Source organism: Diabrotica virgifera, chromosome 2 (assembly GCF_917563875.1).
Source record: "Diabrotica virgifera virgifera chromosome 2, PGI_DIABVI_V3a".
NCBI lineage: Eukaryota > Metazoa > Arthropoda > Insecta > Coleoptera > Chrysomelidae > Diabrotica > Diabrotica virgifera.
Window position 1 is genome coordinate 3,937,339 of NC_065444.1, and position 109,601 is coordinate 4,046,939.

Genomic DNA, 109,601 nt, shown 5'->3' on the forward strand with positions numbered 1-109,601 from the left:
AGTCTATTCCTCTCAAAAAGTTAGTTTCTGAAAATTGTGGACTTTGCTGTTTTTGAAATGACCGATTCAATTATAAGTAATTAGACATTATTTTTATGTATGAAACTATTGTTACAATTTTTTAAAAAAGTAGAAGCAAAACAAACATTCACATCATTCGAATAAGGACGAATTTATATTAATAACGAATGACTTCTATTTTACTATGCAGTTCACAAATTATGTATTCCAATATTAACTTACTATACATACATTTATTATCTGCTAGATTTACTTAGGTCCATTTTTCAGATGTAAAAATATCTAATAAACGCAATATTGATTAAATAAAAATAAAAAAAGTAAAGTTGGTATGGGATTCGAACCACGATTACCCACGTCCGAAGACCAAAGACCATTTCCCGTCACCACCCGCTCCAACTGTCAACACATATTACTCGATAAAGTGGGATATTCACGTCGTCGATATTCCCCTTAAATTAAAAAGAGACTACCGACCAAATAGGCTCATTTATCTCTGTCGCAACCGTTACCCATTTTAAGATCGCAGGGCGCAATCTAGAGTATTATATATCTATGTTTTGAACAAATAAATACTAGTCCGAAGTTGGCAACCAAGACTTCAAAACTCATAGGCGGGGAAATTACTTATTAGTAATGGGTTTCAAAATGTATTTAAAAGTTAATAATTATGATAATTTAACTCTTGTAATTTAAACTTGTATGTTTTAAATTCTTTGGATAGTTTAATTAGTTTTTATCAGTTAATATTCTTATACGATTTCTTCCATAATTACATTCCTCCATAGTTTACTATATTTTGGACTTTTCAATTTAATTTTGTTTTTTTCTGTAGCATAAAACACCTCTTGTTTCTTTTCGTTTTATGCATATACAGGGTGTAACAAAAATAGAGGTAATAAATTAAATCACATATTCTGGGACCCAAAATAGATTGATTGAACCTAACTTACCTTACTATAAATGTGCACATAAAAAAGTTACAGCCCTTTGAAATTATAAAATAAAAATCGATTTTTCCCAATATATCGAAAACTATTAGAGATTTTTTTATTGAAAATGGCCATGTGGCATTCTTATGGCAGGAACATCGTACAAAAACATTATGGTGAAATTTGTGCACCCCATAAAAAATTTATGGGGGTTTGTTCCCTTAAACCCCCCTTTGTGTACGTTCCAATAAAATTATTTTTGTGTTACCGTTATAGCCAGGGAGGTTCTGTCAAATTTGACTGGAGCATTTTAGCATGGCTGCTTTCTTTTTATTTAGTTAGGTATTCCAAATAAGCTTATTAACAAATGATGTGTCAGCTGGCCCAAAACCGGGGATTTTAGACAAGAAAAGGTAAAATATGAAACTTGATGGAAAAACGCTACAACTTATGTCAAATATTTATCGTCGTGACTTACAAGTCTTAATAGCCTTGCTGACTTCTCTCCGAGCTTTCACTCAGGCAATCCGGGTTCAAATCCTAGCGTTGAAATTTTTTTTTGTTTTTAAAATTGACATTTTATTTTGAAAAATAATTATTTTTATAATAAGGGGGTTATTCAGCGGAATACTGGATTTATTGTGTTTTGATTGATTTGCACACTTTCGATAGCTATTTTCTATTTGGAAGGAATTGGCTGTAACTACTGGATATATTTCATGACAAAGCTATTTAGTATTAATTGAACTCGCTCCTCATACAGACAAACATCCATTTTTATATACCTATTATAGAGAACAGGGAAATATTTAGATTACTATTAAAAAATGGGGGTTGGCGATAGAAAAGTGAAAAATTAGGGTTGTATGTATCTTTTGGTTCTACATCATATTACATTAAGAAAAAACAGTTTGTCCAAAAAATAAAAAAAATGTCGGGAGGGGATGGGGAGGGCAACCCCCCTTTTCACTTAGATTGGTCGTACTAACTCAGGAAGCTTCAGGGGTTCATTTACAACAACTTTGCTTATTAAGGTCAATCATAATATTTATGATCAAATGCATAGTTCTATTTCATAAGTTCTATGCATAATTCTATAAAGGACATACAGATTTTTTTATATTATCTCGTATAAATAATACAAACGTGGTATTATAAAAATAATTATTTTTCAAAATAAAATGTCAATTTTAAAAACAAAAAAAAATTCAACGCCAGGATTTGAACCCAGATTGCCTGAGTGAAAGCTAGGAGAGAAGCCAGCATGGCTATTAAGACTTGTAAGTCACGTAGATAAATATTTGACATAGGTTGTAGCGTTTTTCCATCAAGTTTCATATTTTACCTTTTCTTGTCTAAAATCCCCGGTTTTGGGCCAGCTGACACATCATTTGTTAATAAGCTTTGGAATACCTAACTAAATAAATAGAAAGCAGCCATGCTAAAATGATCCGGTCAAATTTGACACTACCTCCCTGGCTATTAGTTAAACACAATGTTTATAAAACTTTTTTGACTCTTAGTACTTTTTCGATAAGTCAGTTTTTATCGAAATATTTTGAATATTAATTTGTCAAAGTAACCACATATTTGTATATGGTTAAGTACGATTATGGAGACTAGGTAATGCATTAATTATAATTTAGATTTTTAGGTATATTTTAAGATATATTAAAAAGAAGCCACATCTCGATAAATTGTTGCTTATCGAAAAAATACTAAAAGACAAAAATGTTTTAAAAACACTGTGTTTAACTAATGGTACCACAATAATAGTTTAATTGCGAACGTACACAAACATTTGGGGGTTTAAAGAACAAAACCCCCATAAAATTGTTATGTAAAGATATTAAAAATGAAGCCGCATCTCAATAAAAACCGGCTTATCGAAAAAGTACTAAGAGGCAAAAAAGTTTTAAAAACAGTGTATTTAACTAACGGTGCGACGATGATAATTTAATTGGAATTGGAACATACAAAAAAGTTTGGGAGGATTTAAGGGAACAATCGATTTTTATGGGGTGCAAAAATTTCATTAAAATTTTTTTTTGTAAGATGTTCCTGGCATAAGAATGTCACATGAGAATTTTCAATAAAAAATCTCTATTAGTTTTTGATATATTGGAAAAAATCGATTTTAATTTTGTAACTTCAAAGGGCTATAACTTTTTTTATGTGCACACTTGTACTAAGGTAAGTTAGGTTCAATCGATTTATTTTTGGAATCTCTAGCGTAGGTTCTCTAGCGAATTCCGTGGTAATTTTAACCAAAACATTTTTCCAATCCTAAGAAGGGGTGGGAACCACCTCCAAGATAAAAGCACACATCGGCATAGGGTAGACTTTGAATTAGGAGATAAGTAGAGGCTAGGCGCAAAATTTCATTAAAATCCATGCAGTAGGATAGAATTCGGAGGTAATATCCTATTCTTGCTCCCATTGACTGGCGTATATATAATATTATAATTTCCTTGTTTGTATTTATGAATACAGGGTGTCCAGAAACTCTACCGACAAAAGAAGACAGGAGATTCCTCAGATAATTTTAAGACAATTTAACCCAATTCACCTAGTTCGAAAATGCTTCTGAAGTGAGCTAGAGCTCTTTGAAGATGGCGTCATGAAATTAGTTTTTCTTAAATACCTCCAGAAGGCTTCTATTTAGAAAAACGAAAATTGGTATGCATATTTACTTTTCAGAGATGAATCGATTCCATCGATTGCAAATTTCTAGTACCGGTCATAGGCGTCCGTTTTGGGTAGAGCAACGGGTATTTTATCGTATAACTTTTTTGTCCTTAACTTTTATGCATTTTTGACACCGGATTATTAAATAGTGAGGTATTATAGTACTAGAAGGTACTCTTGCTTTAAGTCGGTAGGATGCACCGTTTTCTAGAAAAATCGATTTGAAAGTTTTTCGTTTTTGGAATTTGAAAAAAAATTGAAAGAACTTTTCAACAAAAAACGAAGTATTTTACCAACATAAAGTAAGAGTAACTTTTGGTAATCGAATACCTCATAATTTAATAATCTAGTGTCAAAAATGCTCGAAAATTAAAGACAAAAACATTATGCTACAAAATAACTGTTGACCTACCCAAAACGGACGCCTATGACCAGTACTAGAAATTCGCAATTAATGAAATTGATTTATCTCTGGAATATAAATAAATGTACCAGTTTTCGTCTTTCTAAACAGTTTTTTTTTTGAAATTTTTTTTTTGTAATTCAGAAAGTGAAAAATTTTCAAATCGATTTTTCTAGAAAAGGTGTGTCCTACCGATTTAAAACAAGAGTATCTTTTAGTACTAGAATACTTCACATATTAATAATCCAGTGTCAGAAATGCATAAAAGTTAAAGATAAAAAAGTTATGCGATAAAATAACCGTTGCCCTACCCAAAACGGACGCCTATGATCGGTACTAGAAATTTGCAATGTATCGATTAGATTTATATCTTGAAGATAAATACGCGTACCAATTTTTGTTTTTTTTAATAGAAGCGTTCTGGAGGTATTTAAGAAAAACTAATTACAAGACGCCATCTTCAAAGAGCTCTAGCTCCCTTAAGAAGCATTTTCGGACTAAGTGAATTGGGTTAAATTATCTTAAATTTACCTGAGGAATCTCCTGTCTTCGTTTGTCGGTAGAGTTTCTGGACACCCTGTATATTACCCATATTATGGTAAATAAAGACGGCTTAGTTGTTTTTAATAACTACTTATATTTCTGCAACTACTTTCAGAAACATCTTAGTATCTCATTTTAAACACTTATTAACTTACACCGATTGGCTTCTGAGGCATCGATATACTGCTGAGTGTAGCAGATATATCTCAGTATTACAGAGAATATAAAATAAAAGAAAATATTTAAAAGGTAAGATAAAAATAAAACAGTGTGTGAATTAAATTTTATTAAAAAATTATAAAAAAAAAGTTAAACAAAGTTATTTAAAAATCTTTTATAAAAATAAACAATTGGATATCTTAAAAACAAAAATCAGTACTTGTAACTTTCTTGTTCTTTTTACTATTTGTTTAAATCATATAATTATTATTCTATGCAGAATATATAAAATATGATTCTAGGTCTTCAGTTGAAATATAATTATTTCCAGAATTATAACATGTATGACACCCATTTATTTCGTCACATCTGCACCATCCAACACATCTTCTGCTTCTTCCCTTAAGTTTTCAACCTTCTCGAGCAGTAACATCTAAAAATAATCAAAGTATTTTATGAATACAATATTAAGGAACGCTTATTTTATAATAAAAACAAAGAACAATGCTGTTATTTAATTGTTCTCAAGATGCATGTATAGTGTGACCAACTAGCCCGAAAAATCCGGGACATGGCCCGAATTACGAAGTCGTGTCCCGGACAATGCTTCCGGGCCATCCGAATTTTCAACGTTTGGCAAAATTCTCTTTTGAAATTTTGAATACGTTATTATTTTTTAAGAATTCACATCAAATTGAATTCTTCTCATTTTTACGTAAATTCAATCGGTGGACAAATAATATCGTGGGCTTACTGCAAAAATCCGTTAAGTCCGTAATTGTTTGTTTCGAGAGAATTAACTTTTAATGTTTGCTGTCTCATTAAAACTAAACTATTAATTTCTTATGATTATTATTTGAAAAAAATTAAAGTTTGAAAGTGGATATATTTCGGCAATACATATTTTGCTCACAATATTATTATTTTTTATAGACGATATTACGATATAGACGATTGTGTTTGATATTATATTTATTTTATTTTACATTAAACAATTTTAAATATTAATATTCTGGCAAATATTTGTATAAATATTGATGTTTATATAAATATTCTGACAAGTGTCAGTGTCAGATTTAACTAAAATGTCATGTAATGATTGGCGACATTCTTAAAATTCTATATGACGTCAAAATTAATGACGCACGAAAAAAGGGTTTAGGACGGCGTATATATTGTATTGTAGTGGGAATGATAACGGCAACCCACAACATAGACATGAAGATGCTTCAATGCTTCTTCAAATGGAGACAATGTTCCCCTACAGATAGATCATCAAAACATTGACAGAGTTACTCATTTTAAATATCTGGGATGGTACATTACAGACCAAATAGATCCAAATCCAATGCAGACTTGAAGCAGCTCGCATAACGTTTCTAAAAATGAAATCATATTCTTCTCTAATCACAGCTTACAACCTAAAATTACGTCAAAGAATGATGAAATGCTATCTTTGGCTAGTGTTGTTATATGGCCCTGGGAACTGAACTCTGAAGGCTGATACAATCAATCGCCTACACTCTGTTTAAGAGGATGGGTACGTATTTTCGGCTGCAATGCTATCCAAATGGGGATTCATTTTTTTTCGAATCCTGAGAAAACTAATAAGTATTTTTGAAAAATTTAAACACAGAATGAAAGATTACATTCTTACCGAGGGCGGAAAACCCCTGAAAACTTTTATGTTTATTTTAATAAATTACAGGGGTGAAAAACTAAAAGAAAATTTAGTGTGATTTTTATTTTCAAATATCTCATTCAAAAGAAACTTTTTATTTATTCTAAGGGATTTTCGGCCCTCGGTAATAATATAGTCTTTCATTCTGCGTTTAAATTTTTCAAAAATATTTATTGGTTTTTTAGGATTCGAAAAAAAAATGAACACAATGTCCGTGGTAATATTTCCAAATCTATCTTTGTCGTACAACGCACTAAGTCGAATAGAATATTGTCAGCATACTGTCAGTCAGACAGTGACAATTTTAAATATTTGACATGGCATCGGGAATATTTTGAGTTATTGATTAAATAATATTGATATATTATAGTGTATTTGATAAATAATTGATTTAAGACGTGAACTTAATAAAAAGTTATTTATTGTGTATTATTTGTGGAAGATCCAAGCAGAGAATACATCAGGATAATATATTCTGTGATCCAAGTATTTTGTTGTTAAAGATGTTCAAAATTGTAAGCGTTCCATAGTAACAATATATTATTAAAAAATCACTTAAACACTTTTCCTCTTTTCTCGATTGAGTATTAGTTTTTGTTGTACATATAAATTATTACAATCATTGAATACATAGTTAGTGAAAAAATTATCACATTTATTAACTGAATTAATAATTTGCAATTATAAAAATAACAGTTATCCAAGAACATTCAAAAGTCATCTCTTTAAATTAATGATGACATTTTCAAGTAGAATGACATTCTAGTAATGTTTACATATCATACCAGTGTGAATTTTACTACACGTAATTTGCCGTGTAAAGACAGAAAAAGTAGGGATACCCGTAAAATATTTGCGAATTATGTACCGATGGCCTTAAAACGTTAGAATCAGTATGGTTGTATATTGCAAGCAGGTTTGCCATTCTGTGAATTATCATAAATAAGTCCTCCTTTAGTATTCCACAGGAGTTAATAGCGATAATCCTCTACAAGTATCTGCCTAATACTACCTTTCACGGCCGCTGTCGTAAAGGCGGCAACGTTGTCAATAAGCTATCCTTGTACACTGCATCGCATGTTTGAAATACGCTGTAGAGGCGTTTGACATGTGGTTGCTTGAAGAATGCTCGGAATACTCCGATGCATATCAACAAAGCTGTCTTACATAGAACCAAGGTCGTTCGTCAGTTAGTGAAAACTATTAAAATAAGAAGAATTTCGTACCTAGGGCATATTCTTAGAGAAGACCGGTATACATAATCCTTTAGCTTATTATAAAAGGTAAAATCGAGGGCCGTAGAGGAATTGGAAGAAGGCAGAGATGTCATGGTTTAGAACATTCGCGATTGGACATGAATACGCAATAGCGAAGAACTATTTTGATGGGCTGAAGACCGTAAACAACTCGTGAAAGTAATTGCCAACGTTAGAAGAACCTAATATGGCAACAAAATAAGAAGAAACTGTTTTTTGTGTGGAGAACACTACACCTGGGGAAATAAATTTAGTCATTATTCCTAATGATCAACTGGGAAATTAAATTTGCCCTTTTAACGTAATTTATTACCCAACTGTAAAAGTAAAAATACTTTTCACTTAAATAGATGTATTAACCCAAAAACAAGTTTCTACAGATTGATTTTATTACTTACAATTCTTGAATGTTTTGTCAGTGATACAACTTACCTTAGATGCAGCTATAAGTTGATTAGCCACTCGAGTGGACATGAACTCTATATTTTGTACCAAATCGTTAACGTTTGCTTTTGCAATACTCTGTAAAGTCTTGAAACCCGCATTATACAGTTGTTTGGCACGACTCTGAAAGAAATATCTTAATAAGTAAAATATAACAAGTTTTAACAAGTTTGCGTGGTTACAAAGATTTAAAAACTTGCTAAAAATTTTAATTCCTAGCCTTACATTAAAATTTATGTGACGTTTGTGAAATTATAAAGGTCTGGTATTAAAGGCAGTTTTTAACAAAACCCTAAATACTGAAAAAAATATTTCTTGATCTGGAGGAAGCACATGGTGAAGTAAACAAATTGTATCCAAGCTTTGCAAATATTCATAAATAAAATAATGTAAATGAAAATATATATCCGATTTGTAGAAAAAACAGGTATGTATTAGCAACTTTTTGACATTTTACAATTTTGGCTTCAGGAACATAAGAATATTAAATAATATAGTTTACCTGTTTGACAGCTGGCAGATCCATCAACGGCAACAGTTCTTTAACACAGCAATGAGACAATCTTTGGCTCATTCCTTTCAGAAGAAAAGCGTATGCCCAGAATTCTTCTAGTTCTTCGCAAAAATTGACTACATTTGAGGCAAATGTGGCAGCGATTGTCATCAGATTTTGTACGATTCCTCGATTGATCTAAAAAAATACAGATTTTGTACCTTACTCTGAGAAAAAAATACTACCTACTGACGAATGAGCTCATCATTTGTTTCGAGCTTCTGTCATATGTTGTATAGTCTGTGTATAATATTAATACACACGGATTATACGACGTATGACAGAAGCTCGAAACAAATGACTGTGAATGAAAAGCCCTATAACCTGATTTGAACTGATTTATTGGCCGTAGACAGTGGCCGCTGTAAATAAATATAAACATAACCTGACATTGGGAGGACACGGATATTAATACGTATATATACCAGTACATACATAGAAGGAGGATCATTGTATTATTATGGTATATTTGAGTAGTTATGATTCAGTCTCGTCAATAGCTTTGTTATTGTTTATATTATTGTTATTGTTGAAGTTAAATTTCTTTAGGCGCGATTGGGAGTGAATTTTTATTATTCTGCGCGCATGCGCACACAGACAGTATGGCGTTAGTTGCTAAATCTTTCAAGTTATGTATACAAAGATGTGAAAAGAATATATTAGTATTTTTAGTAAATATCATCATCATTCTCTTTGCCTTATCCCTATGCGGGGTCGGCTTCCCTAATTGCATTTCTCCACACAATTCTGTCTTGGGTCATATCAATGTTAATCCCCTTTACCAACATGTCCTGCCTTATCGCCTCCCCCAGGTCTTCTTTGGTCTTCCTCTCCTACTCCTTCCAGGAATCTGCACTTCAGCTATTCTTCGTATTGGGTGATTAACGTCTCGACGTTGAACATGACCGAACCATCTTAACCTATGCTCTCTCATTTTGGCATCAATTGGTGCCACACCTAGACTTCCCCTAATATACTCATTTCTAATTTTATCCTTCTTTGTCACTCCACTCATCCATCTAAGCATTCTCATTTCCGCCACATGCATTCGTTGTTCCTCTTTCTTTTTCACTGCCCAACATTCAGTTCCGTACATCATAGCCGGTCTTATGGCTGTTTTATAGAATTTTCCCTTCAGCTTCATTGGAATTTTTCTGTCACACAACACACCACTCGCTTCTTTCCACTTCATCCATCCAGCCCTAATTCTACTGCATGCATCTCCATCTATTTCTCCATTACTCTGTAATACCGATCCTAGGTACTTAAAACTATTGCTTTTCACAATCATTTCACCATCCAAAGATACCATTTTATTTGTAGTAGCTCCATCTTTAAATGAACATTCCAAATACTCTGTTTTTGTCCTACTAAGTTTTAAACCTTTTTCCTCCAGAGCTTGTCTCCACTGTTCCAGTTTTTGTTCTAAGTCTCTTTCACTATTTCCTACTAACACGACATCATCAGCATACATTAAGCACCATGGAATGTTACCCTGTAGTTTCGCTGTTATCTGGTCCAAAACTAATGAGAATAAATACGGACTAAGCACAGAGCCTTGGTGCAATCCTACTTTCACATGAAATTTATCAGTCTCTCCCACACCTGTCCTAACACTAGTCGTTACTCCCTCATACATATCCCTCACAATCTTTACATATTCACCAGGGACTCCTTTCTTATTGAGTGCCCACCACAGAATCTCTCGAGGAACTCTATCATATGCTTTCTCAAGATCAATGAATACCATATGAGCGTTTGTTTCTTTACTCCTGTATTTTTCCATCAACCGCCTTATAATGAAAATTGCATCTGTTGTTGATCTACCCTGCATAAAGCCAAATTGATTCTCGGATATTTCGGTCTCTTCACGTATCCGTCTGTCAATTACTCTTTCCCATATTTTCATGGTGTGGCTAAGCAGTTTTATAGCCCTGTAGTTTGTACATTGTTGTATATCTCCCTTGTTTTTGTAAACAGGTACCAGTATACTGCTTCTCCATTCGTCTGGCATTTGTCCGACTTCCATAATTCTATTAAATAGACCTGCTAGCCACCTTGTTCCTGTCTCTCCCAATGCTCTCCATACTTCCCCAGGAATATCATCTGGTCCTACCGCTTTTCCTTTCTTTATTTTTTGAAGCGCTTGAGCCACTTCCTCGTTGGTTATTTTGGTGACCATTGCTGCTACTGTCTCCGTTGACTCTACAGGCTGTCTGTCAAATTCTTCATTTAATAAGCTGTCAAAGTACTTTCTCCATCTCTTTTTGACTTCCCTTTCGTGAACTAGTATTTTATTATTTTCATCTCGGATACATCTAATCTGATTAAAATCTTTTGCTTTCCTTGCTCTCTGTTTTGCTATTTTATATATCTTCGTTTCGCCTTCCCTGGTATCAAGTTGATCATATAGGTTTGAATACGCTTCTGCTTTGGCTTTTGCTACTGCTACTTTCGCTTCCTTTTTCGCCACCATATAGTTTTGAAGATCTGTGTCGGATCTGGTTTCTTGCCACTTTTTATATAATTTTCTCTTCTCTTTTATTTTTCCTTGTACTTCGTTTGACCACCACCAAGTCTCTTTATCCTCAAACTTTTTTCCTGACGTTTTCCCAAGTATTTCAATAGCAGTCTCTCTAATACTACTGGCCATTTTTCTCCAAATTGTATTAGGGCTTCCTTTCATGTTCCAACATATTTTTTCTACTATTCTTCTCCTGAATAGACCTTCTTTCTCATCTTTCAGCAGCCACCATTTGATTTTTTGTGGTCCTCTCCGATATTTTTGTTTAGTTTCGCTTTTTACTTCGATGTCCAGAACAAGCAGCTTATGTTGTTGGCTTACTGTCTCACTCACTATTACCTTGCAGTCCTTGCATTCACGTATGTCTTCTTTCCTTATCATGAAGTAGTCTATTTGGGATTGATGTTGTCCACTTTTGTAGGTAATAAGTTGAGTTTCTCTCTTTTTAAAGAATGTGTTAACAATCGCCATATCCAATGCTGTTGCTAATTCTAGCATGTCATCTCCAGCTTCATTTCTAGTTCCAAAGCCTAATCCCCCATGTATTGTTTCATATCCTGTCTTGGTTTGGCCCACATGTGCATTGAAATCACCTCCTATTATAACTTTCTCCTCTGCTGGAATATCACTCAGTACGTCTCCTAATTGATCATAGAAAGCTCTTCTTTCATTCTCACCCAGACCTGTTTGGGGAGCATACACATAGTATTTTTAGTAAATATATTTATTATAATTTTTGTGTTTTTGGATTTGTCTTCCTCGGGAGTAAGATAAGTATTAAAAACATTTTTATATTAAAAAAAAACAAAAAACCATAAAATCTTTTATAAAAGGTATATTTGTTAAAATCCCTATACAGGGCTACATCACAACATAACTAGTTTTCAATCGGTTGACCGATCATCATCAGTGTTTGCTTGAATCTAACATGCTAACCACCAAAGTAAAAAATATTTGGGTAAAAACCCTTTACAATTAATCCGTCATAGGAACATAGAAATGAGATGTGAAATTAAACATGGATGTTTAAAATATCCAATGTTTAATGCTCTAGGTACCATTCAGCTCAAATTTGACTTGTTCACATCATGACTTTATGGTAGCAAGTCACTTTGTAGTTACTTTGGTGGTTAGCAAGTTAGATTCAAGCAAACACTGATGATGATCAGTCAACCGATTGAAATCTAATTATGTTGTGATGTAGCCCTGTATAGGGATTTTAATAAATATACCTTTTACAGCCAACTACAGGAAAAATTTTTTCGTCATAAATTTTTATATTTATTATACTTCACTTCATCTGTTTGTTACCGTGAATTGTCATTATGTCCGAGAAACTATATAAACAGAGAGCTCGTGGCGTTATTGGTAGAGCATTCGGCTACAGATCTGGAGGTCTTGGGTTCAAATCCGGACCATTCCTATTCTTTTTTTTTTTGAAAGTGGTAAGCCGTAAAATTAATTTAATATTTAAATAAAATAAAAATAAACTGTTTAAAATGTATTAATTTCGTTGAAATCATATAATAAAACTTCTTACGTGCGTACAAAGTACACACACATTCTTTTTTTATATTATTGTTATTATTGTTTATATTAGTCCATTATACAAGGATTTTTTTAAGTTATACTTCATTAGGCGCGTTTGGGAGGAAATGTATATGTGCGCGAATTCATCAAAAATTGTTGGTGCTATGCGAAGATGAAACGTTATACGTTTGCTCTGATTGGGCATTACAATGACCTGTCAAAAATTAAGTTTATAATTGTAGTGACTTTTTAAATAGTTTTAAAAGCAACAGTTACTTAATTGTAAATGTTTTAGTATTGTAATAAAAAATTACATACCTATTTGAAAAATGTAAAATGTAGTAGGTAATGCTTCGATTTACACAATTTGATTTCCAACAAAATTTCTACCGATCTTCATCTAATATATTGTTTTCTTACTCTATATTTTTTTGTATTTTTATATTTTAATTCCACAAAAATCAAACTAATTTAATTAATTCACACAATAAGCAAATATGACCAACTGTCAAAAAGTTTGAAACGTTCAGTTGGTGTGTCTAATTGGCTGCGTTTTAACGTGCTTGATTCACAACCTAATGACCCTAATATACACGGGTTCGATCTGCAATGCAAATTTTTATTTTTTTATACATTTTATGACTATAAGTATATTTATTAAGTATATAAATTTTATTTTCAGACAATACATATTTAGTTAAAATGTTTGCCAACAATTGTTCAGAAATCATTTCTTTGTGGCATTTTTCAATGTGTTTGTGTGTTTTATTCTTTTATTTTTTAATTTTTGGTATTGTTTTAATAAAAATTTTTGGACAGTAGTAAGTATTAAAATTAGCTTAATATTCAAATAAAATATAAATAAACAGTTTAAAGTATATTGGTTTCGTTGAAATCATACAATAGAAGTAAACCTTCTTACGTGCGTATAAAGTACACACATATTCTTTTTTTTTTTGTTATTACATATAAATAAAAAATAAAGCAACTTACCTGGTACTTCTCTGATACTTGAAACACCGGCATCTCGTTCCACAAATCATACAACATCAATGTTACGTAAAACCTGTTGATTATTCGCTCGGGTACACTCTGCGGACACTGGGAATTAGTAAATCTCAACGTAAGAATGTGGAATATTTACCTTAATAGGGTTATTAGATGAGAACATTTTCACAGCTACAGATTCGTTGAGGCCCAATGTTTTTGCTACTCTTAATTCACTGGGTTTTAACCGGGTAAACTAAAAAAAAGTTTTATCAGTTGAATATTCTTTTTTATCTACTATTTATGTTACAATAACTACTAAATAAATTTTTTCTCAGTTCAAATAAACCACCTGGCGTCTTCTTATTTAAGTGCCATCTCCGTGACGGAGGTCGGCAATCGTCATAGCTATTCGGATTTTAGAGATGGCTGTTCTGAAAAGTTCATTTGATGTACCGGGTGTCCCAATGAGAATGGCTCTCGGTCATATCTTAGGAACCGTTTATAGTAAAGCTTTGAGAAAAAAATATTTATAACAAAAGTTACCTCGGGAAAAGCCTGGAAATTATTTTCATAATTGTAGGTTCACCGCCAGAGGGCGTGATTGAATATCAAAAATTAAAAAATAAAAATTTTACAAAATTTACCTAATGAAAGGGCACTGGAAATCCAATCATCGTATTCTTCATAAAATTCTGCGCATATTTGATTTCACAAGTTTAAGTCTACCTATGCAAATAAGAGGTGGGGGTGAGTGGGAACCTTCTTATGAAAAAATGGCTGTAAGTCCGGTTCTGTTAAATCGAATTTTGCCTACTTGGTTTTGTTGAAAACAGCTCTTTTTTGTCAATGAACGTGTCTTATTTTCGAAATAGCCTAATAAGTAATATGCAAGCTAGGAGGCGTTATTTAATTATTTTCAGAAATATAGTTTTCTTTGGAAAATATTAAATACAAGTATGTATTTTTAATCCTGTATTACAAAATTAGACCAAATTAGCAACATAATACCGAAAACCGCATGTCGATACCTTTTTTTCTATCTCGAGATATCTTAAGAAATGTGTAAATTATAAACATAACTGTTACTGTCACCGGTAAACCAAGTTAAGGAAAAGTAGTGTGCTATGGAAAAAGCAAAGAAACATTTTCCAGATGTAAACGTATATAATTAATTAAAACAACAATAAGACAAAATATAACACTATAAAATATAACAAAGAAATAAAAACAACTACTTACTTAGTCTTAGTTACTGCCTAAATGCTCAAATTGTTGCCCATCATTTTCGATGCAAGCATTTACTCTTTCAAGAGTAGATTTAATAGCAACAGATTTAACTGTTTTAGACCTTTATTTATGGGGACGAATTAAAGACCTTGTTTTTTCCGCTAGGCCCACTACGCGAGAAAACATGATCTAGAATCTAGAGAATACGAAACGCCATTCAAAGCTTTGCGAAAGCAGAAATTGAGACTGCTGTTCAATTTACTCTTGAAAGAGTAAATGCTTGCATCGAAATTGATGAGCAACTATTTGAACATTTAGGCCGTCACTAAGCAAGTAGTTGCTTTTATTTCTTTGTTATATTTTATAGTGTTGTTTGTCTTATTGTTGTTTTAATTAGTTATATACGTTTACATCTGGAAAATGTTTCTTTGTTTTTTCCATAGCACACTACTTTTCCTTAACTTCGTTTACCGGTGACATTTACAGTTGTTTAAAATTTACTCGTTTCTTAAGATATCTCGAAATAGAAAAAAGGTATCGACATGCGGTTTTCGGTATTACGTTGCTAATTTGATCTAATTTTGTAACACAGGATTAAAAATGCATAATTGTATTTAATATTCTCCAAAGAAAACTAGATTTCCGAAAATAATTAAATAACGCCTACTAGTTGGCATATTACTTATTAGGCTATTTCGAAAATAAGACTCTTACATTGACAAAAAAGAGCTGTTTTCAACAAGACCAAGTATGCAAAATTCGATTTAGCAGAACCGGACTTACAGCCATTTTTTCATAAGAAGGTTCCCACTCACACTCACCTCTAATTTGCAAAGGTAGATTAAACTTGTGAAATCAAATATGCGCAGAATTTTATGAAGAATACGATGATTATATTTCCAGTGCCCTTTCATTAGGTAAATTTTGTAAAATTTTGATTTTTTAATTTTTTATATTCAATTACGCCCTCTAGCGGTGGACCTACAATTATGAAAATAATTTCCAGGCTTTTCCCGAGGCAACTTTTGTTATAAATATTTTTTCTCAAAGCTGTACTATAAACGGTTCCTGAGATATGGCCGAGAGCCATTTTTATTGAGACACCCGGTACATCCGTACCAGCCTCTCAGGTTGCGCAGTCATGACATTCTACGTCTTCCTATGTTTCTATTTCGTTGGATGTTTTCCTGCATAATCAGTTCAAAAAAATCAAGAATAGTTAAAAAAGAACCTACCACTTCATAATAAACTTGTTTGTTTGGTTTAATTTGGTCTGCAGTCTCGTATGGAGTGACTAGATATAGAAGATGCAAATGACCTTGAAGAACAAGACAAGCTTGGGCTTCATATAGATCTTCGTATAACACATGTGCTCTTGATAATTCCAAACCACCTAAAACGAAGAAAATGAACGACTTAATATAGGGTGTCCCAAAATTTAAGTAAGAACTTGAATTGAATAGAACACACTGTTTTTCTTTGGATTGTAATTTTGTTAAGTATTATGTTTATTGGTAAATTGGGTCAATCCCCTAAAAAAAGAATGCTTAAATTAGACAGGCCACAAGAAAATAGTTTCAGAACCTTGTAATTTTTTTTATTGAATTATAAATTACATAGGATAGGGTGAGTGGCTGAGTTTTCAAATAGATTTGTTGGTATAGAGACCTTTGACTTTCAATAACCCCATAAAAAGAAGTTCAAACGTGTCAAATCACACGACCTTCTTATTCCTTTATACAGGGTGTCCAGAAACTTTACCGACAAACGAAGATAGGAGATTCTTCAGATAATTTTAAGACAATTTAGCTCAATTCACCTAGTCCGAAAATGCTTCCTAAGGGAGCTAGAGCTCTTTGAATATGGCGTCTTGTAATTAGTTTCTCTTAAATAGCTCCAGAACGCTTCTATTTAGAAAAACGAAAATCGGTGCGTACATTTATCTTTCAGAGATAAATCGATTCCATCCATTGCCAATTTCTAGTACCGATCATAGGTGTCCGTTTTGGGTAGGGCAACGGTTATTTTAACACATAACTTTTTTGTCTTTAACTTAAGCATTTTTGACACTGGGTTATTAAATTGTGAGGTATTCTAGTACTAAAAGGTACTCTTGCTTTAAGTCAGTAGGACACAGGGTTTCTACAAAAATCGATTTGAAAATTTTTCGTTTTTTGAATTTGAAAAAAAATTGACAATTTAAAAGAAAACCGGTGTATTTTATCAAATTAGAGTAAGAGTAACTTTTAGTACTAGAATACCTCATAACTTAATAATCTAGAGTCAAAAATGTTTAAAAATTAAAGACAAAAATGTTGTGCGATAAAATAACCGTTGGCCTACCCAAAACGGACGCATATGACCCGTACTAGAAATTCGCAATTAACGAAATCGATTTATCTCTGAAATATAAATAAACGTACCAGTTTTCGGATTTCTAAATAGTTTTTTTGAAATTTTGTTTGGAAATTCAAAAAAGAAAAAATTTCAAATAGATTTTTCTAGAAAATGGTGTATCCTATCGACTTAAAACAAGAGTACCTTTTAGTTGTAGAATACTCTTCTGCTGTTTTCAGCATTCTCTGTGATTTGGCTGTGCCAGGTCTTGTTTCTGACCCTTGTTGGTTTTATACTGGCCTTATAGATTATTGATTTCATCTCACAGTTAATGTGTTGGTTACGCCATATTGGGACCGTGCAAGTTCGGAAGAGCGACACCTGGTTTCATAGCTCAGCAACATTTGTAGCACTTTTAATAATTATATTGGCCAATTATATTAGTCCTGGTTACCGGATAATTGTCAAGGCCATAGCGCAAAAAAGAATAAGAAGAAAAAGTAAGATTAAGGTTATGTTATTTAAAGGCAAACATGGTACTACAAGCAAAATACCATTAATTAAATTCACTTTAACAATTGCATATCATATCAATATTGTGGAGCAACATATAATTTTTACAATTTATAACACATCATTTGCGAAATCCCATTTTCTTTAATGACAGTAGGTATGAAATATACGTAAATTTGACAATTTCAATTAACCATTTGAATTATTTTTTAAAAAGTACGTTAAGAAAGTTGCAAGATTTCTCCGCTATTCGCGCACGATCGTTCCTCGTATCCCCTCCAAGTACTTGCACACAACGAATAGAGTTATTAGGGCATCCTGCTAATCTATTTGCTCTTTGTATTTGATCTTTTACTTCTTTTTCAACGTCTCCATAACTGGACAGTATAATCCCTAGGTACTTTTGAGAATGAGAATGAAAAGAAAAAAGTAGAAATGTTTTTAAACTATAAAAACTTAAAAATATCTATAATTGTTTCAAACTCACCTTTTATAGCGGCACATCCTAATTCACTAACGACTAGTTTCGTATTGTCAGTCAATACAATAGTTCTTTTTCGTTTTTTTGTTGGTGTTGTTATAATATTTTCGCTAAGAGAAGTATCTTGGATAGACGTCTAAAAGATTACATAATTAAAATTAAATGATACCAAGAAGATTACATCAGTGCTCTAGTCAAACTTTTTAATGGCGTGTATATGGTTCTTCTCAGAGGCATTTTTCAGTGCGACACAAGTGACAGAAAAAAAGGCACGTCCGTGATACATACAAATTTATAACATTTATTCCAGTTGTTGAAAGATGGCGCTATAATCGGAAAAGAAATAATTTAGGTATTTACCCATTATTTACCTATTACATATCTCCTCCTCCTCTATCTGTTCTCCTTCGTAAGGATGTAGTGGCGTCACGTAAGTCGTTTGACTATTTCTATTAAATCCTCTCTCTCCTGTGCGTGTTGTTTTGCTTCGGAGAACGAGTAACCAGTCATGTCCCTTATTTGGTCCGACCATCGTAATGGAGATCTTCCTCTGGATCTTCTACCCTCTACGTTGCCTTCAACTATCATTCGTTCCATGCCTTCTCTTCTTCTAGTTATATGTCCATGTCCAATATATCTCAGTATATTTTGGTTGATAGTTGTGCTGAGTCTAGTTTTTATGTTAAGTTCTGCTAGTATTGAATTATTTGTGCGATGTGCGGTCCATGGTATGCGCAACATTCTCCGGTACACATATCTATACGACATTACATATCTATACGACTATAATTCAAAGTTCTTCTCAGTCTTTCAGTGTGTCATTAATAACGTAATATATGATTTTAAGAATGTAGAGCATGACATTTTAGTTAAATCTGACAGTTGTCAGAATCGTAATCGTAATTTGGTATAAAAACAAATCAATTGTGTTTATTTCATTTATAAAAAGGTATGTTCTTTGATTTGTCTAGTCTTATAAATGGTACAGATTATATAGCCCGATCAGGGAACGCAAAATTTTACGAAAACCTCCAAAAAAATAAAGGAAGGATGAAAGTTTGGGAATAGGTAGTTGAAAGTGTCTATTATTATATAAGAAAAAGTTTACAATTGTACATCCCCTCCATTTTACAAAAATTGGAAAATACGAGGTGAAATTTTTTTTCTCGGGGGTGAAAAAATATACGTTCAAAATAAGTAAGGAATTGGATAAAATGACTAATTCTAAGTAACTTTTGTTCTATAAAGTTTTTTTACTAAGTCAATACTTTTCGAGTTATTTGCGAGTGAATGTGTTCATTTTTAACCAAAAAAAAATGTTTTGGACGGTTTTTTGGAGATAACTCAAAAATTAAGTATTTTAGCGAAAAACATATTAGTAAAAAGAGAGCTTATAAAAAATTGAAAAAAATGGTGTATGCTTGAGGTCTGCAGACCCAGTAGAAGCAGAGTTGCAGCTAATGAAATGTAGGTTCTTCTTCGTCAAATTCCAAATCGAATATTTCAATGTGCAATAACCAAAAAACGGAGCAAATTTCGGGAAAAATTCATTACAACTTTTTTAAAGTGTTTAAAAAAGGGTTTATTTTTGTTTTTTAAAAAAACTTCTAACATTAAAAGTAAGTGAGTTACGCTCAAAATATTGTTGGTACCTTTTATTTTTTGGTAAAAAAAATGGCGAAAATCACCCCTTAATTAGCTTCTCAAATGAAATTAATCGTTACCGCTTTACAAGTTGCTTTACTTATATATTGTTAATATTATCTATAAGTTGCATTGGTTCAAAGTGCTAAGTTTTGAAAAAAATTGGGTTTAAAATAAAACATTTTTTGTAATTCTGAAAAAAATCGTAATTGTTTATGGAATACCAAAAATTTCAAAGAGTAATAAAATGTACGTTTTGCTTTCCTGAACATTTCTGATTTTTTGTTTTCTTGTTAGACAAAAATTGGTTAGGCTATGGCTGTTCAAAATTTGCCTAAACTCGTGATTCGTTACTCGTTCAAGCCATTTTAACTACAGCTTTTTCAAAACGAAGCACTTTGAACCGATGAAACTTACAGATCATATAAATAATACATAGACAAAGTAACTTGTGAAGTGGTAATGTTAAAACTTATATGTGACGCTAATTAGGGGGTGATTTTCGCGATTTTTTTACCAAAAAATAAAAGGGACCAACAATATTTTCAGCGTACTTAATTTTAATATTACAAGTTTAAAAAAAAAACAAAAACAAACCTTTTTTAAACACTTTAAAAAAGTTAAAATGAATTTTCCCCTAAAAGTGCTCCGTTTTTGGTTATTTCACATTGAAATATTCGATTTGGAATTTGACGAAGAAGAACCTACTATTCATTAGCTGCAACTCTGCTTCTACTGGGTCTACAGACCTCATGTATATACCATTTTTTTCAATTGTTTATGAGCTATATTTTTGCTAAGAATATTTTTTTCGCTAAAATACTTACTTTTTGAGTTATCTCCGTAAAACCGTCCAAAACATGTTTTATTTTGTTAAACATGAACATATTCACTCGCAAATAACTCGAAAAGTATTGACTTAGTGAAAAAAAATCTATAGAAGAAAAGTTGTTTAGAATTAGTCATTTTATCCAATTCCGGTCTTATTTTGAATGGATTTTTTTCATCTTCGAGAGGGGGTATTCCCCTCCATTTTATAAAAATGTAGATGTAGAATTGTAAATTTTTTCTTATATAATAATAGACAATTTCAACTACCTATTTCCAAATTTTCATCCTTCCTTTATTTTTTTTTTGGGGTCAGATTGTTCTTTGATCGGGCTAATAGTCGTATAGATAATAATATTATTATATATTATATAAATCATTTTTTGTTCGAGTATAGCGCCATCTATCAACAACTAGAAAAAATGTTATAAATGATTTTAATCACGGACGTACCTTTTTTCTGTCACTTGCAACTCAATGCGTTAGAATGAAATCGAAAAACTGTGACGCACTGAAAGATGCATGTGAGAAGGAGATTACTACTGGTGAAGTACCTGGGAAATGGCTTAAGTCTGTTTTTATAGCAATTCAGAAGAAACGGCAAAAAAAAATGCTACGGATACAAGTTAATTAGTCTGATCAGCCACACATTGAAATTTTTTCTTCCGAATATTCATGGAAGAATAAAAAGCCATTGCGAAAGAGACCTAGATTAAACCCAGTTTGGATTTAGAAACGCGCTGGGTACGCGTGAGGCACTTTTTGACGCTTAAATATAGTTCTCCAAAAATGCAGCGACCAACATAGAGATATTTATGTGGCTTTCATTGATTACGAAAAGGCTTTTGATAGGGTACAACATGGAATGCTTTTGAACATATTAAGAATCAAAGGAATTGATGGTACATATTTTAAGCAGACAGCAGTCCCATGATACAGATGGAAGATTAGCCGACGAATTATACATTCAAAATGGTGGCAGAAAGGGATGCAATCTATACCCGCTGTTATATTTTTCAAACAGGCTTTGCAAGGTAAAGGCTTTGGAGTGAAAATCAATGGTGAATTGATCAATAACCTTAGAAACGCTGACGACACTGTTATTTTATGTGACAGTCTCCAGAGCCTTCAAGAATTGCTTAAACACTACTTAACTTACATCCATTCTGACAGACACATCACATTTGGTGTTGGTTTCTTCCTTATAGACCACATCCAATTCCTTAAGAGCACCCAATTTAAACAGATTCTTAATCACTTTGTCGGTGAGTTGTTTAATATTGACTTCTTGTTGATCACTTTGGACTGATAACAATGTGTGAGCAGTAACTTCGTGTAATTTTGCTCTAGTATTGGCTATTCCTAAACTTATGCAGCTGAGCAGCAGATGTCTACAAAAATTGGCCATTTTTAATAAATATCTCACAAAAACGTGTCTATCAGAGTGATATAACATAAATATAACACATGAGCCGATGAGAATAAAGATGATTTAAATGTTGTGATTTGAATGAAGTGATTTGAAGTGAACATGAACACTCAGATTCACCTGAATTTGTAGACAGAGCCCCTAGCAACTCAGGCCTAGGACTAATGATTTAGAATACTTTCTTAATCCTTCCGCAGTAAACATTCGTGTAAATATTCTTCTAGTTTAGAAGACGAAGATGGAAATCTGCATTTAATTTTTAATGATGAACCATCAGAAACAGGTTCTTCTAACTAGTATAAAAGCAGGAAAAGACTTCGAAATCCTTCCCAACCTACGCAAACTATAGCGAAGCAAGCCTGAAATTCTGGGTAGATATATGTGTCAAAGAAGTGAAAAATTTCAACATACTCCTTGTTCCTGTAAAATGAAATGTAATAAAATCACACTGGAAGATTGGAAGTCTTTGTTTCAGTTTTTTTACGAATTTTTAAATTTATTTTGAATTATAGAAGTCACAGTAGCAACAAGATTATAATAAACAAACTGAAGACGACGAATATAGAAAACAAAAAGGACTCCTTGCAATCACATTCCGTTCTCATTCGTCTAGGAAAAGGACACAAAGAAACTTCCTAGTACTCAAATGTGAGTAAAGATAGAAAAGTAAAAGATGGTTTTGCTTGCGTTCGATTCAGAGGGATGCACAATCGCTAGACAGCTGTTTCTGCCATTGCAGGCTTCCTCAACAGCGCTAGCATGCACACCTCTGAATCGAAAACCAACTAGCTTAGCTACTTAAGGGAAATTTCAAAGATCATTGAAATACCCATTGGGACGCAATCCAGCGACATCTCTTAAACAAACTGAAAAGTCTCAGATGCAGAATTCACCATTATAATAAAAATTAAAATGGTAAATAGAAAGAAACTTCCTAGTACTCTCAACAAGAAAAGTTTCAGATTTAAATATCTATTTACCATTTTAATTTTTATTATATATACAGGGTGTCCAGAAACTCTACTGACAAACGAAGACAGGAGATTCCTCAGATAATTTTAAGACAATTTAACCCAATTCACCTAGTCCGAAAATGCTTCCTAAGGGAGCTAGAGCTCTTTGAAGATGGCGTCATGTAATCAGTTTTTCTTAAATACCTCCAGAACGCTTCTATTTAGAAAAACGAAAATTGGTATGCGTAATTACTTTCCAGAAATGAATCGATTCCATCGATTGCGAATTTCTAGTACTGGTTATAGGCGTCCGTTTTGGGTAGGGCAATGGTTATTTTATCGCCTAACTTTTTTGTATTTAATTTTTAAGCATTTTTGACTCTGAATTATTAAATTGTGAGGTATTCTAGTACTAAAAGGTACTCTTACTTTAAGTCGATAGGATACACCGTTTTCTAGAAAAATCGATTTGAAAATTTTTCGTTCTTTGAATTTGAAAAAAAAAGATTAAAAAAAAACTATTTAGAAAAATGAAAACTGGTACATTTATTTATATTCCAGAGATTAATCGATTTCATTAATGGCGAATATCTAGAAACGGTCAAAGGCGTCCGTTTTGGGTAGGTCAACAGTTATTTTATAGCATAACTTTATTGTCTTTAATTTTTAAGTATTTTTGACACTAGATTATTCAATTATGAGATATTCGAGTATAGTATTTTTACTACAAAAACGTTATTACGTAGGTCAAAATTTTTGACGTAAGAGAACTGTCAAAACGTTAGAATGTGACTTTATATTAATATGACAATAATGAAAAGTCACATTCTAATGTTTTGACAGTTCTCTTACGTCAAAAATTTTGACCTACGTAATAACGTTTTTGTAGTAAAAATACTATACTAAAAGTTACTCTTGCTTTAAGTTGGTAAAATACATCGTTTCTTTTTTAAATTTTTTCAATTTTTTTTTTCAAATTCCCAAAACTAAAAATTTTCAAACCGATTTTTTTAGAAAACGGTGTGTTCTACCGACTTAAAGTAAGAGTACCTTTTAGTACTAGAATACCTCACAATTTAATAATCCAGTATCAAAAATGCCTAAAAGTTGAAGACAAAAAAGTTATGCGATAAAATAACCGTTGCCCTACCCAAAACGGACGCCTAGGACCAGTACTAGAAATTCGCAATGGATGGAATCGATTCATTTCTGGAAAGTATTTATGTATACACATTTTCGTTTTTCTAGATAGAAGCGTTGTGGAGGTATTTAAGAAAAACTAATTACATGGCGCCATTTTCAAAGAGCTCTAGCTCCCTTAGGAAGCATTTTCGGACTAGGTGAATTGGGTTAAATTGTCTTAAAATTATCTGAGGAATCCCCGGTCTTCGTTTGTCGGTAGAGTTTCTGGACACCCTGTATAGACCGGTTACTCTATTATTCTTTATAGATTTTCGTGTTTTTTACTTTCTCTGTGATCTGTTTCCATTCTTTCCTATTCTGTATTTTTTCTCTCCAGCCTGTAATTTCTATACTGGATATATCCTCTCGCAGTTGATCTTCCCATCTTATTTTCGGTCTTCCTCTAGGTCTGTTTATTACTGGCGTCCAATTTGTTATCTGCCTAATTAGTTCATCCACTCCTCTTCTTTGGATGTGGCCAAACCATTTTAGTCTTTGTGCTTTAATGAATCTCACTATGTCTTCTCCTTCCATTAGATTTCTTATTTCGTGATTCATCAGAATTCGTATTTCTCCTTGATCTCTTTTAATTGGACCATGTATTCTCCTCATAATTTTTCTTTCTATTATTCTCAGTTTTTCTTCATATTTTTTTGTAAGGCACATTGCTTCTGCTCCATAGGGGATGACTGGTCTAATTGCCGCTCTATATATCTTTGTCTTTGTTTTCTTGCTCAGGTTTTTATCTGTAAGTAGCTTGTGGTATTTCCAGAATGCCCTATTCCCTGCTTTAATTCTTTCATTTATCTCAATGCTTCTTCTGTTTTGACTATCTACTGTCACTCCTAAGTATTTAAACAGTCAACCCTTTGGAACACATTTATTCTTATTTCTTTTATTCTATTTATTTGGTCTTGATTTCTCGTACTTATTAAGTATTTTGTTTTTTTCTGGTTAATTATTAACCCCCTGATTTTGGCCTCTCTTGTCAATGTTAGCAATGCATCTTCTAGACTTCTCTTGTCGCGGTCTATCAATCCTAGGTCATCTGCATACTGTGCATACCCTATTATTTGTGTAGAGCTTTGGATTATTGTCTTTTTTGTTAGCCCTGTGTTTCTAATTACTCCCTCCAAGGCTATATTAAAGAGAATTGTCGATAGGCTGTCACCTTGTCTTACCTCATGTTCTATGTTCATATTCTTTGTTTCACCATCCACTGTTTTAACCTTAATTTTTATTATAATGGTGAATTCTGCATCCGAGACTTTTCAGTTTGTTTAAGAGATGTCGCTGGATTGCGTCCCAATGGGGATTTCAATGATCTTTGAAATTTCCCTTAAGTAGATGGGCCAGGTGGTTTTCGATTCAAAGGTGTGCACGCTAGCGCTGTTGAAGAAGCCCGCAATGGCAGAAACAGCTGTCCAGCGATTGTGCATCCCTGTGAATCGAAAGCAAGCAAAACCATCTTTTACTCTTTTAAGATCATAATAATAATTACCTCAACCCTTTTCCCTCCGCGAGATGCATTCCAGACATAGCTCTGTTCATAGGTGACATCATTAACTCTACAACCTTCGGCAAATCTGGTGGTTGAGTTATCAAAATACTTTCGCCAGTTTCTCCAAGTCCAGCCCTTCCCGCTCTTCCAACCATTTGTTTATACCTAGAGAGATTGATGAAATCCTTTCCTATATAAGGAGACCTTAGTATTACTCTTTTAGCGGGTAAATTGACGCCAGCTGCCAGCGTTGACGTACAGCATATCACGTAAATGATGCCTGCCCTAAAGCCTTCTTCGATGATGCGTCTTTCGTCGCTCGTTAAACCTAAAAAATATAATGCATGATCTGTAACAGAGACATTATCAGCAACTGCGAAAACCTTTTTGAAACACTTCGATTTTTTATTGTTGAGAATCACATTTTTCCGGCATTTTCGATCATTTTACTTTGGTCTCTAAGCCAGGGTAAGAATTTATTTATTTATAAAGCTTAACAGGTCTTGAATGCATAGGAGTGAAAAGTTTTATTTTTAGTCTTATAAAGTTATAGTCTTTCCATACATTTCTTAACCATTTCCTTCCATTAATTTCTGCCCAATGCTTTTTCTTTTTAATTATCAATATTACTTTTTTTGTAAGTCTTCATATCCATCTTTCCATCTCTTTTTTGGTCTACCCTTTCTTCTTTTTTGTATTGGCTTTCTTGATAGTACCATTTGGTCCGTTGTATAGTTCTTCAAGTTTCTTCTTCTCCATTGACCATCTATTTTCACACCTCTTTGAATTAGCCTCTCCCATTTTTCTATTTCTGATTTTTTAAGCATCCATGTTTCGCATGCATATGTAGTTGTAGGCCTGATAACTGTATTGTAGATTCTAATTTTTGTTTTTCTCGAGACATATTTGGAATTCATCAATGATCGCAATTCTCCATACGTTTTATTGTCTTTTGCTATTCATCTAATTCTCTTGTATCTAATTTTACACCCATGTAAGTAAATTCTGCAACTCTTTTGAACATACATGTATTTTCTCTTTCTATCTCCAATATAAAATCGTCTTCTTTATCTTTATCTGTTTGTCCTGGACTTTTATTATTTTTTAGTTCCTTTATTTCATTTTCTGTCTTCCTTTGTGGGTATTTCTACTCGTATGTAATTATCTTCAATTTCGTGAATTGTTTCCCTTATTTCTTCGTTCTTGTTTAACAGTTATGTTAAATAAGTTTACCAATTATTTCTCATTATTTCCCCTGGTTCATTTATTAATAACCCTTCTTCATTTTTTATGAATGGGTTATTTTTCTGATATCCTCTTTCTATTTTTTTGGTTTCCTATCAAAAGGATCTTCTTTTCTTTTTTTGTAATTGTTCTTCTCTTTGAGTTTGTTTTCGTGGTATTTTCTTTTTTGTTTTTGCTTGTTTTCTTCGTAGTTATCCTCAATTCTCTGTATTCTTGTCTACTACTGTCACTGTTATGTGTTAAATTTTTTATTCTTATTTGTCTAATAATTGCTTTTGGTATTTTTTGGCATTCCTCATCATACCATTCCTTTGTTTTGTATTTTCTATTAGTTTTCATTAAACTTTCTGTATTTGTGTTTAAAACTGCTTCTTCTATACTTTCCCAATTTTCTTCTGGGTCTAATGTTTCTGGTTCTTCGGTTTGTGCTTGTTATTCGTTCGCATTTCTTCTGTGTAGTATTATCTTTTAGTATTTCTGTAATTTATTATTTTTGGTAGAAATAAGCCACAATTTTACAATAAAATTAATTTTATTTGAGTTTCGATTTCCAATTCGTAAATCCTTCTGAAAATAGTTTGACGTTATTCAGTTTTAGCAACTGGTAGTCCCCACTTACTGTAAATGTTATGGTTAAATATCTGTCAAATGTGGCCATAGTTCTCAAAAAAATTTCTAAAAAAAAAAGATTACCGACTTACCGGGAAAATAAAAATTACCTGAATGATGATAAGCGATCCCATATTGAATAGATACAGCTAAAATATCACAGAGTATTCCTCCTTCATCTTTTAAAGCATGGATTAATTGTTCTTTCTCCGCCTGCTTGTACTTTTTTAATTCCCTAAAGAAATACAGATTTTATCTAAAATTTGTATTTTTTTTTCAAATATAATTTCAAATGATAAATTCACACTTACGGTTTACAAAGTTTACACAACAGATTGGCAACGTTTTCACAATTCTTCTTCGACGGACAAAATATCAAACAAGACCCATTTGGGATTACCTCCATAACAAGACCACCTAACATGTCAGGATCCAATTTTTGAATTGAATCGGAATACTGCAAAAATAATTTTATTAACTATAGAATATTAAGTTGACAATATTGTTCTAAAGCTATTTTCTTGTGATATCTTACTACAATTCACTACTACTACAATTTATTAAAATAAGTTAAAAAAACGTCAAATAAACTTATTTTAACCTTAATAGACTTATTAGTAGTTCTGTATTGGTATGTATGATCAATAATATTGTACGAAACGGAGGCCTGGACGCTCAACATAACGCTGATGAAAAAGTTAGAAGCCTTTGACTTCTGGCTTTATAAAAGGATCTTGAAAATACCGACAACCCACACCACCAACGAAAATGTCCTGAGGAGAATAGGTACAGATAAGGAGCTGCAAAAGATCATCAAAATTAGAACAGTCAGCTACCTGGGACACATAATGAGAAACGAAAAGTACTTCTTCGCGCAACTGATCATCCATTGGAAGATTGAAGGAAAACGGGGTCCCGGTAGGCGCCAGATCTCATGGCTTAAAAATATCAGAAATTGAACCGGCCTTGATTCAACATTTTTGTTTGGAGCTGCATTGGACAGAGACAGATTTGTCAGTGTGGTCGCTAACCTCCACTAAAGGAGACAGCACCACAAGAAGAAGACTTAGTAAACTTAGTAGAATTCAAAATATATTTTTTATAATAATTACACTTTTATAAAAAATAACTTTTTATAATACCACGTTTTTATTATTTATAGGTCACAACATAACCTTTAATTTTAATAAAATATTGTATTTTTGAGAATCTTTATGTAAACAAACTGGCGAGGCAATTTTAAATATTCATTAACTATTAATGAACAGAAAATTTTACATGATATATAAGTAACGCCATCTATTGAGCAAACCATCTAATGAGAAAACTTGTAGCGCTACGTTTTGAGAAAAGTAGGAACTAATACTTACTTAATCCAGAACTCGTCTAACTTTCGGTGTGAGTTTCGGTGTGTAGGAACTAATTTTACCATATAAATTTAAAATGACTTAAAATCCAACTAAAACTCAATGCTTCCATGTAAAAGGTGTTGAATATTGCATTGTCATCGAGTTCTGAGCTATTTTGAAATTTCACATGTCTAGCCAGTCGGGAAGTATGTTTAAAATCGATTACAAGATTTTTCTCGGACAAAGTGACAAAGAAACAGACAAAGAACAGGAGCAGTATATGAAAAAGTGGAAAAATTCAGCCTAAAGCTTACCTTAAAATCGATCTTCTTATGATCCGTTAATATATCTTCTTCGTTTGTATAATTCCAATTAACTTTCGCTATTTTATTAGTACATTTAACATACTCTGTCAATTCTACTGGTCTAAAGTTCTTAGTATAAACATCCGCATTCAAAAACTTGCACAAATCTGCTATGTTCCCTATCGTGGCACTCATAGCTATGATTTGTATATTAGCTAAAAGTAAATACGCAAAGTTAAAATTGGTGAAAGCAACCCTATCAACAGTCGAGTCTAAGAATAAAGGGCAGAACGGAGTATCAAGAATTTTCCAGACACAAAGAGGATTCCGACAGGGAGATAGCCTATCCTTCCTTCTATTCAACATTGCTCTAGGCCTAGAGAAATATATTAGAGAATCTGGAATAACAAGAGGAGTGTACAAATACTATTATAGCGTATGCAGACACATGGGGCTACACGTTAATACTAATAAAACTTAGTATATGAAGGTGACAAACAACCAGGTAGTAAAACCCGAAGATCTAACGGTTGGTGTTGTAAAAAAAACTTATTTTATTTCATTCTAAATATATCCAACTATTATATTTTATAACTTATATAAAAATTGTAAATGCATGTGTTTGCGTTCGAAAACTAGTTTTAGTTCCACTAATATGAACCTTTATTTGTTAAGACTAGTTTTTCTGCCTCCATATCTCCCTGCGTGAACCCTTCAGAATTTAGAATCACGGCAGTCTTGCAATGCCCTCTTTGAGGTAAAGACAAGTGTGTTTTTTCGCGCTTCTGGTGCAAATTTACGTGTTTTAAAATGTACCGGTCTTTTGTGTTATTCGCATAATATTACCTTGTTTTCACTCAACCCTCTGTGTGTTCACACCCCCGAAGCACCATAAATATAATTAATGTTTGTATAAATCTCTTTGTATTTAGAATTGCGATAAGTTGTCAATGTTAGAATCAGCCCTTATTTCAGTACAGTACACTTACTAAATAAATTAATGAAGGAATTCTCTTTAATTGTGTTATTATTGCTCCAGTGGCCCTTAATAAATATTTTGGAGCAATTGACCATTCCAGGTCACGTGACTTTTACAGCGTCGCTGAGGAGCAAATATTGTGTTTTCAGTGCTATTTTTGCTATTTTCTCGGTTTATTATAAAAATTCTGTGATTTTAACTACAAAAATGTCAAATATTAGATATTATAAGACCTTCACAGGGGATGCAAAAAACCGGCATAATCAGAAAATCAGTATTCTTGACCCACAATTCCCGTCGTTCTGTTGACAGTGAATTTAAAATGACTCGATCTTGAAATGCGGCCGGTATTCTAAAAAAACTCACTTTATCTCTTTTACCTTTACTGGAACACTTTACAACTGAATAAAACGCTGGTATTTCAATCATATTTTAAATTAAACAATGGTTTTCTGCAATAAACGCAGGCCCGACCAGAGGGGTGGGCAGGGGGGGCAAAATCCCCGGGGCCCGGGCCCGGCCGTTAGCAAATTTAAAAAAATTCCTTTTATTAAAATATTTTACAACAGATTGAATTTGCTTGCGGTTTTAATTATGAAATTTTTTTTTTTTTTTTTTTTTTATTAGAAAAATATGTCGCATCCACCAAAAGGTTATTAGCGACGGAACAAAATATAAATAACAAAATTAAACAATTACAGATTGTACAAAATGTTTCTGGATCTGAGATAATTAACTATATTATTGTCACAGGAACAGTTTTGACCTAGAGCCTGTGGTAGAGCGTTTGGGATCTTGTAGCGCTGTCTTTCTTGGTCATATTTACTACATATTGTTAAAAAGTGTTCGACTGTTAATCGGACGTTACACTGATCACATATAGGTGGATTTTTCTTTGTGAATAGGTAAGAGTGCGTTAATCTTATATGTCCTAGACGTAAACAAACGCGTAACCACAATTTGTTCCCGTCTATTGCGTGACGACGGGAGCCACTGAGACACATTATTTTTAATTTTATTTAGCTTGGAATTAGTTTGAAACCACTCATTTCGCCACAAAAACAACACTTTATTTTTAAAATAAGATTTTAAGTCACTGGAAACACACTTGTTTATCGGCTCTGAAAAATCACTTAAAATTGCCTCTCGTGCGGTCCTGTCACCTTCTTCATTTCCTATTATTCCGACGTGTGAGGGAACCCATAAAAATTGGACGCTTCTTCCATGTTCATGAGCTTGGGAAAGCTGGTATTGTAGCAACTTTTCAAAAGGATGTTTCGGAAAAATATGTATTAATGAGTTTAGAGAGCTAAGGGAATCTGTTATGATCAGGGCTTTTGTGAGTGTAAACTCGTTAAGAAGTTTCACAGCGCGGTATATGGCGTAGAGTTCAGCTGAATATGTGTTACATGCTGGGGGTAAACAAGTGAAATGTTTTGAATTGTACAACTGATTGGTCTTTAAGTTTGTCTCCTGTAGACAAATAATATCTGGAGAATATTCAGATAAAAGAAGCTGTAGCATAGGGAGACGATGGAAAAATCTATCAATGTTCCATTGAAGTATCGCGTTGAATGTTGTTAACAGATTCGGAGTTAGATGATACTGAACAATTGTCTACAGAAGAGTCACTGTCTAAGTCAGAAATCTCATTCCCTAAATAGTTGTGTAGTTTCTTTTGAAGTTTTGTAAACTTGGTTTTTGTAGATCTATCATTTGCATATTGATAGCTGCTTTGTAAAAGATAGAGTAAACCAGCCATATCAGTTGTAAATGTTTTAACGACGCTAATAGTGTCGGGGGAGCCTTGGACATTATCAATAAGTAAAGACAATTGGTGGTAATTTAAAACGAATGGTGGGGTATGATTATCAATAAAATGTTCAAGAGTTACCCGTGTAGATGGGACTTTAGATGAGCGCGGTTTTTTTGGTTTAGATGATTTGGGTTTTGCAAACAGATTTTGTGATGAAATTGCTGAGTCTGAAGGAGGCGTATCGATCTCACCAATACTGCGTTTTATGGAAGAACTTGCGTTTTCGCAAGTGCTATTAGAGTTTTCACTTAGATGCTGTGGCTTTATTACATTTGGAGGTACTGGAGCAAACTCATTGGTAGTGGCAGAAGTCGAGCTTGAGGTTTTATTTGTAAGATTGGTTGAAATGGTTGTTTCAGAAAATTGTGGTGATGTATCAGTTTTATTAGAGTTTTCTGCAGTTGTATCTAATGGAAAAGGTGCTGATAGATTGGAGGGTCTTGCCTCCGAAGTTTGTGAAAACGGTATTGCCGCTGAATGAGGTTGATTGAAAGTGTTGCTATGAGTAGGAGTATTAGTAATTTCTTGGTCGTGAAGATTTGTAGGTGTAGGTGATATGCTCGGATTTGATAATGGATAACTTGATGACTGCTGAGTGTTTGGTACCTTGTGTAATATACTTGTTGGATCTGTTGGATTTGGTACTTCATTGTTTGACTCAATATGAGTTGATTCCGTTACTGAACTGTTATTGCATTGGGATGATATGTGTCCTGTATTTTTGCAAATAAAGCAGGTGAGTGTACCTTGTGACAAAAATATGCGGTGAGGTGTTTGGTCAAAATTTATTAGAATAGAATCTGGAATTGCTGATGTTATAGGGCTTACATAAACTTGCCTCCGAAAACTCAGTATGTGACTATATTCGGGAAGAGTGGAGCTAATTTTCAGAAATGTTATTGGGGAAATAAGCTTTAAACCGATATTCTGTAATTCTTCAACTAACACTTGATGAGGAATTGACGGGCATACACCAGACAAGACTAGTCTTTCTGCTGGAGAGACAAGTCTCCGTGCTGTTACAACTTCGCCGAGTACTTTTATAGAGCCATGTTGTGTCATGAAATTATCTACTACGGTTTTGTTTGCTAAATACATGCAGATTCTATTATGAGATAATCTAGATGAAAATATAATATTTTTTGGGTTGATGATTGTGCCCAAAGGAATTAAATAATCCTGCAGTTTAGCATTATCGATACAACTAAATACAATTGCTTGGGTCTTACTCGGAAAAGACTGTGAAGCGGCTGAAGCATAACTGTTTGTGATATTTGAACGTTGATTTACTGGACTGGTTAGATCGGAAGGTGTGTTTACATTGTGTGAAGACATTTTAAGCTGCGGTGGCGAAAGCTTAAGTCCGACTCTGGTAAGTGACAAACCAACCGCATGCTAGCTAACCTCACAAAATGATTGTACGTTGGTGTATTTTTCTTATTTGACGTTTTCTTTTCACAATAATAAACTAATAATTACGTATAGATGACTTACGTAGTAGTATCTAGTAGATAAACACTTTAGTTTTAAAAAACTATTTAATAATACCACTTGTTTTTAGTAAAAACTAGGAGTACAATATCACTACAACTTTACCATAACTTGCCAGGGCCGGTCTCTAAAATTATGAAATTATTATAAGGAATATTATGCATTTGGAAAAGGCAATATGCAAGAAATTATTTCTTTGCAGAAGAACGCTTCAAAACAGAAGTTTTTTACACAATAATTTATGTTTTGGTGGCCAACCTGAAAACGAGGTTCACAGCACTGAGAGAAATCGAAATGAAATTTTCATTTTTATGGAAGTATAACGAAATGGACGAGAATACGATCTCAGAAAGTTGTGTAAGGTTCGCCGAAGAGTACAATTCAGATGTAAGCAGGGATCTAGTTGATGAAATGATTTACTTGAAAACTGTTAGTAAATCAAACATCTGAGATACGTCGCTGAAACCAGCAAAACTTTTGAACAGGCTCGTGTCCCTTAATGTGACAAATCTTTTCCCCAATGTGTGCATTGCTCTTCGCATATTCTGTTGCCTACCAGTATCCGTTGCTCAGGCCGAGAGATCATTTAGTGTTTTGAGCCGAATTAAGAATTGTTTAAGATCTACTATGGGTCAACAACGATTATCTGATTTGGGAGTGTTAAGCATAGAGTCGAAACTTGCAAAAACTCTTGATTTCGACCACGTGATCCAAAACTTTGCGGATATGAAAGCAAGAAAAGTTATGTTGTAACTAACAGTTCTATTGTAAATAATTAAAAACAAAGTTTAATTGTTAAAACTGTTTTAATTTTCTTCCTTCCTGTGTCAATAGCATGAGTGTTCACTATTACATATCCCAGTTTATAAGTTATCAGATTTTTGGGAATTTTCGTTCAACTGGGTTTGGGGGGGGGGCCCGGCCGGGTCTCATCCCCGGGGCCCGGCCTGGCTCTGGGCGGCCCTGAATAAACGTACTTTGTTTACAAGATGTTTGCCCCTCAACAGCTGTCAAATGACGTCACTCTGGAATGGTATATTGGATGTCCATCCACTCCTCTTAAAAAGGTGGAAAGTTTGGCATTAAATACCCTCCCACCAGTTGGAATATATACATTCGAAGGAGTAAGAAAGATCATATGTCTAAGCTCACAAATCAACCAAAGTAATACAGTAACTGCAAAAATAACAGGCGTATATATCTAGCAAATACATCGTACTATTCGCTCCGAGCGTCTCCCCTCTATTTACAGTCACGTGACACGCTGTCCGATATTGTAATTGTAAGGACGTTTTAACATTGAGTCTTATGGGATTATTTTGTTAAACTTGAATATTTTATTTTGCAGTGATAATAACCGAATATAATTGTTAGAATTCATTAGTTATTAATTTATAGTGTAACAAAAATATTTTCTTTTTCGTTAATAAAGATTTATAAACATAAACTGCGATAGTGAGGTTATGTATACATAATGTATACATGATGTATACAAAATTAGAAATGAGTATATTAGGGGAAGTCTAGGTGTGGCACCAATTGATGCCAAAATGAGAGAGCATAGGTTAAGATGGTTTGGTCATGTTCAACGTCGAGACGTTAATCACCCAATACGAAGAATAGCTGAAGTGCAGATTCCTGGAAGGAGTAGGAGAGGAAGACCAAAGAAGACCTGGGGGAGACGATAAGGCAGAACATGTTGGTAAAGGGGATTAACATTGATATGACCCAAGATAGAATTGTGTGGAGAAATGCAATTAGGGAAGCCGACCCCGCATAGGGATAAGGCAAAGAGAGAATGAAAAAAAAAGTGAGGTTATATATACATAATCAAAGTGATAATCAATATTGGAAAGTAAAGAATTTATACAGATAGTGCGTTTTTATTTTCTGTTTATATTAATACATAATATCACTAGCGTGACACGGCATTTTTTTTAAACGTCCCATTTAAACATACCCAAGGCGTCCTTACAAACTTTCAAAAACCGCCACCACGAGCAGGTCGGTCGATTTTGCTTTGACACTTTGTTAACGCTCGGAGCGAATAGATTAAAGAAACATTTAACATCAAACCTAGTCACAGAAGGACCGAAAATATTGATAAACAGGCTGCGGTGGCTAGGTCACTTACAGAGAATTAACGAGATGGAGCCGTCGAAACACATTTATAACCAAAGACCGGATGAAGTGTGGAGTAGAGGCAGGCCCAGAACACGATTTAAGGGCCAGATGGAAGACGACTTGCGAGTAGTAAGAGTACGAAATTGGAAAACCAAGGCGAAGGATAGGAAGGAATGGAAGCTGATTCTATTAGAACAGGCTAAGACCCACCCTGGGTTTTAGATCCAAAGTTTTTTTTTGAAGTTCTACTTCTTCAGGCACGAGGGTGAATTTTTATATTCCCGGGCGCATGCGCACACCGACAGTATGATATTAGTCGCTCAAACGTTATATGGGATCTGATTGGGTATTCAATCATCTGTCAATAATTGTTCAATATGGAGATTATGGATAAACAAATGTTGTATATATTAGTTTTTATTGTTGTGATGGCAGAGAAAAAAGCAAGTTTATAATTGAAGTGACTTTTGAAATAGTTTTTAAAAGCGACAGGTACGTAATATGTAATTGTAAATGTTTCAGTATCCTAATAAAAAATTACATAGGTACCTACATATTTGGAAAATTTAAAATGAACCTACCTCCAAAATAGTATGTAATGCATTGATTTACATAATTTGATTACCATCAAAATTTCTACCAATATTCACCTAATATATTGTTATTCCACAAAATATTCCTTTAATTCCACAAAAATCAAACTAATTTCATTAAATTCATATAAGTAATAAACAACTGTCAAAAGTTTATGGTGTAAACGTTCAGTTGGTGTATATTCCCATATACACCACTTTAGCACTTTAGCTCGAAAGCACTTTAATTTTCGATCGGCGGGATCGACGGGAAGCGGATTCGATCCCCAATGCAAGCTACTATTTTTTATTTTTTTATACATTTTATGATTGTAAGTATGTATATTATTATACAGGGTGTCCAGAAACTCTACCGACAAACGAAGACAGGAGATTCCTCAGATAATTTCAAGACAATTTAACCCAATTCACTTAGTCCGAAAATGCTTCTTAAGGGAGCTAGAGCTCTTTGAAGATGGCGTCATGAAATTAGTTTTTCTTAAATCAGTGGAACCTCGATAACTCGGATTAATCGGGACCGCGGCCGATCCGGGTTATCGAAAATCCGGGTTAGCCGGAGAGCATGGTAAAAATTAATAAAATACGGTATACTTATAGATAAAGTCCCTTATAAGCAAAATAATATGAAATATATATGCACAGTTACCTATGGTTGTATAGAGTTTAGTATAGACAATATAGAGTATTATTAATTTCTAGGTAAAAAAACTCATCAGTTTGGTTGTGTCAATAATTTCGTCTGGTCTGCTTATGTAATTTAAGAACAGTGACTCTTTCATTGTTTAAAAAACAATTTTTAAAAGACAGTTGAAAATAAATAAAGGAATAACAGGTGCCTGTTGTTTGCGATAATGAATGTCGCTCTGCCGCCGCCGTGTGCATGAGTCATTTTTACTATCATATAGTTCAAATTACACAGATACCCATTATCTCTCAAATATTATATTATGATTGAAGGGAAGTTTTATCAATGAAATTCGATATATTTAAGACATTCCAGAAGGGGCTGCAGATAAAATGTTTTAACATAATACATACATTTTAATTGTTGAAATGTTTGTCCGATGAAAATCGGTCCGGGTTAGCCGGACTTCCGGGTTATCGGGGGCCGACTTATCGAGGTTCCACTGTACCTCCAGAACGCTTCTATTTAGAAAAACGAAAATTGGTGTGCATATTTACTTTTCAGAGATGAATCGATTCCATCCATTGCAAATTTCTAGTACCAGTCATAGGCGTGCGTTTTGGATAGACCAACGGGTATTTTATCGCATAACTTTTTTGTCCTTAACTTTTATGCATTTTTGACACCGGATTATTAAATTGTGAGGTATTCTAGTACTAAAAGGTACTCTTGATTTAAGTCGGTAGGACACACCGTTTTATAGAAAAATCGATTTGAAAGTTTTTCGTTTTTGGAATTTAAAAAAAATTGAAAGAACTTTTCAACAAAAAACGATTTATTTTACCAACATAAAGTAAGAGTAACTTTTAGTACTCGAATACCTCATAATTTAATAATCTAGTGTCAAAAATGCTCAAAAATTCATGACAAAAAAGTTATGCTATTGACCTACCCAAAACGGACGCCTATGACCAGTACTAGAAATTCGCAATTAATGAAATCGATTTATCTCTGGAATATAAATAAATGTACCAGTTTTCGTCTTTCTAAACAGTTTTTTTTTTTAATTTTTTTTTTAATTCAAAAAGCGAAAAGTTTTCAAATCGATTTTTCTAGAAAACGGTGTATCCTACCGATTTAAAACAAGAGTACCTTTTAGTACTAAAATACTTCTCAATTTAATAATCCAGTATCAGAAATGCATAAAAGTTAAAGATAAAAAAGTTATGCCATAAAATAACCGTTGCCCTACCCAAAACGGACGCCTATGATCGGTACTAGAAATTTGCAATAGATGGATTAGATTTATATCTTGAAGATAAATACGCGTACCAATTTTTGTTTTTGTAAATAGAAGCGTTCTGGAGGTATTTAAGAAAAACTAATTACAACACGCCATCTTCAAAGAGCTCTAGCTCCCTTAGGAAGCATTTTCGGACTAAGTGAATTGGGGTAAATTATCTTAAAATTATCTGAAGAATCTCCTGTCTTCGTTTGTCGGTAGAGTTTCTGGACATCCTGTATAATTTTCTTCAGAAAATACGTATTTAGTTAAAATTTTTGGCAACAATTATTGTTCAGAAATCATTTCTTTGTGGCATTTTTCAATGTGTTTGTGTGTGTTTTATTCTTTTATTTTTTTAATTTTTTGTATTGTTTCAATAAACATTTTTGGAAAGTAGTAAGTATTAAAATTAGTTTAATATTTAAATTAAATAGATGTAAATAAACTATTTAAAGTATATTGATTTCGTTGAAATCATATACCTAATAGAAGTATAACTTCTTACGTGCGTACAAAGTACACACATTCTTTTTTTTTATTTAGCTAATGCCTCGACAACTAATGGCCATTGGCATGTTAGGTACGGTAAATTTTTGCAGTTAGGTACCTAGTGTCATGTGTAGTGTGTGTGTTGAGTAAGTATCTTGTTACTTTACAAAGTCGACGTCGTTGTCTTTGCAAAGAGGCGCTTATTGTATCTGAACGTCTGCGGTCCCTCCGGTGAGTACCGATCCCACAAGGACAGATCCAAAGTTAGTTTATTATTTTACTCATACATCACAAAATTTAATAGAAAAACGACACAATATTGATTATTACTTACCTTTTAAATACATAATTTTCGTTAAAGACGCTTCTAAAGTAGGACCTCTTCCATCTTCTCCAATTAAGTGAAATTCGTCAACAACAATAAGGCCTACTTCGTGCAGTCTTCCAGTCTCTACCAAACTATTTATTATACCTAAAGCTTTTTCAATGGTAGCTATGTAGATCGAGTTTTTTCTTCTTCTCTTTCGCGGAGGATAAACGCCTTTGTTAGATGCGTATTCTTCAACTAGAAAATCTAGTGCGACGCCAAAAGGAGATATTGCCCAAACCTAGGAGAAAACAGCATGTACCTTTAGAATTAGTAATATATTTTACACGGGTTAGAATTTCAATTAATGGATTCATTAAAGGATTGCTTTATGCACCTGAAACATCTTCAATGAAAAACATTTTTTCTATGTAAATAATATATGGAAAGGAATATTCACACCTGACCTAATAGACCAGTAAGGATCTGTTTTTAGGTGGATGTGCGAGGTGGCATTAAGATTTTTGCGGATAAAGTTAGGTGATATGTTCGTTAATAATAATTGATTTATGCTCCTTCTCAAATGTGCCCGGAACATTAATAAAAAAATTAAAATATTTAAAAATTTCGAATAACATCGATTTTTTTCTACTTTTTTTGTTTATAACTTTAAAACGATTCATTTTGGAACAAAGTCGTATAGGAATAAAACAAAGATAATTAAATTTTCTATCAGATGCGATTGGTTAAAAATGTCTTAATTTATCACCCTTGCTGCAAAATAGCAATAAATATAAAATAAGGGGGCAAAACAAGCCTGTCATTATTCAATGATTTTCCATCACTTAGGTTACACTTGGAATCTTCCTAATTCGCTTAGAAAATTTTTGTAATGTGCTAAAACCGTACACCAAATTTCATTAAAATTGATTTACTAGATTTTGAATAATAATTTTGCAATCAAACTTTTTTTAAAAAATTAAAATTTTTTAAAATCTTGCTCAACAAAAACTAGAACATACAAAAAATTGTCCATTTTTTTACATATAAAGAAGTACTCCACCTGTCTAATGCACTTTACAGAATTGAAATCGGATTATTTAAGCAGCCTCAGCAATGTTTTAAAGTTATAAACAATTTTTTGGCTTATAAACAAATTAGTGCTGTGGCCAGGAGGGGGTGCTACGCGCTCCTTTATTTAGATGGACTTACCCAAGATTTTTATGTATTTTTTGACCCGTAGAACACGATTTTCTTGGGTAACAGTTGATCCGGATGTCGATAAGATTGTTATAAACAAAGAACTTGAGGAATTACATAACATCGATTTTTCGCAAAATAAAACATTTTTTTGTATTTCTTGGGTAATTCTAAGCAAAAAATGTTCTTACAAGTTTTTTCGTAGGATGCATAGTTTTCGAGATAAACGCAGTGGAACTTTAAAAAAATCGAAAAATTTAAATTTTTGAACGCGAATAACTTTTGATTAAAAAATAAAATAGCAATTCTGCTGACAGCATTTGAAAGTTTAAGTCAAATTATACCAGTTTTAATTATTTGCATTGCTAAAAATGATTTTTTTTATTATTAAACAAAGCTATTTGTTTATAAGCCAAAAAATTGTTTATAAGTTTAAAACATTGCTGAGGCCCCTTAAATAATCCGATTTTAATTCTGTAAAGTGTATTAGATAGGTAGAGCACCTCTTTATATGTAAAAAAATTAGCCAACTTGTAAATGGTCTACTTTTTGTTCACAAAGATTTTAAAAAAATTGAACTTTTTTAAAAACATTTAGATTGCAAATTTATTATGCAAAATCTATTAGGTCGATTTTAATGAAATTTGGTACACGGTTTAAGTATGTTACAAAGAATTTCCTAAGTGAATTACTAAGGTTCTAAGTGCCACCAAAGTGGTTAAAAACATTGAATAACAACAGGCGTATTTTGCCCCCTTATTTTGTATTTGTTGCTATATTGCAGACGTCAAGACATTTTTGACCAGTTGTATATCATACAAAATTTAATTATCTTTATTTTATTTCTCTACGACTTTGTTCCAAAACGAATCGTTTTAAAGTTATAAGCAAAGAAAGCAGAAAAAATCGACGTTTTTCGAAATTTTTAAATATTTTAATTTTCTTATTAATGTTCCGGGCATATTTGAGAAGGAGCATAAGTCAATTATTATTAGTGAAGGTGTCACCTAACTTTATCTGCAAAAATCCGAATGCCACCTCTCACATCCAAAAATATACGTTTTTTCACAGATCCTTACTGGTCTATAACTAAATATTATTTTCGTGTAACACTGATTAAATACACAACCATATAGTTATTGACAGACTAGTGCCATCTGGATTATATAGAAGCAACCTACTAGCTTGACATTAATCTGTCCCTTTTTTTTGTTCATGCAGTGTTGATATAGGGGGCCTAATTTTAAAATAAACCCTTTGGAAATATTTCAGAAAACCCTGAAATACATTGATTTTCAGCTTTTCGAATTTTATCTTGGTATGATCATAAAAATGATCATACCATACAAAATACACTGTAAATGATTATATTAGAACAAAAAAAATGTACCTACCTTTTCCTGTACTATAGAAACATAAGGTAGAATAAAAATTGCGTTCTTTCTACAACACAACAGTTCTCTAAACATCAGAATCTCTGCCACCAAGGTCTTTCCACCGCTTGTAGGTAAACCATAGATCAGATTCCTTTTACTTTCTATGGCAGGTAACTTTAAGCACTCATCTTGCCAATCTAAAATATGTACAGACCATATTGATATGTATGTATAAGAGTAACAATAGAGAAAACCGGAAGAGAGAGAACAGAGGAAAGAATTCTGAAAGGCAAAAAAACATATGGAATGAACCTATAAAGATGAACCTATATAAGACCTCAATAAGACCTGTTGTTACATGTGAGATGGAAACAACGACTATTAACAAGAAGGAGAAAGATAGCCTTCTGAAATTTGAAACAAAAAAATGGGAACGATACTGGACCACAATGTAACAAGAGAGGGAGAGAGAAGAATGAAATCAAATGCCGACATTGAAGAAGAATTAGAATGAGAAAATATAGTCGGATACATAAAATCTCTTCGTTTAGAATGGATATATACAGGGGCGCCCACACTCAGATATTTATGCTAAGAAGAATAACTAACTGGACACCACTATGGCCCAGTTGTAGAGGAAGGCCTAGAAGAAGATGGCTGGATGATGTAGAAGAAGATATAAGAGCAATCAATGTTAAAGACTGGAGAGTTCAGTGCAAGGACAGGAGAAAATACACAGCAAGCTATAAATGACATAGGGGTATAATCCACCTCACCCAAGAATAGGATTTTAAACGCCATGGCATCAGCTATAATCCCTAGCAGTTGTAATGCTTAATGAATGTATGTACGTATATAATTAAAGAGCTTCAATGTATCAAAGATCCGTTTCTTATAATGCTACTAAAACATATAATGAAATACCGGAATCCACGAAAAACATTAAATTTACAGGGATGATCAGGATTTACAGGAATTTATAAAAGGATGATCAAGAATTATCTATCAGAAGATTTAGCGCAGTTTTATGAATTTCTGACTTGAATATGTTTAGAGTAAAGTAAAAGATGGTTTTGCTTGCTTTCGTTCAGACTTTTCAGTTTGTTGAATATGTTTGTTATGTTGGTACTATGTTGAGTAAAGCAGCTATGAACTGAACTTAACTGAGGATAATTCAAATAAAGCTCTTTTATTATTATTTTCCTTACTTTAGCTATTATTAGTAAGTTATATACACGTACAAGTATTTAAGTTTCATAATATCAAACAAAGGAACAACTGAAGAAGATATAAAAAATAGACTAGGACAAACAACACAAGAGACCATGGGCGCCATGGCCTTTCGGGTGCTCCTGGCTCCATGGCGCCCTGGCTTTTCGGGTGCTTTAAATTATATATGGTTATCCAAAGTATACAAAATATAAAGTGCAACATCTTCACGTCTGCCCCCCGCCCCTAAAAGTTTTTATATGGGCGCCCGTGCAAGAGACTGTATACAGTGATGAGCGCGCTAATAACCGACAAAATAGCGCAAAAGATGGAAAACATAATACATTGCGAAACAAAAAGAGATGAAACTAGTGGAGGTGGAAATGATCGTTATAAACGTATGAAATAACATTAAATTACATAGTTGTCCCACGTTTAGACGTCTGTGACAGGAGTATTTTATAAAATTCTACTGTCACAGTGACAGTTGTCATACTCCTCTGCTACGTCTAAAGGTGGGAAACTATGTAATTTAATGTTATTTTAGACGAATATAACGATCATTTCCATCTCCACTAGTTTCATCTCTTTTTGTTTTGCAATGTATTATCTTGTGGCGCACGTGGGATGACATCAGTATAAAAACAAAAAGAAGAAAATAAATTAGGAGTGTGAAAATTGGATAATAAATAAGAAAGCCAAAAACAAAATAAGAGCAACAGAGATGAAATTCCTAAGGAGAAGCTGCAGAGTAACAAGAAGAAGGGATACAATAAATAACAGAGATTAAGAAACAAATGGGAATGAACTCAGATATAATAGACTACATAAAAAAGAAAATAATAACAGCAGCTTTCAGAACTAACAACAACTTAAGCAAATATATGAAGAACAATAAGAGCCGAAAAAGAAAACAACTACAGAGTGGTGTGTACAAACTAACTTGTGGTGACTGTCCGAAAACTTACATCAGTCAAACTGGCAGAACCTTTGACAAACGGATAGCAGAACACAAAAGGGCTTTCAACAATAGAAAAACAGACACTTCTACATACGCACTTCTCATCTAGATCATAATCATTCTTTTAATGAACAGTTTCAAATTCTGCATATTCAAAATAAAGGCCTTAAGCTATCTTTATTAGAGTCTATGGAAATTAATAAATTGAAAAAAACAGATATAATTCTGAATGACCAACTCGAGACAAACAGCCCCCACTCCTCAACCTCTTCAGTTAAAAACTTTAAAAAGGCAAGCACATTGTAAACTATATCACTTGAGAAAGGCACTCTGCCGAAACAGCTGTAGTCACTTAGTTGTAATAAATTTTGTGGAAGTATAGAAAACAAACGTTTTCAGTGTTTTATTGTTAGAAAAAATGAACTTCCATCAAGTAAGGGTCGAATCCATCAATTAATCCAGTTTATATTTTTCAAAACAAAATTTTATAATTTATTTATTACCTACAGCTAATTACATACCATAAAGTTCTTCTATTCCTTTATATTGTTGTATTAACTGTTTAACTTTCAATGGAAGCCCATAAAATGGACCTAAAGGCACAAATACTGATTTTGACTCATTAATTGATAAATTCAATACATCAACAACCTTTTTTCTTTCCCCGGGAGACTTTGTAGAATTTTTTATAAGTGCTTTCTTAATAAGAGAGCCAAAACTCAGATCCATTCTAGAAGTAGAAAGTTGGGAATCTGAAGAAGTACTAGGTTTTTCTGTGATCTCTTTTTTATCTGGAGATGTTTCGAAATCATCATTAAATATTATATCTAAGAATTCTTCAGGTATGTTATATTTTGAACTCTCTTCACCCATAGCACATATGGAGTTTTCAATTTGTTCAAATATTTGATCCACTTCTCTCCTGTACTCAGTAGTAACTTTTTCGTTTTCAAATAGTACAGTTCTTTCTCCGATTTCTTTGTCGATCAATGTCTCATTCACTGATACTTTGGATTTGATCCTTTCTTTAAAACATAACTTTAAAGGAACTGCAAATTTATGATCGTCCCCTTCTTTCTGAACCTGTTTGATGTCATTGTTGACTGAGTCATTTGCACAAATCTGTTTGTTATTATTTAGAGGTGCCTTGTTTTTTTCTATAGTACTATCGATTTGATTTAAAGATTGAGTATCAAGAAATTGTGATTGTTTTGTATCATCATTTACGGAAGAATTTGCACATATCTGTTTGTTATTATTTAGAGGTTTCTTGTTTTTTTCTATAGTGCTATCAATTTGATTTAAAGCTTGAGTATCAAGAAATTGTGATTGTTTGGTATCATCATTTATGGAAGAATTTGCACAGATCTGTTTAACATTGTTATTGAGAGGTGTATTGTTTTTTTCTATACTGATATCAATTTGATTTAAAGTTTGAGTATCAAGAAATTGTAATTGTTTGTTATCATCATTTGCACAGACCTGTTTAACATTGTTATTAAGGGATGTATTGTTCTTTTCTATATTGATATCAATTTGATTTAAAGTTTGAGTATCAAGAAATTGTGAGCCAAAAAGATCTTCATTGCTTGTGCTAATTGAAGAGTTTACATCTTTTTTTAAACCTTTTTCTTTGCTTGCATTGTTTTTAGGAGTAACACCACTAAGGTAATTGGCAAATGCATCATATTCATTCTTTTCTGCGGGACTACCTAAAAAACAATTAATTAGGATTATAAATGTAATATTTAGAAGCAAAAACAAAGTATGCAACATAGTAGAAGTAGGCAAATATACATATTTATAAAAATCAAGTGTGTTTAAAACATTTCATGCGCATGACTTGGAAGACATTGTTCACATGAGGCTGACGATATACTAAAGTAATTTATGTGCCCATGCCAATAGAGTCAAAAGACAACATGTGCCTATGCCTTAAGAATCAAAAAATGTCTTTTGACATCATTTGCACAGAACGTGTTAGCAGGTTAAGAGCCAGCTAAATTATATCTTGATTTTCACACGAGAAACCTAATGGTATTTGTAAAATTGTTCTATGACAATAAATACAGAAAATATAGCTCTTACACTCCTGACCAGTGTACAAGATTTTGTCTTAGCACCAGGGAGGGGTACTGGGTCCACCTCATTGGGTGAATGTAGCAATTAATACATTCCGTGTGCATGACTCCCAATCGGAGCCAGTGTAATACTTTAATAGTTGCGCATGACTCTGATCGGAGACAGTAACCTGTTGAGTACAGGTTACAAGTACAGTAAAACCTCGATATAAGGGACTAATTGGGGGAACGGGATGTCTGTTAAAGCTGAAAGTATGTTGTATAAAAATAGGTTTAAAATAAATCAAATTTTTTTTTAGAAATTATGTAGGCATGTAAGTAGTGTATTTAGATACAATGTACAAATCTGTAAGTTAAAAAAGGAATAAGGTTTTAAAGAGACTACGTTTTCACTCTAATGGCATATAAAACAACTATTCTACATCCCACCAGAATGAAAACAATGGGAACCTTCTCTGGTTACAACTCCGAGGCTTCTACAATTTGCAAGCCATACGGATGCTGAGACTAAGGAAGATGAGGGAATTCTACAATTTACAATTCACGTCCCATCTGCTCAGAGCGGTAAAGTTCCAACGAGAATGGTTCCGTCTCAGCATCCGTATGGCTTGCAAATTGTAGAAGCCTCGGAGGTGTAACCATAGAAGATTCCCATTGTTTTCATTCTGGTGGGATGTAGAATAGCATTATGTTGTTTTATATGCCATTAGAGTGAGAACTTAGTCTTTTTGCTAGCAGTTGCCACTAGGGCATCTATGCCATTTTGTTCGTTGCAATCCGGGACTGCACGCTGGGGTTTGTTTTGGTTGGATCAGAGAGAGCAGCATATGTGCCTCCTGACTAATAAGTTTCGAAACCGGTAGAGGTGCTTGCTGCACTCTCTGATTGGACTAGAATATGGTTCAGCTGTATTTTCGTTTTGCTAAGAAATTGAAAATGGTAGTTCATTTTTGAATAAAGTTTTGTTTGCTACTTTTTTACTTTTCTACTTTATCTAAAAACTTTCTGCAATATACTCATTTGGTTGACAAAATTATTCACTGATTCATGGGTTGAGTAAGCGATGAATTTTTTGACAAAACATACAATTAAAGTTGCCATCTTTTGAATTTAGAATACTTTCAGAGGATAAGCAGGAGCTTTGTCTAAAATCAATAAACATTTCACCTCTTTATGCGGTATTACCAGTTTCTTCTCTTGAAATTTTCTCACTGCAGGTACAAATCCTTTAAAAACCAGTTTTTGAAAATATATCTGGTGAACCATGCCCTATTAGAGCTATAATAAGAAACGGGTAGATGATGCCTTTTGATGATTATATCTTTGCCAACACTAGGTTTACCAGATTCACCAACAATTATAGTAGTCAATCCATGCGATCCATAGGCGTTAGCATAAAGCAGTGCCGAGATCCTGTCCTTGTTGTTTTTCCTTCTAGAATTCGATTTTTCATATTTTTTGTCAGTTATATCTGAAGTCCGTTCTATCAAGGTTTTAATGTATGTATATTATACTTATCGTTTAGATACCAACTCTGGTGAAAAGTCACAACAAATGTGTTAACCCGTTAATAAGATTGTGCTTACTCTTTTCTAATAATTTTGATATATTAACAGAATCAAGTGTATCTTGTAAACATTGTTGAGGCTCTTCAATTTTGGCAGTATTATCTAATTTTAACTTTTTCGACCCCGGTAAGTTAGGTAGACTGAATTCAATATTTCTTTTATCAGAACTTGTAGTAGGAACTGAAGTGTTTGTTTCAATGACATAGTCTTCACAAGAATCTATAGAGCTAAAAACACCACTAGAACTTTTTTGAAAGTAAATTGATTTTTTTCTTGGATCTTTCCTATTTTGCAATGCATTTTGATTTTCTTCTTTTGATTTTTGTATCATGTTAAACATAATTTGTTTTTTATTTGATTCATTCATTGTTCAATAAAAACAAACTTATCCTTCTTCACCATAAATATAACCTCAATTTTAATTCAAAATTCTGTCACCTGTCCTTGCAGCCTACACACCAATCACTTCCGTTCTTGAGATTCTTTAAATGGACATACAAGATATGATTGGTCAGTGCTAAAAACATCAGTGTATCACTTGCATCTGATCTCTTTGTAGCAGCCATCTTTGTCCATCCTAAGAAAGAAAACAAAGATGTTAACAACACAACACGAAAAGAATGGTAAACGTCAAAATAAATTTGTATTGACATTGACAACTGAAACTGACCACAAATATTGGGTGTGTAAAATTTCGTAATTTTGCTAAAAATTTACATTTTATAATTGGTAAGTTTATGTTATTTAATTGAAATAGGTAATTTTATTTAGAAAACAATATTTTTAATTTAATAGTTACAGCTACGGTTAATTAAACATTCACCCAAGCATTGGAACATTGTATTTTTAGGTAATTTCTATTTTTGTTAAATAACTTTGGGAAGTTAAAAAAGCAAATTTATTAAGCAATGCCATTAAGTCGCAGTCATATTAAAGCAATACAATAATTTTATATCTGTTGTTTTTACGTAATATTATATTATTGAATGTGCTTCTGTATCAATAAGCTGGAGTATCAGTATGAGTATGTTTTGAGCTGCGATTGTAGCAGTGTTTCTTGTATTATAAATGTTTATTGGTTTTTCAGTTTATTTGAGGAGTTGTAAAAATGTCACCGACCCCTATGCCTGGGTAAGCTTGAGAATAGTGTTTAAACTAAAGACTAAACATTTTGGGTAACTGTATTTAACAATACTAAATCTCACTGCCAGTATGTTGACTTTATGTGGGAAGGAACTTGGATTATTGGTTATTTAAAATGGCAGGCACTGTAATAACACTTCATACCACTGGCTTCTGTAATTCACTTAAATTAACACAATATTAATATACAAATTACCTGCTTATAGTCTTTGGGGGTTTTCATTGGTAGCTTATAGCTTTTTGTTTCTATAATAGTTTAGTACTTATTTATGCATTTGGTATTAGCGTAGAAATTTTAAATACAATTTAAAACTTTTGTCGTACTGGTTTTATGACTATTTGGTAAGTTATGTAAGTGCTAAAGGCAGTGCACTAAATGTCTTGAAGAAACCATATCTATAGTAAAACAATGTTAACTTCTAAATCTCTTATATTTTATTAAACTCCTCCCTAAATAGTTTGTAATAAGTAGAAGATAAGCCACTTGAACACACTTAGACCTTTGTAAATCAGCGGCTTGAACTAAATGTTGCAAATCAAATCATAATTTGTGACATTTTGACATTTATGTGACATAATTTGCAACATTTGACACACAGTTCAAGCCGCAGGGGGTCAAAGGTCAAAGTGTGCTCAAGTGGCTTCCTTCTACTGTAATAAGTCAGTCAAGTTTTTCGTTGTTTTCTAGTGCATATAGGCAGTGCTGTTTTTGTGACGGTACGCGCCGGTACGCCGTACCGGCACCTCTTGGTACAAAAAATTTAAAAAATCAACAAAATTATAGACAAATTCCTGAATTCTTCCCTTGCTCCCAAATAGCTTTAAAACGCCCTTATTGTTGATAAATGTAAAAAGTTTTCCCGGGGGTGAACCCCCCTATGAACACTCCCCAGACCACCAGGAACATTGCGTACCGGAACCTAAGCTTACCGGAACCATTGCGTACCGGAACCTTATATTATTACAAAAACAGCACTGCATATAGGTATATCTATTTTTGTTATATACTATAACCCAACTGTGATTAAATCTCCCATGGATCGTGGCCCCCTGATCTTCACCTTTTAGAGTCATATAGCACAAACATCGGTAGGCTAAGGCTGTGAAGCACTGACAGCCTTAGCCAGTAAAACTAACAGTGGTAAAGTTATGTGCTAAGATCAGCAAGCCAGCTGATGCAAGAAGAAATTTGCTGCAAGCAATGCATTGCACATTCTGGCAATCTTATATAGGACACCACAACACAGCTCTTAGAACCATCTACATTAGTGTGCTGCAATGCATTCATTTTCACCAGTCCCAAGAGTTTGGTTGGGTTTGCAGTTTTATTGTTTTTTGTTGGTAACTGCGAACAATGTACCTATGCATTTAAAAAAATATTTATTCATCTCTCTAGCTAGAAGAAGTTAGAAATTAAACCATGAGTTAGGCATTTGCTGTAGAATGAAAGTTAACGCAAGTAAGTGATCAGAATGAATAAAAAGGTGTTACTATACAATTGTATCATGTTTAAGTTTTTAATGGTTAAAAATTATTGATATCTTCTGTTAAAAATTGATTTCAAGAAACTTGTCAGAAGAAGATCCAGATGTGATTCAACATGTTAAAACAGCAGCAAATACTTTTATATTAAGTCAGTTATAATCAGAAGAGTTTAAAATAGCTTCATAAAATGTTCTTTGGCATATTTTATTGCATCTTACAGGTACAAGTCAGTGTATACCTTTTTAGTCAACATATTCCATGCTGTGAGTATGTTTAGGATTAAGTGAAAATCAGATGAAACCTTTGAAAATGGTGGTGGGAAATCTAGTAGAATTAGTTTAGATTTAGTAGAATTTGACAATCGTCTAATTAAAAACAGAAGTTGCATTATCAGAAATCAATCTAGTTCTAATACCGATCCAAATCCAATAAAAACCATACCTAACAATAATAATAGTAACGTCACCACTTAAACAAATACTACATATCCCTACCATACATTAATGGATTCTCTGAACAAATGTCAAAAATGTTTGCAACATATGACATCAATGTTGGACATAAATCATCTAAAATATCAGGAAAATATTGATCAAAATTTAAACCCAATGTTACTAAGGATCAGCAGTCAGAGATTCTATATAAAGTAAATTGTAAAGCCTGCAATTCAGCGTATATTGGACAAACACACTAATATATACATAGAAGAGTTGTGGCATACAAACATAGTGTACAAACCAATAAAATAAACACTACAGTCTTAGCCAACATGCTGTAGAAAAGTAACCATGCTTTTGACTTGGAAATTGTACATATTTTGGAAAATTAACAGAACTACAACAAAAGTTGTATATTGGAGATGATTCACATAAAGATCAAAATTGTATCAATAACAAGACTGATATCAAGGATCTCTAAAATATATATCACAACTTAATAAATTGAATTTGTGTTGTAAATTCAATAAAGGCTTGAGGGTCAAATATCACTTTTGAATTCCAAAGCAGAGAGTGCAAACTTAAATATAAAGTGTATTATGTAAAGTTTAAGCAATAACAATGTGTTTTATTTATAATTGACTAACAAACTCAGGAATTAAAAAGTTACTAACATCGAGGTACTTTGGCGCCTGAGTTAACAAAAAGGAACTGATAAACACAGTCAAAGAGAGGAAAATACAATATTTGGATCATGTTTTGGGAGATGAAAGATATGAATTACTCCAAATCGCATTAAAAGGTAAAGTGCAGAGCAAAAGATCAGTAGAAAGACACCACAACTCATGACTGAAAGACCTGAGAAGATGGTCTGACCGCTCATTCCCAGAAATCTTTTGTGAAGCGGTTTCCAAAATTACAATTGCCATTTGGATCACCAACCTTCCAAAGGAGGCGGCGAAATAAGAAGAAAACAAAGATCTTAGAAGCGTTTTTATTTGTAAAAAAATGATTAATTTATTTGATATAAACGGGAAGCATCTCAAATGTCTTTTGCTTTGACTCACAATATATCGCTATTCGAATCGCATTCAATATTCAAATTTGCCTAACAACAATTTTTGAACTAGTAGAACTCAAAACTCAAATATCACGTGCTACCACTGATTTATTTTTTGTTTAATAAAAAATAAACTTAGCTGCAAAAGTTTTGCAACGCCAAAAATTATTATGATCATTTTAAAAGTTGATTTTTTATACTGGGTGGAGGAAAAGAAAAAATGTTTTTTGAAGTTATACTTCTTTGAGCACGAGGGTGAATTTTTACATTCCCTGGCGCATGCGCACACCGACAGTATGGTATTAGTCACTACATCTTTTAAGTTAGGTATGTAGCGTAAATAAGGTGTGCGTGAAAAGAATATATTATTAGTGTTTTTAGTAAATGTATTTATTATAATTTTTATGTCTGTGGATTTGTCTTTCTCCTTATAAGTATTATTGAGAATGTTTATTTTCAATTAATGTATCGTGTCACCATGATTGTAATTATGTCCGAGAAATGATCGACTGAATACAAAAGCGGTGGTAGCTGATCGGTAGAGCATTCGCCTAGGGATCGAGAGGTCCCCTGTTCGAATCCTGACAAAGTCATATCCTTTTTTTTTTTAATTTTTGGTAGTCTTTTTGTTCTTTCTAAAATTAGTTTAATATTTAAATACAATACAAAAAACTGCTTAAAGTAGATAAGTATATTGATTTCGTTGAAATCATAATATGAAGTTAGATTATATTATAATAGAAGTATAACTTCTTATGTGCGTACAAAGTACACACACACACATTCTTTTTTATGTTGTTTGAGACACCCTGTAGGGAGAACAAAATAAAAAGTACTCACCTTTGTACCTTGTTCTCCCTTTTTGTACTTATACCGGGTGGAAAAAATGAAATGTTTTTCTTATGTTAAGTTTGAGACACCCTGTAGGGAGGAAAAGATACAAATGTGAGTATACATCAAAATCGTGTTGTAGTTCTATGTTTTGTCAACATTTTGTGTTTTGGGTTTACCTGACATCTTTAAAAATAAAGAAAATAGCAGTTTTATTCTTTAACATGTGTTTGAACTGAAACAATACTAAATTGACAATAAAAAAATAACAACAGTACAAAACTGTAAAAACTGAAAGACACATAACGTAAACAGTTCTGATCGACACTTATCAGAGTTATTTGTCAACGAGGTGAGCGATATGCACAGGGACCGTTCAAGTATTACGTAACGCGATTTTTGAAGACTTTTAACCCCCCCCCCAACCTGCGTTACGTAATACTTAAACGGTCCCACAGCGCAACATAATCCATTGTAGCAAGCTTAAAATTGATCCAAGAGTCAATGGTTCAAAGCTGAGCTAATGGTACGTCTTAAGCTTAAGATCTGTTGGTGCAACCAGGCATTAGTATTGTATCAGTTAAACAGATGTTAAAAAGTAAAGCCATCTAGTTTCTTTGTTTTTTAAGATAACAGGGACGTTTGAAAAATAAAAAGTTCACATGAAACATGAGACTATAACTTAATTTCGATGTATATCCACCTTTGTGCCTTTTCCTCCCTACAGGGTGTCTCAAACTTAACATAAGACAAACATTTCTTTTCTTTCACCCGGTATAAGCTCAAAAAAGAAGTTTGGTAAACATTCGCCTAACAGTGTAAAAAAAAGAAAAATCCAAAATAATAACAATAGCGGAATCCACGAGAAAATCAATAACTATGAAAATAAGCATAATTTTTGGTATTAAGTTTAGAACACAACAGTAATTATTGTGTATGTTAATTTACAAAATTATATATTTACTCTTCCAATGTAATCAACTAATTACAATATAAAAAACTCTTTTTATGGTGCCATAATTTTTTATCAACTGTAATCTGTTTTGTCGTAGAAGTTGTTTTTCCTTGAATTAAAATCTTCATATACATATTTTTTAATAATCAGATTTATTCGTAAATAATTTTGTTTTTCTAATTTTAAAAATATTTCAAAGTACTTCGTCGGTAATATATTGTTTTAATATTTTACAAAAAATATGTAAGTTCTTTTAGATACCTAAGTATTCCAAACTTCGAATGTTTTGTTTCGTACGCGAATTAGGACGCAGGTTACATAACGCTACATTCTACACATAGAATATATTAATACACTGACCAATATAAATATGACCTTCATGTGATTAATGTGTATAAATGTTGATGCAAATCAATTAGGAATAAATTGATTAATTTACATATTTGGGTTCTGTGTTGGCCAAAGTTGAACAAAGGAACAGGTTTTCTTGGCCCTTGACGAGGTTTTTTCATTCATTGTGTAATAATGTTTTTAAACACCTGCTTAATAATAACAAAAACACTTTGATCATATAGAATTAAAAATAGAATTAAAAAAGGTGCCGAAGAATTGGGGACAGTGATATTTGCAAAAATAAGAGCTATCATTTCCTGGTAATCTCAAAACTTAACCAAAGGTTTGAAATAAAAAATAAAAGCAATTTGATCCTAGAAGAAACTTTAAATATACAACATCTAAAAGAAGAAAAATGTAGAGAAAAATTTGCAGACGAAATTGCAAAACACAACCTGCATGTAACCCGAGGGAGTATTATAGATGAAAGGTGGAGAATCAGAAAAACTTGGCGGCAAAAATGTAATTCCAGGAAAAACAAAAATGTATAAAACCGAGTGGTTTGACACCAAATGCAAGGAAGCTATCAATAAGAAGGAATACAAAGGAAAAATGCTACAGGCAGAAAAAGCAAAGGATAAGGCTAAATATGAAATGGAAAGAAGAACGGCAAAAATCATCTGTAGATCAAAAAAACGAAGTTCATTGACAAAAACATGAGAGAAATACAAAAAGGAAGTATGTAAGAATTTTTTTAAGAAATTCGAAATAACAGCAATCCAATAGGAAAAGACCCTTTTTATAAAGCAAAGTATGGAGAATTAATAGCAGATGAAGACATAATTGTAAATAAATGGAGGGGATATTTTGGTGAAGTACTAAATGTAGACAATATGTACATCTAAAGGAAGTAAGAATTTTTTTCAAGAAATTCGAAATAACAGCAATGCAATAGAAGAAAGACCCCTTTTATAAAGCAAAAAAAATCCCGAAAAAATTAATTAGTTAAATTTTTCCATAAAAAGTTGAATTTTACTATTATTTCATAAGAAATATTTAAAGGGCCTAGCCGGGTAAGATGATGAAAAGTGCCCCCAACTCTATTCGAATTCCATATAGGTCACCGTTTAGCATATATAGTGAAACTAACTTTCTGAAATTTTTAGCCCCCTAGGTGGTCATGTGACCCACCTAGAGCCTAATTAGGCTTTTTAAGTTTTTATTTTTTATCTCAGCCGCATCGAGAACTAGCGAAAAACTTTAAATAAAAAAGTTGTAAGCTTTAAAAAGTCCTGTCCGAAAAATTTTTTTTTTTAATTTTTGGCGGGAAATTTAAATTTAAGAACGATTTTAAAATTTTAAATGAGTATAAAAAAATAACTAAGACATTCGTTTTCACGAAAAAAATATATAACGTGTATTTTTGCATAATATTTCACCCTGAATTTTTTCAAATTTTTAAAATTGGTGAAACGCACCTTTAAAAATAAAAAACCGCATTTTTTGGTTTTTTTTTTTTCGTTTTTTGATACAATTTTATACATATTTTTCAAAAAGGTAATACCGTCACTAGAATAGGTAAAAAACTGAAAAATAATTGGGGTTTGCTTAATAAATTTTTTTTTGTAATCCCATCCATTTTCAATATACAGGGCGTTGAAGAAAACAAAATTTTACACATTTTTTAGGATTTTGCCGAAACTACTGGCAACATTGTAATAAAATTTGGCGAGTTTCAAGAGGTAGTTGTTGTGCATTTTTTGACATACAATTAAGAATTTTATATTTATCATTGGCGCGTATACGGGTAATAGTCTGAACTTTTTAAAGAAAAAAGATAGTACGCCACTGACATATTTCAAATTAACAATCCTTTTTGAATTCCTCGTTTAATTTGTGACAAAAAATCTATCTTCCTATTTTTTCATACGACGCGCCATTTTTATTCAAAAAATAAAACATCTTAACCCTTACGAAGTATTCGAACTTCTATTAGTAGTTTCTACATCTACGAGTACATACGTAACTCGTACGTCCATTATAAAAACTAATTCGAATACTTTGGAAGCGTTAAGATATTTTATTTTTTGCAGCAAAACGGCGTCTCGTATGAAAAAATGATAAGATAGTTTTTTCATCGCAAATTGAATGAGGAATTTAAAAATGATTGTTAATTTGAAATATGTCAGTGGCGTACTATCTTTTTTTCTTTGAAAATTCAAACCACTACCCCTAAGCGCGCCAATGATGAATATCAAATCCTTAATTGTATGTCAAAATATGCACAATAACTACCTCTTAAAACCCGCAAAGTTTTATTACAATGTTGCCAGTAGTTTCGGCAAAATCGTAAAAAATGTGTAAAATTTTGTTTTCTTCAACGCCCTGTATCTTGAAAATGGATGGTGTTACAAAAAATTTTTAATAAGCAAACCCCAATTCTTTTTAAATTTTTTACCAGCTCCGGTGACGGTGTTACCTTTTTTGAAAAATATGTATAAAATTGTATCAAAAAACCGAAAAAAAAAACCGAAAAAATGCGGTTTTTTATTTTTGAAGGTGCGTTTCACCAATTTTAAAAATTTGAAAAAATTCAGGGTGAAATATTATGCAAAAATACACGTTATATATTTTTTTCGTGAAAACGAATTTCTTAGTTATTTTTTGATACTCATTTAAAATATTAAAATCGTTCTAAAATTTAAATTTCCCGCCAAAAATTAAAAAAAAAAAATTTTCGCACAGAACTTTTTAAATCTTACAAATTTTTTATTTAAAGTTTTTCGCTAGTTCTCGATGCGTCTAAGATAAAAAATAAAAACATAAAAAGCCTAATTAGGCTCTAGGTGGGTCACATGACCACCTAGGGGGCTAAAAATTTCAGAAAGTTAGTTTCACTATATATGCTAAACGGTGACCTATATGGAATTAGAATCGAGTTGGGGGCACTTTTCATCATCTTACCCGGCTAGGCCCTTTTATTGATTCATGTAAATGATTTATATAAATATGTATTATAAATATTAATGTTGTTCTGAAGCTATTTTCTTGTGGCATTTTTAGAATCAATTACTTTTAATGGGAAATAAGCCACAATTTTACCAAAAAAATGATTTTATTAACGTTTCGAAGCCCAAATCGGGTTTCGTTGTCAAAATACAAAATACTACTAAAATAAACAAAAATGTTGTTGCTAAGTAAAAAAAATTCTTCTAATAATTTATTTAATCTGACTCATTTATATTGGCAATTCAGACGTATATTATACATTTTAAAGTAGAAGACTTTAAAATGATATCGCCAATATTTATGAGTTGCGTTCCTGGGACGACTTTACTAAAAGATAGTTCATTCGATTACATGAAATCAATCCCAACTTAAGAATATCCGTCACAAAAAAAATCATAGCATGTGATCTGTCTTTAAAAAGACAACCAAATGCAACGATGACAGTAAAATTCTCGCGTTAGAGATTCAGATAGTAAAAAGAGAAAAATCAAAGAAGCGGCTCTAATTATGCTAAATGAAACCAATTGTGTCGCAAATTCCTCGGTAGAATGCAGTAAGATGTGGTTACCCATACTGAAAGAGGAAGTCAATATAAAGAAAATACCACGATTAGTAAGTCAATAACATATCGAGTTAATACAAATTTTATATTTTAGTATTACTCATTGTATATCTATGTATTATTAATATTATTTATAATTTAAATATATTAAAGTCAGAATTTGGTATTAGTTTTTTGAAAGTAAATTAAATGTAAGACCAAATACTTACGATGTCAGGATAGTATCACAAGGTTTTTTCCTGGTTTTTCCTCGTGATTTACTATGGAATCTCTAACGCGAGAATTTTACTGTCATCGTTGCATTTGGTTGTCTTTTTAAAGACAATAATCACATGCTATGATTTTTTTGTGACCGATATTCTTGAGTTGGGATTGATTTCATGTAATCGAATGAACTATCTTTTAGTAAAGTCGTCCCAGGAACGCAACTCATAAATATTGGCGATATCATTTTAAAGTCTTCTACTTTAAAATGTATCATATGTATCTGAATTGCCAATATAAATGAGTGAGATTAAATAAATTATTAGAAGAATTTTTTTACTTAGCAACAACATTTTTGTTTATTTTAGTAGTATTTTGTATTTTGACAACGAAACCCGATTTGGGCTTCGAAACGTTAATAAAATCATTTTTTTTTGGTAAAATTGTGGCTTATTTCCCATTAAAAGTAATTGATTATAAATATTAATTATTAATTCGTATCAAAATTTACTTTAAGACCATTTATTCACAAAGGTTAGAAACTTTTTAAAAAATTAGTAGTTTCATATTTTAATTTAAATAAACATATTTGGAATATTAATTTATAATTAATTTATATTTTATAAATAATATACATTAATTATTAAATTTAATGACCTTATGGAAAAAATTAATGAATTTATTTTTTTGGGATTTTCCGATTCTTCCGGGAAGTAAAAGTAGTTACTTTTCTTATTATTTTCTCAAGCTACTCATGTTTCAAAAAAATCAAGCTTCTGCGTGCCATAAAAGGCGAGATATTGCAAATTTTTCTAGCGCGCTTTAATTTGAAGTTCTCCCCTCCACTTTACCTTTTTAATATCAATTTTGATAAACTGTGGGAATAAATTAAAAAGAAAAGTATTTTAAAACTTTGTAAAATATTTAATTACTAGCTGAGCGCTTCGGCTTACTAAGTCATCTTAAGAGCTGTGGTAAAATTTAAAAAATAAGACTACTAAAGAGGGATCCCATTGGTGAAAAAAAGAATGTGTGTGTACTTTGTACGCACGTAAGAAGTTATACTTCTATTATATGATTATATGATTATAAACGAAATTAATATACTTTTTATTTATATTTTATTTAAATATTAAATTAATTTATACTTACTACTTCTCAAACATTTTTATTAAAACAGTGCCAAAAATTAAAATAATAAAAAAATAAAACATACACAAACTTATTAAAAATGCCACAAATGATTTCTGAACATTAATTGTCGGAAAATTTTTTAACTAAATACGTATTTTCTGAAAATAAAATTATATAATAAATATACTTACAATCATAAAATGTATAAAAAAAATAAAAAAATAAAAGTTTCTATTGGGATTCGAACCAACTTACCACGCGGCTGGTATTTCCGTTGTATTGGGATTCACTCGCATTAAAACTTGGCCACAGAGACAGCTTGTCATTATGTGCGAAGATCGTCTAACTAAACAGATTAACCTTTTGACATTTTTAACTTATGTAAATCAAATTATTTTGATTTTGAATTGAAATGATTTAGAATTGAAAAAATACAACAAAACATATAGTAAGAAAACAATATATTAGGTGAATATTGATAGAAATTTTGATGGTAATCAAATGATGTAAATAAAAGTATTACATACTACTTATGTATTTTGGTAGGTTCACGGTAAGTATCGGAGCCCGTATAACGACTAATAAATTTCGCAATCACTTGCGTCGTGCAAAGTGGCTATGTTCAAATATCATAACAAAATTTGATCAACTATTTATAAAACACTTACCAGTGAAAGATTCTTTAGCTTTGAATAAGCGAGATCTGCGGCACTCATACTAGGCACAGTTTGATGAGCTTTCACATTGGCATGAAACAATCATCTCTTCTATGTAAATAAGTCCAAAAATATAATATGAAAACTATTTAAAAATACAGTATAACCATTAACTAACTTTTTGTTTGTTGTTTCTCTTCCTACAAATTTTACAACGCAACAAGCATACATTATAACCAAACCACAGTCCCACAGCTGCCATATTGGATAATTTTTGTCATGTCATTTGAACATCTAATCAGAACAAAGTTATAATGCGCATGCGCCCGGTCGCTAGGTTTTCCATATAAAATTTCACCGTCATTACGCCCGTAAAGAAGTATAACTTCAAAAATATAACATTTTTCACCAATCAGAATGAGATTCCTCTTAAGTACTTTTACCTCTTCCTCTTTACTACTTTTAAATTTTGACCATTGAAGATAGCTGTGTAAGCCGAAAGCGCTCAGCTAGAAATTAAATATTTTGCAAAACACTTGTAACTAACTAATTTTTGAGCTGGAAGTCAAAATTTCAAATATTTCCAATTTAATTTCCAATATATGAATTTTCAATCTTAGTACTTTCCGTAGTTGCGACCAATTATCAGAACACAGATTGAGTAAAAAATAAAATGCCAAAAAAAATAATTTCAAAATAATATCAAAAGTTCTTGCGCTTACCCCGTAAGAATGATGATTGAAAACGCAATCAATAAACAACCTTGTTAAAATCACTTATAAAATACAATTGAGTATTTGGCACTTGAAAACAATTTAAACAACTTTGCGAATCAAACAACAGTTACATAAACTTATTCATTATAAAAATAAATAAAATAACTTGGTACCTTTACCCGTGGAGGAAACCACTAATTGACGTTGTTAAATTAACCAATACAACAATACTAACGTACTTTTAACAAAACAAAAACATCGCTGATGCATATTTATTACCAGTCGCGCTTTGTCCGTATGATGATCACATAATTTTTAAATACAAGAGTGAAATCGTGACTTACCAGCTAACGAAATACTACATTCCAATTAAAAAACCTATTTACTACTGAAATCGACAAAGGTAAACGAGATAAGAGATACTATTGTTTGCATTTAATAGATAAGACTGCTCAGCGAACTCCAAACGTGCGAATTTAAGTACAAGTGACGGATTAATCAGTTTATGACTTGTCAGTGAAGTGAACAAATCGTGGAAAATGCCAAGTTTGAACAATTTGAAGGACATATCTCCTGTGATTCCGAAAGTCGGTGCTATCGGTGAAAGTTCCTTGCTTCAGAGGAGAGCTAACTCCAAAGAGGAATTGGATTACTCCTATCACAAGTATGACAGTTACGATGACGTTTCTTTGGGACCTAGTAGTCCACAGCTGCCACCTAAACCATTTTTCTTGGAGAAACCCAAAAGGTATATCTATTGTATTCTCAAAAAAAGCGCATGAGCTCAGTAGTTTTGTACTTTCAGATATTTTAGAAAGTCACTCTGCTTTTGCTTGTGCCTTCCTTAGTATGCCTTTCTAGGCAATAGCATAGGATTACATTATAGGTATATTTCAGGCACTATCCAATTTTACTAAATATTTTATTTCTTCTATAGATTTTTCGCTTTTTTTCTTCATAGTTTATATTTTCTAAATTAGGATTTTCATTTCCTTCTGTCCTCTTTACTTTTATGTCCAATATTTTTCTTTGTTGGTGTTCTAGTGAGTGTCTGATTATATTATTTTAGTTTTTCCTTAGTGTATGTCCATTCCATTTCCTTCTTTTGATCATGGCCATGGCTGTTATTTTCTCTTGCTTTATCCTTCCCAATAGTTCTACGTTTGTTATTTTATCAGTCCCCAATATATTTTTGAGATTTTTCTCAACGATTTATTTATACATTATGTGCCATACAATAATATATTCTTAATACAGTTAATTACAGTAAAATATTTTGATTTTTATGTTATAATAATTCTGATATATCGTGTGTGTTCCAGATTTTCGTTAAGGAGTTATATGCATGTTGTACCTTTACTATTAGGTCTGGATCCCGCGTATGAAAAAAAAGTTGATTAATAGCAAGCTGAAAATTTGTTAATAGCTTAAGAGTGTCTAGTCGGACAAACTTTGATATATAGGAACACTGGAACAGGGGAAGTTTTAATTGTGGAACAGGTTAAAAATTTGGAACGGTCAGACCACGAAAACGGCACATTTATTTTGTCCGACAGGACAGACTTAAACTCTCCGAACAAAGATTAAACTCTCATGCAAAAATCAGACTGCTATTTATCACCTGTCATAATTCCTATCATTTGACATATTCTACATGTTCCACTCATTAAAACGCCCATTTGATGATAAATAGCAGTCTGATTTTTGCATGGGAGTTTAATCTCTGTTCGGAGAGTTTAAGTCTGTTGTGTCGGACAAAATACCTGTGCCGTTTTCGTGGTCTGACCGTTCCAAATTTTTAACCTGTTCCACAATTAAAACTTCCCCTGTTCCAGTATTCCCATATATCAAAGTTTGTCCGACTAGACACCCTTAAGCTATCAACAAATTTTCAGCTTGCTATTAATCAACTTTTTTTTCATACGCGGGATCCAGACCTATATACTTTTTTCTACATCTGATCTACTATCGCCTTTTTTCCATGATTGATCCCTGATATCTAAAGTTACCTACCTCCTCTATTTGTCTTATATTTATTTTAGTTTCTTGGGTATTGTTTTTTAAGTGATTCGTTTTTTTTTCTGCATTTATCTAAAGTTCCATTAAGTACATTGGAGTATTTTGTAAGTTTGTCGATCTTCTTCTGCTATGTTCGGTTAGGAGACAAATGTCATCTGTGAACTCACAAGTTCTCCAGCTGGTTGTACCAAGTCCCATCTAATGCCTGTTTTTTGTCGCTTAATTTTTCCATGATCCAATCAGTTATGATTAGGAATAGAGCCGGAAACAGTACTCATCCTTGTTTAACTCCGATTTGTATAGCTATATCCTCTACAATTTCTCCCGCATGTTCCAGTCTGGCTCTGTGTCCCTTGTAGAATAATTATATTCTACTAATATGTTCAGAATTTTCCACATTTGCTTTCTGTTTGCGCTATCCAAGGAATATTCGGAATTAATAAACGTATTTATCCACTAGGAAGAATTTCCTGTAGCTGGCTGTATACCATTAATTACAAGTAAAATTTAATAAAAAATTTTGGTCTTGGTAAAAGGTATATTATTTTAAAAAGCCCTATAGGGCTACAAACATCGAACAGAACGTTTTCGCTCTAAAAAGAGCATCATCAGTGTTGCAAGAACATGGTGAGCCAACCAAAAAATATCTCATATCTTAGTTGCCTGTCAGCTCTTGTAACATAATGACCTAATTTGTTACCTTTGACCCACTTACAACGTGTGGGAGTCATATGTTATCCTAGGGCCATATCCTTAGGGATTATATCCATCCTTTGGAATTTGCTATGTTAGCATTTTGATGTGACTTTTAGTCCATTTTTGAAAGGCTTTGACCTTCGTATTTTTTGGTTGGCTCACCATGTTCTTGCAACACTGATGATGCTCTTTTTAGAGCGAAAACGTTCTGTTCGATGTTTGTAGCCCTATAGGGCTTTTTAAAATAATATACCTTTTACCAAGACCAAAATTTTTTTTTAAATTTTTTTTAAATTGTAAACGTATTTATATTTCTCTGCCATTTTCTAGCTTGTTCCAAGATAATTTTTAGATAAACTTGGTCGATCGTGGAGCGTTTAGCCTGCTTTTGCTTCTTAGTTTCTTTTGTACTTAGTTCTGGCTTCAGTCTGTTTAATATGATCTTGGAAATTATTTGGGATGTGGAGCTCAGCAGTGTGATTGGTCGCCAATTCTGGTATCTACTTAGATTTAAGTAGTTCCAACATTATTAAGGACGTCTAAGAAATATCAAAAAATATTAATGAACGATATAATAAAAGAGGTAAATTTGGGCTTGTAATAAATAAGAAAAAGACAAAATACACACATGTTCAAAAGAGTTTCATTCATAATGTACTTAAATGGATACAAAATTAGATGAAAATCGACATGAGGAAGGGGAGATAAAGGCAAGAGTAGCAAAAGAAAACAAAAAGTGTGGACAATTTCATAACATGGATAATTAGACCAGGCTAATAAGCTAGAAATAGACCATGTTCGAGACACTCAAAGATCCAGGTAGCTGAATACTTTTTTAGTTATTGTATACCTATAGGATGAAAACCTACCTGTTTCCTGCCTAGAGTTCGCATCCGTTTTTTAATTAGTAACAATTTAGTGCAAAAATCACGATTTTTTCGATTTTTTGCACCCTATTCAAAAGCTAAATAGTTGACATAAAATTACAAAATTTAATTTTTTAGAACATTAAAAAACCTTCACAATGCCGATTTTTGAAAGTTAAAAAGTTAATTTGTTGCTACGCAAACTGCAAAATAAGTGAAAATCGTTATTTGTTAATAAGTCTTACTAAAGTTACTAAAACTACTTTAGAATTTTAGTGTTTCACCCAAAGTTGTGTATTGGGGTACTTAACAAACCCTCAAAATTTGAGATCGGTCCATTAATGAGATTAAAAGTTATTCTATTTTTGTTTATCCCAGAGACCTTTATTTTGCAATAACATAAGACAGAAAATAATGAAGATAGGGCAATTCTGAGTATGCCAAATGAAAGTAGAAAACTGATACTATCAAAATGTACTAAAAAACGATAAACAGATTATCTAATGTAGTCAAAAATCCTAATGCCAAATTTGTGAAATTTTGTAGTTTAAAAACATTTAGAATAACTTTAAAAATATTCTCTGTAGAAAAAGTCATTTTACATATTAGAAAAGCTGGTATTTTACACGAATGTTTAAAAATGTAGTTTAATTGGTGACTAGTCGTGGTAAGTGAAGGGGGAGCTGGGAGCCGACAAATGCACGAGTTCAAAAACTATAAAAAGCAACTTAAAACTACTATCATTTTCTATATCTCGGGATCTACTGAGTATATTTTGATCGTTCTTTTTTTAATTTGTATGTAATTTTTCTGTACATTACAAATATGCAATTTGTCTAGACATTTATTAATTAATAAACAGTCTAATAAGCAATTTTTGAAAAAATAATTTTTTCCCAAAAATCCATGATTTTAACCATACTATCCCTATTAATCATAGATAAAGTTAAGGTATACTTTAATAAATAAATTATCTTCAATAAATAATTATCTAATACAAATCATTTATTTATTAAAGTGTACTTTAACTTTTTCTGTGATCATTAATGGTTAAAAAAAAAAGATTTTTGTAAAAAAAAAATTTTCAGGAATTGTTTAAACAGATTAGACTGTTTATTAATTAATAAATTTATAAACAAATTGCATATTTGTAATGTACGTAAAAATTACATACCAATCAAAAAAAGAAAGATCAAAATCCATTGAGTTGATCCAGAGATACAGCAAATTATATTCGTTTGAAATTGCTTTTTCGGTATTTTAACTCGCTGGATTTGTAGATTCCCCCTAGTAATCGTTTGCACTACATTTTTGAAAAATCGTAGAGGGTGTTTTGAAGGTATAATGTTTGTGCAAATTTTTTAAGAAAAAATACAAATCCCATTGTTTAAAGTGGCATTAATGAGATTCCTTAATTATTATAAACAAATTAGCTGTGAATTAAAAAAACATATGGCTAACTTTGTCCCAAATGAGCCCAGGCTAAATTTTTTTATTTGAAAATTCGTGTTAAAATACTATCTTTTCGAATATATAAAAATATTGTTTCTACGGACAACATTTTTAAAGTTATTCTAAATGTTTATAAACTACAAAATTTTAAAAATTTGTCATTAGGATTTTTGACTATGTTAATTATTTTTTTATCTTTTTTTAATACATTTTGATACTATCACTCTTCTACTTTCATTTGGCATACCTACTCAGAATTCCACTATCTTCATTATTTTCTGTCTTATCTTATTGCAAAATAAAGGTCTCTGGGATAAACAAATAGAATAACTCTTAAACTAATTAATTGATCGGTCTCAAATATTGAGGCTTTGTTAAGTACCCCAATGTCCAACTTTGGGTGAAACACTAAAGTTCTAAGGTAGTTTTAGTAAAAGTTATTAACAAATAACGATTTTCACTTATTTTGCAGTTTGCGTAGCAACAAATTAACTTTTTAACTTTCAAAAATCGGCATTTTGAAGGTTTTTCAATGTTCTAAAAAACTTAAACAATTTAGTTTTTGAACGTAGTGCAAAAAATCGAAAAAATCGCGATTTTTGCACTACATTGTTAAAAATTAAAAAACGTACGCGAACTTTAGGCAGGAAACAGGTAGGTTTTCTTACTGTAGGTCTACAATAACTAAAAAAGTAATCAACTACCTGGATCTTTGAGTGTCCCTAGAAACTCCTTATTACCCTGGACTAAATTGATGAAATCCAAATATGTGTTTCAAGAAAAACAAAAATTAGAATCCACAAAACAGTTGTGGGCTTACAACCTACAACTACATAATGCATGCGAAACATGGTTGCTTAAAAAATAAGAAATAAACCTTTTAGAAAGATAGAAGAGGAAAATACAATGAACAATATATGGAGGTATGAAAATAGATGGCCAGTGGAGAAGAAAAGATAATAAAGAACCAAAAATATCAAGGGTAATTAAAGCACAGAGAATACAGTATTTAAGACACATTGAAAGAATGGGAAAGGAAAGAGTACCGAAAGAGGTACTATCTCGAAAGCCAATACAAAAGAGACGAAAAGGTCTACCAAGAAAGAGATGAAAGGACAGTGTACCTATATGAGATTTGCAAAAAGTAATATTGAGAATTAGAAAAAAAGCGTTAAACAACTAATGGAAGGAAGTGGTTAAGAGATGTATGGAAAGACTATAAGAAAAAATATTAAATGTAAATAGTAATATGTGAATGGAAAATTAAACTTTCCGATTAAATATTAAAAATTATGTTTAATAAATAATTTTGTAAAAATTGTTCATTTATTTTGCATAGAAAGTTCTCTTTGATGATTCACTTGTAACATGAGTACAAAAGAAATGTAGGTATCACCTTAAAAACCGTTTTGTGATTAGTCATGACTTATTCATGTTTTAACCTAATATTTAATATATTTTCTAATAATTGTACATTTGTTTATGCAAAAAATGCAAATAATACTCCGTTATTGTCAGATAATAAATGCTTATCATTGTTTTTGTCATAATTTGCGTAATCACGGTCGGAATAACATATATTATTATTCTTATCGTTATGAATTATGGCCGATATGTATTTCACTTCATATAAGTAGTTTTTGTCTATTTTTTTTTTACTTTGCTTCATTATTCTTAAGGATATTTTACGGTTAATTGTCATATAGAGATAGTATACACGCTTTAACACGTTCACTGCCTCGTTGTCACTGATGCTGCCTATGCAGGTCTCATTGGTCCGATAGGGTCAACATATATTTTGCTTTGCCATGCTATGTTGGTCCCATGAGATCAACTCGTTTTTTAATAGCTGCTGGGCTGTTGTAGCATATTTAACTACATACTAGCAATTTTGTCCGTCCCCATGCTGGGCAAACGGGAATGACTGGCAAAATTGCTAGTAGTCCAATCATTTACCACGTATAGTCGCTCCACTTAATTTATTTGACCATATACCCGATCTTTGTCTTTGGCAGATTTAGTGAATACAGTAACACTCATATTCAAAAACGACCTCTTTAAAACCTTAACAAATTATTATGATCTTAAATAATATTTTTATTGATAGACAAATTTTGATAATTTTTCTCATAATAAGAAAAAAATATCCCAGAATAGTTCACATTATTCATATATTCTCAACGTTCAAATAAGTGTCCGTCCAAATAAATTGATTAAGGGTAAGCACTGGATTACTTAAAGGGTTGTACACCAACTAAGGTCCAAAATTGAGCTTTTATTCTAGATTAGATTTACGATTGTAGAAATGGAGTAATATGGTCTAGGTCTAGAAGCTATATGCCGCATATACAATTTCTTAAATTTTTATCAGAAAAATCGGATCAGAACATGATCCTTTTAAAAACGATATAAACAATATAGATATTAGGTACAAGGAGGGTTCTGGCTTAAAAAAACGGCGCGTGACACTTAATGAGTGCCGGACTGAGTGAATACTTCTTATAATCGTTGGGCTGAAACGTTCGTAGGCTAACATAAAAAGAAGTTTTTTTTTTGATAAAATTTGATTTTATTATTCAATATAGTTATCTTTGATGGCGATACAACGATTTATAGCGGTCATACAACTTTTCAATACCTACCATTTTTATAATACAATTTGTCTCTAGCCTCAGTTTCTCGGCGATTTACTCTTCATTAGTGCTAAATTTCTTTCCAGCGAGCATTCTCTTGAGGTCAGCAAACAGGTGGTAGTTTCCGGAAGCCATATCTGATGAATATGATGACTGCGGTAGCAACTAGAAGCCCAATTCATGAAATCTGGCCATCGTTTTCATTGATTTGTGACTCGGTACGTTGGCTTGATGAAATAGCACTTTCTTTTTCTTCAAATGAGACCGTTTTTAGCGATTTCGTCCTTCAAACGCTCCAATATCGCAATGTAATAGTCGCTGTTAATGGTTTTCTCTTTTCAAGATTACTGATGCATTCCAAAATACTGATGCCATAACCCTGCCAGCCGACTGTTGCGTCTTTCCACGCTTTGCAGTCGGTTCGTCAAGCGCAATCCACTTGGCAGGCTGTCTGAACTCCGGTGTGAAATGATTTAGCCATGTTTCATTCATTGTATTGTCCTTTTCATGATCATTTTTCAGTGCGTAACAAATGATAGGAAAAAGGGTAAGTCCGTGATAATACACATTTATGACATTTATTCTAACATGACATTTTAGTTAAATCTGAGAGTTGTCACATTTTATTTTCAATTTGGATTAAAAACAAATCAAATGTGTTTCTTGCATTTATAGAATAACTAGAAAAAATGTTATAAAAATGTCACCGACGAAATGTAATCACCGACGTGCCTTTTTTTCTGTCACATACAATTTAATGCGTTAGAAAGAAATCGAAAAACTGTGACCCACTGAAAGATGATCATGAGAAATACTGTAATATTATATCGACGCAAAAATTCTGTCTTATTACGATTGAAAAGCTTCAAACACTTCTCAGAATCATCAATTCGTTGTTGTTTTTGATGGATTGTGAGCTCTCGCAGCACCCACTTTGCACAGAGCTTTTGCATGGCCAAATATTCATGCACAATACAGCACGTTCCTTTGATATCCCTAGAGTCTCAGCTATCTCAAACAACTTCACTTTACCGTCATCCATAATTCTGTGCTCTGTGCGTAAAGAGTGTTTAGTCCTAAAACACAGTTCTGAGATAAACGCGTTTAAAGTTTGCAACGTCCCGTGGTGCACTTAATAACTTATTAGTGTACAGTGTGTTAAGTCCCAAAATTGTGGGACCTAACACACTGAGTCTTCCTGTTTCTTAAATAATCATGCGTCTAAGTTCAGAACTTAACACGCTTTACACATATGGTTTTTCATTAATATCTCAGTTTAGAAATGGAATTGGACTTGACAAATTATACACACATGTAGATATCAAATTCTAACATACAGATAGTGCATTTTCTAATTTCGACCATTTTTGGACTTAACTTGCTTTACGTACAGAGCACAGAATTATTTTGTGGACTTTTTTTTTATGTTTTCGTCGGTAACAGCCTCTTTGGGGCGTCCACTGCGTGCATCGTCCTCGGTGCTCATTTTGCCTTCTTTAAACTGTGGAAACCACTTCTCCACGGTTGATTTTCCTGGTACAGAGTCCGAATAATGTTTATCAAGCCAAGTTTTGGCTTCAACAGTATTTTTTTCGCCAAAAATCAATACTTTATGAAGACACGAAGTTCCTTTTTATCCATTTTTTTTAACTAACACAAGTTGCTTCACCTAAAATGCTATATCTCATAAACTAATAGTTCGACAGCCGTCAAATTTATACACGCATCTCTTGAAGGTTAGGGCTGACTAAAAATCGTATGGATTTAATACCAGTAGTGCCATCTATGTGTCAGCCTACGAACTTTTCATCCCACCTGTTAGTGCGTTATTACTATAATATAGTATATGTAGGTTAATGAAATTTTATGTTTACTTATAACTGAATGTTTAATATTTTTGGGAATTAATGGAATTAATATGGAGTTAATATAATTCTTTAAACAGGATAGCAGCATGACAAACAGATTGTCCCTTAAACGTAACTTCAAAAATGGACTTAAAAAAATTATTATCTAGATTTAGGAACTTGTAAATTCAGTAATAGTTTCATCAGTTTATATAACAATATTTTCTATTAACATTGCCTTATATAATTTTTAGGCTTACCAACATGTCGAGGGACAACATGATATGTTCCAAATGTGGAGATGGTTTTGAACCCGAAGAAAAAATCGTCAATTCTACGGGCCAGTTGTGGCATCAGCATTGTTTTGTGTAAGTATATTTCATTCTTTTGTTGTTAGGCGTCGAAAATGATGTAAAGAAAAAAGAAATACATTCTAGAGAAATGATCTAGTTGACTATCATCATCAGCTGTTTTAAGTCCACTGCTGAACAAAGGCTTGCTATAAATAAGTCCATTGCATCCGATCTTGAGTATCCTGAATCCTGTTGTGCTGGACACGCTTGATGCCGTCCGGCCACCTTGTTCGAGGACGTCTAGGTTTCCATTCTAAAATTTTCATGGTCCATCTTCCATCTTTGAACCTAGCAACATGTCCCGCCCTGTTTCATTTCAGCGTTGTAATTCTTTTAACTGCGTCAGTAACACCAGTTTTTCTACTATTTTATTTGAAACTCTGTCCCTGGGGCATATATGCAACATTTACCTCACCATTGCTTTCTGTGCCACTTGTGTTAGAACTGGGAGTACACATTGATCCAAGACCTTCCTTTTCGTTTATGTCAAAGGAAAAAATACCACAATTATATCCTCGATTCTGCATACTTTGTTAGTTAAACACTGGTTTTCTTCGTCTATTATATCGGAAATAAATTTGTTAATTTTTTAGGTGCGCCCAGTGCTTCCGTCAGTTTGCAGATGGCGTCTTTTACGAATTCGATGGTCGCAAATACTGTGAGCATGACTTCCAAGTGCTCTTTGCGCCGTGCTGCAACCAATGTGGAGAGTTTATAATTGGGAGGGTAAGTTCTCAATTGATTAATTTTGAAAGATACAAACAAATCTCATACTTAATGTTAATAAGGCTTTGAAAACACTATTTTTATAGTACATTCTTTCACGGTTTTTGCTCTAAATTTTAAAAAACCGATTGAATTGACATAAAATTTGGCATACGCTTAGCTTACATGTCAAAGAAAAAAGTGATATTATGCCGATGTGTGCTTTTGCCCAGGGGGTGAGTTTCACCCCCTCTTGGGGGTGAAAAAATATACGTCCAAAATAAGTCCGGAAATGGATAAACTGACTAATTTTAAGTAACTTTTGCTCTATAGCACTTTTTCGCCAAGTCAACACTTTTCCGAGTTATTTTAGAGTGAATATGTTCATTTTTCAACAAAATAACCACATTTTTAGACGGTTTTTCGCAAATAACTCAAAAACTAAGTATTTTGCCGAAAAAAACGTTCTTTGCAAAAATATAGCCTGTAAAAAAGTAAAAAAAAAATGGTGTACGCGTGAAGTCTCTGGACCTCGTAGAACCAGAGTTATAGCCAATGAAAAATAGGTTCATATTCGCCAAATTTCAAATAGAATATTTCGACGTGAAATATCCAAAAAATTAAGCACTTTTTGGGAAAAACCCATAACTTTTTTAAAGTGTTTAAAAAAAGCAAAAAGCTAAAAAGTTTCTAGCATCAAATTTAAGCAAGTTACGCTCAAAATAAAGTTGGTCCCTTTTGTTTTGGCAAAAAAAAAATAGGGAAGACCATCCCCTAATTAGCAACTTATATGAAATTAGTCGTTACCGCCCCACAAATTATTTTAGTTATGTTGTGTTTATATGATCTGTAAGTTTCATCGATTCAAAGTGCTTATTTTTGAAAAAATTTGGTTTCAAAGTAAAATTTTCAAAAATTTTAATTTTGAAAAATATGCTTTTTTTTTAAATAACTTAAAAATTGTTAGAGATACCAAAAATCTCAAAAAACAAAAAAAAAGTCAGCATTGCTTTTCTGAATATCCTGTATTCTTTTGCTTTTCTGTAAGACAAAAATTGATTAAGATTTGGTGTTTCTAAATTTGCATACATTCTTGATCAGTGACTCGTTCAACCCCTTTTAACTACAGCCCTTTCAAAAATAGACGTTGAACCGATGAAACTTACAGATCATATAAACAATACATATACGAGTCAAGAAACTTGTGAAGTCGTAACGGTTAAGTTCATTTGAGATACTAATTAGGTGATTTTCCCGATTTTTTTACCAAAAAAAGCGTAACTTGTTTAATTTTGATGCTAGAAATTTTTTTTATAAAACAAAAATGAAGCTTTTTTTAAACATTTTAAATAAGTTGTAATGAGTTTTCCTTGAAATGTGCTTCATTTTTGGTTATTTCACGTTAAATTATTCCATTTGGAATTTGACGAATATGAACCTATTTTTCATCAGCTATAACTCTGCTTCTACTAGGTATAGAGACGTGATATATACACGATTTTTTAAAAAATTTTACAGGCTATATTTTTGCTAAGAATGTTTTTTTCGACAAAATACTTACTTTTTGAATTATTTGCGAAAAACTGTCTAAAAGCGTGGTTATTTTGTTGAAAAAATGAACATATTCACTGGCAAATAACTCGAAAAATATTGACTTAATGAAAAAACTCTATAGAACAAAAGTTACTTACAATTAGTGAGTTTATCCATTTCCGGACTTACTTTGGTCGTATATTTTTTAACCCCCAAGGGAGGGGGGTGAAAACCACCCCCAGTGTAAAAGCACACATCGGCACAATATCACTTTTTTTCATTGACTTGTTAGCTATGTGTATGCCAAATTTCATGTCAATCCAAGCGGTTCTTTATCATTTAGAGGTTTTGCAATATTTTACCGTTAAAGAACGTACTATTAATATATTTAATATTGTAATTAATTTCACTTCCTGATCTAGCCATTTGCCTGATATCTTCCTCAGGACACTAACGTTCTTTTTCTGGAGTAGTGATCAGTATGTTTCCTTAAGGGAGGGGGGTATGATTTGAAATAAACATTCAGTCCAATTCAAAGGATATTAAAAAAATTCAAGGAAAAATATTGAAAAATAAGCCAACGGTGGCAAATTTTTACAGACACCTCCAAAAATAATGGATTTTGTGGTGGACATCGAACTCATCATTGGATCATGTGAAACAAAATTTTTTTTGCAAAACAAAAAATTTCAAAAAAGATTTTATTAACTTGTGACTTATGAGTTTCTCAAGGTAACACCTGTAAAGTTTTTTTAGTTTTAATGATTTTTGAGTTTTTGGTATCACCAGAGAACAAGGACCACTTGTGGTCCCTTGTTCTCTGGTATCACTCAGAAGTCTAGATAACGAAATTTTTTGTAATAAAAGGGCAAAAATCAACATATTTAACAAAAAACAAGCATAAAACAAAAAATCTCTCGACTGTGTTACCTCACGAAATGTCTAAAGAAAATCTATACAAAATTTCAGGTGTATCGGAAAGTAGTTTTTGAATTACAATGTCCATCGCCTTTGAAAACAGAAAACAGCAGTTTTGCGAAAAACGCGTTTAAAATTTTGATACCTTTCATTTTCAATTTATTTTTTGTCCGTCAAATCGTAAAGTGATGCACACCGGAGTATGATATTGAATCTCGGAGTATGTAATTCACAAAAGAGATGGGGAACATGTGTTGAACGTTCCTCACTACGCTTAAGTGCGCTGCTGCCAAGCGAGTCGGAGATAGAGATATTCAACATGCTGTATTTCCGGTAATTTTGTTCTGATCAATCTGAAATATTTAGTTAGAGAGTATTCTTGAAGTTATGTACTTTCATTTAAAATAATAAAAATATCGGAAAATTTCAAATTCAAACCATACCCCCTCCCCTTAAACTAAAATCACGGTAGACATAGCAATAAATCAATTACATATAACATTTTTAGGTCATCAAAGCCATGAATGCCAGCTGGCATCCAAAATGCTTCAAGTGCGAAATGTGCTCCTTGGAGCTGGCTGATACAGGTTTCATCAAAAATGGAGGCAGAGCCTTATGTCACGAATGTAATGCTAAGGTTAAGGCTGGAGCATTAGGCAAATATATATGCAATAAGTGCCAGTAAGTATTTTTGAATATAAACCACAATTTAGATGTTTGGAAGATACATTTATTGCGTTAGAAAATGTGGCTACTGTGTATTCATTTCTTGGACTTCTAAAACCTGTGTAACATTTTTTATCTCAACTCATCATAAATTTGCACTCCATGTTTATCGGCACAAAATAAGAAACCAATTGTTTTGTTTACTTTTAGTGCTATTATCGATGATCAACCCTTGAAGTTTAGGGGTGAGGTGTACCATGCATATCACTTCAATTGTTCTGCATGTGGTGTTGAGCTGGACAGCAGCGCTAGAGAGGTAAGGCTACAACGATTTTAAAAATTGTCGAATTATGTACAGTCACAATCACTGAATAGTTTACACCCTTTAATTTTTTGAATTTTTACCTCGTTTAAACTTTTACGTCAAAGTGACGTTACCAGTGGCGGACCCAGAATAGGTTGATTAAAATTAAAAAATCAAAATAAAATAAATCTATTTTACAAAATTTAACAAAACTGAAAGTATAGAAAGGCATTTTTTAAAATAAAATTGAGTTAAAATTATTGAGTTTGGCAATTACTTTTGGTTTTGCGCGTGATATAAACGGCATTTTGGACGCTTTTTAACTTCTTATTTTATTTTTCAATACGCACTAAAATTTTTGACAAGCAATTTGACATTTAGTAAATCCGTACGACGCTGCGATTTTACAGTATTACAATATAAAAATAAAGGTGTAAACTATTCAGTGATTGTGACTGTACATAAAACAGTGTGTGACCTATTCTTCCTCTTTATAAATATTCTGCTTGTTCATTGGCGGATTGATACCTCTATGGAAGGTTGTCACTCCATCTTTTGCTCGGCCGATATTTCTTCTACCGATTGGTGATTTACCTCTTGTTATTTTGAGCACACGTGTCTCCCCCATTCTACTTATGTGGTTATTTCATTCTTTTTTCTATACAGGGTGTTTCATTAATAATTGTCCATATAGTAACTGGAGAAACCTTAGCACAAAATACGAAGATTTAACGTAAAACACTTAAATAAAATGTGGTTCCTTACTGAGTTACAGGGTGTTTTATCTAAAAATTTAAAAACTATTTTTGCTCAGCATTTTCAAACTGTTCAACGTATCCTTTTCATACTTGACAGGTAGTATAAGTACTGCACAAGCTACTAAATTATGTTAAACAAACGTTTCTGGCTATTACCAGAGGCGTACGACGGGGGAAAGTGAATGGTTGACCCTTTCCAAATTCTACGCCACTGGCGAAATTGCTATTTTAGTTCAATTTTTGGATTCTCCAATACTTTCTATGAAAATAATATACTCTTCATTCGTAACGATAAAGGCATTAGTTTTTGAGATCTTTGAAGTTAAAAATGAAACGACACGGTTATTTTGATTAATGTATTGTGTCGCTTCATTTTTAATTTCAAATATCTCGAAAACTAATCATTTTATGGTTACGAATAAAGAGTATATTATTTACATAAAAAGTATTGCAAAATCCAAAAATTACACTAAAATGGCAATTTCGTCAGTGGCGTAGAATTTGGGAAGGGTCAACCAGTCCCTATCCCCTGTCGTACGCCTCTGATTGTAGCTAGAAACGTTTATTTATCTTAATTTAGTAGGGTGCATAGTACCTACACTTTCTGCCAATTATGATAAGGATACGCCAAATAGTTTTAAAGTACTGGGTACAAATAATTTTTAAATTTTAATGATATGAATCATATATCATAAATTAAGAGGATCGGTACGTATTTTCGGCTGCAATGCTATTCAAATGGGGATTCATTTTTTTCGAATCCTGAGAAAACTAATAAATATTTTTGAAAAATTTAATCACAGAATGAAAGACTACGTTATTAGCGAGGGCCGAAAGTCCCTGAGAACTTCTATAATGTTTATTTTAATAAGTTACAGGGGTGAAAAACTAAGAGAAAATTTAGTGTGATTTTTAATTTCAAATATATCATTCAAAATAAACTTTTTATTTATTCTAAGGGACTTTCGGCCCTCGGTAATAATTTAGTCTTTCATTCTGCGTTTAAAATTTTCAAAAATATTTATTGGTTTTTTCAGGATTCGAAAAAAATAAACACAATGCCGTGGTAATATTTTCCAAATCTATCTTTTTCTTACAACGCACTCAGCCGAATATAATATTGTCAGCATATATTGTCAGTCAGACACTGACAATCAGTGACAATTTTAAATATTTTACATTGCATCGGGAATATGTTGAGTTATTGATTAAATATTATTGATAAATAGTGTATTTGATAAATAATTGATTTAAGACGTGAACTTAATAAAAAGTTATTTATTGTGTATTATTTGTGGAAGATCCAAGCAGAGAATACATCAGGATAATATATTCTGTGATCCAAGTATTTTGTTGTTAAAGATGTTCAAAATTGTAAGCGTTCCATAACAATATATTATTAAAAAATCACTTTAACACTTTTCCTCTTTTCTCGATTGAGTATTAGTCTTTGTTGTACAAATAAATTATTACAATCACTGAATACATAGTTAGTGAAAAAATTATCACATTTATTAACTGAATTAATAATTTGCAATTAAAAAATAACAGTTATCCAAGAACATTCAAAACCCATCTCTTTAAATTAATGATGACATTTTCAAGTAGAATGACATTCTAGTAATGTTTACATATCCATACCAGTGTGAATTTTACTACACGTAATTTGCCGTGTAAAGACAGAAAAAGTAGGGATACACGTAAAATATTTGCGAATTATGTACCCATAGCCTTAATCAAAATAACTGTGCCGTTTCATATTTAACTTCAAATATCTCGAAAACGAATGCCTTTATCGTTACCAATGAAGAGTATATTATTTACTTAGAAAGTATTGGAGAATCTAAAAATAGCACTAAAATAGTAATTCCTCCAGTGGCGTAGAATTTGAGAAGGGTCAACCATTCACCATCCCCTGTCGTACGCCTCTGGTAGTAGCTAGAAACATTTGTTTATCATAATTTAGTAGGGTGTCTAGTAGTCGCACTTTCTGGCAAGTATGAAAAGGATACGTTGAATAGTTTTAAAATGCTGAGCAAAAATAGTTTTTAAATTTTTAGATAAAACACCCTGTAACTCAGTAAGGAACCACATTTTATTTAAGTGTTTTAGGTTAAATCTTCGTATTTTGTGCTAAGGTTTCTCCAGTTACTATATGGACAATTATTAGTGAAACACCCTGTATAGTGTCCATTCATTTATACACTGTATGTTACGTTTGCTTCTAATGTCTTCACTCCTCTTTCGATCTCTCAGCGTATTTCCTGTAATTCTGCTCTGTATTAACTAGTTTTGATGGGAAATAAGCCACAATTTTAATAAAAACAGATTTTATTAACGTTTCGACGCCCAAATCGGGTGTCGTTGTCAAAATACAAAAAATAATGAATTAAACAAAAATGTTGATGCTTAGTAAAAAAATTCTTCTAACAATTTATTTAATCTGACTCATTTATATCGGCAATTCAGACATATATTATAAAGTAGAAGACTTTAAAATGATATTGCCAATATTTATGAGTTGCGTTCCTGGGACGACTTTACTGAAAGATAGTTCATTCGATTACATGAAATCAACCCCAACACAAGAATATCCGTCACAAAAAAATCATAACATGTGATCTGTCTTTAAAAAGACAACCACATGCAATGGTGACAGTAAAATTCTCGCGCTAGAGATTCCATAGTAAATCACGAGGTAAAACCAGGAAAAATACCTCGTGATACTATCCCGACATCCTAAGTATTAGGTCTTACTTTAGTTTACTCTCAAAACTAATACCAAATTCTGACATATGTTATTTTAAATTATAAATAATATTAATACATAGATACATAAACAATACTAAAATATAAAATATGTACTAACTCCATATGTTATTTACTTACTACTGCATTGTACCGAGGAATTTGCGACACAATTGGTTTCATTTAGCATAATTAATGCATATACTACTATGAACATACTATCTGTTTCTTTCAGGACTATACTTGAATCTCTCCACTGAACTCTATGTTCATTATCCCATGCGTGTTGACATATTGGGGATCTATCAAATTCTCTATTTTTAATATAAAACTGATGTTCACTTATTCTAACGTTTAATGGTCTTGATGTTTCACATAAATAAAATTGTTCGCATTCACAAGGTATTTTATAAATACAATTCTTTGTTCTTTCTTGTTTACTGTTAGCTTTAGTTTTAGATAGAATATATCTCAACGTGTTTGTTGTTTTGAATGTTGTTGAAATGTTGAATTTATTTCCTACTGTTTTAAGTTTCTCGGATAGTCCTTTTATATTATATACAGCGTGTTTACTTAAGTTGGAAACATATGGGAAACTTTTTTATTATTAATTTTACGACAAAAAGTTATTCTTTATAAAAAGTTCTGCATGCTCCAAAACCTAAGATTCAATCATGAGATATCAAATTTTCTCAATATTATACGAGGTATGTCAAAAAATATGAATTTCGGTCAAGGGTAAAGTACCTTTATTTCTCTCAATATCGAAAATTCTTATGATGAAAAGTTGTTTGGAATTAAAAACTAAGATCAAATATGCAATTACATGCTTCTAATTGAAAAAAAAAAATTTTTTCTCAAATTTATGGATACCTAACATCTTTTTTAATTATTACAAATATGATAACTCGTTTATTATTCATTTTACGAAAAAAAGTTATTCTTCATAAAAAGCTTTGCATGGTCTAAAATCTAAGACACAACATGATATATCAACTTTTATTAATTTTATACGAGGTGTGTCAAAAAATATGAAATTCGCTCAAGATTATAATACCTTTATATTTCACAATATTTCAATTAGAGGGATGTAATTGCATATTGAAACATAGTTTTTAATTCTAAACAACTTTTTTAATAACCATTTTCAATATTGTGAAAAATAAAGGTACTTTACTCTTGAGTGAAATTCATATTTTTTGACATACCTCGTATAAAATTAATAAAATGTTATATCTGATGGTTGTTTCTTCGGTCTTAGGACATACAGAGCTTTTTATGAAGAATACCTTTTTTTCGTAAAAGTAATAATAAAAGAGTTATCATATGTGTAATAAATAAAAACGAAGTTAGTATCAATAAATTTGAGAAAAATTTGGAAAATATTTTTTTCCAATTAGAAGCATGTCATTGCATATTTGATTTTAGTTTTTATTTCCAAACAACTTTTCATAATAAGAATTTTCGATATTGAGAGAAATAAAGGTACTTTACTCTTGAACGAAGTTCATATTTTTTGACATACCTCGTATAATATTGACAAAATTTGATATCTGATGATTGAATCTTAGGTGTTAGAGCATGAAGAACTTTTTATAAAGAATAACTTTTTTTCGTAAAATGAATAACAAAAAAGTTTCCCATATGTTTCCAACTTAAGTAGACACGCTGTATATGGTATTGATATTTTCCTCGTATTATTTCTTGTGAATGCTATAGGATCCCGTTCCAAGTTGTTCTGTTCCATTCGATCCAATCTTGACAATTCCTTATTTATAAACGATAAAGGATAACCATTTTTTAATAAAACAGAGCTTAACAATTGTTTTTCTTCTAAGAATGAATTTTCGTTAGAACAAGTAATTTTGGCTCTATCATATAAGGATTTAATGATTCCCTTTTTAACGTTGATGTTGTGATTTGATTTGTAATTGAGATATCTGTTGGTGTGTTCTATACACTTGAGTCTCATATCTAGTATCCTTCTTTGAGACTAAAATATCGAGGAAAGGTAGGGTGTTATTATATTCCTTTTCCATTGTAAATTTTATTGTCTCTTCTTGATCGTTTATAATATTTAGGAATGTATCCAACAATTCTGATCTATGAGGCCATATTTTGTGGCGGATATTCTTGAGTTGGGGTTGATTTCATGTAATCGAATGAACTATCTTTCAACAAAGTCGTCCCAGGAACGCAACTCATAAATATTGGCAATATCATTTTAAAGTCTTCTACTTTAAAATGTATAATATATGTCTGAATTGCCGGTATAAATGAGTCAGATTAAATAAATTATTAGAAGAATTGTTTTACTAAGCAACAACATTTTTGTTTAATTTATTAATATTTTTTGTATTTTGACAACGACACCCGATGTGGGCGTCGAAACTTTAATAAAATCATTTTTTTAGTAAAATTGTAGCTTATTTCCCATCAAAACTAGTTAATTGCAAAAATGCCACAAGAAAATAGCTTCAGAACAACATTCTGCTCATTACTCTCATTTCTGCCGTTTCTTCTAGTAATATATGTATTGTCGCTGTATCGGGTCTTGTTTCTGATGCATATTGTGGCATTATTGGCCTTATACTGGCTTTATAAATTTTTGACTTCATCCCAGAGTTAATATATCGGTTTCGCCAACTAGTGTTATTAAGGTATTTCACCAGACTATTTGCTTTTTTACTTAATTTCTACTCTTTGTCCACGTCTCCGTAGCTGGACAGGATAATTCCAAAATATTTTATTGCCATTGCTTGTTCAATACTGATGCCATCATTTTCTATTTTACATCTGATTGGTCCTTTACTGATTACTATTCATTTAGTTTGCTGAGATGGAATTGTCATATTGAATTCTTTTGCTCTTATCTTAAAATTGTGGACTAATCTCTGCAGACTATCTTCATCTTGGGCTATCAGTATTTTATCATCTGCGTAACAGAGTATTTTTTAAATAAAAATAAAAATGTATACCATTTTTATTCAGTTGCAATGCGAAGGCAAAACAATCTTACTTTTCAATTAGAATACGGAGTGCAATCCAGCTCTCTGAATCGCGATTTTCGATTCTTATTGGAATCTCATCGGAGAGAGCGCAGGCTTGTTCTCCATATCCTAACTGACCAGCACCGAGAGCTTTTCCCACACATTGCAACTGAAACAAATAGGGTAGGTGACTAGCGTCATCTGGCAGTTGAAAGATGAAGTTTTTCAATCCTAATAGCAACATTAATAATATTGAAAATATTAAAAATATTACTAAAAGATTTTTAAATTGAAAAACTTATTGGTACACTTTCCTGGTGACACCTCTAAGGCTTCTACAATTTGCAAGCCAAATGGATGCTGCAGTGAAGACAAAGAGTATTTTTACTTCTTTGTTTTCCATTCTATACGGGTTATATTCGAGCTCAGAGCTGCAACTCGGTTCATCTTTTGTACATTTTTAGGTTAGAAACAGATCTGGATTTGCTAAGAACGAAATGAACGAGCTTTATTGCTTGAGATGCCACGACAAGATGGGTATTCCAATCTGCGGAGCATGCAGAAGACCTATCGAAGAACGTGTTGTTACTGCTCTTGGAAAACATTGGCATGTTGAGGTATAACTCAATATTCTGAATAAAGTCATTTTTAAGTTTAATATTATTTTTTATTTGTAGCATTTTGTTTGTGCTAAATGCGAGAAACCGTTCTTTGGACATCGTCATTATGAGAAGAAAGGTTTGGCTTATTGTGAAACTCACTACCATCAACTGTTTGGGAATTTGTGCCATGTATGTAATCAGGTTATCGCTGGAGATGGTAAGTAAATTCCTATTAAAAATTGTTGTTTTTAATATTAATATTTATTTGAAATTATATTAATAACTTACAAATCTTCTTTATCGCCACAACAAATTTTAAGGTCTTCATGAAAGAGCTCAAGATTTAGAAAACTTGAGTGGATATTATCAAACTTTTAAGATCGATAACTTCTTCATGTGTTATCTCCGCGACGGAGGTCGGCAATCATTATAGCTATTCGAAATTTAGAGACGACTGCTCTGAAAATTTTATTTGATGTACATTCATACCATTCTCTTAGGTTGCACAGTCACGCGCCCCATGGTTCTTTTTTCTTGAATATTTCCCTGCATCAGTTGGTGCAAGTTGTATCATCTCTCTCCACGTGTAATATGTCCGAAATATTCCAATTTTCTTGTTTTGATTGTATTGAAGATTTCCATTCCTTTATTTATCTTTTTCAGAACTTCTTTCTTTGTTTGTGACGTGTTCTGTTCACAATATTTTCAAAATTCTTCTATATATCCACAACTCGAATAATTCCATTTTTTTCATTGATGCCGCATTCAAGGTGGAAGAAACAATCATGAAAAATGAACACCAGTGCATGGCATTTGCTGATGATTTAACGATCTAAGAAGAGTGGTTAAGAAAATTATTGAAGAAACACAGAAGTTTGGATTGGAGTTAAATGAAGACAAAACCAAATATATGATTATGGAGGAACAGAAGAAGATTTTAGTGTGAAGTCTGTAAAAGTGGAAAAAACTATAGTTTTAAAAGTGTGAACAATTTTAAATACCTGGGTGTAGTACTCGATGAAAATGGAAAAGAGAAATGGGTGCTCGATGCCAGAATAGCAAAAGAGAATAAGAAATTAGGCAGTTTAAGAGCCCTAAAAATTCAACAACGAATTAATGGCTTTGTAGAAAGAATGCCTAAACTAGTTATGACCAGAAAAGTTATCGGTCCTAGAACGAGGTGGATTAATAAAGTGGAGGAAGACCTTAAACAGGTGAAGGTGACGGACTGAAAAAGTAAAGCACAAAACAGAAGTGAATGAATAAATATTGTTCATCAGGTGCTTCAGAGTAATTAAGAATTTTTGTATATACAGTAGACTCGCGATTATCCGAGGTAATTGGGACTGTGACTACCTCGGATACGGAAGAACTCTGTTAACACTGAGCTTCGTTATATTGATAGAAAAACACGTAAATGACCATAACTGTGGACATTTTAATGACAAAACTGATACAGTACTGTCTATAAAAGATAAAAACATTTGCCTTATCAACATTACTGTTTAAAAAGTCTGATTGATTTTTGCGTAAGCTTCATTCCTCTTTTTGAGGCGACGATGTTGCGCCAAGGTTGAAAGTTGTAACTCACCAGTTATGACTTTTGCGTCGGTTAACCGAGGGGCTCGGATAACCTAGACTCGGATAATCGCGAGTCTACTGTACTTAAGTTTTGGTTTTGATAAAAATAATTGTAATTAGTTTATCTAGACACATTCTTTCGACAAACTTTGATATCGGTTCGGATTCCGTAATGATCTTGAAACTAGTGAGGACTGTTCTATTACAGCAGTACACGGGTCAACAAAAAACGATGCAAATAAGTTCTGCAAAAACAGAACTTAAAAAATCAGCAGTGTTCAAGTAAAAAATATTGTGTTCTGGGACCGCTGCTCTATAATTTATACTTAAGAAACGGTTTAATGTTGGCAATCTCCAAGGAATCTTATTTTCAGTATCTTGCAAAAGAAAAATAAATAATTTTTAATGGTATTACCAAATAATTTGATAGTAAATTTTATTGCCATTATTGTAACTTAAATAATTTTATTTAATAGATTCATCTCTGAATTCTCATTGGGATCTTGAATTTTGCTGTAAGGCAACAACAATATCTAATTCACGTTTATTATCATTAATATCAGGTTTGAAATTAATTTTGTAAGAATGAATTTAGCTCCCATGTATTACCTACAACTTTTTTATATTGACCCTTATCCACAGAATGTAAAGACTATTCCTATGTTTTAACCAATTGTTTGCTTGCTCCCTCAAATTTTATGATACGTAGTATTCTGTAATGTCAATTATAATAGTTATTTATGAAACAGTTCGTGAAGTATGCTTTTTGCGAACGCACGCGATGTTTAGAGCGTAAGTTCGCAAAAAGTACTTCACGCACAGTTTCATACAATATTTTATCTACTCTACCATAAACAAATAAAAAAAGCTGTAACTCTTCGTCACTGGAATTTATTTCTATTCTACAATTTTTAGAATTATGACATTTAAAAATTCTAACTTCTTTCAAACCACAAAACTGTCAAAACTTTTGTCGCAATTTATTGCTCATTATGTCATCACCATGACAACGCGAAAGTTAAGGATATTTGATTATATGAAAGTGTGTCAAAAACAGTGCGAAAAAGTAAGTCCCATTTAAAATACATTGTTACTTCACGCACTGCTATCTATAATGACAGTTTTCACAAACTAAAAACTTATACATAATATGATATAGAGTAGATAAAAACAAATTTCGATACTAGTATAGTATGAGGTACAGATACTGGATACTGCAGTTAATACTCGACGGAAAGATCAAGGGAAAAAGAGCAATTGGTAGGAAGAAATATTCATTGCTCCGAAATCTTCGTCAATGGACTGGCTTGTCAGCAGATAAATTGTTACATATCGAGAAAGATATCGGCAAATTGTCATGGAAGCTACCCACGCCTAAAATTGGAACACAGTAACTACTCAAAGAAGAAGAAAATACATAGTATAAGGTTGCGAGCTCTATCTGAAATTTATGTCAATGGATTTTGCTTCAGTTAGAACAAGGTTTTGTATTTTAAAAGATTTTGATTAACCTACCAGATTTTTACAAAAATTACTCATTCTTACACCTGTTTCGTTGGCATAAAATTTGTTTCATGACATTTTTGGTGGAACATTTACACTCTCAAGTATTATGTTTATAATATGGGATTAAGCTACAATTATTGGTGTAATGAAAATTACATTTTTAATTAACTAATGTTTGATGTTTCGATTTCCGCTCCGGAAGTCGTTCTGAAAAAAGATTATTTTAAAAATTCTGGGAAGATTGTATAACCTAGATTTATTAGGTTATGTCACAGGCTGTAGCATAGATATATAATACTCTAGATTGCGCCCTGCGATCTTAAAATGAGTGACGGTTGCGACAGAGATAAATGAGCCTATTTGGTCGGTAGTCTCTTTTTAATTTAAGGGGAATATCGACGACGTGACTATCCCACTTTATCGAGTAATATGTGTTGACAGTTGGAGCGGGTGGTGACGAGAAATGGTCTTTGGTCTTCGGACGTGGATAATCGTGGTTCGAATCCCATACCAACTTTACCTTTTTTATTTTTATTTAATGAATATTGCGTTTATTAGATATTTTTACTTCTGAAAAATGGACCTAAGTAAATCTAGCAGATAATAAATGTAGTACCTATGTATAGTAAGTTAATATTGGAATACATAATTTGTGAACTGCATAGTAAAATAAAAGTCATTCGTTATTAATATAAATCGTCCTTATTCGAATGATGTGAATAATATTTGTTTTGCTTCTACTTTTTTAAAAAATTGTAACAATAGTTTCATAAATAAAAATAATGTCTAATTACTTATAATTGAATCGGTCATTTTTTCAAAAACAGCAAAGTCCACAATTTTGAGAAACTAACTTTTTGAGAGGAATAGACTCCTTTAAGATAAACGTTGTGTGCAAAACGACACCAGTCCAGTAAAAACATTAGGAACAAAACTACAATATAACTCTGAATTTTGATGTCATCCATTTCATCCATCTTTCGACTATATAGTTAAGTTTTCTTTGCTCTTCTGTAAAATTAGGAATATGTGACTCGTGTTATTTTTGAAATGACCGATTCAATTAATAAATCGATGGTACATTATGTTGATATTAATTATTGGTAATTTTTTACGAATATTTTTAATTACTTTATAGTATTCTACCATTAACTTATTTAAAAAAATAACATTGGCTTTTATATTTTTAAAAATCTATAGGTACCTACACAGTTTTTCTTATTTGTTATATATTTCTTTGCATAGATTTATTTTAGAGATGTAATAATATCCAATAAACGCAATATTGATTAAATTAAAAATAAAAAAGTAAAGATTGGTATGGGATTCGAACCAGGATTATCCACGTCCGAAGACAAACGACTAGTTCTCGTCGCCATCCGCTCGAACTGTCAAACCATCTAAAATACTCGACGACAGAGTAGGATAGTGACGTCGTCGATACTCCCCTTGAATTAGAAAGAGACTACCGACCAAATAGGCTCATTTATCTCTGTCGCAACCGTCACCCATTTTAAGATCGTAAGGCGCAATCTAGAGTATTATAAATCTATGGGCTGTAGCGTATGGGTATCAAGTTCTGACTGTTTTTGTGTATTATTTTTTGTTAATTTGCTTGTATAAGTATCGTAGATGTGATTGTGTAATTTGAGTTTTCTAACATTGATTTGTGTGTTGCATATTTATTGTATATGAGATTGTAACTGACTTGTTCTTCGACTTCCTTTACTCCTCTATTGTTGGTCAGACATATTGTTGGTATGTTCTTGTTGCTAACTTCTTTTAGTATTGGCAAACAAAGCCTGCTGATGAGTTTGCTACGCATTTTTCTTTTTGAGAAACTTTTTGTACAGTGGGTTGTACAGTGTACTTAGTCTTCCCTTTTTTGTATCATCAATACATATTTTAACCTTTGTGTTCCTGGACGATACCTTCTTGTTTCGTTACTAAACTAATGATATGATGTTTTTTCTAACTTTTGTATTATCCCCTTTTTGTTGTTTTCAGTGTTTACTGCCATGAACAAGGCCTGGTGCGTCCACCACTTCGCCTGTTCGGTGTGCGATCAGAAAATGAACCAAAAGACGAAATTCTACGAATACGATTTGAAGCCAGTATGCAAGAGATGCTACGAGAAGTTCCCAACTGAGTTACGAAAGCGTTTAAGAAGACAACATGAAGCTACCCCAAGAAAACCCGGTACACCCGTACCAACTTAAACAGGTTTTTGCAGTTTGATTGACAGGGGATACACAAAAAAGTTTCATAAAAATTAAAATTGTTTTTACAGAATAGTTCAATTATATTTTCGCGGTTTCACAAAATTTGGTAGACCCATAGACATAATAAAAATAGACTAGGCGTCGTGTGGAATAGAGGAAATTCCACCCAATAAGGTCCAAAATTAAAGAAAAAAATTGTTGAAACATAAAAATATATTAGCTGACATGAAGCTTAAACCATAGACAGACAAATTCAACCTAATAAACCCTTTAGATAGGAAAATTAATAAAACTTAATGCATATAAGTTATTATTTATGTCTTTTATATAGTTTCGTGTCTTTTGGTTGGTATTTCATTGATTTCCCCCCACCCCTCAAGGCAAATGTCTAGGTATGCCAAGAATCGTGGAGCAAATTAGTGTAACGCGGATCACTCATTCACTCGATCAGTGGTCTATCTCTCTTTAGCAGCGCTTGCGCATTACACATATGCCACTGTCACTGTACTGTGTGTTAAGTATAACATAACCTTTTGACTGCCTTCCGTTTAACTCAACAATAAACTTATATATAGATATAATAAATGCACCTGCCACCTTCAGCGTTCTATTATTCCCATCTATATTGGTTTGGAAGATCACGCGCTTATGACAAAGATAGCTAGACCACTTAATCCTAATACTATCGTTTCACCTCTGTTCACAGAGGACTCATACCTTACTTAGTCTATTCTTATTATGTCTAAGAGTAGACCTCATAATATATGTGCTATTTAAACATTTGGACGGCCTCAGTGCAAAAGGTAACAAGTCATTTTTCGGATTTTTTTTATCATGTGATATTCATTGTTTTACCAATGTCTAGCTCTGTGCAAAAAGAAACAAGTCCACTACTACTGAAAGGCTACATTTTTTTACGTGTAGAATGTAACAAGTTAAATATGAATAATTTAATTTGTGCAAAAGGAAATAAGTGGACTTGTTACCTTCAGGAAAGTATTTGAATTTATCACCATAATCACTGCCTGGTTGACTTGTTTCCAATCAGTAAAAGTACATAAAGTCATTTTATAATAAATTTAGTATTGTTGTGCCTTAAAGTGGCTGAAAAAAAGAAATAGTGTCTGAGTAAGTCTGTGTCAATGGTAACGAGTAAGGAAAATATTGTGCATTTTGTAACAAGTCGAAAAATTTAATTAAATTAAAAGTCCAACTATAAAATTTTTTAAAGTTCAATAAAAACCACTATTTTGTATTGTTTTCTGAAAAAATTTATTCGAAAAAACCCAAGAACCGTTTTTCTCATTTCCTCAAAACCAGTAAATTTGACTTGTTACCTTTTGCACTGAGGCCGTCCATTTTATTCAGCGATTTTAAGTAACTTATTTTAACTGTTCTGTCGTGCGACTAATATTATAGAGTAGTGAGATAATAGTAGTGAGAATTATAATGAATTAAACAGTTTTAATTTTTGCTTGTTTCGCTTGTAAAGGTGTTTACTATTATCATGTACATTATTTTAAATTTGGGGCGGCGAAAACCAAAGTGGTTTAAGTCACATGCATAAAAGTTTGAAAAAAAAAGTATTAGAAATCTGGAGCATGTAATATTTCATGAAAAAGAGATGTACCTAACCTAAACTAACAGCAGAAAAGTCTGTTATACAGAGTGTCCCGAAAATAGTGCGTTCCTTTAAGGTATGGATATAATACACAATTTAGAACAAAAATGTCCTATAACATTTTGTTCTAAAGTTAAGAGGATCGGTACGTATTTTCGGCTGCAATGCAATTCAAATGGGGATTCATTTTTTTCGAATCCTGAGAAAACTAATAAGTATTTTTGAAAAATTTAAACGCAGAATGAAAGATCACGTTATTAGCGAGGGCCGAAAGTCCCTGAGAACTTCTATAATGTTTATTTTAATAAGTTACAGGGGTGAAAAACTAAGAGAAAATTTAGTGTGATTTTTAATTTCAAATATATCATTCAAAATAAACTTTTTATTTATTCTAAGGGACTTTCGGCCCTCGGTAATAATTTAGTCTTTCATTCTGCGTTTAAATTTTTCAAAAATATTTATTGGTTTTTTCAGGATTCGAAAAAAATAAACACAATGCCGTGGTAATATTTTCCAAATCTATCTTTGTCTTACAACGCACTCAGCCGAATATAATATTGTCAGCATATATTGTCAGTCAGACACTGACAATCAGTGACAATTTTAAATATTTGACATTACATCGGGAATATGTTGAGTTATTGATTAAATATTATTGAAATATAGTGTATTTGATAAATAATTGATTTAAGACGTGAACTTAATAAAAAGTTATTTATTGTGTATTATTTGTGGAAGATCCAAGCAGAGAATACATCAGGATAATATATTCTGTGATCCAAGTATTTTGTTGTTAAAGATGTTCAAAATTGTAAGCGTTCCATAACAATATATTATTAAGAAATCACTTTAACACTTTTCCTCTTTTCTCGATTGAGTATTAGTCTTTGTTGTACAAATAAATTATTACAATCACTGAATACATAGTTAGTGAAAAAATTATCACATTTATTAACTGAATTAATAATTTCCAATTATAAAAATAACAGTTATCCAAGAACATTCAAAACCCATCTCTTGAAATTAATAATGACATTTTCAAGTAGAATGACATTCTAGTAATGTTTACATATCCATACCAGTGTGAATTTTACTACGCGTAATTTGCCGTGTAAAGACAGAAAAAGTAGGGATACATGTAAAATATTTGCGAATTATGTATCCATAGCCTTAACCGTTTCCAAGAAAAAAATTACGTTGTTCTCTATATAAGTGAATTTTTATTTTCATAAATTTGAATGACATGGCAACAACGTAGCCTAGAAGAACTTGCTGTGACTGTGGAAATTTAGCCTAATAACCCCTTGTTTATTTACTTTTGAGGTGTGATTTTTGGGGTTGTTGACATCGTAGGTACCTACCTGCAAAATAATGGATATGGGTTTGGTTGATATTTACATTATTTTACCTACCAGATGCAACTGACCTACAAACCTACTTTTTTAATCTTTAGATTTTTGAGTTGCGCGTTGTTGCCAGACTTCAATTTGCATATCAAAATGTATTTTCGTTTAAGAAATTTGTTTAAAAAATGTTATAAGACTTTTTTGCTCTACATTGTGCTTTCTACCTATACCTTTAAAGAAGCACTATTTTCGGGGACACCCTATATAGTGTTCTGGTATTGGAAACAAATAAATGCAAAAAAACAACGAACAGAAATGAATGACCACACCTAAGGAGGCTTTTACATCGGAAGATGGATGGAATAGCTGTTGATGATGATAGTGTTCTAGTTTCATAATAGGTTGATGCCTATTTTATCTTCAAATTCTTATTGGAGGATGACCAGGTCTCCATCTCTTTCTTGCCTTTCCTGTACTTCTTCAGCCATTCTACTTATACACTTGCATTACTTTAGTTGAAAATTCGTTAATGCTGCCATCTAGAAGAAATACGCCAAAACTGGAACTTGTGCTTTAAGAACTTCTCAGTGGTAGAATTTCCGCATTGTTTGTAAAAATTCACCACTTTAGCTTTCGTCGCCTTATTCACCACTGCCATAACTAGTTTATTAATCTATTTTTAATTAATTAAATTAACTAAGAGCCTCATATTATATTCTTTATTAATACTTGGTTGAAATCATATGGAAAACGATTGTTAACTTTTTGTTATCCTTTATTAACACTTCAGCATGTTTAAAACAAAATAAACTACTGAAACATCAAGATTTTATGCTATTGGCATTGTGTAGGTTTTAAAAACATGTAAATTTTTAACTTTTTTAAAATATAACTTCCATATTATTCCAACTTATCTAAACACACTGTATAATTTGTTTTATGACTTATTTGCTCTTCTGTACATAGTGTTAAAACAGATATTTAATTTTTATTTAATGTTTTTTTACTTTATATTATTAAAAACAATCTTCTAAAGAGATTGAATGAATTGTATGTACAATCATTAAGTTAGGTTTCTTTTTTAACAGTGCCAAATGCCAAACTTTTGTCTAAATTTCAGATTGACTCCAAGCTGAGAAAATAAAAGATCTTGTTTTTTATCCAACGTTGTCTATTTTTTAAATATAACATATTCTTAAAATAAAAATTGACAGATATCTAATTCCAAGGTGTATGTAAGTGAATAAGTTGAGTTAAGGTATGTTAGATTGTTTTTTGATTAGATTTGATACGATTAAGAGATCTGTGTATATGATCAGCAATTTCCTATTTTTTATGATTTTTTCTTTGTAATATTGTAATAATAATTATAAATATAACACGTATTTTCTACAGTTTAATATATTACTAAACTGAGATAGTTCTTTTGACAAAAGTTTGGTATCCGAACACTGAAGAGTTTGATTAACTTTTAGTCTTAGCATCTAAAATATTTTAACGCCTATCAGTATCTTTTTAAGTGCTTCTGTGAACATACGAGCCCAAACGCATATGAATAGGACCATAACCAATATGCAAAAGAACCGAACGCACCAAATTTAGTCACTCTTAGTTTGTCGCCACAATGCCACCCGACATCACATAATTAGTTACAGTACAGTTTCGTAGTAAAAATCCCACGTTTGTGGGTAAGTTTAATTTTTTGCAGTCATTTAAAGATGATATAAAGAAAAAATTTTCTTTTCTTCCCAGGGCATATTGGTTTTATTCCAATTCAATGCGTCTGGGCTCGTATACTCGTATTATATTTAAGTAAATTGCTATGAGCAATAGTATCAGTGCCCCAGTGTTGAGATGAGCCAATGTATACACATCGACTAATAGAAATATATTAAATGTCAATGTGTAACATTATACTAGTTTTAAATATTTATTTAGTGGGCTGTATCTAATATTTGTCTGTTTTAACGTTTTTTATAGTCCTGGCGTATAGTATGTTTATATTAGAAGTTTGAGGATGTGATATCCTCATTCATAGTCAAATTGGGTGAGTAGTAATTCACGAAAAATCTTCTTGAACTACTCGTACATTTTTAAAACGAAACACTTTTCGAAATAATCTAAAATCCCGGGCAGATTTGAACTCTATATTAATTAGTGTATAGTAAGCTTACAAAAGTGTTTGGAAATTTTTCTCTCTATATAACACGAATGCCACATTTTTTCGATTCAAGGGCATTTGGCTGTCGACCAAGGAGTTGACTGTTAGGCGTTGTATTGTGATAAAAATTGCAAAGAAATACAAAATCACACTACATTAATATACATTAAAAGGAAAAAGATAAGTTCATAGTTAACTTATTAACATAAAACTTATAAAACCTATACAGAAGTAAAAACTTCAAATTGTATTTTGGTATAAAATAGTTTATTTAAAACTTCTAAAAGTCATCCACATGGATTGCAAAACGTTTTCGTTCTGAACAGAACATCTTCAGTGCCTGGAATGAAGTATTTCCACGTTAGATTAAGGCAAAAAGGTTAAAATTGTGACTGTTAATGAGAAAATTATGTGGAGAATACTTACATTCCGCAAAGTAGTTGTAACTAGCACACCAATGAAGGTGGTAACTTCAAAATATATGGCTTACATTGTACCTTATGATAAAATATTATGACTACAAGTCGATGTTACTAGATTAAAATATGTATGTGCCTAAAGAGCAACATGCTTCCCTGCTCGAAAAAACTAGGTACTTGCCATTTGAATTAGCACAGACCAACTGATGTAAAATGAAAAGGAATGACAAAGAGTGACATGATAAGACAAGGTAAAGTCAATTTTTGGTTACGAACTTCAAAAAGTGTAGTTTTAATTTTTTGGATTTTAATAAAATGTAAAGGTAGGTAAAAGCTGATTGAAAATATAATTAAAAATGTTTAGAAAATAAGTTGAGAATCTATTGTAAAGTCTAAATAGCAACTCTCTAATCCAGAAAAAACTTTAGGTTTGTTGGAAATAAGATCGGTATAAGTCATGGTTAGAAGCTTGACGTCATCGATTGTTAAATTTAAAGGTGAAAGTTTAATTTGGTGTAATAGAATGAGATTTATACTATATGTAAACAATAAATGACCTGAAGTGGAGAGATTGGATGGTAAATAAAGCGGATTTTAATGTAAATGTTATAGATATATGTAATGTTGGTTGCCTAACATGGTGAGGAATGTTTAAATTTGGCTGTATACTGTTGTAATGATGATTCTGTCTGTTAAAATTGTAAAGGAAATTATGGAAAAAATTAAAGTTAAAATAACTAAAAGAATACAGATCAAGAGTAGATTACAATATTAAAGAAATAATTGTAAACAATGGAATTAATAAAATAATAATGGATTAGTAACGAAAAGGAAAATAAAATATGTGACGGCCAAATCTAATTACACTTTATGTTGTTTAGGATGGGATAAAATCGTTCAAGAAGAAATACCATGAAGGCTTCCAGCAGCAGTGGTTAAAGTGTGGGTGAATAATGTAATGATATCTAATAATATAGGATAATTATGTGTTAGTGTCAATATGTAATGGAGAATCTAGAATGCTGAGTATCTGAGATAGCGAACTATGAGTTTGATGTGGTATATGGTAGGGGAGTGAACAAACCGAACCAAGTTTGATGTAATGTTAGTGCAAGTTTATAATCTTAAATGACAGAGATGTTAACCAGAATTAAGAATGATGTAAAAGAACTAATATGAAATTAAATTAAAATAGCTGAGTAATGTGGGTTGCCTGATATGTAGATGGAAAAAAAGAAAAAATGAACAGACTGAATTTAAGCTAATGGATTTATGTTTGCAGTACCCTATTGTTTAGTATAGTCTAATAAAATTATTTTGAAAGAGAAAAAGGTAACATCAAAATAAAAAAGTTAGTAAAATGTGTAGCAGACCAAAGGAGTTGACTAAAGTTATTGAATGAGATGAATGAAGCGAAGGTGACATAACAGGCAACAAAACAAAGTGATTATGTGGTAAGAGAGAGAACATTCCAAGGAGAGACAAGTAAACCAGATCAAGATTTAAGGGCTATTATCAGTAAGAGAATGAGAGTCTAAATAAATTAAGATAAAAATTTGTGATATAAGAGCTGTAGGACCCGAAATGACAGAAACATGAGGTAAGACAAGAAAAAACACACAACTATAGGAATAGAAAATAAATGTAAAAGAAGATGGGAAATAAAAGAAAGAGGAAAGTAAGAAAATGGAAAGGAGGAAAAGAAAAGAAGGAAAAGAAGAGAAGAAAGAGGAAAAGAAAAACAGAAAAGAAGAATCGAAACTATGGTAGGAATCGGATAAAGTAGGAGAAAAGAGTGAAGGTAAAGAGAAGGTGCAAGTCTAGATGTGTGTTAATGGGTGATTAGTAAGGAAATAGAAGAATGTTAGAAACTAGTGGGGCGTTGGGAAAGAGGGAACAAGGTTCCTTCCCTTTAATTAAAACTACACTTTTTGAAGTTCGTAACCAAAAATTGACTTTACCTTGTCTTATCATGTCACTCTTTGTCATTCCTTTTCATTTTACATCAGTTGGTCTGTGCTAATTCAAATGGCAAGTACCTAGTTTTTTCGAGCAGGGAAGCATGTTGCTCTTTAGGCACATACATATTTTAATCTAGTAACATCGACTTGTAGTCATAATATTTTATCATAAGGTACAATGTAAGCCATATATTTTGAAGTTACCACCTTCATTGGTGTGCTAGTTACAACTACTTTGCGGAATGTAAGTATTCTCCACATAATTTTCTCATTAACAGTCACAATTTTAACCTTTTTGCCTTAATCTAACGTGGAAATACTTCATTCCAGGCACTGAAGATGTTCTGTTCAGAACGAAAACGTTTTGCAATCCATGTGGATGACTTTTAGAAGTTTTAAATAAACTATTTTATACCAAAATACAATTTGAAGTTTTTACTTCTGTATAGGTTTTTTAAACTATGGTATACAGCCAACTATTGGGATTTTTCCATTGATTTTATAAAACTTATCTTTCAAAAACAATGAAACAGCCACAACAAAATACAGAGTATTCAACCAATATTATACAACCTAAGAGAAGATAATGATAGTGACAGCAGAAAACGACAACATAGTCAATAGGGATCTCTTCCTTAGCTCGTCTTCTAGTACGCCTTGGTCTTACTATCTAGACTAGGTATTTATATCAATGTAATAGAATAGGTGCCTTGAAAATATGTAATATCGTGTATTTAACGCTAATAATTAAGGAGCAAATATTTCAAAGATTAAGACATCAATGTAACGATATTTTATACCGGAAGTAGAGTAAAAAGTCATTTAAAATTTTATTTACTTCATGGTCATGCCATCCTAGTAGTATTCATGGGACTCTAGGCATGACCACTTACCAAAATCATCATCAATGGCGTTACATTGTATGTCTTCACTCTCAATCTTCAATCTCACTTCTTAATCATCATCAACTCTTCGTGTGTCTTTGCGTCGTTTACTATTTCCTTCCACGTTTGTCTGTCCTATGTCATTACTTCCCCTTGTCTCACTCCCATTTTCTCCAGATCCTGCAAAACTTTTTGCATAATTTATAAAAATTATTAGTAATTTTCTTATCACAAAATATAATAATCTTGTCTTCAGTTGGTTGAAGTATATTTTTAAAATAAGTTTTTGAGAATGGATAACGACAGAACACCTAGTAGAACGCTTAGCGGAACTATGGTCGGACGTCGGCCAGTAGGAACACCAAGGAAAAGGTGGATAGGGATAGCCGAAGTGAGAACCAATGCTAAAGAGATATTGAGGGTGGACAACTAGAGGAGAGCAGACAGAGACTTAGAGACGGATGGTGGGGGAGGCCAGGGCCCGACTTGGGCTGTAGCGCTATAGGAGAGAGAGGTAATTTTTAAAATAAGAAAATCTACGGTTTCGTTTTGATTTAAATCTGTCTCCCTCCATCCCCCGATAGTACTATTTCTAGGTCTACCTGTTGTCAAGGAGGTTCTGAGGAAGACAAATTTACACCATCACGACCGTAGTTTCTCGATATAAATTAAAACAATTTATATCGCAGTATGGTTAGAACACCCTCTAACGGGGAATAAGTGAATGGATTTCGATAATTTTTCTTTTAAATATTTGCTTCATACATTAAGTGCCTTCCAGATATGCAACCGATTAGATCTGAGCATGTGTTGTATGTAGAAATAAAAAGATATATATTTTGTAGATATTTTAATATACATGGTTAGGATAAAGTATCGAATATATCGAAAATACATTGATAGGTTTACATATTGTGAGAATGGGAACTTTTGCGAGTTTATTGAACATTTAAAGTTATTTTTTTAATAATTACTACATATTCTCATTGGTCATGGTCTTGGGAAATAAATGTGCCTATTGTTTAGTTGTAGTGATTTGTTTCTCATCTTGACAAATTTCTTTTGCCAAACTTGGTGCATATATCTGAATTAGAAATAGCAAGTTTTTTTAAATAAATAATATGCAAAAATATACAGGGTATCCCAATTAAATTAAGTAAGTTGAGGGTATTTTCGGTGAAACCGGAAGTAGAGTAGTAACAAAAAATATGGCGTCAGATGCGTTATGTATCATTGTACTTTTAAGCGGCTTTTTTGTTTCGAAGATATTTAGTTTGTTCCATACTTTATCCCAGCCCTGTGTATGAATCATGTGCCTATAATATACACATGTCAACTTACATATTGTAGTTGTATTTTCGTAGTAATAATTATTCTAACGAGTTCATTTACAATATTAAATCGCTTTCCTAACATTTGCCAATGATAGTTTTAAGGTTTTAATTGTATTTAGCGTCATTTTAATATTGTATAAATCTTCCATTTATTTATAATAATTTTCTTAGAAAATGAAATATTTGGTGCTTAATTAAAAATAAATTTAACTTCCTAACTTATTTTTTATAGTATTTAAAAATAAATAACAAACTAAATTGTGTTTTTCAATATCCTTACTATAACATACGAGGGTGAATCAAATATGAACCGACCTTTCCATCACCGCTTAGCATAAACTGGCGATATGTCTAAATTAGTGCTGTGGTGGAAGGTTATATAGTCTGCTTAACGCCTGTTCTCTAATGATGTGCAGTCAGTTACTGTTGCGATGAGCGAGATAGTAGTGCTATGTTCGGTTACACAACGCATTGTTATCAAATTCCTTAAAAAAAGATTGGTCCCGCTGAACGTTGGCAAAGATTAAAAAGTCAATATGGGGAATCAACACTGTCATCCATTCCATCTGTGTCGCTGTTTGGAATTCAGGAAAATGGCCAACTGATTGGTGTACCTCAATTTATATCCCACTACACAAAAAAGGAACTACTACCAGATGTGAAAACTGCCGCACACTGTCACTAATACATGCTAGTAAAATCTTGTTGCATATCATCAAAAACAGATTAAAAACCTATCTACATTACCAAATACCTCAGGAACAAGCGGGGTTTGTAAAGGGTAAAGGTACAAGGGAACAAATCCTGAACCTGAGACAACTCATTGAAAAGTCTAGAGAATTTCAAGTACCTATGATTATATGTTTCGTTGACTACCAAAAGGCATTTGATTGTGTAAGCTGGATAAATCTGTGGTCAATTTCAATAGAAATGGGCGCACCAATGCACCTGGTGACACTTATTAAAAATCTGTACTAGTCTAATATAGCGACAGTACGACTAGATCAGTAGTTCTCAAACCAATTCAAGACCGAGAGAGGTGTTAGACAAGGAACATTTGTGATGAGGATGGTTTTAGAAGGATGGGCCGGTGGAGTAACAGTAGCTGGTAGGAAAATCTCCAATTTAAGATTTGCTGATGACAATACACTTATAGCAGCAAATGAGCAAGAAATGTTTGATCTTCTGCGAAGAGTTGAGTATGAAAGCAATAAAGTTGGTCTGAAAATCAATAAAGCTAAGACAAAAATAATGGTGGTCGACAGATTCGACACTATTCAAGTGACTAACATGTTACAAGAATAACATAGTAAACACCTTTGTTTATCTCGGGTCTAGTATAACTAACGATGGTAACTGTGAATCAGAATTTCTGAGACGTATCGGTATGGCAAAAATGCGATGAGTCGCCTAACTAAAGTTTGGAAAGACAGATCTATCTCTCAAAATATCGAGATGAGACTGGTGAATGCCCTTGTATTCTCAATATTTCTATACGGAGCAGAGACTTGGACTCTTCGCGCATGCGAGTGTTTGGAGAGATTAATTGTTTCTGGAAAGGTTCCGGGGAGAAGATCAAAAGGACGATCACCAACTAGATGGTCTGACTAAATAAAGCATTCAGCTGGAAACTCATTCTGCGAAGCTCTTAGAGCAGCTGAAGATAGAGACCAATGGAGAAAGACAAGAGAGAGAGAGAGAGAAGTTTGTGAAGAACGAGATGCCGTGCAAAACAAAAATCATCAACGACATCCAAAAACAACCCAGTGCCGCCCAAAATCCCGACAGCCAAAATCCCGACGGCCAAAACACCGACACGCCAGAATCCCGACATGTAAATTATTATGTATTTTAAAAGAGTAAAATAATTTAACCACTTCATTTTATAGTGTGTATTTGGATTCCGAGCAGTAAAGACGTACCATATCGCTCTCGAGATCCAAGTTTTTGTGCCGGTCTCGGCTATCGGCCGGGACTAGTTTATGGTAATTAGTGAAATAATAATTAAAAAACGATTTGAGTGATTAATTCTAAATTACTATTTATGTGATTAATTTTTAACTCAGTGGCGTACTATATTAAGGAAATGTACCACCAAAATCAAGTGCCAAATGGGGGGTTGTATAATGTGCCCCAAATATATACACAGCCTCAACAACCTCCAGTAATATCGCCCCCATTTTATGGATTCCCGAGCAGCCAACAGACAACAAACCAATATATCCCGCCTACTCCATTCCCAAACAATAATCACCAATATATAACCAAAACCTCCCTGCACCTCAAATGGATAAACCAAATACATCAAATGCTTCCCAATACATCCTCAGTGGAGAGGAACTTGTCATGGAAAACTCAAGCGATGAAGACGACGAAACCATAGAAAATGTCCATGATTGGCAAACAGTCAAAAAAATTACAAAAAAAAGAAAAGCAAACCCCAAAGATGATAACACAACAACAATGCAAGTGAGTACAAACAACAGATTTGAACCATTAGAAAACCTAACTGATAATAATAACACACCAGTAACACCTAAACCTCCACCTATATTTATCTATGGGGTAAATGATATCAAAAAGATGACTGAAAACCTATCGACAGTCATTAAAGCAGAAGACTACCAGTCGAAAGCTCTACCAAATGACACAATAAAAATAAACACAAAAACTATTTCATACAGAAAACTTATACAGCATTTAAATAGTAGCAAAATAGTTCACCACACATACCAAGCAAAACAAGATAGAGCTTATAGGGTAGTTATAAGAAATTTACACCACTCGATGCCAGTTGAAGAAATAAAAAGTGAATTAGCTAAATCAGGGCATACTGTCCGTAATATCATTAACGTATTACACAGAGTCAATAAATCACCACTGTCAATGTTCTATGTGGACCTAGAACCGAAAGAAAACAACAAACACATCTATACACTGGATTCTATCGGCAATATGAAAGTCAGCTTTGAACCTCCTCACAGAAAGAAAAATATAACACAGTGTCAGCGCTGTCAACGTTATGGACACACAAAAGCGTATTGTACAAGACCTTATGCATGCGTGAAATGTGGAGGAAGTCATCCAACGCCAGAATGTACAAAACCCAGAAATACACCAGCAAAATGTGCCCTGTGTAACGGAGAACACACTGCAAACTATAAAGGCTGCGTAATTTACAAGGACTTGCAAAATGTAAGAAATAATAGACAACGCGGAAATCAGTCAACCCATAATAATCAGAACCCACATCAAAATGTTAACCCAGCACCAACTTCACAGTATCAGAGTCAACAATCACAGTACCAACAACAGAATGGAACCCAATCCTATGCCCAAGCAGTAAGAGCAGGAAATCAAGTAGCTGACATAGGGTCTCAGATGAACTTATTCTTAAACGAATTTAAAGCAATGTTCACCCAACTAATGAATCAAAACAGCATGATCCTTACCACGCTAACAACATTAATTAATAAAATTCATTAGATCTGTTCGAATAGCCGAATGGAACGCAAATGGTTTAGCAAACCATAAAGCAGAAGTAATCCAATTCCTAGAGGACAACATAATAGACATCCTCTTTGTATCCGAAACGCATTTCACAGAAAGAAGCGTAATTAAAATACCTCAATACTCAGTCCACCACACTAGTCACCCAGATGGAACAGCCCATGGAGGATCTGCAATAATTATAAGGAACAATATACAACATCATCAAATGCCGGAACATAAAACAGATAAGCTACAAGCAACAATACTTAATATAAATGCCAGGCCTTGGAACTTCGAAATTGCTGCAATATATAGCCCTCCTAGACATAGAATCACAACTGAAGAATACGAAGAACTATTCAACAAGCTAGGTAACAAATTCATTGTTGGAGGTGATTGGAATGCTTAGCATATGAATTGGGGTTCACGACTCATTACACCAAAAGGCAGAAGCCTACTAGATGCCATCAACAACACAAACTGCACCTACTTATCGACAGGACAACCAACGTACTGGCCGTCCGATACAAATAGACTACCAGATCTACTCGACTTCTTTATCCTAAAAGGAATTGCAGCAAACTACACAAACATAGAAGCAAGTTGGGATCTCTCGTCTGACCACACACCAATCATAGCAACAATCAGCACCCACATAATCAAACGACCTGAAATACCCAAGTTGACTTCCCCTAAAACTAATTGGTGTGAATTCAAGTACCAGCTTGACACGAATATAAATCTTGGAATCAGACTCAAAGAAAAAGATGACATAGATAAGGCTATAAACCACTTCACCTGTCAAATTCAGCAAGCTGCATATCGAGCTACACCATCAACTCCAAAGCAAGAAAACAAAAATACCACTTCGAATTATATTAGACAACTAATAGTCGAAAAACGAAGAGCAAGAGGTAGATGGCAAAGAAGCCGCAACATTAATGACAAACACGAATATAATCGATTAACCAGACAATTAAAAACAGCGCTAAATGAAGCACGCAATGCCACATTTGAACACTACATTAGTACCTTGTCTAAAGAAGATCACTCAATATGGAAGGCAACAAAACACTTAAAGAGACCTACAGAACACAACTCGCCAATTAAGAAAGATGATGGTACTTGGGGAAGATCAGACGAGGAAAAAGCTTCAGCATTTGCAGAATACTTAGCTGGTGTTTTTAAAGAACACCAAGTAGAGAATAATGATGATGGAAACTTAATAAGAGACTTCCTGGATAGTGCTTGCCCTATGACGCTTCCAATAACACCATTCAATACATCAGAAGTTAAACTAGAAATAGAAAAATGCAATAACCACAAAGCACCTGGATTTGACCTAATAACAGGATTAATACTGAAACATCTTCCGAGAAGAGCATTGGTCATGCTAACTACAATATACAATAGTGCAATCAGACTGACATATTTCCCAATCACATGGAAATTTGCGCAAATAATAATGATTCACAAACCGGGTAAACCTCCAAATAAAACATCATCCTATCGGCCAATCAGCTTGTTGCCGATAATGTCTAAGATCTTCGAAAGACTACTACTTGGTAGACTGAAGAATGACATTAACCTAGATGTAGAAATACCCACACACCAGTTTGGTTTTAGAGAGAGACACTCCACAACACAACAGACTCATAGAATTATAACAAAAATCCTTACTGCTATTGAGGAAAAAAAATATTGCACAGCGGCATTCTTAGATGTAGAAAAGGCATTTGATAGAGTATGGCATACTGGACTTTTATACAAACTCAAATGTATTCTTCCAACCCCCTACTACCTAATCATGAAATCCTACATTGAAGATCGTTACTTCCAAGTAAAATATAACACAGCAACTTCCACATATTTTCCCATTAAATCAGGTGTACCACAGGGTAGTGTCCTGGGCCCTCTCCTTTACCTATTATTTACCGCAGATATCCCAACCACTGAAACAATAACCCAAATCTCAACATTCGCTGATGACACCACCATAATCGCTGTCAATGAGGACCCTATTATCGCGTCTGCACAACTGCAAAACCACCTTGACCAATTGGGAACATGGCTCAACAAATGGAAGGTGAAAGTAAATGAAACGAAGTCAACCCAAGTTACATTTACAAACCGAAGAGATGTATGCCCAACAATAACACTAAATGATACACAATTACCAGTCAGCACACAAGTCAAATATTTGGGACTAACCCTTGACAAAAGATTAACATGGAAGCCACACATCCAAGCCAAGAAAACCCAGATCAACATCAAAATACGACAAATGAGCTGGCTTATTGGTCGAAAATCAAAACTCAATATTGAAAATAAACTGCTCCTGTATAAAACTATGATAAAACCAATTTGGACCTATGGTGTTCAACTCTGGGGATGCTCAAAGCCATCAAATATCAAGATAATACAAAGAGTCCAATCAAAAATATTGAGGATGATATTCAACGCACCCTGGTATGTAAGCAATAAAACCCTACACGAGGACTCAGCTACACCCTTGGTAGAGGAAGAAATTCCAAGGATCACAAAGAGCTACCTTGATGGACTGAGAAGTCATCCAAATGATGAAGCAAGACTGCTGAACACTCCTCCCGAATTCGCAAGACGACTGAAGAAACTATGGCCAACAGATTTAATAAATTAAATATATACATATTGTGATCAAATGTAAAAAATTATAATAGGAGGGTTGCCACAGGGCAGCTTCTCCCTCATGTATTTAACATTCAAACTATTTGCTTATAGCTTCGATGAAGCAGATTGTAAATGAAAATATGTAATAAAAAAAAACTTCATTTTATAATATAAAAGCTATACTTACTGAAATGGAAGGTTGTAAGTGACATGATAATATATTATATGAAAGTAAACTTGAATTCTGGATTTGATTATACATATATTATTGGACTATATATTGACAAAAAAAATTTAATTCATGTACCCATGTTAGAAATTTTATTTAGAAAATTAGTTCATATTAAATGGTAAATACTTTTGTTTAGTAACAAAAATAAAAAACAGATGGCCATAAACAAAAAACAAGAAATAAATGTAATTATATGTTAAAAAGAAACTTATCAAACCTGTCGGGATTTTGGCCTGTCGGGATTTTGGCCTGTCGGGATTCTGGCGTGTCGGGATTTTGGCCGTCGGGATTGTGGCTGTCGGGATTTTGGCTGTCGGGATTTTGGGGTAGACCCAAAACAACCACGTCTCAGGAAAATATTGACGCCATTCGTGACCTTATTGCGAGTGTTTTGGGATTATCGTGACGTTTTTGTTGCTGGATTTTCTTCATAAGAGATTAACCATTAATGCCGCTTATTACTGAAATCTTTTGGACCGTATTCGAGCTGCCTATAGGTCCAAAAGACGGGGATGTCCTATACGAGATGTGTTGCTCTCGCAAAACAAAGGCCGACTGCATACAGCTGCCCTAACACAAGAAAAAATAGCGGAAATGCATTGGACTCTCGCTGAACATCCTGCATACAGTCCTGATCTTTCACCATGTGATTACCCCATGTTCGGTCTATTAGAAGATGCACTAGGCCAGCGGTCGGCAAACTTATTAGCCGAATATGAACATTACAACAATTTAAATAAAAATTTGGAGCCAAATCTGCTTGTTTAGTAAACGTTGATTACACTAAATATAAGTAGTATAGTCTAAACGAAAATCGGTTAGAATACGCACAAAGTGGCGGTATCAATGTTTGGCATATGAAATTCGATATGTTTAAGAAATTGTACACTATGAAACTAAATTTCATACTTCATAAAAATATTTATTAATGCAACGATGTGCTTGCAGCTCCTTTTTGAGCAAGTCAATTTTGTATGTTGTTTATAATTTTAGGCATAATGGACCGTGATAGTGTGACGTCAAAACGTCAAATATTTTTCCAAACAAATCAATAAATGTTTGACGTCTGTCAATGGATTATACACGTAATTTGTGTAATCATTTTTAATTTTATTTTGTTTTAACAATCATCTGCACATTTTTTTCTAAAGACACAATCCTTGTTAGTCATATAAATCATTTTGCTTTTAATTTTATAAATGTCCCTACACAAAATCAAGGAGTTACACACTACAATAGTACTTACTGCGTTTCTTCAGGTTCTTAACCAGTTCTATTTGGAAATATGATTACAATCACGGTTACCCAACACATTACCATTTTGTAAAAATTAAACATCCTACAAGCAATATATTCCAATTATAAAAACCAAAACAAACACCACGTGCGAATTTTTGTTTTGTTTGGCAATTATTCCAGAGTAGGCAACATTGATTTGACGTCACGACTATCACGGTCCATTCCTAAGTTGTTATCAATAAGACGACTTCTCAGTTTACTGTTGATAATGTTCATGCTTGACAAAGATTGTTCGAATATTTTTTTTATTTATTAAACACCAATAAGATACAAGAACATTACAACCTGATCACATAATGAGCAACTTATTTCTAACCTAAATTACTACTAAAAACTTATGACTAAGGACAAACTCAATAGTATCCCTTAGGTTCTCTTAATTTTTTGCACAAATGTTAACCTGTACCATCACTTGCACCGTGCACTGCTTTTCACTTAACTAACTCGAAGGGTTTCTTCCTCTTGAGTCTTCTTGCTAGATCCGTGTTGTCGAGGAGCTGGATGGCCTCAACATTGAGGTGTTGAAGAAGTCGTTGTTCGTGACTCTTGGCAAATTTTTCAATGATCTTGTTAACAGTATTCATGTCTAGGTCCCTATGGAGGTCACTGTTGACAATGCTTCTTAGCACTTTATTTTGGAATCGCTAGATGATGTCTAAATTACTGTTACCAGCGCAGCCCCATAACTGGATGATGCCATATGTGCATATAGGTTTTAGAATCTGTTTATATTCGGTTCGAATATTAGAACCGAAAAAGAAAAGAACACCAAATGCGAGCTTTTTCAACTGATCATAAGACTAAGGAATACTATTCCAAGCGTTGAAAATGATCATGTCTTCCTTCTCCAGGTCATTCAATACAGACTACTTGTGTTGTGAACTAAGATCACCTTTTTTTATTTTCCAATATTTCCAATTCAACACAAAGACGATCGAATATCATAATATATGGTATAATATCTCTTTATTTTTTAAATCCAGCAATTGTATTTCATTCTAATATTTTCAAAGCAAATGAACGATTAATTAAAGAAGACTCTGGGAAGTCTGCGATTTGCACCACTACCTGTCTATTCATCAAGCTAAAAATTCCGACGAATTGTTGGTCCCTGTACTCAGATAAGAGCAAACTAATATAAAAATGAAAATGAGACCAATCTTTTTTTCATTTTTTTAATAAAAAAATGTCATAGCGCTTTCTACAAATATTTGTGTTAGAACCTCACTTGAGGAGCCAAAGAGCCACATGCGGCTCTGGAGCCGCACTTTGCCGACCACTGCACTAAAGGAAGGAATGTACCTAAACCATCTTGGAGGAGACTACTAACTCAGCGAGAGCTTTATTATTGGACTGTTTAGCATAGGGTGAATTTAAAATAAAATAAAAAAATAACAGTAAAAAAAGAATGTGTGTGTACTTTGTACGCACGTAAGAAGTTATACTTCTATTATAATATAATTTCAACGAAATAAATATACCTACTTAACAGTTACAATACAAAAAATTAACAATAATTACCAAAAATGAACCAAAACTTAACAATGCCAAATATTAAAAAAAAAAGTATGAATCGTCCGGGATTTGAACCCGCAATCTCGCGATTTTTTTATCTCTGGTCCAATGCTCTACCAACAAGGCCATCAAGCCGCATGCTACTTACCTTTCAGATATACATAATTATACATCACGGTGACAAGTGAAATATAAAAATATATGTTTTATTATTTTACGCCCAAGGAAGACAAATCTAAAGACACAAAATCATAACAAAAAACTTTTTAAACCACCTTTTTCAAATTGCGCAAGTTGTATTATTAATATTAATGTTAATAAATGAAATATAAATATTTTGACGTTTCACAATTTGACAATTCACTTTTAACTGCAGTGCCTTAAAAATTTTAAAGCACTAGTGCCTTAAATTAGCATTTTTAACGCTCCTATGGAGTCCTAAAAATTGCATTTTTAACACGTTTGTAGAAAAATATATTTAAAAACACTAATATATTCTTTCCACGCCTTTTCTGGACTGATAGATACATAAATTAAAACATTTTGAAATGTAACTTCAAAAATATAATATGAAAACTATTTAAAAAGGCAGTGTAACTATTAACTAACCTTTGTTTGTTGTTTCTCTTCCCACAAATTTTAAAACGCAACAACCATACATAACCCAACCGTCCAAACCACAGCTGCGCTACAGCTGCCATATTGGATAATTTTTGACATGTCATTTGAACACCCAATCAGAACAAAGTTATAATGCGCATGCGCCCGGATCGTAGGTTTTAACATATAAAAATTCACCCTCATATCGCGCGTAAAAAAGTATAACTTCAAAAAACAGACCTTAAAGTAAATTGCAATAGAAATATTTCCTACCTTATCATTTCTCGTTGCACAAGCTGGAGCAGGCCTTCTATTCTTCGTACTGCTATTGCTGAGTTGTAGAAATCACTCGCGAGGACTATATTTAGTTTCTATACACTTTTCGGCATTGTAAGTGACTGCTTACCAAGAGAGTTGGCTGGCGAATTGTCTTTTTAAAATGATATGAGTAGGTAGGTAATTATATACAAAAAACTTTCAAGGTTTTTACTTGAAAAAAAGATAAAAATTAATACTCACTGAATTAGGTATTGGCCTACTCGTATATACGGGGTGTCCCAAAACTAATAAATAATTAAAACTAATAAACAATGGAAATAATAAATTCTTTTACTAATAATTAATTATAATATTGAAAATAAAATGAATTAAAATATTCTTTACAAAAACAAGAAAATTAAAAATTGTTATTCCTAGTGGTGTGGACGAACCAGTAGCTATATAGAAAAATAAAGTATTGTTTAATTGTAGTAATTATAATTCAATAAAAAATATTAGCAAAGGTCGGTTCATATTTGATTCATCCACTAGCGGCACTAGCTAAAGACGAAAAACACCGAACAATAGTAAAAAATGTTGCATCTGAAGATATACCAGATATAATATAAGACGGAATAAGAAACGCAATGAGCACGAGCACTATGCGAAATAAAAAAGATAATATAAAAAATGGTAGAGGCACCAGTGGCGTAACAAACTCCGTCGGCCCCCCCCCCCGCACAATTGGAAATGGGGTCCCCTTTAAAAAATTACTAAATGCGACATGTGTAACAAATACCTATATGTGTTACAGCCCAGTAAATGAACGCAAAATATGGCAATACCGTGTAATTTCCAGTGTCACCACTGAAGTGGTCAACTCAAGACTTTTCGAGTTATTTATGAGTATGATTGTTAAGCAAAAACAAACATTTTTAGGAGAGTTTTCGCAAATAGTTCAAAGAGTAAGTGTTTGATCGAAAAAACATTGTTAGCAAAAATGTAGCTCCAGTAAAAGAACAGCTGAAAGCTCAAGAAAAGTTTTTCTTATTCGTCAAATTTCAAATCGAATATTTCAACGTGAAATAACCAAAAAATAAAATACTTTTCGGGGAAAACTCATTAGAACTTTTTTAAAGTGTTTTTTTAGAAAAAAAGCTTTATTTTTATTTTTTACAAAAGTTTCTAGCTTCAAAACTAAGCCAGTTACGCTCAAAAAACAGTTAATCCCATTTTTTGGTAAAAAAATTGTGAAAATCTCCCCTATTTAGCATCCGAAATAAAACTATGTAATCATTATAGCTTTACAAATTTTTTAACTTTTTTATATGACTTGTAAGTTCCACCGGTTCAAAGTGCTTATTTTTAAAAGGGTTCTAGTTGAAAGAGCTTGGACGAGTCACTAATCACGAATATACGCAAATCGTCTTACGTCTTACAGAAAAACAAAATAAAGCCAATGTATTTATAAAAGCAAAACGTACATTTCTTTACTCTTTGAGATTTTTCGTATCACTAATACTTTTTGTTATTTTGAAAAAAGGCATTTTTCCAAAATAATAAACTTTTTTTACTATGAAACCAATTTTTTTTCAAAAATAAGAATTTCGAACCGGTCAAACTTACAGATCATATAAACAATAAATATTTAAAGTAAATGGTGCAGCTCTAACGATAAATTTTATTTGGGGTGCGAAATAGGGGGAGATTTTTACGATTTTGTTTTACCAAAAAAGGGGCTAAATTTATTTTGAGCGTAAATCGCATAGTTCTGGCTCTAGAAACTTTTATAAAAAATAAACGTTTTTTTTTAACGTTGAAACAAAGTTTTAATGAGTTTTTCCCGAAAAGTGCTTCATTTTGGTTATTTAAGGTTGAAATATTCGATTTGGAATTGGACGAATAAGAATAATTTTTCATAAGCTTTAACTGAATCGATAACTTTTACTGTGTCGATAAACCTCATGAATAAGTACACCTTTTTTTGTATCTTCTAAGCTAAATTTTTGCTACAAATATTTTTCCAATATCTAATATTTAAATCGATAAAATACTTACTTTAGAGTTATTTTCAAAAAACCCTTCTAAGAACCTGTTTTTTTTTTTGTTGAAAAATAAACATTTTCACTTGCAAATGACTTGAAAAGTATTAACATAGATAAATAAACTCTATAGAAAAAAGTTGCTTTTAATTAGTCGATTTACACATTTCCTGACTTATTTTAAACGTATGTTTTCACCCCAAGAAGGGATGTCACCCCTGAAGTAAAAGCAACGAACGGCATAAGTCCAACTTTAAAGTGGAGTGTAACTAGAACCTAAATCCAAATTGTCAAGCAAATACGTCCATCGTGACGCTGAGAATTTCACTCCAAAACTGTCATTTACTTGGTACAGAATGGCCTACTTGTTGGTATAGAATAAAATAGAACAAAAATTACTAAATGATTACATTAGTATTATTCTATGAGATGAACAACTTTCTTCGTGCGCTACTATTAGCGAATATATCCACAATTTGATTAATTCGGATGGGTAACTTCATTTGCAATATTGCACTGCTTAAAAAACGTATGTATGCGAATAATATAACAACACATTTTTACATATATTAGACGACAAGATGGGGCCCCTGACATATTGGGGCCCTCGTAAGTTTAATGCTGCGGGGGCCTCTGTTACGCCTTTTGACAATTATATCAAAATACTAAACGTAGGTAAAGATGAAAGAGAAACCCAATTTTTAGATTTAGAAATATTGTTCTAAAATTCGGCAAATTGCAATTCTCAAATCTTTCAATAGTCACGTACAAAGCATTATAGTTTATTGTCGTCACCATAAAAGTTCGAGAGACCGGAAAGGATTAAGTTTCTAGATATGAGATGACTCACTTGCTGAATACGCTTATTTAGAAATTTACGTTTTTAAATTTAACCACACAACGTAAAATATAACAGATTTTTACATAATATCAGACGACAAGATGGGGCCCCAATCGATTGGGGCCCCCCGCAAGCTTCATGCTGCGGGGGCCTCTGTTACGCCCCTGAGATGCACTATGTAGAGCTAAAAAGGTACAGTATAGAGCTTTTTTCAGTATTAAACTGTGCTAGAGGTGTGTCCTCAGTGTTCAGTCACCATGTCTGTGACCTTCAGTTTTAATAGATCTGAGACTAACTGAAAGACTTCTGTTAATGGTAACAATTTCCTTCACGTGAGCGTGGGTTTCTTATTTTGGACCTTATTGTGATTGTTTTTTTAGACCTATTTGATATATTATATCATTTGTTTTCTATTTATACTGGCCTCCCGCAACACGTTTTCCAGGAGATGTATGCGATTTTCTCCACATTTGAACATCCCGGATGTTATATTGGCCGAGGCTCTCTACAATATTTTTAACTTCTTGCCTAGTGGAAAGCATTTCGTCGATATGATTTGGATTTGATTGTGTACTTGGATATTCTTCCTCAT

General features: G+C 32.5%; 2 protein-coding genes across 5 annotated transcripts; one reads left to right on the forward strand and one right to left on the reverse strand.

Moving 5' to 3' along the window:
- Positions 1-4,858: 4,858 nt before the first annotated feature.
- LOC114330119 (helicase POLQ-like) lies at positions 4,859-60,404 on the reverse strand. 2 transcript variants are annotated; one of them, XM_050643329.1, is made up of 17 exons: positions 60,301-60,404; positions 47,450-48,008; positions 44,304-45,494; positions 41,631-41,809; positions 39,064-39,337; positions 29,337-29,542; positions 27,985-28,130; positions 27,784-27,908; positions 25,820-26,147; positions 21,914-22,145; positions 18,289-18,418; positions 16,187-16,344; positions 13,879-13,977; positions 13,728-13,826; positions 8,630-8,818; positions 8,116-8,250; positions 4,859-5,179 (listed from the first exon to the last, which is right to left on the reverse strand). In XM_050643329.1, exons 2-17 carry the CDS (start codon positions 47,796-47,798, stop codon positions 5,102-5,104), a joined length of 3,918 nt encoding a protein of 1,305 aa, XP_050499286.1. In that variant the 5' UTR covers positions 47,799-48,008; positions 60,301-60,404; the 3' UTR covers positions 4,859-5,101. The 2 variants fall into 2 exon arrangements, with proteins under 2 accessions (XP_050499286.1, XP_050499285.1); XM_050643328.1 differs by lacking the exon at positions 60,301-60,404 and adding an exon at positions 60,130-60,278.
- Positions 48,024-96,339, forward strand: LOC114330136 (LIM and senescent cell antigen-like-containing domain protein 1). 3 transcript variants are annotated; one of them, XM_028279451.2, is made up of 9 exons: positions 48,052-48,160; positions 48,519-48,562; positions 69,724-69,837; positions 70,416-70,548; positions 73,487-73,659; positions 73,855-73,960; positions 80,909-81,061; positions 81,122-81,263; positions 86,141-96,339. In XM_028279451.2, the coding sequence occupies exons 2-9, from the start codon at positions 48,540-48,542 to the stop codon at positions 86,350-86,352; spliced, it is 1,056 nt and encodes a 351-aa protein (XP_028135252.1). In that variant the 5' UTR covers positions 48,052-48,160; positions 48,519-48,539; the 3' UTR covers positions 86,353-96,339. The 3 variants fall into 3 exon arrangements, with proteins under 3 accessions (XP_028135254.1, XP_028135252.1, XP_028135251.1); XM_028279453.2 differs by lacking the exon at positions 48,519-48,562 and having other exon boundaries at positions 48,024-48,160; XM_028279450.2 differs by lacking the exons at positions 48,052-48,160; positions 48,519-48,562 and adding an exon at positions 60,370-60,704.
- The last annotated feature ends 13,262 nt before the right edge of the window (positions 96,340-109,601 follow it).

What these genes read in the sequence shown, in the direction of transcription:
- LOC114330119 (XM_050643329.1), bottom strand. Translation starts at nt 47,798, where the DNA reads ATGAATGAATCAAATAAAAAACAAATTATGTTTAACATGATACAAAAA. An exon ending in GAAAATTATGTATTTAAAAG is followed by an intron (nt 29,543 to 39,063) that starts GTAAGTAATAAT and finishes ATTTACTTTTAG; the next exon opens with CTAATATACAAATCATAGCT. An exon ending in GATCGCTTATCATCATTCAG is followed by an intron (nt 26,148 to 27,783) that starts GTAATTTTTATT and finishes TATATTTTTTAG; the next exon opens with GTTTAACGAGCGACGAAAGA.
- LOC114330136 (XM_028279450.2), top strand. Translation starts at nt 60,496, where the DNA reads ATGCCAAGTTTGAACAATTTGAAGGACATATCTCCTGTGATTCCGAAA. An exon ending in GAGAGTTTATAATTGGGAGG is followed by an intron (nt 70,549 to 73,486) that starts GTAAGTTCTCAA and finishes TAACATTTTTAG; the next exon opens with GTCATCAAAGCCATGAATGC. An exon ending in TCAGGTTATCGCTGGAGATG is followed by an intron (nt 81,264 to 86,140) that starts GTAAGTAAATTC and finishes TGTTGTTTTCAG; the next exon opens with TGTTTACTGCCATGAACAAG.